This window comes from Platalea leucorodia (genome assembly GCF_965183815.1).
Source record: "Platalea leucorodia genome assembly, chromosome: 2".
Taxonomy (NCBI): domain Eukaryota; kingdom Metazoa; phylum Chordata; class Aves; order Pelecaniformes; family Threskiornithidae; genus Platalea; species Platalea leucorodia.
Window position 1 is genome coordinate 78,465,521 of NC_138824.1, and position 144,179 is coordinate 78,609,699.

The window sequence follows — 144,179 nt, forward strand, 5'->3', positions numbered from 1 at the left end:
AAGCTAGTGGAGTATCTCTGCATTAGAGCTGCTTAGAAAATGGCTTACCATCTTACTCCCTCCCCTTCCGCCCCTGTTTCTGAAGCTTTTTTTCACCATGTTAATTGGGGAAAAATAAAAATTATGAATGGATAATTCTATTCTCTTTGTTCTAATTTTGCATGAGGTCATAAAAAATGGGTGGTTTGGGGGTTAATCTTTTAACCCTATTCAAAATAATGTAGTAAAAATATCTCCTGGCCCAAAAGAACAGCAAAAGTTGTTTGGTTTCAATTTGTAAATGCTAAACAAGCTATTTTTCTAGGTGTAAAAGTGAAGGAGAACAATTTCATTTTAAAATTGCTACATTTTAAAAAACTTTTTTCTTTATTTTTTTTTTCCCCAGTAGAAAGATTTTTGTCAAAAAAATTCCAAACAATTTGTCATAAGACATGTTCATGGCTATTTGCAGAATGAGGACATACCATTCCCTGAATATTAGTTGTATGACAGAAGTAACATAAACCAGATTTTCCTTTGTTTTAGAAACTGTAGAGAAGGAACTTGGTCTTGAATAAGCAGCTACACTTGTTTATTTTAAATGTCTCTTACTTGTGCAAATTAAGAGGAAGGAGAAGTTATCCATTTATTTCTTGTGAACCTCCTGTTTACACCCGCAACACCATAAGTCAGTTGATCTCAAATTGAATTACTTTTTACTTTAAAAGCTTTGCCATTTCTCTCCCTGGTAAAAGGTTCACTTTTAGAATCTAGATGGATTGGATCACAGCAAAGAACCTTTTGGCTAATGGTAATCAATGAAAGCAATTTGCCATTGGATCCATTCATCCCTTTTCATTTTAAATGTGGTGGGTTGGCCCTGGCTAACAGCCAAGCACCCACACAGCTGCTCGCTCACTTCCTTCCCCCCCTCCCCAGTGAGATTGGGGAGAAAATAGGAGGAAGAGGAGTGAGAAGACTCATGAGTTGAAATAAAGGCAAGGAAATCACTTACCAAGTATTGTCACAAGCAAAACAACTTGGGGAATTTAACTTAACTTATTGCCGGGTACCATAAATATTTAATTGCTGATTAGAGTATTGGGAAACAACAAAAAACCCCAAACATTTAAACATGCAGGAAAAACACCTTTCCTCTCACTTTCCCTGGCTCAACTTCAGATTCTTCTCTTCCACCTTCCTAGTCTCTACTTCACACCTTCACTCTAGACATGTCCTCCTGCCGTGTTACTGCTGCCGGTTGCACTCAGTCTCCTCAGCAATGAGTAGCACAGAAGGATGAAGTCAGTGCTTAACCATTTCCCTCTGCCACTCCTTGTTGCTCACTTTGTTCCTGTCCTCTGGTGTGGGCCCTCCACGGGCCACAGTCCCTTTGGGCACGTACCTGCTCCAGTGTGGAGGACGTCACGCTGCTCTGGCCTTGTTCCCTCCTTGTCCTCTCTCTCTGCCCCCCACCTTCTCTCTGTGTTCCTTCCCCCCAGTCTTTTCTGCCCTTTCTTAAAGGTGTTTCCCCAAGGTGCCACCAGCTTGGCTGATGGGCTCAGCTGTGTCCTGCAGTGGGTCCATTGCAGAGCTGGCTGGAACTGACTGTGTTTGGCGCAGGGCAGCCCCTGGTCTCTTCTCACACAGGCCCACCCTGCAGCCACCCACTGCCGGCACATTGACACCTTCATCCAATACATTACCATGAAAAAGTGGCATTGGTTTCAGTAGCTTGGTAAACTGAGGTAACCTGGATGCAGATACAAGTGATATTTTGTTTTGATAAACATGGGAGGCATGTTTTTTTCTTACACTCCAATGCTTTTTCTAATACGTGTTCTTTCTAATAGTGTTTCTAGTAAAGAACGCAAAGGTTGGACATAAGTAATAGTCCAGACACAAGCATTTCCTCTCAATTAGTTTACCTGCCTGCTAATACAGCAATTCTCAGTCTCTGCAATGGGACAGATCTAACAGCACCTTGCAGGCAAATGAGAGGGCTGCTTACAGTACCCCTTTCTCCATCAAAAGATCTGAGTATATCTATATAGTATGATAAGTACACGGTTACTCTCTCTTCTCCTATCCCTTACGTGACAGGACAAACATGTGCATCACTGTCCCATGATTAGAATGAATGCATCCCCCTGTGGTGTGATGAGGGTCAGGGGAACACGTCTGATACTTGAGCATGTGAGTAGGTAATTCCAGTGACATGACCAAAATCTACACTATCCATGTGAATCGCTGGACAGTGCCCATGCACATTAACAGACTTTTTCTTGTCATATGTCACGAGCTAAAGCGTTTTTTCTTCTGTGACAAGGACCTCATGAAAGAAGGTAGTAGGACTTAGTAATGACTGGCCAGTCACAGGTTGTTTTGGTTGCCTTGTATGTGTGTGTGTGTAGCCCTTAGGCAAGAGGGCAGCAGGGAGTAGGCTGTGAACCACAGTCAGGTTGAGCTCACAGTGTGTTGCTTGGTCACCTCTGGCAACAGCTTCCTTGAAATATCATCTGGCTTGAGTAACAGTGGGGAATGTAATTTCTGTTCTGTCAGAACTCTATCAGAGGTAAAGTTTATTTGTCTTATCAGACTTGTGATTGTAACCTATATACAGGGTTGACTACAGCTGACTTCAATCAGAGAATTACCAATATTCCTATAAAATAATCCTTGCTTTTGGGTGTAATCACTCTTATATCAAATATCTTTTGTTTGAGAGTAATGAAAGAATATTTAAGATGGAATATTCATCAGATTGCTATACAATCTGGAAAGGAAAAATACTTATATGCATACCTTGGAGGAAAATTTTGCAACCAAAACTCATGAAGAGTTGTCCCTAGTTCTCAAATTTCAGTGGAATTACTCACAGAATAACAAACTGTTACACCAGTAAGGCTGGTAGAGCACGTTACACTAATTGAAAAATGTAGTGGCTGTTTATTACATAAAGTTGTTTTTTTGTATTTTATGCTGAGCGCACACAGGCAACCCACTATCAAGGTGGGATTTATTTCATGTAGCTTTATTCCTTTTGTATACATCTAGTCTAAACTAGTTGTTTAGGTTCTCTTTCTAGTCTGTGGAAAAAGACCATGAGCATTGCTTCCAACATTTCATTATACTAATCTTAAGAAGAGATGAATCATCCTCTTAAGGTGCCTGTCTCTTCCCATTAATTAGAGAGGAAGCCTAGATAATCAGCTCAGACTAAATTCATAACTTTAAGATGAAAAAATTCAGATGGATTGGTTTGCACCATGAGTGCCTAGTTGACATGGGCCATCTAGGCATTTAACTTCTACATGGGTAAAATTAATATTGGCTGAATGCAGCCTTTTCTCAATTTTTGTATCTGGTACAATCAGCTGTATTGAGAGCCCTTGAGTGTTATCATAATGCAAGTATAGATAACAATTGAGCTGTTTTAAAAATAATAATCCCACACTCTGAGAACAAAGTAATGCAAATGCAACTTCTCTTTTCTTTAAATGAAACATCCTTTTGGAAATAGTATAACATACTGGATCATTTTATTGATGTGCTACTTGCTAGCTTTATGTAGCAAAGAAAAATTAACTGGCCATTTCACTGCATTTTCTCCGGTAAACCACTTTGACTGGAAAACTGGTTGTAGATAGAGGAATATTATGTTGTAAAATCCAAATATTTGATTTTGACATCCAGAGGATACCAGTGAGTAACTCAGGGGAGAAAGATAGGGTTTTTTTGAATTTTGAGTTTTTTTTTTTTTCCTCCTGTTAAGTTTCATGTTTTCCTCTGATAGGCATTTAAAAACTACCATTTCAGTGAAAAAGGCTTAGAAACTGCTTTCAAATTGAATGAAATTAAAATCTAGTGTTAAGTGGTTTGGCATTCATTTTATTGTCCCTCCAAAGACTTACAGCAGGACTTACACACCAACCTTCATATCTATGTAGTATCCCTGTGAAGGCAGTGTATTGGTGGAGTTTAGTGTCTTAGTCCCATGTTATGTTTAATTAGATGTTTTGTTTTGGTTTTTTTTTTCCTTTCTAAACATCTTGTGGACTATTACTTTGAATATGAATGGAAACTTGGAAGAGACCAATTTGACTATAGTTGGGTGAAGGTGAAGAGACTGTAACCAGTCAATAAGATGAAGCTATGGTTTATATGTTGGTGCAATTCAAATGGACATAATGAAACTCTTCTGTTAATTACACGTGTAAGACTCACAGTCCTGCAGAGCTGTACAGTCTTCATCTGCTTGCTTATCATAAAAACAGAAGTACAAAGTTTTAGTCACACAAGTTCTTCTTCCTCCATTTGGGACTCTTGAAGAAGGCAGTATCAAAAATAGTCATTTCACATATCTAGCTCTGGTATATTAAAAAAAACCTGACTCAGGTTTCAAAACTATTAATTAAGCTAGATATCATGGGTGCATTTAGCTAAGCCCTCAAAGTATGTAAGCAAGTGTCACATTACATTGGTTAATATAGCATTATAAAGTTCGTACTCTAATAAGCATATACATTAAAGCAGATACTTAATAATAGCATATGTCAACAGCTTTACACATGTCAGTCAGCATCATGTAATATTTGCTGAAGTTGATAAAAATTTCAGAAACAAAGCTTTCTCATCTCTCTCATCTTTCTGTTCCATCAACATCTAATGATAATTTATTATATATTTACACTAAACACAAAATGTATGCAGGGAGATACAGACCACAAATCCTTGTGAAGTGGTGAACTGTAAAGACAGAGCAGAGCTGCATCCTTCATACATGCTCACCCATTTTAGTAATGTGCAATTACTGAATCTGAAAAATTTCTTTTAATTGTTTCGAACACTTGTCTGGTTTCAAGGAAGTGATATGACACAGTCACTAGTAGTTACTCATGATTAGCTTTTTTTTTTTTTTTTTAAATTAAAAGATTTTTCTTTTTCAGTATGATGCATAACTGGCAAATAAGATGACTACCTGTGTTATCTTGTGATTCTCCTTTATTATATTGCTGACCAGAGCCCATATTCAAAATTATCTTTTTAATGAGCATTTGGCTAACAGCAGGAATATTGTGAAACACTAATCATGGAAAAGAGTATATGCTCTGTGTATGTGATTATACAGTTTTTTTATTACAAATAAATGAATGGCATTATATCACAAAAGATAATCTTATTTTCCATTCAGGTTATAATTTACTACGAGAAATAATGTTTATTATTTATTCGTACTGCCATAAGTTCTGTAATTTAGTTGAGAAGCAACTAGCAAATTTTTGAGAGACCATTTTAAAAAGATACTTAAATTGAACTTATATCTGATGGAGACTGTGTCGCTTCATCTCTATTTGATTCAGACCCAGTTATTAATCATGCTTGAACAAGAAACATGATTGATTGTTCTGGTGTTTTTCCCAGCTCATGTTAAGTGAAATTTCTGTCTTAGAATGGGACAACTTTTAATAAATTAAATATAGATTTTCATTTATGTACATAGTTACCTGAAGATGCATATTGAAATCTAATGGCACTTTTCAGAAAAGCATTCCAGCTTTTTACTAGCACAGATACCAGTTTACAAATAGAGACAGACCCAGCCCTCTTTACCCACACCGTGAGAGGGCTGAATGCAAACCAGTTCCAAGCTGGAAAATAAATAGTCGTCCTAATCTGGCACTGAATCTGAGGTGCCTAACCAATAGGTAGGATGGAAGATTCCTGTGTCACTTGGGCTTTTCTGGAAAAAAAAAACAACAACTAATAAGAACATCAAATGTGCTTAGACCTGAATAAAGAGGAGGAGCATGTCTGGCTTTGAGGGCTGGAGAGGATTCTGAGAAGGTATCTTACCAGGGAGGAGAAATAGCAAAATATTGAAAAATCAGCATTAAGAAATAGTAGTTTATACTATAAAAATAAATATTAGAAGCAATTGTATTAATGAGATTGAGTTACCAGTGATCAATTAGGATGCCGTAACTGAATTTTTGCATGGTCTTAGCTTGTTGCAAGTGTAAAGTAATGTTTATTTGTCTAAATGAATTAGCATTAGGAGCAAGCCAAAAGTGTATGGTTTTATTTCTCTTTTCACGGTCATATGACATAAAAGATGCAACAGATATGACTGACTTGTAAGAGAGGAATTAATTGAGAGACTTGAATGAATCTTAAGCTGATACCAGAAAATTATTAATAGTATATAACATTACTATTTGTTACAATTTAAAAACTTACTTTTTTTGTTTCTCAGGAAGCTGAGGAATTTCTCTTTCCAGAACCTTACGGAGGGCAGAGTTGTCTTCTAGTTTGTTTACAGTGTGACTTTTATGACTCTTAGGTAAATTTTTGGAGTTATGACATTCAGTTAAGCAAGGTAAAATCTTTTTTTTTTTTTTTTTTGCTTACCACTTAAGGATAGCACAGCATTTTTTAATGAGGTGATTATCTTTAAATGTTGCTTATTTAATCAGAAAATACTATACCTTCAAGGATAAAGTATATTAAGCATTTTCTCAAAGGCTTCTGTTATATTAAAAGAGTAGTTTAGAGATAAATTGCTTAATCAAACTGAATAAAAATGCTGGGATGATTCAGCTGGGAAGAGGGCTTTGAAAATTTCATATCATTGTTTTTGTAAGAGATACATGTGACTGTAGTAATCAGCATAAGGGTGAAACAGCTAGCCATATCTTGACCCAATTAGCCTGTGGGCAGGGAAAGACAACTCTTCAGCTTCTATATGATTTGCCAACATTTTTTAATGTAGAAAACTAAAACCTAAAAGAAATGTTTGGTAAATTCATATGAAATATCAACAAATAGTGGATTATATCTATTGTTTTCATCCATTTGTTCTTACATATTTATACTTAATTTGTTTTAATACAAATAAAAAATATTAGAATCCCAATAATGTAATTTGAAGATACATAGAAAAAGTAGGATATTTGTATATATACACCCACATGCATGTGCGGATGTGTATGTCGACACATCTGTGTATGTATGCATGTATATATGTTCATATACAATGAATAAAGTGCTGTAGTTTGAAATAGCATGTATGAAATATTAATTCCTATATGGCTCTTGTAGGAAATTAAGCACCACCTTAAATCTACTCAACTTAGCAGCCACCTGGGGAAGAAAGGAGGTATTATTATTCCTATTATACTACAGGAAAACTGAAGGTGGGGTTAAAAATTGCACTTGTGTGTCCTCCATGCAATTAAGCAAAAATGTTGCCACCTGAATCTAGAACATAGGCCTTCAAAGCTGAAGCCTGCTGCAGGGATATCTAAAGGATGTTGTGGAAGTGAAAAAAAAAGTAAATTGGTTCAATGCAAAAAAAAAAAAAAGTTACTTGGTTCAAAATGTACTAAAACAAATTCATGAAGGTAAAAAGATCCCTGGGGACCTATGCAGTGCTATAGCTACGAAGCTAGAAGGGCGCACTAGTAAAAGAACATACTTGCCAAGTTTCTTATGTTCTTTCCTCAAGCATTTGGATTTGCTGCTGTTAAAGACCAAATACTAGGTTAAGTGAAAGCTCCATCTCATTTGGTGCAATCATTTTCATGTTAGGTCTGCACACGCCTGTCTTTTCACCGTTAAAAACACTGGTGTGACACAGAGGAGCCTCATCATTGTCAGAGCTTCATTCTTCTCACGTCCTTCCCTTTTTACTCCTCCGTACTTCTTTGCTGTTCTCTATTCCACTCAATTTCATCCATCCAATTTTTCTTGCTTTCCAAGCACATCCCTTCATGATGCATGAAAGTCTGCTGCAGAAGGAGTACACCAGAGAAATCAGAGTTGTTAGGATTAATTTTTTTTCCTGTTTCCGTGTTGATTTCACTTCAGGGACATGACATAACATGGAGGCGAATAGGCCAATGCAGGAAAGTGTCTACAGATACACCTTCGGATTGGAGGAGTATCCAGCAATATTGTAACATTTTTTTTGTTGATTTGCAAAATGAGAAGTGGAGGTACTAAATGAGTCTAACTTCTCCAGGAATAGATCCAGACAATAAGAGATTTTCAGCCACTTTGCAAATGACAATGATGCAGTTGACACTGGGCACAGCTGTTGTTAACTTTGCTGTGTAGATTTATTTAAAATATTATATGAAGAGGCTATATAACATATATAGCAGAAGATTTTAAATTTTGACCAAGGTGATTAACTTTCTTAGGTATTTTGGTGAATAGGTTATTTTCCTGTTGATGTTGTCTCTACACAGACTTGAAATCGCTTTAAAATTCAGATAAATTGCAGTCAGTTAATTTCTAAGATATTTCACTCATTTTTTTAGATTTCTTTCATTCTGGTAATCTGATGAAGGGTTGGTTATGTGCATCCCGCCAAGCAGCACTTGGTTAGTGTTTTAGTCTTAAAGTTTGTGTATGTATTTTCCGTGTCTGAAACGAAGTAGATTGCGTCCCATGAAGTAAACCAGGTAAGGATCTATTGCTGCAGTGATAAGACCGTGATCATTAGGTGTTGTCAGCTGAAGTCTAAACCGGAACTGTTGTCATCAAAGTGTGAGGTCAACGGGTTATAAAGTGTACATTAAGCAGTAAAAATCAGCTAATATACTTGTTAGTGTTTTGTCTGTATGTGAAGAAGTACTAAAAGAGTTCAAATTCTCTTTGCACCTATACCTTCTGACAGAATGGCAGTAATGAATGTTGGGAATCTGAAGTCCAAATCTGTCTTGATTGATCCCCACTATCTTGATCTCTTCTCACTTGTGTCAGTCCCGAGTCTTACCTGTGCAGGCTCTTTCCAATCAGTTCCCTTCATCTTCCTTAATCATAACTCCCCAGCTCTGTCATGCTAGACACTCCCAGTTCTCTAACCTCGTTTCCTTGATTTGTTTTCCCATCCACTGTAATACTATCCCTTCCAGTTTCTTAAACCCTCTACCATGTCAACCTGCAATTCTCATTCCAGCTGGGTCTCAAGCTTCCCTTCTTGCTCTTTATTCAAGTCAGTGCAAGCTCTTCCAGTTCTGACTACTTCATCTTCGCTACAGATACTTTTACCCACCACACCTCGCTGATTTATGAATCCATCTCCCTTCTCTCCAGTTACATTCATCTACCATAGCTCACTGACTTACAAGTTTTTTTCTTTTTTGACCTGCTGTCCCCATTCTCTCTGGAAATTCTTGTTTCTAGTTCCTTTTCCTACCTTTCACTTTCAAATTTCTAACTCAGTCTGGGTTTCCTCAGCTTTCCTTCTTGTCCCAGCATAATCCAGAGTGCAGGTGTGACTCATATCTCATCCGCATTTGAAAAAGGCTGCCTGAATCCAGAAAAGATGTGAGTATTACTAGGGGCAAAAGAGAGAGAGTCTCTGTTCTTTTTTGATGTGTATACCTGGCACAGTCTTTCGCAGCCTAGAGGCACTCAATTTCAGCCAGGACATAGTCAACGCAGTTTAAAACAGAGATATGACAAGTCCCTGTTTAGGTAAAATAGCATTCATAGCATGCACATCTGCAATAAATTGTGCTTTTATCACAAAAGCATGTAATGGTGTGTAGTATTGTGTACAACATATTGTTCTTCCTGTCTTAAATTGGATCTAGGATGAGCATTGTTTATAGAACATTGTGATAGGATATCAAATATTTTTACATAATTTTGCTTTAGGCCCTGATATTTAAAATGTTTATGAAGAGCTTTTTCTTCAACATTCATTTCAGTAATTTGGCAGTGCATCTCTTCATCCCCTTTGCCAAAATACTTATTCCTGTCAAGAAACTTGAACAGGATTTTTTATTTCTCTTACTGCAGAGAAATTCAGTCATTACTTCAGTAGCAGAATTGATGAACTTTTTTTCTGCGATGAACCTTGGAAAATTTGGTCCTAAATGATTTCAGTTTCTGTGTTTCTCAAATCACATTTATACCTAAAGAAAAAAAAAATCACAAGCCTTATTTGCTCTCATGATTTACTGCTGTTTAGTGCATCTGTGTATGCAAAAGTATAGTCACTGATGTTGTCACTAGTTCTTTGTTCGTCATTATTTAAAGGATTCATCTGTGTAAAGATGTGGAAGGAAAGATTAGCTATATACTAAAAGATGCATTTTTATTTTTAAAAAATATGGCAGAGAAAATAATGTAAAAAAAACCCTCTTGAGAAAAAAAGCGCCAAATAAAAATATACAGTCCAATTTTGTTTTTCTCTTCTACTATACAATCCAGGGCAATAACAGGTTTAAATTATATTAACAGTAAAATGTAAAGAAAGTTCTTTATCTATTATGTTGTCCACTTGTTCTTACACACCAGGAAGAAGATGAGACTCCTTTTATTTCTAATGATTTGCCAGTGTGCCATAAACAGTGTCAATACCCACCATGCTTCAAATGACAATATCATTTTACTGATGGCTGATGATCTTGGTATTGGAGACCTGGGATGTTATGGGAACAGAACCTTAAGGTATGATGATACATTTGGGGGTGTCCTAGCCTTTTTTTTTTTTTTTTTATTTAGTTAGTTATTTTTTTATGTTTAGTTTTTTATATTTTAGGGTTCTAGATTTGTAAAGTTAAAAATCCCAGAACATTCAGAGATTTGGTTAGGTTCTTTATATGTAACGAAAGTTAACAACCTTTCCAGAAAATAGAATATTCGATCTTTGTTTTCTTTTCTTAGTAAGAAAAGAAGACTTATCTGATGTATTTATCCTGCTGAAAAGTTGCATCATAAACAGAGAATTGAGCAACCAACCTAATAAGGGTACGTCTAGAGAAGCATAGTATAATCGACAATTTTCTTTTAAAATATACATGATGCAAATACTATGAATTAAGCATATTTTGCAGCACTCAGGATTTGAGACAAGCTTGTCACTAACCAATTGGAAATAAAGTGCTCATTTTTTTCCTTCATTTATCTTCATGCTTCAGTCAATAGTTTCATTAAAACAAATGTTAATATACCTGAGTAATTCAGCAGTGTTCCCCAGTATGATCCTTACTACCAGCTTAGGTATCATGGTTGTGTAAACAGCACAAGTTGTACCTAGTCATTGTGTTTCAGTGGTGCAAAGTCTTTGATCAAGTTAAATACAACATTCAGACTAAAAGCACTGTCCTGTCAAATGTTAAATACTCTTGTTCCTGCTGAAGTTAGTTGGAAGTAAAAACTCCTCATAATTCAAACTGAACAAAAATCAGTCAAGTTACGGCTTCTAGTTTTGAACAGGAAAAAAGTATATACAACACCGATGCTTGGATCACTCACCTTCCAAGGACCAGAATTCCTCCAAGATCTGTGTTCTCTGATGTGACAATTCAGAATTAGGTCTTTGGAGTATGAAGAAATTTCATCATACTGCTTGTTATCAGTAGGTGATGTTATAGATAGCAAAGAAGTCTGTTGGAAAATTAATGTTTCTGACTCTTCAGACTTAGATGATGGAAGCACCAGTGTGCTTTGAGGTCATGGTCATTAATCTCCAGGGAGGTCATTAATCTCAGGGACCTGTTGGGGCATGCTGCAGCTCCTGACTAGTCTGCATTCCTAGTTTTCTTTCTGTAGAACCAAGGGCACAGGATTTCTTCCTCCAGGAACCAATTTTCATCTACATGATGAGCTAGGTCACAGACAAGTTTCCCATGCAGATATGGAAACGTGGATGTGCTCCTGGGTCTAATATTGCAGACATAGTCATGTCAGGCATGTAAACATTGTTAATATAGAGCCTAACACAGAGTCATGACCATTTGAATCTCTCCTAATAACTGATACCACCACACAACATTACCCCTACCCCAAAAAGCTTTTGCTGGGGAAAGAAGTGACACCAAGTAGGAGGTAAGGAAGCACAACCTTTCTCCAGTCTCTCCTCTCCCCATTGCTGAAGCCGGACAGCCACATCAGTAGCAAAGTTACAGTTCTGGGTCAAGGAATGCATTAAAAAGGGTTGCAATACAACACGTCCAGGTGTCACAGTTTAGTACTGGCCATGAAGAGTAGATGAAAGTGGGGAAAAAGATTTTTGGCAAAATGCCACGCTGTTTCAGTTCAGTGTTGGCACCTAATGTAAAAATATTTGATATGGTAGTATTTTGCAACACCACCATAGTTTTTATAATTAGCATACAGTAAATCTTAACTTGATTTTTGTGATAGTTTTTGCCTTGGATGCCTTGATCTTACCATGTCCATTTCCAAATAATCATCTTTGTGTATTCTTTTTTTTTTTCCCCTGCTTATGTTTTTCTAGAACCCCTAATATTGACAGGCTAGCAGAGGAAGGAGTGACACTTACTCAGCATATAGCAGCATCCCCACTTTGTACTCCAAGCAGGGCAGCTTTCCTGACAGGGCGATATCCTATCAGATCAGGTAAAATCCCATTACTTTATATATAAATATCATATTTTATTTGAAGTAAACTGTAGGTATTTTTTTCTCTGGCCTTTCTTGATATCTTTATCATTACCTGGTTGGGTACTCATTTTAGTGACTAATCAAGCTCAGAAGAGTTGATCAACGTTTGAAATCTTCCATATATAATATGGGAAATTTTCATGTTTAAGAAGAGTTAACACATAAATAAAGGTTTTTTTTACTGGGAAAAAGATATTTTTTAAAAAAAAATACTGAGGAAAAAGTCTGATTGTGGTTCTTTAATGTAAGGAGCAGACAAATTCCATCGACTTCCTTCACTGTCCAAATGACTGTGGACTCTTTGCCTGCCTCCCCAGGTGCATTCAGGCTGCTCCCAGGACATTAGTGCGCAGCTTGAGTGTTGAACATCACAGAGATGCATCTAGAAAGACAGTGGAAGAACCCAGTGTAAATCCTTCTGCTCAGACATTTCTGTTTCTACAAACCTTTTGGTTTAGACAAATTGTTATTTTTTCGGGGGGGCGGGGGGGGGGGGGGGGGGGGGAAGGACAGTTTATTAAGGTATTCCAGCAGGCCTTAAAGCTGGGAAGAAGAAAGCAAAAATTCTCCCTTCTTTCTAAGTATTTTTGTTCCATATCCACCCAGTGTTAAGTATCCTATGAATACATGCATTTAATAGCTTCTCTTACTTTTAAAGTACCTGATCCAAAGCCCATTTGAGTCAGTAAAGATCCAGTCTGTTTATTTTAGTGCGCTGGGACTGAGCCCCTCAGTGCTTAGACGTGCAACTTTAACGTTCCTTTAACATCATTTTTAGCAAGGATCATTATACATTAATCAGATCACTTGTTCATTAGTGATAAAACATTCTGTCCTTGCTTCTGGGAATGAAAGCAAAGCAAGACTCTGGAGCCTACTTGGTATGTTCGTGCTCATTCAAATCAAGTAACAAGCTTCTGCAAAAGTGCCAGCTAATATAACTTGCTAAATTTTCCATTACATTCAGCTGCAAAGGAAAATTTTATATACCTGTTACAGCTATATTGCTATTAATATTTACTGTAGGTAAAGCCACAGGTCACTTTCCATTATGATCCTTGTTCTTATCTCTGAAAAATTAGCATTTGAACTGATTTATTTCTTAACTGATCTGCTCTCAGTCATACCTAATCATTTTCATGCAGGTGCAAAAACTGAACTTTGTCTTAATTAAATTATGAAATTGCTAAATATGGACTACTTCCAAACATCAGTGAAGAGCTAGTAAAGGATTATTATAGAAGATACTAGAATCACAAAGTGGAATAAAATGTTAGAAATTTAAAACTCCTGCAAATAGAGCTGAAGAAAAATATTCCAAAATGCAGTATTTAATGAGATACAAACTCAGAGAAAGGTAATGATGAAAAAAAAAAAAGAAAAACCAAAATCATGGTTCCTTTAACTTTCATTCTGGTAACTTAAGGGAATTACACTGATTTCAGTTACAAGATCAAAGCACATAAAAATAAATATAAATAAGTATTTAATAAATTAGGTATAGATATGTATAGATTACTAAAACTAGCTAAACTAAAAATAAAGCTAGCTGCGGTCAAAAACTGAAGTCAACATTTGAAGGGTAGGTTGAGCTCTCTTTAATAAACCAGTCTAACGACTCTTTTTCTCATCTAACCACAAGGCATACCTGAGGGAAGATTCTGGTTGTCTACATCAGTCATGTAACTTTGGCACTGCAATCATCCAGTTGCATAATTCAGACTTCCTGGAGAAGTCTGCACAGATTTGCATAGATATTCTGTGTTCTGTCTCTCTATACTCAGAGCCAGCTCTCATCTGGAATCCTAGTAATCTAATTTTCATGAACCTGAGCTCTCAAGTTCCTCATCCTGAGAGTAGTTTATAAGCTCAAATTTGTGTCCCTCAGATTCTCAGCATATAGAAATTACTGTGCCTTATTTAGATGTTGTCTTGTTAGCTGATACCTGATGGTGTTTTAATGCATTCTGTGTGCATTGAATCCTGTGTCTTCATGCCATTGGAGCAGTGGTCCTCTTCCATCAAAGCTGAGTGCCCTAGCCACTCTGTTTCCAGAATCAGACTCTCTCTTGCTCTTTTTTGACTTCATGATATATACATGCCCAGCTGTAAGACTGCCCTATTTTAACTCCCTTCTCTCAAATGACCTTAAAGGCTTGTAGAAAACCATGTATGAGGAAAGTGGAAGTTCTGAGAGTAGAAATTGGGAGTGATCACATTTAGTCCTCAGCTCCATTCCTTCCTTGTCTACAAGAAAAATTATGCAAGCTCAACTTCTTTCAGATACGTTATACCTTAGAACATCTACAGAAGGGGCTACAGCTGTTTATGTGATGACTGGCCCCACAGTTAGAAGCAGAAAATTTTTTCTCCGCTTCTCAATTTCTGGTGTCAATACGGAAAAGACCTCGCTCAGCTAAATAGATGATTGTATCTGCCACTTGCAACTTTTAGCATCTGGTGGTAATATGGCATTTAAGTGATACCACCTAAAGCAAAAAAGTGCATGCAGAAAGAATGCATGGGAATTGTTTCATTATATTTTCCAAGTCTCATTCATTTTCATTGTATTTAGGAATGGCTGCCTTCTCACGAGTTGGTGTCTTCTTATTTTCCGCCTCTTCTGGGGGACTTCCTTCTGAAGAAATAACTTTTTCCAAACTCCTGAAGCAGAGAGGTTATGCAACAGCTCTAATAGGTAAAATTGCATACATACGCAGCGTTATTTTTCATTCATTTCAATCAAAAGAACATTAGCTTTCCATGTAGGCTATCAAAGATCTGCATTAAGCTTTTTTCCCCCACAGCATAATGAGTTTATTTTTCTGGCACAAATCTGAGCACATTCCCATGCATATGTGAAACACTAATCAGGTAAGTGTGTCTAATTCACTTGTGTAGTTATAGTCTCATTGTGCAAGGTGCTGAAAAAACTTGATAAACAAAGTGAAAATTAGGCAAGCTCTTGAAAAGTTTTCAGTATAAACAGGAGTTTGATTACAACAGAGTAAAAGTCAGCACAGTGGTGGGATTCATTTCACTAGTTTTCAAATATTCATAAAGTAGATAACGTAGCACCTGGGCTAACCATCTGAATTCTCAGTCATCAGACAGAAATGGGCATTTCTAGGAAATCTGTCTCATCCTGTGGTAGATGTTTAATATAAAAATGTGATTCTCTCTCATTATAAAGATAGTTCAGACAACTAACTGCAACATAAATATCCTGTGATGGGTAAAAGGAATCCCACCAGGAGAATATTAAATGGAATTGGAATGAATATCATAAAAGTATAGCATTTAAATAATGTGATTTTTTTTTCCTAATTTAGTCACTGATTTATTCCACACTGTTTACATTTTAGAAGACTTTTGTGAAATACAACTTCTATTACATAAGGTACACTTCTATATTGCGAAATACACTTATATACTGGAATTGCCAGGAAGTGGTGGTTTAGAGAGCATCATGCTGGAATGTTACTACATTCTTTTAGAAGCTGGATGCACCCAATTTGATTTTTAAATGTAACAAAAGCTTGCAATTTTGGGAGTAATTTTTTGTTTAAAAATCAGGCTATTTAGCAAGGCTAACAATTCACACTGCTGTTCAAAAAATATCCATATTATGTAGGTAACCAATGTTGATGTTCCTAACTAAAAAATCCTATTTAGCTATACCCCAGTCTTAGGAAGTATAAAATACCTTATGTCCTGGCAGATTCAAAACAGAAAACAGGAAAATCTTAACAGAAGTATATTTAGTGCAGGTGTATTTGAACTGTAGTGCAAAAAGGCCATTCATAATTTGTTACGTTCATCATGGAGTTAATTCCTATTGCTCCATATTCCATTAAAGACTGCAAAAAAATAATTTGTTTGTAACAAGCACTGAAATACAACTCATTTTCTAGGGCTGACCTAGTTAATGTTCTTTTTTTAACTACTTTCACTGTAACATGACAGCTTGCCACTTAGATCTCCAGACATTACCTCCATGATGCTTAATGAAAAATTCTTCCAAGTGGCCTGAATGATAGCTATGAAACCGTAAGATGTAATATTGTCATACCCTTAGTGTATAATGAAGGCTTCCAAAAATCAAGAAGTGCATTAAAATTAAGGATAAAATATATGTAAATGACAAAAAGAAAAATTATGCAGATTTGAAGACTATAGATAGACAGACTCTGATTCCCAACTAGCCCATTTGCTGTGTCTGCTGGTATTCTTATCACATCATATTGGTCTAGGTCAGGGAGTCTTTGCTTGGTTCAGTCTAACTCAGCAGTTCTCAAACAATTAATTGTCAAATCCTGCACCAGTGATGGATTGGCATAAGGGTAATTTGAAGCCTTTCAGTTCCTCAAGCCTGTACTGTCACTTCTTTTTTTTTGCCAAGTTGCTCTCCCCTTTACTCTCTAAGGACATTTTTCTCTTTCCTAAATGTATTTCCTTTCTTTTTAATTTTTTTCCCCTCCTCTGAATATATGCTTCCTCTTGCTTGATACGTCCCTAAATATATTTTAGCTATAAATCTATTTTATGTATACACTTTTTCACCTCATTGTTTTTCCCCTGTGACACAAAGAAGGTGACATCCAATAGATCTGGCAGGAAGAGACACAGTCAGAAGATCTGCGACAAAACCAAGTTTTCTCAAAAAAGGCAGATGCATTGAATATGTAATATTTCACCAGTTAAGGATCCTGGAGAGTAGCAAGAAATGCTGATGTTTTGTAGGAAACAGCTATTCATAATGCAAAAATTCCACTGAAAGTAGATGGGTATCATTTTAACTACTGCCATACTCTGTTATCTTGTGTGTTGTCTAGCATCCAGAGAAGTTTAAAATCCAGCTATGTAGCTTATCTCCAAAGTTTAAAATACTAATGAATAAACTGGGACTTGAATCTTTCCTCCAGAACGAGCTATTGTAATATTTGGACACACCATCACAGTAGTGAGAAATACAAGATTAGCTGAGCTTATGAAGTAGGATTAATAGAACAGTTAGTAGAACAGCCTAAAATCTGAGCATATTAATAATATATGCATATATGCTTTATATTATTATTGCTAAGTATATCCTACAAATATATTTCTTTGAGCACATAAAATATTTCTTTGCATCTTGCTCTACATCTTGCATCTTACCATTTATCTGAAGAGCACAAATCCATAACAAAAGAAATATATCAGTATATAGAACTCATTTTTCAGATGTCTGAGGGAAAAACAGGGGGAAAACCATGGATTTTTGCAGCCTTTCCAGCATTCTAGGTTCTGAAAAACTGAGTTCCAAATGAAGTTTCTTGGCTGAATAGAACTTGCCTCTCATTTCCACTTGCCTTTTATTGCATTGCTTCTGCTCTGCAGAAATCTGAATTGTGGCAGAAGGAGAGGAAAAAAGCCTAGGTCTCAAACTATTAAGGTACTCGTAATTTACAATTAACAGCATAAATGTCACTCAAAAGCTTGGTAGAGTCTGCTGAAATGTGTATGATGCTTGTGTGAAGTGTCCATAGTATGAAGCTTCACTTGGCAAAGAGGTGAGAGCATTTTGCACTGCTCTCAGATTCAGAAAGGCCCCAGAGTGTAAAGCACATTACAATAATCTGTTGAAACGCTAGCTCAAGGCAGGGGTTATTGTCACAAGGAATGAAACTAAACGTGTATTGTGGACCCAGTCATCACTTGCTTTTTCAGAGTGGCGCAGAAGCTATCAAACCCCTCTACCTCGTCAGCCAGGCAGTTGTATCTTTCTGTGCTTTTGTTGCTTTTCCCAGCTAACCTGCTCTCTGCTTTGTTTGGCTTAAGTTGCTTCTGAACAAATCTTTTTTTGAGGCCCAAGTTCATCTTGACATTGAACAATTTGTTGTGCTTGCTAAAACCCTTTCGATAAAAATAGGTCCTTTATTTTCTCCTGTCCTAATTTGTTGTTGCAAGATTCTTCTGTCCTGGCTTGCAATGTCTAGTTTTATTGAGATCCAGTTTAAACAAACTTCTTTATGTCATAATAAATGACTTCGAAAGTATATTTATTTTTGGGGGGTTTCTTTTTCGTATTTTTTTACTGAATTACAGGTGCTCTGAGATTGACAAATAACATCAAAAAATTAAAAATTAAAGCTTTAAGAGATCATTTATATTCATGATTATAAGCCTCTACCTTTATTTCAGTTATCTAACTTGATGAGAGTTGTTTCATGCTGATATTGCTATACATCTGGCTTTACGATTATTCCATAAAGACAGTCATGTAAACCGAAGAGAAAACACTGAAGCATTTATTTTCCAAAATCTGTGTGTTTGCTTGCTGGGAATGAAATTCAGAGTTGCAGTTTTAGCTAGCCCTTTATGGCACCATTATAGCATTTAAAAATTCAGAACAGTGGTCTGCATTGCTTTTTTTGTAATTGGCCACAATAATGTTCACTGGACCATGTCAAAAGTAGTGAGTAGAGCCGTTCTGCCCCCAGAAAGTAGAATACCACCGCAGGTGAGGGGGGCCATCTGACAGTAAGTGGGAAAATTTCTGATGGGATGAGAAAGCTGTAGAGGCTTCCATTCCACTGGCACATAAGCAGACCTGAAAATGCTTTTGTACCTGCCTAAGACCATCAAGAGATGTATGAGAACTGGACTCCCAACTAAGCATTCAATTAGGCTCAAGATTTCTGTAGTATTTTTCTCCACCTTTGCTGATGGGTGAACTTAGGCACATGACATTCCCATCCCACACCTTAGTTCTGTTTTTTGTGAAAGAGAAATAATGAAGAGAAAATGCCCATTTGCTAGATACTATTTCAAAAAATCAGAACTGATCCCCATCTTCAGCCTCTTTGGTACTGCAGTACCCACATTCGTCATTGCCAAAGGCAGAAGTGCAGGATGAATATGCTGCTCTCTAGAACCAGGAGATGCTCAGGACTGCCTGCATCAAGACTCTTACAGATGTGTAAAAGCTGGGATGGTTTGGGAAAGAGGAAAATTCTATATATGCTTTATTCCTTTTGTGTACTTTCTACTATGTATATCCTGAAGTCTAGAACAAATTATTTCAAATTTCATTGGACTAGGTTATGGGGTTGAGGACTTACAGAGTTTGCAGGTTTTTTTGTTTATTTCTTTTTATGATTACAACCCCTGAATTATGCTGGTCATGTTTAGGTATTTGATTCAGAAAAAATAAATAAAATTTGGCCCAGCAATATATATTGTCATCTGTTTTGTCAAGAGTGACATGTTTTGTCAAACATTCGACACATTTCCTTGCTGAGACCAAAGAGCATAGCTCTAGCCATAATTTATGTCAATAGGCTTAACTGAATTTGATTTTTTTTTGATTATGCATTTGAATGTAAATAACAGCTACCAGTTATGTCTGTTGCAGTAGGCAATGCATAAGCATATGGTAAGGGGTTGTACCTGAGTCATACAATGAATTATCTAAATACTTACTGTAATCAACATGAACATAGATTATGCTACTCTCATGCAGATCAGACTCACTGTTTTCTTGTGTCAGCCACTGTCCAACGTTATTGCAGAATTAGAACGATTTCCTAGTGAGACAAAATGCTGAGAGAGAGAGTATTGGCAGTAATTTACTTGTTACTGTTGTTTCTTTTTTAATTTATACATATATATAATATATATAAATAAAAAATAATCTCCCTCACTATATGTAAGTATATAGTGAGGGAGATTGGCAATTTTGGAGCTTTTGCAATCATTTAAATAATAAATGCCTTGGTATTTTCACTATTCTTGATTTATTTCCTGTTTGTTACTGTATTCTTTTTTTTCTTAAAAACTAGTCAAATGTGAATGATTTGCCAGAAAAATTTCAGAAAGATATTTTGTAACTCCATATTGGCAGAAGTAAGAAAGCAGTAGCTGCTACAAAACGGTATTTTCTTATGACTACTTAACTACACATGCACAAAGGTTTCATTTTCAAAGTTAACTACCTGTTAGGGCTCTGTTCTTCAGTGACCTGCTAGCCCACTCAGAATTTAATGGTCTCCATCAGGAGCTGTGCCAAACTATTTCTAACTAAAACAAAGAGGCAGATGTGAAACAAAGTCTTTGATGAAGGCATAAAGAAAGATTAGATAGAAAATAGGGATCCACACAATAAGTCCTGGGGGTGGGGGATATCAGTCAGATAGTGACAGTTTCGAATAGCACACATTATAAGCTTGATGATTTAACTACAAAAATACTCCCTGTCCTTCTCTCTTTGTAGGAAAGTGGCATCTTGGGATGAACTGTGAAAGCAGTAATGACTTCTGTCACCACCCTCTCAGTCATGGATTTGATTACTTTTATGGGCTTACTGTGACCAATTTTAGAGACTGCAAACCTGGCCAGGGCAGTGTATTTTTAAAAGGGGTTCAGAAATCCCTTGTCATCCTAATCCAAATCATTGGAATCACTCTGGTCTCTTTGGCAATAGTGCAGTACATTGGCTTTCTCAAAGTACCTTTCCAAGCATTGGCTTACTGCTTGTTAATAACCGCTATTTCACTTGCGGTTCTGATCTTTTTCTTTTATCATTTTCGACACTTGAACTGCTTCTTAATGAGGGACCATCGGATTATCCAGCAACCACTATCCTATGAAAACCTTACTCAGAGACTGACAAAGGAAGCCGTGCAGTTTATAGGAAGGTAGGTTTCTGACTGTGTTATAAGTTAATACTGACATTTCACAATGACGGTGCTTCCAAAAAAGTAGAAAAAAAATGTGAACTGGTGGGCACAAGGAATATATCATCATATATTATCATTTTTTTCCTTTAGAAGATGACTGAAGTTAATGTTTTTAGTGAAAGTGACTTTTCTATCAGGTATGTCATTATTTTCTCTATAAAAATTAAAAACTGTTTATGTTTACATGTTTCAGAAAATTTTTTCAAAAAATATCTAACTTTTTTAGGACTTTCATTCTTGAGAATTTCATGTAACTTGAAATATGAAAAATCTTTTGTGGTGTGACATAATTATGTGAAACCACAATGTAGAGTCGTAATCCATGACTTTTCTGGAATGGAAAACTGTTCTTCATGATTGATTTTAAATGGCATTCCTAAGGCAAATTTTTTAAGATATCATTTAATGTCACAAGACATCATTTTAGATGCCTCCACTTCTGTGCCAAATTCCTTTTGAAAAGATTTGATTTACAGAAGTTAGGAAATAAATGGTTTTTTTGAAAGCAGTGATTTTTTAATAGTCATCACATTGGGTCACCTAAACATTGGATGTACAAAATCATCCAAAGTCATTCTTCATTTTTGCAAAGTTAGCTACTTTGGCGTAATTGTCACTACAGGGCTTTTAATGGGATCAAAGCATAAAAGTATACATTTGTATAGTCTGAAATATAATATTTGGAGCAAAAATATTTCATCCATTTAACTCCTTGGAAAATAGGCCGAAGTATTTTTCTCGGTCACTTTTGAAACAGGTTGCACCATTTCTAAAAATAGTTAATCAAAAGTAAAAACATGTTCTAAGACATAAGAAGTCCCTTAATTACTATTCTGAAAAGTATGTACCAGGTAGTTACTGTGAATATATTCACATGGTGTCATTGTTGAATGAAAACTTATACCAAAGAATCAGAGGCTAAATTTTCTAGACTTAATCACGGCATGCAGTAGTCATCAAGACTGTTAGCAAGAAAAAATGTTTATCTGAAATCTTAATCTCATACTGCAATATTTCTATCATTATAAATATTTGATATAGCCATCTCTACTCACCATACCAAAATGTTTTTTATATCAAGTTTCTTTAAGTGAGTAAGTCTTCCCAACAAGCAACATTCTCATGAGTATTTATAAATAAACTAAAATATCTTTATTTCCTCTTGGCAATGGTGATAGATGTAAAGATACCTTCTCATCTGCATTCTAACTAATTTAACAGTGAAGCACTTTGTTTACTACAAACACACATACCCCGCTTTGAAAATTGTTGAGAAGCTATTTACCTAGTGACCAAGCATTTGGTGATTTTAAAAGATTCTTGAGTGCATTAACTATATGTTGGCAGATTCTTCCGTGATTTACAAGTATGTAATGTGTCTGTAGTGATTCGTAATGTTTTGGATATCTCTGAACGTTTCATTGATTTCAATGCAATGACAATAAAATGGTAGCCCCAAAACAGGTGAGTTCAAGATTGGAAGTAAATGCTAGAAAACTAGTTACTCTTTTAACTTTATCAATATCCATAACATGCACGGTGTTATTGTACAGCTTAGTGTTTAGAGCTGGCAAAACAATGTATCATCTAAGTCAGCATAGCATTGTTGACTCAGCTGGAGGTAAGTGGCTTTTCATCAGCTGGGCACTTGGCCCCAGTTCTCAATGTAGTTTCCAGACAAAAGTGACGTTAAATTGAAGTCAAGGTTAATAGCACATGTTCGTACTTTACAATAAACTTTGTTACAGGAATGCTGGAATTATAGTAAGAATTATAACCCAGACAATTCAGAGTCAATGTTAAATTAAAGAACATCCAAGCACATTAAGGTATTGAGAAGCAATTAGGGCATTCGAGCAATCTTAACTGTGCCCTGTAGTGAATTCACATGCAAAGTATATGACCATAAAACTTCCTCCTGGGGATAGGAGTAATTAGATTAATATTCACTGAACTGATCTGTCCCATATAATAGTGTGAGCAACAAAATCAATATTTGCTTTAACACACTGGTTCTGACATTATATAGTTCATACATGTCAACTCTAGTGCACCAGTAGACCATTCTTTTATGACTAGTGTACGCCTTTTGCCATTTGTAGGGGAATGGTCGTCAAGAGGCAACCAGGTTGCAGCAGCAGACATCTGGCACTCATAAGTGAAGGGCTGCCAGGTTTTTGGAAGCTCCACAGCATTCTTGTGGTTCCACTTCTTTCAGCGAGCAGTCTCCCTGCTTTAGCCACACGTTTGACTCAATACTTTATTTGTCATACAGGCTTTTTTGTTTAAATAATACAGTAAGTAGCAAGCTCAGTCCTGTACAATGGTAATCCCTGTGCACAAGTATACTAGAGTTCAAACAATCCTGAATTTGAAGAATTCAGTCATTTGCTTTCACTGGTTCTTAATAGATTTTATCATCAAACTAAAAATCATCAGCTATCATGCATCTTTTAATTGGTTAATTATCTTTACAATAAAGATATGACGAAGCTCCAATCTTCCACAGCACTGGTACTTCCTATGTAGACCTTTTATGCTGTATTTATATATAATATATAGAATGTATATATCATTTATATATATATATAACAATTAAAACATAAATGTCTTATCTATGTAAGTTTATTATACCTATTACCTATATTACCTTTATAAGTTCCTCAGAGTTCAGGCGATGGACTTCCTGACATTATTCTCTTTTCTAGCTATTTCTCAGTCATATTGTCAGCTTTATGACTTCTTACCGTGTATATAAGCATTAGATTTTGTATTTTTCAAGTTGTCTTGTAAATTCTTCATAGCATATAGCTATGTGCTGTTACACTTACTTTGGTATGTTTTTTGGAGAGGTGTTTTGTTCTTCCTTAGTCTAGGATATGTGTATGTATTACTGTTTTCATTTGTTCCTAGGTAGATGGAAAGAGAGCAAATATAATGTTCAATGCTCAGAAATGGTACTGGAGAAGAATATATACAATATGCAATTACAAGTGTCAGATCCAGTGTGTGAAAAAACATACTAATTTAGTTGCTCACCCTAATTGTAAGTGGGCAGGTCAGTTCAGTGTATGTTAATTCTAATTACTTTTTCACAAGAGCAAGTGTGTGTACATATTCTAAACTATCAGAACACTCTCTAGACATTACAGTATATTTGAAAGTCAAATGGATGCTAATTATTTCATGTTCAGTGTGGTTGTCACTCATGTGTCTTCAGCATGTCCTTTAATGATCAGCTGCACAGACAGTCCAAGTTTGGAAAGTGCCACAGACCTGTTTTTACCGTATCAGAAATTAACAACACAGAAGTACCACTCTGATACAGAATACCTCTCTGACAATTTTGGATAGGTGATCACAATTAATAACAATATTTAAACAAACAGAAAAAATCCTAATGAAATCTAACTTCTGGAAAACAGTATTTGCATACAAACATTTTTATTTTGAAAAGCTATGGTGAAGATGATGTTGAGCAATTTTCATAAAGATTTATTTTTTCAGTCCTAGATTGCATAGCCATAATATTCAAAATCTTGTGATGTCAGTTAATACATTTTTAATTTTCTTTTTATCTATTCTATTTCAGTCCTTGAAACACTGTTAGAACACATATTCAAATTTATTGTCATCTAATCTAGCAGACTGTGCTTTAGAGGTGTCCCATATATCACTAGGTCTTAAGATCAGGCAGTTGGCATGTTGTACTGGAGGTAAGAGTTCTGAAATCAAGTGTTTTTATGAATCATACAAGAAGATTCCTTACAGTTTACAGCAAAATACAAATTATAGAGAAGAGTTTGTGTATCTTTGTATACATATATTAAAAAAGGGTAGTAAATTATAAGCCATAACAACTCCACTGGATCTTCATCCCTTTTCCTCAGCCCTCTGCTTGTTCCTTTTCAACAGAAGAGCTAAAATATTTATTCATATATTTTATGGCCATATGAAAATGGAAGATTTTAGTCATTGAAGTCATTTGAGAATGGTTAAGGACCTAACTAGTTCTGCAGTGAGTGACAGACTGCGTTTTAAATGGAACACTTCTAAAAAGCAGTATATCTGTATACTGGGCTCCAAAGTTTTCGGGGAGAGGGATTTAGTAATGAGTGTAATTTGTAGTAGGTGAGAATTTTTTTTTTTTTCCCCGCATGCTTATGAGATTGTACTTTCTGAAGGGGAGAAAAAAGGTTATACACAAAGGAAGTAAAAACATATATGAATTGTGCACCTTAAGCATTTAAAGGAAGAAACAGGCATGAAATTAGAGATGTCAAAAGTATCTTGGCTATTTGCATGGAAGAATCATTTCACAAATGCAAGTATAGTAGTAACACATCCTACTTTTAATATCTTCTGGAGAGAGTCAGATTTTCCATATTTTTACCTTTTTTTTCTTTTCCCCTTTCTCATTCCATTTTCAATACCTTTTTTGATTTTGATAAGTTACACCCAAGTGGTCTGGAGTTCTCTTTTCTGATTTTGAAAAAAATTGAGAATATGAGATTTGTGTTTGAAGGTGTGTCTTTTAAAAGAGTAAGACAAATATTCATTCGTGAATTCATTTATGCTAACAAGGATTTTAGCATTGTTAGTGGTCAGAACAAAACAAAATCCAGCTTATAGGACAAAGTCCTGCCTTGATAGAACTAAGCCAAGGTTTACCTTTTTCTTCTGCAGGAATAATGCTTAATGAAATGCATTCAGCCAGTCCAGTCACAAAGAGCACTGTCTAATTGGTGATCTAATCTAGAAGTAGAGGAGGGAGCCATGGGGAATAAGCATTGAATGAACTTATCCACTGGGGGGATATTGAATAAGAAGAATGTTTTTAGTGAAAGGAGAGTTACAGGAAAGGAAAAGTTAGGTTTGCATCTGCCTGTGTCAACACATTGTTACATATTTGTGCTGAAAATGTATCTTCAGATTATATACTGCAACATTTTTGTTTTCTTTCATCTTAGCCCTGACTGGTGTATTGTGACTATGTGAAAATGACATATTATTGTGATTTCACCCCAGCCAGCAACTAAGCACCACACAGCCACTTGCTCACTCCCTCCCCCAGTGGGATGGGGGAGAGAATCAGAAAAGTACAAGTGAGAAAACTCGTGGGTTGAGATAAAGACAGTTTAATAGGTAAAGCAAAAGCCACGCAAATAAGCAAAGGAAAATAAGGAATTCATTCACTACTTCCCATCAGCAGGCAGGTGTTCAGCCATCTCCAGGAAAGCAGGGCTCCATCATGTGTAACGGTTACTTGGGAAGACAAATGCCATCACTCTGAATGTCCCCCCTCCTTCTTCTTTCCCCTGCTTTATATGCTGAGCATGACGTCATATGGTGTGGGACATCCCTTTGGTCAGTTGGGGTCAGCTGTCACAGCTGTGTCCCCTCCCACCTTCTTGTGCACCACCAGCCCACTCGCTGGTGGGGTGGTGTGAGAAGCAGAAAAGGCCTTGACTCTGTGCAAGCACTGCTCAGCAATAATGAAAACATCCCTGTATTATAAACACTCTTTTCAGCACAAATCCAAAACAGCCCCATACTAGCTACTATGAAGAAAATATTAACTCTACCCCAGCCAACACCAGCACACATATTGTCATTCAATAAGTCTTATTAAATCGTATGTCCTTATTCTTATAAGAGGTAATGTATTTTACCCCTGTATCTATTTCAAATCGTTCTTTGCAGGCTATTTCAGTCTTATGGGTATAGTAGCTGTAATTTATAAGACTTCAGGGATTACAGAAACAATTGTTAACCCAATTTTAACACAGCACAGTGTTTGCCCAGCTCAGGCAAAGCCAAGTATATCTGCTTTCATAGTCACCTGCTGTGATTCATAGTACTGCTATAGGGGGTGTAGTGGTCTAACAGGTTAAAAATATATAGTTTATGACAGAACGTGAGGATAATTTCACATCTAGGAAAAAAAAATGTTGTTCAGAAAGGTTGTGCTGTCCATCATATTAAAGGTTAATTCAGAATGTATTGTGAAAAAGTAAAATGGAGCCCTGTCATGTCATGTTCCCATCTCGTTTCCAGTACAGAATCATACTTGAAATCTCAGTTTCATTTGACAACTGCAGCCCAACAAATTCAGAACCCCACCTGTTGCTCTGCTGCAGCAGTCTTAGATTAACATCAATGCACAGAAGAGCAAACAGAAGTTCGCAAGGAGTTTTCAATGCAGCAAGTATTTAGAGCAAAATTGCAGGAAAAAAGTTAAAAGACCCATATGTGAAGGACAAAATCAGATTCGTTGTAACTTGCTCTCTCACCCACTTTAAAGCTGTGTTTTACAGCTCAAGCCAGAATGGAATCCTTGAGCAATGTAAAGACTCCTGACACTAAAAAAGAAGAACCTAATACTATGCAATATGTAGAGGAGTCACCAGCAACATGATGCTTTTAGATGTTTTCAAGATCAGTTAAGCACACATTAAAGGATGTCTTATATCAGATATGTGTAATCTCTCTGGCTGCTCAGTAAATTGAAAAGACTCTGTGATTCTTGTTAAGATAAAAATTTTTACTATATTTGAATAAGTGAATCTCAGATCCTTTGAAACTGAAGTTCCCTGTGTTTGAACTTCTTGTGGTTTAACCCAGCAGGCAGCTAAACACCATGCAGCTGTTCGTTCACTCCCCCCTTAGTGGGATGGGGGACAGAATCGGAAAAAAGGTGAAACTCGTGAGTTGAGATAAAGACAATTTAATAGGACAGAAAAGGAAGGGAAAAAAAAAAAAAAAAAAAAAAATAATAATAATAATAATATACAAAACAACTGATGCACAATGGAATTGCTCACTGCCCACTGACTAATGCCCAGCCAGTTCCCAAGCCAGTCATATGGTATGGAATATCCCTTTGGCCAGTTTGGGTCAGCTGTCCTGGCTGTGTCCCCTCCCAGCTTCTTGTGCACCTCCGGCCTCCTCACTGACAGGGCAATATGAGAAGCTGAAAAGTCTTTGGCTTAGTGTAAGCACTGCTCAGCAACAACTAAAACATCTCTGTGTTATTAACATTATTTTCATCCTAAATCCAAAACACAGTACTATATCAGCTGCTACTAGGAAGAAAATTAACTCTATCCCAGCTGAAACCAGGACAGAACTGTGTAAAAGATAGTGGCAATACATTTTTGAAGGAGATGTTTACTGAAGTGGTTCAGGAGTTAAGCTGTTATTGTCAAATTTCGCTACTGCCTACTAGGTGATACTGTCGTTCCATTTTCAAGGTCGTGGTAAAGGTAGTCAGTTATGATTCTCTTCAAAGAGTTTTGGCAGGAGATAAATAGCTGCCTCTGATCTTTTATAGGATATTAATAGGTGAGACACTTTTCCAACTGACAGCGAGCTGTCAATCAGAACCTGTCAATTTGAGTTGCAAAGAAGAGAATGATGTAGTGCCCTTCCATATCAATCACTGATTCTATGACTCTTCATGAAAGTTAGATCTTTGTGTCAGTTCAATTTAAAAAAAAAAAACCAAACAAACAAAAAAAAAAAACAAAACAAAAAAACCCACCAGACCGGAGTTGTTATCTCTTGAAAATAACACTTAAAGTGGAAGGTTTTGATACTCGCTTTTAACAATACGGATATACACTTAGAAGTAGGCACTGTCTCTGTGACATTAGAACAAGGCAGTTTGCATGAAAAGTAAATTGTGCCTGCACCATTATAAGTATAAAATAGATTTTTGTGGTATTTTACCCTAAAATTTGTATATTACTCACAATTCAATGAACTGTGTTTAAAGAAAAAGTCAACGATAATCCCATGCAGTAAAAAATGCAGGTTGTAAACCAAAAATCAGCTGCCTTGCAGAAATGTTCTTTAATGAAAGGTCATTGTTACATTAATATACATATGAAATATTAAACTTAAAACTATATATTTTTTTTACTTGAAGTGCTGACATTTTCATTCTTAATTGACTCAGAAGTCTCATGTGTTATTTGTTGCTACAGTAATGAAAGGTTCTCATATATATATGACCTCAAATAGCAACAAAACCAGCTTCATCGAAAGTGTATCTTTCATGAAGAAAATTGTCTTTATTTTTTTGAATCTGTACTTTATAATACTAAGATAATATAGGATACATGCACAAATATTTGAAAGGAATTAAAATAATTTTGTTTCCATTTTCCACATGAAAAATGTTCTATTTATTCTGTCATTTTTTTAAAAAAAGATAAACTTTTTATGAAGAAAATTCCCAGTCAGAAACACACTTCTCAAGTGAGTAATCTGGATAAAATTTTCTCATTTTGTGTTTATGTACTGCTGCCTATGCCAGTAAAAAAGAAAGCTTTAACCGTGCAACTTGTGCAAAAACAGATCCAATCAAGGAGAGAGGAAAAATGGATCATAAATATACTAGATTAAACCTAGTTTTTTTTCCTTAAGAGTAAAGTATTGATATCATATGAATCCTTTTTATTAAAAGACTTTTTTTTCAGGCTTTAAAGATTAGAATTTTTTTTTTCATTTTAAAAAACCATTTTGTAAGTGCATGTCTGCATTGTTCCTCCCCCCTTTAAAGGGTGGATGAATCAGCTGCCTGAGGAAATATATAGTCTCCCTTTGATGTTGATGTGAATCACAGGTGTTATCCACCACAGATTGGTGAGGGAAAATATGGTAAATAAAGCTAAAAATACTCTTTAATTATCTGTGTGCTTTAAGGTGAGATCCAGACAAGTTTTATGGGTAGTGCTTTTGTGATTCAACTGATGTTTACAATATGTGTAATGTACTACAAATGCTGTTAGAGCGTATAGCAGTAAATTTGGCTAGTACTGCACAATTTTAAGTAAAGTTCTATAAATAATGCATAAGAAAAAGTTCTTACTTGAGCTGTGCTTTCACAGCCTGCTGGAACTGATCATAAATACCATGTTGATAGATCACATGAACAGCAAAATTTACAGAGAGTCTATTTATTGCACTTTCTTTTGTATCAATTCAGGAAATAGATTGAAGACAATGGAAACTGTTCATTATTGTGAGAGGAAAATTATTTCTTTATATTAGTATGTACTTTGAGATTACTTATTCTTTGGTACAACATACTTGTAGTGTTTTGTAGTGATCACATGCATACACACACAGAGCATTAAATGACAAGAGAAGATTTGGTTAGATACCTTAGTCCAGGATAAAGAAGGAGGAAAACACTAGTATACTTGACTTGACATAGTCAATGATATTATGGTATGTTTGACCCTGGTCCTCATAATAGTCTAGCTGATCAGCTTCCATATGACCTTGTGGGGAAGGTAATTGTGTTTCATGTATATATGCAGTTCCGAAGGTATGTTTTTGAACAGCAATTTTATTCAGGCTTTAAATATGTACTTGTAAAATGAAGAGAGGGGCTTGTAGCCAGAAATTTCTAGGTTCCTGGCTTTAAACAAGTCCTCTTTCAATATATATAGCAAATAGTAATTAGTTAGATTTTGTTGTTTATTTTTGCTTTCAATTCAGTATACAGTTAATGGCATTTTCACTCTGTGTGTGTGTTTTCCTCTTTTTTTGTTTTTTTTTTCTGGTTTTTTTTTTTTTTTGATCTCTACTGTAGAAAGATTTCTTTGTAGAAATTTTGTTATAAAATATACTAACAGTTTGGGGTTTGGTTTTGTTTTGTTTTGTTTTTTCCAGGAACACTGATGCACCATTTCTTCTTGTCCTGTCTTATCTTCAAGTCCATACTGCTCTATATGCTTCAAAAAACTTCAGAGGAAAGAGCAAGCATGGTTTATATGGGGATGCAGTGGAGGAAATGGACTGGAGTGTAGGTATGTTACATGTGCTTCTAACATAAATGGAGGTAATTCATGGAAGACTTGTAGTCATGTCCACCAAATGCAGACTTCTGCAATTTGGATGTCTATGGTATATCTGACATACTTGTCCTTTATACTTAGGGGAAAGAAAGGCACAATAATCTGACCTCCTGTAATATCTACTTTATGACCAAATTTATTGTGTCCTATAAATGTCTGCTCTCTTCTTTGACTATGAAGGTAGTCTATACAGTGTGGACTTAGCAGACATATGGACACCTTACCTGTGGACATTTGAAGCAGAGTAGTTGAATCCAACCCCATGAGCTTCTGGGTGCCCTCTTGCCTCAGCAGGTTGTCCTCATAAAACAATGTACTAACTCGAAAAGTGATCACGTGATATTCATATCAAAATAGTTTCAAATAAAGTGAATACAATACGAACTGTTAACAAAAATAATTTGCTAATTGTTTTAGTGAGTTGTCTGAATTAGTGAAGTCACATAGGAGTGGTCCACTTCTGTTCATGAATAGTCTACTGCGAATAAGCTACTGAGCATTAGCTGGTCTTACTGTCTGTGATTTTACTATTTCTTTTTCTGTTCCATGATATTTAGCGTATCCCAGCCTAACTGGTCGTTTGCTACTGCCGTCATGTTTTGCTGCCTCCTTCAGGGGAGTGGCTCTGACGTTTAAACAGCAATTTGAAAACCAAGGCAGCTGACATACTGCTGTTTCAGGCTATTTAATGTTTCAGAGGTGGTAACAGATTGAAAACCACTATGCTTTTCCAGAATGGCTACAGGCTCTTAGGAGATGTGTCAAACCAACCAAACTGTAGGACAGAAGCATATTATTAAAAAAGCTTGCGATAAATCAGAGATAAAAATTAAGTGGTGATAACATAGGAATTTCAAACAAACTCAGAGAGGAGATATATGAGTTTCCTCACGTATTGTCCTTTAAAATCCATCGCAGGAGCATCGGGGCAGCAGAGCTAGCTTAATCAATCAGGAAACAGGTCCTCATCTGTCATAAACTAGTATAGAAGCATCAAATTTTGTTTCAGTTGCGGGTCTGGATACTTGGTTTGGCTTATGTCTTGTAAGACTCCTCTGTGGGCAGATTGCGTATTTGCTTCAGGAGGTAGAAAATGTGTTTAATTCCTCTATTACTTTCTCCTCCTTTATTAGTATGATGAAAAAAAGTTATGGCTGGCTTTCCAAAGGAGTCTGAAGGAATGATGTATCTTTTTTTCTTTTTTATTCAATTGAAGGGAGTACTTATTTCCATTAACCTCCACTAAAAATTCCAGTCTTAATGCATCAACTATGTCAGACAACGTAGATTTATTCACTGTACTGCTGATGTCAGTAACCAGTATTTTCTTGGAATGCCTCTGAAGATGTTACAGTAGAAAAGTCAAACAAAATTGTCTGGAAAAGCTGAAAAAGTGAAAAATACAGGCTTTCCATAAAGGGAGGTTTTATCATTCACTAGACAGAAATTAGTGTTTATTCATGGATGAATGTAACTTGCAAAAGCAATAGGAACAAAATAGCCCAGATATAACAATATACTGCAAAACCTTCTAATTAAAGACAACACAAGCACAGGAAGAAAGAACGAGTGTATGGAAAACTGCATTATAGTACAACATCAGAAATATTTGGCATCTGGTAGGAAAAGAAACACCAACTTCGACTCAGTTCTAAAAGAAACTTACAATGTATAATTGGACAACAATTATAAGGCAATGTCCATGCTAGGAGGAGAAAAACCTATAAGACACATGAATAAAATACTCCTTTGAATATTTCATGTTTGTGACTTGTTAAACCAATACTGAAAGTATGATTACAGTCCATCTCAAAAATACAAAATACAAAGTCTCTGGATAAGCTTTGGGACCATGTATGTCTACCGCTTTTGCATACTGATGTGTGTATAACAGAATTCAATGTTTAAAGCATTCACAGTTATAATGTCACTGCATGTGACATGCCTTAGAGAGTTATTCTCTGGCTAATAATAACATTAATTTTCTTTCAATGTATGCTAAGCACTTTATTAATGTTATTAATTATTACTCATATGAGAGCAGATGAAATAATCTTACAGTCTAAAAAGGGAAAGAAATGATGAATGAATGAATGAATGCAATATTATCCTTTTCTTCCTTCCTCTCTTCTTCCCTTCCTTCATTCCTTCATTCCTGATTAAGTATAGGAAGAGAAATGGATATGTTCAGAAATTGTTTTTGCTGTAAATTGCATTACACTAATTTAATCCAAAACAGATCACTGCAAAGAGTTTTGGAGCCCCCTGTAGACTTGCATGCAAGCTGTGTGAAGACAAACTAATTCAACACCACTTTTGCAAATGGATGTTTATTGTTCTGTTAACAGTAGCAAAACTACATATCAGTTCTTAATCCTTTGTTGAACAATCACAACTGAATGGCTTAAGTGTAAAAAAGTCTCAGAAATTGTAGTCTGGCACAAGCTAGGTAACTGTAGAGTGGGAGCCTTGTCTGGATATCTTTATTATGTGAATACCCTGCAAGCTGAAAAAAACTTAACTGCCTCTCTGCCATGATCTTTTGACCTGGCTTAGGATCAAGTTATGCCAAGAAAATATTTCCATCATCTGATGTTAGTTAATTAGAAGAAAAGGAGTGGAAATAAATCCCAATGCCTCTTACAGGTAACTTGTGTTTGAAATATCTTAAAAGGTTTGGCTTAAAAGCTTCATATCTCCCCAGTACAAGAGGGATCTGGAGCTACTGGACAGTGTCCAGGAAAGGGTCACAAAGATGATCAAGGGACCAGAGCATCTCTCCTATGAGGAAAGGCTGAGAGAGCTGGGCCTAGAGCTCTATTCAGCCTGGAGAAGAGAAGGCTGAGGGAGGATCTTATTAATGTATATAAATACCTGAAGGGAGGGTGCAAAGAGGATGGGGCCAGGCTCTTCTCATTGATGCCCAGTGACAAGCAGTGGGCACAAACTGAAACACAGGGAGTTCCCTCTGAACATCAGGAAAAACTTTTTTACTCTGAGGGTGACCAAGCACTGGCACAGGTTGCCCAGAGAGGTGGTGGAGTCTCCCTTCTTGGAGATATTCAAAAGCCATCTGGACATGGTCCTGGGCTCCAAGTGGCCCTGCTTGAGCAGGAGGGGTTGGACAAGGTGACCTCCAGAGGTCCCTCCCGCCTCAACCATTCTGTGATCCTGTGACATGCTGACAAAAAGAAAAAAAGCTATTCACTAAAGTCAATTCACATTTGAAACAAAATCAGACATAGCCTTTGAAAGTCAGTCTAGAGGAACCAAGAAACTCTTCACTGAAGCAAACAGAAGCAAGATACTCACAGGACGCTCTCCTCCTCTACTCTCTCATGAGACCCCACCCAGGTACTGCATTCAGCTCTGGGGTCCCCAGCACAAGAAAGTCATGGACCTGTTCGAGCAGATCCAGAGGAGAGCCACAAAAATGGTCAGAGGGATGGAACACTTCTCCTCTGAAGAAAAGCTGAGAGAGTTGGGGTTGTTTAGCTTGGGGAAGAGAATGCTCTGGGGAGACCTTATTGCTGCCTTCAATGTATAAAGGGGACTTATAAGAACAATGGAGCAGGGTGTGTAGTGACAGGACAAGGGGCAATGGTTTTAAACTGAAAGAGGGTAGGTTTAGATTAGGTATTAGGAAGAAATTTTTTACAATTATGAGGGTGGTGAGACATTGTTCCAGGTTTCCCAGAGACATTGTGGATGCCCCATCTCTGGAAGTATTCAAGGTCAGGTTGGACACAGCTTTGAACAACCTGATCTAGTGACAGATGTCCCTGCCTGTGGCAGGGGCATTGGATGATCTTTGAAGGTCGCTTCCAACCCAAACTATTCTGTGATTCTGTGTTACTACAGTGATGACAAATTTTGAGGATGTTAATGATATCTTAAATAGATTTTCCAAACAAGAAAATACAGTGCTTAACTTTTTTTAACTGAAAGTACTTATGTAATTAAAACCTTGGATACCTGAATAAATTGAACCTTACCTGAGCAACATTTATGACTTGTCAAAGCAATTATGATACTCTGCTACACAACTCTTTGGGGAGATATGTGGCCTATAATGAAATATAGCAAGGCAGAAGTAAAGTATAGCGCATTGAGAAAGGCCAGCTAGGTTACAATGTAGTAGGACTAACTGAAAGTCAGACCACTTTTCACACTGTTTTTCTTTGATTCAGCTGTTACCATGGTTAAGAATTGTCTATAAACATGTGTCTTCACACAGTGCTTTCAAAGAGGAAGGGAAGAGCAAAAGCTCTGCCAAGCCAACTCCAGACCTTTGTGGAAACATCTAATTTACTTGTTCCATAATTAGATTTTCCAGTGCTGTAAAAGAGATTATATCAATACATATGTGCAGGATTATGCTGTGGCTCTTAATTCCTACAGTGTCTAAATGTGAGATGATAAAAACTAAATGCTATATGCCTTTTATCTGATGAGTGTGTGCATGGTTAAATAGATAATACACAATGTATGTGGATCAATCACATCCTCTACGTTTAACTTCTATTCAGCTCTGGAGTGATGTGAATCAAGGGTCTAAGTGGAAACCAATCCAATTTAATATAAACCATTTTTATTGATCCTTGTGGCTTTTTCCTCTGTTTTAGTGATAGATGTACCACTGCTTTAGTAATAGATGAAAGAATGTTTTCAGAAACAAAATGAAAGCTACTCTTGGAAAACTGTAAAATATTTAGGAGACAGAAAACTGAACTATGCCCACAAGACTTATAGTAGAATTCTTGTTCTGATGAAGTCTAAAGCATTCACAAAACAAAAAGAAGGGTCTAAATGTTACAGCCAAAGAATTCTTGAGGTTCTGAAGCATGTTACATTCCCCCAATGTATCACAAATCTTCTGAGAATTCTGAATTATGCTAAAATGAACATTAATAATATGAAAGGAAAAAAAATTTCCTGTTGCTTTGAGTAAAAAATGAGCGAGCTATCCTTAATTTTTTTTTCAGAAAAAAATCTACGCAGAGATAAGCCTAATTTATCCTTGTTTTTCACCTGTTGTAGTCATTTGTAACAGTGCAAAGTCGATTTAAAAGATAAGCAAAGCAGAATGATGCCACTTTATCAGAAGTGGCGGATAATCAGGCTCAGATCATTTTATCCAGCTATTATGAATGTGACGTAAACTTAGCTGAGCCTGAAGACTTAAAGATGGAACTAAAAATCTGGAGAGTGATGCCTGATGCAAATGATGCATTCTTTGACCTTGCTTTCCTGAATTTATACTAGTATACGTCTCAAGCCTAGAAAGTTTATTTTTAAGCTGGTTTTGTTATCATGAAAGATGTTTGGCTAGCATCTCTGAGGAAGAAGGTATTCAGGCAATACAGGTACTCTGTGATTAGAACAGCATTTTCCCACCCTGTTCTGCCATCCTGCTCTTACCCTAACATTAAGAGACTGTTTCTTCAGCTAAGACGGTAGTTAAGCTCTTGAAGCACATTCACTGTTTAGGTCAGATCTGGGAAAATTCTCAATAAGGGTGCAGATTAAAGACATTTGTCATTCTGCCTTTTATGATGTGGATGCTTTCCATTTATGATCTGGGCTAAAACCCAAACATATCATATGGCACTAAGCAGCAATGACTTTCAGTCACTACTGAACGGGACTGAATTTAAAAGGTGACTAAGTGATGAAAGACTCACATTTCCACTATGATAAGCCTCCTGAGCTACCTAATCCTCCTTAAGTACAGTTTCCTTTTTCTATATTACATCTTTGTACACAGGAAAGCTCCTTCTTAGAGCATTATTTAAAGATTACAAAGCACATCTTAAGCAGCCATTCCTATAGCATTTTTTAATCAGTCAAGTTTAAATAATATCTTAGTAATGCGCACTCCATGATGGAAAACTTCAGTGTAATGCAGCTTGTGGTAGTAGTGCTGTGTTGTTCAAAATTTGCTGCCAGCTGCTGAACAGATTTCGTTTGCATCTGATATTGCAAGAGTTAAGTAATCACCACAAGATGTGTTAGTGCATTGTGCATTTTACTTTACAAAAATGTAATCATATAACTTCCAAAATTTTTAAGGCTTTCTATTAGTTATGAACCTCTGAAAATTTGGTCTAATACAAAAACAGTGAAACTACTTCTAACGTTGTGATCAAAATGCTCTAATCAGTGAAAAAATTAGCATTGCTCTTGAGACAAGCTAATTTCCATTAGTAGGAGAGAGCTTTAGATAAGCTAGGAATAAGAGAATCCTAACGACTCTCCAAGCAATGAGGATAGGAAGTTCTGTAATGAAATGTACTTCCAACCTTTTGTCTAACCTTTGCCCCTAAAGTTTAATTGCACATATAAGTGGCATGGTTGCATTTTGCTCCTTGGTTAAGGTGGGTGGGGAAAGTCGTTATCAGTGAGATTAAGAACACGGTAAAGATTTAAGCCAAAATCGACCTGCAGGAATACAGCGATTTCTTTGTATACTTGGATGAAGTTTGCAATGAGGCAACTGAATGGGGCTAACTTTACCCAAATTTTAGATAATCTCCAAAACACAGACTGAGAAAGCAGTTTAAAGGAAGCTACTAAAGATTTTGCTGGTGGAGTGCCTCTGCATAGCAATCTTTTTAGCAGAGATACTGTGAAGCTGTTAAGAGGAATTGCATTTGCCCTGTCCCAAAGAAACTCTACAAGAATTTAGTAAGTCAGCCACCAAGAGCAAGGGATCAGGATGACAGAGAGAGACATGATTTACAGCTCCCTTTGCTCACTTTGGTGAAAGTGTCCCTGTTGTGAACCTGAAACCTTCAGCACTGACTTATGAACATGATTTTGCCATCCTTTTTCTTCAACACTTGGACACTGAAAGCAATATCTGTCTAGGTATTTATAGAGCTTGTAATCATGGTTTTAATAAAGGATGCAACTGAGCTAGTAGGTGAAGGATGTTACTGGTAGAAGTTACAGCTCTATGAAAGAAGCCTAAAGTGAAACAAAGGAGCAGATAAATGAAAGATATTAAAGATTTTTAATCTGGGCATTTAGACCTTCCCACCCACCCCCCTTCCTTGTACCTTCAGATCATTTTGTAGTGGATTACCCAGTACCTTAATATAACTGATACAGCCCATGAATAATTATACATTCATACAAACACGCAGAAGGCACAAGTGAACATTGTAAGGCTATGAAGTCAAGTACTCAAAGATAGGAAAAATCAATCTTCCTATGCTTGCATCTTATGGTACAGTTTTTAAGCATATGTTTACATGCCATTTCTTTTCCCGTTGGAACCCTGTCTCCTCATCACAGAGTGCCTTCTTAATGAGCAGCTACACAACAGTAGGTGTATTCCCCGTTGTTAAAGATGAATTCTCATGTTTTATTTAACACACACTATTGAAGTTCTGTTTTGAAGACAGATTTCTTTGACATCTCTCATCTTTTCTGTGGCATTACTTCGCTAGAGTATATTACAGATTCGCAAGTAAGCATTTTCACAAAGTCTTTGTAAGATAGGGGGATCTCATTAACCTGTTTCCCAGAAGAAAAACTGAGGCACAGAAATGATGTTCAGATTTACCTACTGAGGTATAGCTTTGCTGCCAGTCACCCACTAATCCAGCTCTGGATCTATAGTAAAGCATTAGGACTTTAATTCAGCTGGCATGGGAATGGGGAAGGGGGGAAAGCAAGCCATTTATCTTTCAGTTCTTGATCGATGTTGGAAGTGGGAAATGGTTAGAATGTGCACCTGGACTCAGGAACTCAGGTTTCCTTCTGGTCTTGGGGATTAAGTGGTATTTTTTAAGGATAATTAACTATCTTCACCAACATATGAACTATAATGATATGAACAGTTTCTGTGATGACTCAGGAAATGTCTTCCAGCCTTTTACCATTTATTCATAGCTGGGTGCATCTCAATTTAATTGTAGAAAAAACCCAAAAGTCACCATGTGCATTTCAGTTTCAGTGATGATACTGAGAATCCTAGAGGTTCTTTTAAAATAATCCCTGCTGTTTCTTGGGGAGAGACATGAAACTTTTTCATGCTTCCTTTGAAAGGTATGTTAATTATTTTGAGACTGTAGTGTTAAAAAAGAGGGGAACTAATTCTCAGTGAAAAAAATAATCATACAATAAAGCTTATGACAATATCAATTCTGTGTTGTAAACTATTGTTCATCAGCAGGCTGGTTCCTATTAGTGAACTGCCATGCAGAAATTTCAAACTGCTGAATCACAAGGCTCAAATTCCAGGTGGTAATAAGCTCTTATTGATGAGGTTGGCAGATCTGCCTTTTTATTGACTATGGCTGGTTTTTTTTCAATGGAACATCTGACTGCTAAAACAACCACACTATATAATAGGCAGGCTGATAATACTACCGAAGATCATTATTCTTCTAGAAAACAGTTGTGTATTTTGCATTACAGGAAGCTTTTTATCACTTTGTGTATAATAATGAAATATAATAATGAGATAAATAATGAAATTTTTAAGGTTAAGGAAAGCACTAGAGTAATAATGATGTGATTAGTGAAAGGCAGTCTGGTAAAGTGATAACTTTGCTCTTCTCCAGCTTTTTCCCTCACTACTTGATTGTAAAATAAGGCATTTATGTTTCAATTCAGGGTGCTGTTTAAGAAAAAGCTGATACTGAATCTTTATAATGCTTTCCTACCTGTTATTTTTTAATGTTACTTTTTTGGGGTTTTATTGCATATTTCGTTAAGTGTACTCAGGGTATTTTTTACTATTTTGAATGCTTTCTTTTTGTTTTCTCTTTCTTTTGGATTAGTTCTTGTATTTTGTGTACACACTTCTCTTTTTAAATCATTCCCTCTCCCTAGCCACCCGTGGAAGTTTCTTTATAACATTTCCTCATGAAGAGTGCATTGTAGTAACCCTGAGAACACCCAACAGATTTTATGTTACAGTAGTAAGCTCAATATCCAAAGGAACACCTGACCTCTGAGGGCTGAGTTGCTTGCTTGAGATGATGAAAGAGACTCCAGGATAATCGAATCCCTACCTTAGACTAGCATGAAGTTATATGCCACAGCTTCAGTGGATCTTGCAGCTAGCTGCTACCATAAGAAGGGAGGCAGAGCACCCTTGCGTCCCTTATGTCCTTTTTCCTAACCAGCTTCCAGGGAAAGCAGAAAGGGGGAGAAAGAGGAGAAGTATCCTTCTTTTTCATCAAGCGCCCTTTTAGCAAACTACTAGATGGACTCATCTGTAACGTCACACTTAGTTTGCCTAAAATTCTGTGTGATTAACTTGGCCCTTAGGTGCTTCGGTTTACATGGTTTTAAAGTACTGCTGCCATTTCTGTGTTATGAGGATAAAGGATTTAGGGTCTTTAGGCTCTTGTATTTCAGTGGCTGAGATATTTGTGGGTTATAAATTGATGTTACTTCCATTTCTGAATTAGACTACAGTTTAAAAAACAAAGCAGGCAAATAAGAAATAATACAAATGTAAATGTGCTTCAGTTTTAAAGAAAGGAATGGCCTGGCCCAGAAAAACAATATGAATTTTGTCTTCCTGCAAACCCAAAGGTAACTTAGTGCCAGATGTTTGAAATAAATTAGTAGCTCAGGATACCTCAGCATTTCTAGCAAAGTCATGGAAGATACTATTTTTGGTAGTGTGAAAAGTATAGCAGTGTTTACAGTATATGACTGTGTGAAAGGTATCAAAGTACGTCTAATCCAGAGTACAGTTGATTTTGGCACCACAAAACAGCAGAGCACACATTAAGCAAGTAATAAATTAATACCTTTTTTTCTTTATTTACAATTCAAATGGATATAATTTATCTGTTGAATTTGATGGATGAAAAATTGGACATGAGCCAGCAATGTGCACTTGCAGCCCAGAAAGCCAATCGTACCCTGGGCTGCATCAAAAGAAGCATGGCCAGCAGGTCAAGGGAGATGATTCTGTCCCTTTACTCTGCTCTGGTGAGACCCCACCTGCAGCATTGCGTCCAGCTCTGGAGTCCTCAGTACAGGAAGGACATGGACCTGTTGGATCGGGTCCAGAGGAGGGCAACAAAAATGTTCAGAGGGATGGAGCACCTGTCCTGTGAGGAAAGGCTGAAAGAGTTGGGGTTGTTCAGCCTGGAGAAGAGAAGGCTGCGGGGAGACCTTCTTGCAGCCTTTCGATACTTAAAGGGAGCTTATCAGAAAGATGGGGATTGACTTTTTAGCAGGGCCAATAGTGATAGGACAAGGGGTAATGATGTTAAACTAAAAGAGGATAGATTCAGACTAGATATATGGAAGAAATTTTTTACAATGAGGGTAGTGAAACACTGGAATGGGTTGCCCAGAGAGGTGGTAGATGCCCCATCCCTGGCAACATTCAAGGCCAGGCTGGATGGGGGTCCGAGCAACCTGATCTAGTTGTAGATGTCCCTGCCAATTGCAGGGGGGATGGACTAGATGACCTCTATGATTCCTCTGAAGAAATGCTGAGAGAGGTAGTGTTGTTCAGCCTGGAGAAGAGACCTTCAATATATAAAAGGGGCTTATAAGAAAGATGGAGAGAGACTTGTTACCAGGGCATGTTACACTTGTTACCAGGACAAGGGTCAGTGATTTTAAACAGCAAGAGGGTAGGTTTAGGTTGGACATAAGAAATTGTTTACAATGAGGGTGGTGAGACACTGGACTAGGTTGCCCAGAAAAGTTGTGGATGCCCCATCATTGGCAGTGTTCAAAGTCAGGCTGAACAGGGCTTTGAGCAACCTGACCTAGTGACACATGTCCCTTCCCATGGCAGGGGGGTTGGACTAGATGATCTTTGAAAGTCCCATCCAACCCAAACCATTCTGTGATTCTATGATTCTATGATTCTATGGTCTTTGTAAAATCATCACATCATACTGAAACTTTCAGAAACATTTAATAACGTGTATTGTCAAAAAATATAAAAGAGCCATTGTCATTACATTTTTTCAGATGGTAATTTGTAAAATTCTGGAACTCCTTAGCTCTGAAGTTTGTAAATCTCAAGTTAGAATTTCTTTTGTCAGCTAAGGAAGTCTGTAATTCAGTTTCTTGCTGAGAACTTGGGTTGATAAGACACCTTTAATGAATGTATTCAAAAGTTTGCTGTTGGTGTTAAATGGTAAATACCATTTTCTTTATAACAGAAACAAGGGATAAAAAAATAAAATACAATACCTTGAGAATAATAGAAGCTTTGATAACTGATGTTTGAAAACAGGCCTGTTCTGCTTATAAATAAACTCTTTTCATGCATAGTTGAGCTACTGCAGTGGCAGCCAGGAAATGGATTTTAACAAAATGTCTGTGGTAGGTCTGTTACCATCTCTGAAGATGAGACTTCTTTCCCTTTTGGTAGGTTCTTTTCTTCCCCTAGATGTCAAAAGAGACCTTGGCCCATCCAGTAGTATACATATAGGAATATGTTTATGATGCAGTGGTCCAAAACCAGAACCTTAGCACCGGGTTCCTCTCTCCCATATTGATATGAACAGTCCCATCGAACTAAGTAGTCAGGATAACTTTAATGTATTTCCATATCTGCAATACTAGTTTTATCTTCCTTTAAATAAATTTTTGCCTTCCTGATGTGAGAGAGGTGCGCTTTCATCTAAGAGTCGAATCTGGTCGTATTTTCTTGTCAGCTCCTCATATGCCACAAGCAGATAATTTATTCTTTTCTTTTTCTTTGCTGTTATTCTTTGCTAGGTCTTCCTAATGGATTGTCACAAGAGATCACACTGTATTTTCTCCCTCCACTTGGCTGCTTTTCATTACTTGGCATCTCCTACAATAATCAGTCCCTATTGATAATAGCTTATTGCAACATCATTATTTAAGCAGTTCTGGAAAGACTAGGTTTTAAGAAGGAGGAACAAAAGTGTCATACAATGAGATAAAACAGGTGATATTAATTTGACATACTTTAATATTACAGCTCCTTTTGGAAGGTGTCTTTTATTTAATTTCAACTTTCCTTTTATACATAAACATTTCTCAGTTCCATGCAACTCATGTATTAGTTATTCTTCCCTAGGAGTTGAAGAAGGTATCTTCCTAAATCCAAAGAGAATGAGATTAAATTAAGAAGATCAGGATCTTTATGTAGCAATATAGGCATGTTTCTAGTTGGCAGATACCCAGGTCCCTCAAACTATTTTTGTTTTTTAAAAAGAGGTGTTTTTTAGGGATTTGGTTGGAAAAGAAGAAAGCGGTCACTCAACTAAGCAAGATGATAAATACCCTGATAAATACCTGTTCTTTTTAACCATGTTAGGATAGGTTTTCTGTTTGCATAGCATGATGTAACTGCCCTGACATCAGTGGAACTGGGCTGACTCGAAGTCAACAGCTATGGATGCTGTATGAAAAGGTTATGATTCTTTTAAAAAAATGGCATCACAACCTTCCAAGCAGTCTATTTTCTGTCAATTTATGTTTAATAAAAAGGAAAAAAAAAGTGGAAATCATATAATAGAAGAAGCGTATACTTAGTTTCAAAGTTTAACCGTAATGTCAGAAAGATAGTAAACAAATGGTCCGCCTTTCTAATATGTGCGAGACAGTGCTAAGTATGTGGCTAGCAATAGCTGGCAAAGCAGAGGAGGAAAGCAGAGGTGGCTGCCAGAAGCTCACAGGCAGGGAGCAACACCATACAAGTGTCAAATGCCCATTAGCAGGAAAGTAGAGGGAAAACCAAAGCCAAAGGTAAGGATGATGTCTGTGCAGTTGAAAGTGGGCTGAAATGTCCCATCTGTCTCATGAAGTCCTGACTGGGGCCAGAGTTTCCAACAACATAAAAAGATGTGATTCAGGACAGAGCGAAACATAACATAAATTCCTTTATATTCACCACAGCACATCCTACAGGACAAAATTTGAACATCTTAGCATGGTGTTATGGGTAAAGCGCTGCTGTGATGGCTTTTTTACCAGTATTATTTTAATAAGGCACAAAATTGGCAGTTGACCTTAAAAAAATCCCTAAAACATTTCTACAGGACATATCCTAAATATTCTTGCCAATTTAGAACTGAGGTAGTCAAGACCCATATCCCAAATTTCTCAGTCTCTTCACATTTCAACTTCTGTGTGATTCTGCTGTAGTTCATCAACCAGTTGTTGCAATGACGCCCAGGTGCTGCTCATAAAAAGTAGATAGCCGAGTTAAAGAGAGCTTCGAGGACTTTCTTGGCAAAAAATACTAGAGAATAATATCACATTTCTCACTCAGAATGTAAACTGATTTTCTGATGTGGCATTTAATTACCTCCCTTGTTCTATATTAACTTTAGGAACACACAGTAAGAGAGTAGAAAATAATTATTTTAAATAGGAGGCACTGGTATAATAAATACACTATCAGGAAACGTATGCAAATGTTCTATCCTATGCTGTCATATTTAATTGTTGAATCTTGCTAATGATACAGTCAGTTGCTGAGTATAGCTAGCCATGCTTTTCCAGCACCTTTGAAAGCAGAAATCTGGTTGCTGTTGTGTACTTCTCTCTGTATGTGATACTGAAACACCAGTCTGTTACGGAACTATTCCTGTGAAATGTGGAGATTTCAAACCTTTCCTGTTCAAGGAGGTCTATCTATATACAACTTCCATAGATTTGATGGTATAGGTTCAGAGAGAACTAGTCCTTTAAAAAATACATTAATAGGGAGGGACTAACCGTGTACCTGTCTCTCTATCCATAAGAATAATGCTCTTCCCATCAGTAAGAAACGTGCTAGTTGGGGCCTTCCAGTGGTTATTTGCCATCTGTGCTTTGGGGAGTTTACCTTGGCAATAACTCCTTTCTTCCCCAAATACTATCTATTTACATTTAGATTAATTTGTTCCTTGTATCTATGGTAATATTTCAGCTGATCTGTGGTGTTGCTGTGTGAATGATCCTTCCTCATCTCAAATTTAGCCTTCAGATTTATCCTAAAGGCCACATCTCACTGTGATCCTTGTATGCAAAGCAAAGCCCTTCCGGAAATCTGTCTTGCCTTCACACAGGCAAGTCTCATAGGTCCATTTTTGTAACTTCCCATTACAAACTGAATGACACATGGCATTCATATTGTTGAACCTTTGTAAACTCAGATTAATAACTATATTGGTAGTTTCACATGTCACATATTTGCTTTGTTCATGAGTAAGAATTAGGTAGAGAAAAGCCAAAGAAGTGGGCCTGATGATCTCAGGACCCTCCATGATATCATGCCCCGACCATGTCTTGGGGGCATCAAATAACATCTTGGCCTAAGCAGAGACCTCAAGTATTTCTAAACTAATTTAAGATGAGAGTGACATATTTCTCTTTCCAGGCCTCGGACCAGAAAAAGGCAGATTTTTTTTTTTCCTTGTAGACATCTGCTGTGCTACTGAATACTACTCTGAAACTTCAGCAAAAGCTCTTTCGGAATAGGCTGGGAATATTTTTTCAACAGCACTTAGGTGAATTAAGGAATCAAAGTCCTATTTCATAAGCTAGTGAGCAATTTTCTGAGCTAGTCATCTATGATCAATGAGGATGACCTGAAAAATTATTTGCCTTCCCTTCTGAAAGGATCCTCTGGAATTTAAATCAGCATAGATACTGACATATTGAACAAACACACATACCAGGGGGGAAAAAAAAAAAAAAAAAAAAAGGGAAAGAAGGAGAATAAGTTGGGAAAAAAAAGCTGAATCATAAAGAAAGATTTGTGGCCTTCAATTTATTTGTTGTTTTTTCCTAAGTTCAGAGTGTCATCTAGAGAAGACAGATTGGAGTTTAATTCATTTACATTCCCTTGAGGACAATTTTCACAGTCAGAGTTGCTTTCTTATTGGTATTAACAGTGTCTGTACAGAGGCTCATTCACAGCTAGCATGGTTTGGAGATGGTGATTGCGCAGTAGGCTTCAAGTGTCTAGTAGTACTTAGGCACAAAAGCCACTGAGTTGCCCAAAAGCAATTAGAGAAGTAGGTGAATTAGCAAGTGTGCATGGTGATGGTCCTGTCAAGGGGAAAAAAAAGGCATCTTCTATTTTGGGGGTAAGTTAATGCACAGCTACTTTCATGTAAGATTAGATTTGCGCAATTAAAATCAGAAAGATGGGAAATGAATTAAGATTTCACAAGAATATTAATTTGATCTTGATAAAACTCCTTTTAACTTTATGGTATATGATTTAGAACAAATGTTTAAAACCTGCTCCCAAATTCAGCAAAGATTAAAAAGTTTGGCTGTTGAAAAACAAGAAATGTTCAGGCTCTAATGTCAACCAGTTTTATCACAGTTCAGATTTTGTTTAATAAAAGTTATAAAAATGAAACAAACGTACTGACAAATACTTTGAAATTTTCAGAAAAGTGCAGAGGATTAAAAAGTAGGGTTAAATTACTTGCCCTGTTTTAAATTCTTCATAATTCTTCATACTTTAATCTGGCAAAATGTTGGCATTATGTATTTGAATCTAATAGCATATACATATTCAGTTTAAAACTGACTCTGATGTTAATAAATGTTTAAACCTTTGAAGATATAGAGAAGAGTTTCTTTTATCACCCCACAATTACTGAATCAATCACTATCAGCATATATTGGAATGATCAAATAGCTGAAGCCTCAACTTCACCTGACAGTCTAATTCAAAAATGAGTAACATCCTTTGGTTGTCATTACAGTTTGCCTAGGTCCTACCTAAAGAAATCCCTTCCAAAATTTGAAAGAAAAAATGGGAGACCTGAAGTGAGGAATGAGGCAGTGTCTTTTGCATTATGCATCTTAGTTGTATGTATGAAATCGCATCTTATTCTCAGATGTGTGCATAATAAAGATGCAAATTTACCAAAAAAGTTATCACAGCTGTCATGCAAAATGCAAATGCGATGGACCTTCCTAAAATCGCATGACCATCTCTCATATTTTAGCATTTTAAGCAGGCTAGAAATTAAGATTTACATTAGAAATACATAGCCTTATGTTCAACAGATGTAAGGTCTAAAAGTGAATTTCAAGCAATGCATTTATTAGCTAATTTAAATACTAATAAGGAGATAGCCACCAAATAGTTATACTTTTGACCTTTAATGACCCATCATTAGTGTTGTAGTACTGCTGTAAATATGAAAACCTTTCCATCCTGCATTGTCTATATTGCAGCTATACTTACAGATCTTCACAACTTTCATAACCGCATTTTAGCTCTGTGCTTTATTATCCACATGTATTTGTATGCACGTAAAGTATCATTCCAACTTTCAAATTTACAAAATAATTTGAACCCTATATGAGTAAGAAAAATAAGACATGTGGTACTCATCTCTAGAAAAAACTTATCTTATGCATAATTATAAGTCAAAATTTGGTTGATTTATTCATAGCTGCTAAGCAGTGCATGCCTAATCTGCTGTGCACTATGCTGAAAATTTATCCTGAGGGTCTGAAAGACACATTATACTTACAAGACTGTATAAACAGTCACAAGCCAGTTACAAGTTTACAATTACATGGCAATCCAAATCCAAATCAAAAGCAAATTCATAGAGCTTAGCTGACCCCACACCAGTTATCTTGTTTTTTTTTTTTAAAAAGACTGCCCTTTTCCTAGCCCTTAGACTGATTTTACATGTCTCACCCTGAGTCTAGGGGAATCCAAAAGAAAAGTGTTTGATGTTCTACTGACTATCTGGGCCTAATAACTACTGGTTTGAATGGTAATTGTAGGTAGGTAAATCTGGAGCAACTACCTCACCTTACCTCATTGGGGAAAAAAAAATCAGAATTTTTGCGGCCAAATTCATTCCTCTTAAGATAGGTGAGCTGCGTATGAAAATGCTTCTTTTGCTTCACTGGCTTTAAAAAATGTTTATAGTAACTATATCAGATGTAGATGTGCACACTGTATGTAAATCCCACCCTCTGTGTCTAGAATATGCACAGGTGGAGCTTGACTGTGCTAGCACCAGAGTTTCAATGTAGGATTCATCAATCCTGCCATGTTTTGAACTGCCAACAGTGGCAGATCTGAGCTGTCTTCCAGGCTGGAGAGAGACTACCAGCACACCATCAGAGACAGGAAATCCACTTCAGACCAGCGCTACTGTGGTCCTGAATGCCCATCAGTAGTGCAAGTGCCTTAGGTTCATTCCCAGAGTCCGTGCTCAAGTTTAGCTTAATGTGAAATGAATCCAGGTCATGAAATCCAAGAGGGCTTTACTATGCAAACAGAAATATATCAAGTGGCCATGACTGGATTTACTGTGAATGTGCACTCCTGATCCGAATTAAAACGCTAATATAGATGTGCTTTTTCAGAACCAGATGGTACTTGTTTGGCAGAATGTCCTATTGATATCGAAGATCCCACTAAGCTATCATAGTAGGAACTTAGCACATTTGAGATTCCAGCTTTGTACTTTGGAGAAGACTTTATGTATGGGCTGTTTCCATAGCATAACTTTGAAAATAATGGTAGCACTGCAGGACTGATTCAAGACTTTCCACTGAATCCACACTCCACTTTCTTCCTGCAGGAATTATTAAATATTTTGTAATTAAGCATTTATTTTCTGCTGTAGTGAAACAGGTATATTAACTAGTATTCACTCTCACCTTTGAGGTTCATATGCTAATGCTTCCTCTATGTGGAATCACTCATCCTGTTAGGTGGATGTGTTCTGTTGACTGGCTAGATAATGTACCGTAACATCAATCTATTGCTTCGTCCCAGAATTTCCACTTTCCAGTGGTTGTGTTCCAGCTCTGAATGTTAAACAAGTTGCATGCAGAGTTTATGTACTGTTCACCATATGTGCAGCCACTTCTTGTGTTGCTGTCAATGGTTTTATTATTTTCCATCTTTACCTCAAGTGTTGTGCTCAATGACTAGGTCTGAAAGTGATAATTACTTCCCCACCACAGAGACAAACTGATTTACATATTTATCAAGGGGAAACTGGATGGCTCTGAGCATACCACAGAAACATTTGCATATTTATAACCTGAAATATACAAAAGCTAAAATTAAGATAAGGATGTCTTGGTCTTAGTTACTAAGCTTGGTTTTATACAAAGGTTTTGGTCAGTGGATTTTGTAATCAGATCAGCACATTAAAAACTGAAGTATGTTTTTTCATCACAAAAAATCAACACACAGATTAAAATGATTGCTAGCTTGTGAATGATGGTGTGCAGAAGTTGCAACAGTAGGTTTTCATAAGGTGAAAATCTTAGGCTTTGAGCCCTGAAGAGAAGATGAACTGTGGAATTACTTAAACTCCTGTAGCAGGAAGAGGATCCCAAGAGTTTTACTATGTAGTGGCTATACAGTTGAAAGGCATCAATATCTTTTCTGCGAGAAGTATGGGCTTCCAGATACTTATGCAGGTAAAGTTAATTTGTAGGAGTTTATGGATGTATTCAAAGCACTCCTGGCTTGCCACTTACAGAGGTGAACCCCTTCAGCTGACTACAAGTTGATTGTGATTCTGGTTAATGATGCTATTCAAAAACAAACATTAGTAACAGTAGGGAATTCTGAAACAGCAAAAAAAAAAAAAGCCCAAACACCAAACTGCCTCTTTTAGGCAGACATGTGATGGCCGATCTTTCCAGATGAGTCTTTGTCCAATAATTGTCTCAAGCTTACTATAACCTTCTGGATAAAACAGAAGTATGTGAAAGTCTGTTGGAGTGGGAAAAGAATGTTATATCTACAGGAATTCCCTTTATCATCAACTGTCTTGTCATGAGACAGATTCTTAACCCTCCTTTTGAATTCTGTTGTTTCTTTGAATCTGGCAAACTGCTTAAAAGCTTTCCTGACGAATAGAGAGACTATTTTGTCCTAATGCCTAGGTTACACAGAGGTATTATGTATTCTAGAGCTTTTTATTCATAATTGCAGTAAGACTCTAAATTCTTCCAAATTAATACAAGTAACATTTCTGTCCTGTTGACTTCAAATGACAGTAAGCTAATTTATGAATCAAGTGCATTTGTTCATATGCTTGCTCGACTAAACCTTTGAACAATTTTCCAAATCACAAACACATTTGTAAATAAGTTACTGTTTTTCAATGTTTGTACCTCGTTTTCAAATGAATAGTCATTTTTTATAAACCCTATATCTTAATGTAGATGAGTACAGTAGGAGTTTTACATGGTTCAAAACTCCAGAAATTATGTTCAGCATTAGAGAGGCTGGTTCAGCTACCATTCATGCTGTGTTAGAGAAGTTGAATAGTGGCATGGCGCTCTCTGTTTCCTTCTAAAGAACAGAGTGAATTGCTCTTACCACTTTCACGTGGCTATCACTCCATTGGGATTGGCATTTTCACTTTAAGAATGAAACAAGTCTTCATAATTTAACATAGCTTGAAGCAAGAGTGGAGAGCAGAATCTAGAGAGACATCCTCGATACATTTTGGAGGAAGCTTTACTTAAATTTTGGAACATTGACGTACTAATTAAAACAAATAACATCTTAATGCTGTCCTTAATCTATTTTGTATCTTAAAAATTACAAATGAAAGAAAACTGTCCAATGATCTCATGCCTTTGATACAATGTTAGCCACCTACATTGGGGTGTACATTCCTAGAATGGCAATAGTAGGAGAAACTTGATTTGAAATTCTAGTTGCTAAGTAGCTTCAGAAATTATGCAGCTTCTTCAGTGTTAGATTGATTTTGTTGTTCAGAAATGTTGTCTTTCCAAATCTGTTCTGTTCAAATCAGAAAAAAATGTGTACAGTAGCATCCATAAAGATCAGTGCAGCTGTTAATTTTTTAGAGCATGGCTTTCAAGTGAGTCTTTTCAATCAAGAATCCTTCCATTTTTATTGATAATTTCCTACACTGGGGATAGCAAGCTATTGTTGCTTGAACAGAGCTACAGTTTTCGCAGTGTTCTGGCTTATTTATCCTACAGTTTTGTATTCTGTATAAACTCTCTACATCCAAAAAGTCTTTTAAAATTTGTATTGCTTTCTGCAACGAGCAATGGGACTCAGAGGGGATACCAAGCCAGCTGAAGACCCATTCTTGTAATTCAAGAGCACATGATGTGTGATATCCTTCCAATCATATTTTATGGGTGAAGGAGTACAGTTTTACCATCTTCTCCTACTCAGCCATCATTTATCTGTTCACCACACTCATTAAAGCATGTTGCTCATGTACTTGCATGTCTAGCACTTTGGATAGGATTCATCTTACTGTCCTTGATGTCTAATATGAAGGCATTTAGTTTTAAGCTAGTTGCCTGTCTTCTCTTTTTTAGTCAACAGGTAAAAAAGGCCTTTTTGCAGTTGTGATTCACCTCTTCCAAAATTAGGCAGCTAAAATAGGTTAGATGAAACTCCTCCTTGTTCATTAACTGGCATTGCCTGGGAATGTTTATACATCAGTTTTAACTTAATACTAAAGTCTCTGTGAAATCTACAGAAATAATAAGAGTGGAGGAGTTAGGAGTAAAAAAGAAATTAAATTGTCATAAGAAAACAGTAAAAAATGTATTTTGCCTACTTTGTAGTATTTGCTTCCAAAATTGGTATAATATTGCATGTGAATGATATCTGTTTATAGAGATCCATAATACATTCTTTGCATTTTTCTTCTATATTGGTTACCATTTAGAAATGCTAATAAGTTAATGTATTGCTTGTGTTAACAGTAGCCACATCATTCAAATGCACTTTAATGAGTCTTATCTCCTGGTAGCACACACTTTATTGCTTATTTATAGTTTTCATTCTAGAAGGTGTCAGTGTTCAAGATGAAAATAGAAATGGAAGTTTTGCTTCATTTCTGTGAGTGCATTGTAATTGCCATTCTCTGACAATAGTGTTATTTGAATTGCTACTATTAGTCCATCTGTACTGAAAAATGTTGTTACTAAAATAAATTGTCATTTTATCATTTGTAAATTAACCCTAATGTAGCCAGTGTCCTTTGTATTTAATAATCCAAATGAAGGAAATGAAAGTTTTATCATTGTGTTCAACAGGCTTTGGATGACATTCTATGCATTTTATTTGGGTGTGTTTTTTCTGAAATGGGTAACATTTGAGTGTCAGGATTTTTTTTTTTTTCAGGCCAAGTCAAGATACTCAATCTTGTTTTGAAAGAAAAGTCATCATAATGATGACTGCTTTATTTAATTAATTGTGATAGAGAGACATTTTTCATTGCTTCTCATTTTTTCCCAGCTTAATTAGGAAATCAAATGGCCATTATTGAATGACAGCAGATGTCTCTGATCACCAGAAATCATTTAATGATGTGATGTACTGAGTGGAATTCTTGTTTTATTTTCATTTTGTTTTATATACAGGATGAATTTGAAAATCCAATTTCATCAAGCAAAACTGTGTAGGTAAAAAAAAATGCATTTATGCATGTTATTGCACATATATTTCTTTGTGCAGTCCTACTTATAGTTATTATCATAGAATCATAAAATCATAGATTGATACAGGTTGGAAGGGAACTCTGGAGATCATGTGCTGAATACCCTCACATAAGGTCCTAATTTATCTATATACTCCACTTTTTTATCATCATTGCCACCTTTCCAAGGGATATTATAATTACTTAGCAAGTACATTCTCCAAACAATCTCAGAAGCCAATGGAAAATTGCTTCTTTCTTTCCTGGCACTAAGTCCACCTGCTGCAGCAAGCAAATGGCTTGTCAGATGGATCTGCATGATTTTTCCTCAGCCCACCAACTCTAAAATGTCAGCCTTTGTAACAGATTTTTCTCAGCTCTGTTGGGAAATTTCAACTCCCACGAGGTTTCAAAATTTACATAAACAAATTCTCCTACTCTTACATTTTTCTATGCTCCTATTTTTCAAACAAGACCAACAGGTATCACTTATTTAGCTGATGATGTTCCTTTATTCATGACCGAGTCATTTAAGCTGATGAGAAATGAAGACGGTCAACCTTTTTAACAAGGCAATTTTAGAATGCTATAACATTAAAAGATAAGTAGAAATAGTAGCAATAAGGTAAGGTAACTACTCCTTACCCAGAAAAAAGAGAATAGTAACAGAAATGATGATCTAAAAATCGTTAAAGAAGGCTTTGTATTTCAAAGTCCTTATCTCATCCTCTTTGACACAATAATTGGGCATCAGCTGATGAATTAATTCTTAGTGGACAGGGGCGCAAACCAAAATTAACATTCAAATTGGACCATTCTTGGATGTTTAACTAAAAAGAATAAAGATAAAAAGGTTGTGAAGACAGAATTATCTTTATATGCTCTGAGATCCCTAAAGGACAAGGTTAAAACTCATTTGCAGGGTGATGTGAAGAAGTATACTCTTATACTTTGGTCGGTTTCCAGGACCAATAATTTTAGATTCCTAATCTGTATAAAATTCACTGGAGCAAGTTACAAAGAGCAACTTCACTCTCATTCATACAGAAACCCTCTTTAAAGAACTCGGTTTAAATAATAGGTTTAAATGCAATTTATGTGCACTGCAAGGCTCTCCACAGTGCCAAGGTAGTATGAGGAGCCCTTTGTGAAAATGAAATGTGAGCCCACAATGCCTCGGAGTTTCAGAGCATATCCATGTGGATTCTTCTTTTAAATACGTGCACGTGTGTGTGTTTATTACCTTGCACATTTTGAGTTTAGTCGATGAGGAGAAATTAGGGACTAATTAGTTGATTTGATAGTGAAACTGTGTGATCTCCAGAGGCACTCCATACATTAGTTTCCTTTTTTTTCTTAGAATGTCTTATTCTAACATTCACACTGATATTTTTGCCATGCTGCCTCATAGGTTGCTAGGCAGCAAAGCTTTACCCCCAAACTCTTAGCTCTATTCTATGCGCTGAGACTCTTTCAGATATCCTCAGTGGTTTGAATCTTCGTGCTGAGGGGTTTCCTTGATTGAGAGCAACTGTTTCCAAAGGTCACTGGCTCTCTGTGCATCAGCCCTTTTCTCTGATGTGCACAAATCTTCTCATTTTATACTTCAAGAAACCCTGCAGCAATCAAACCATGGTCCTGATCGCAACAAGCCTTGTGCAATTGTCCCCTACTGTATGCTGCACAGTGCCAATTGCTATGTATAATAATGTTTACATGGAAAGCGATCTTAAAAAAGCATAAGGACAAAAATATTTGTACATGCCAAGGTTAATGAAAAAAGCCACTTGAAGACATTAAACCTGTTTTTTCTTTTTCTTTTTTTCTTTTTTTTTTTTTTTTTTTTTTTATTAGGTCAGATTCTGGATGTGCTGGAAAAATATAATCTGAGTAATAAAACTCTTGTATACTTTACGTCTGACCAAGGGGCTCATGTTGAAGAAATCTCCAGTTCTGGAGAAGTCCATGGAGGATACAATGGCATATATAAAGGTGAACATTCTCTAATGATTCTTAAAAACTGTGTCAGAAACTATCATGTCCTTGGTTTTGCTCCAAAACTGTAATGTGTCCAGGGCCAGGAAGGTCAAAACTTGATTCCTTAACAGTAAACTTAGAATCATAGAATTGTTTAGGTTAGAAAAGACCTTTAAGATCATCAAGTCCAACCATTAGCCTAGCACTGCCAAGTCCACCACTAAACCATGTCCCATCTTTTAAATGCTTCCAGGGATGGAGACTCAAACATTTCCCTGGGCAGCCTGTTCCAATTCTTGACAACCCTTTCGGTGAAGAAGTTTTTCCTAATATCCAATCTAAACCTCCCCTGCCACAAATTGAGGCCATTTCCTCTTGTCCTGTCACTTGTCACTTGGGAGAAGAGATAGACCGCGACCTCACTACAACCTCCTTTCAGGTAGTTGTAGAGAGCGATAAGGTCTCCCCTGAGTCTTCTTTTCTCCCAGTTCCCTCAGCCTCTCCTCATAGGACTTGTGCTCTAGAACCCTCACCAGCTTCGTTGCCCTTCTCTGAACACTCTCCAGCACCTCAATGTCCTTCTTGTAGTGAGGGGCCCAAAACTGAACACAGTATTCGAGGTGCGGCCTCACCAGTGCTGAATACAAAGGGACGATCACTTCTCTAGTCCTGCTGGCCACACTATTTCTGATACAACCCAGGATGCTATCATACTTCTTATGACTGTCATTCTAAATTCAAACATAGGCAGTAAATATAAGGGATTTACTTGTCAAATACAGCAGCTCAGCTAGAGTACATACATAGCCAGAGCTCTGTGGAGTTTTAAGACTAGAAATATAGTCTTGAACTGGGCAAAGATACAGCTTTGGAAGAATGTCAGTTCATAGTACTTTACTATAATGGCTGGATAGCAGAATAGAAAGGAAAAAAAGGTGGTTTGTGAGCCATCAGAAATCATAAATAGGAGCTAAATACCACGGAGCGAGTGGGATCACATGAAGATAGGATATAGAGAAGATAAGAGAACCAGTAACAGTCCAGTGTATTTATTACCGAAGAAGTGGAAAAGGAAGAAGAGGGCAAGATTTCAAGCAGAACAGACTAAGTTGGAGAAGAGAGTTTTGAAAATAATGCATAACACACTTACTGAATTGAAGAGAGATTTGGAAATGGAGAGACTTTAATTAAAAGGACAGAGTTTAGTTGTATTCTTTTAGTGCAGGTCTTGAGGAGATTAATAATCCAAAATCTGTTTATTCTGTGAAGGCTTAAAATGTGTCTAAAGTCTACCTTATTGTAATACACTTTCTCCCAATGTTATCACACAACAATTCTGAAAGGTATTGCTTTTCTTGCAATATGTTGGTCTTGCAGAAAGAAAAATTCCAGCTTAGCAAACAACCTTCTTCACTTTCTTTGTTCCCATGCCCCTGGCACGGTGAGCCCTTCAGTCAGCAGGAATGTAATACACCACAGCATACCTTTGAGAACATGTTTCCAATATGGGGATGAATATAATTATTGACAGCAATGTATTTTTAAGAAAGGCAGAACAAGAAGGGGTAATAGGATAATAGGATGAGAGAATGAAGGATGTGGAGATGGAGGAATTCTGCTTGATTGATAGCATGGCTATAACATTCAGTCACAGATTGCTCATAACTAAAGATTATGATTATTCAGTCACAGACTGCTCATAGACAACATTGTCAAATATGAAGTAAAGGATTCACTCAGTTTTTTCCCGTGTGCAAGTGGTGCACACATGAAATCAGGAAAATGAATGTCAAAATGTTCTTAATAATCTTCAACCTTATTGAGACAGGGTAGGAATGCTTGGTTTTATTATTTTTAATGAAATATTGTGAATATGCTTGTCCTTTAACCAGAGAGAAAGTTCTTTTCATTCTTTCACTAGGAAGTGGCTCTGTAATTTTTTTCCCCTCATATTTCAGGTGACAAGATCAGAGAAATCCAGCAATTTTTGGAAAGTCATTTACCAAACTTGAAACTTTTAGTTGTAGAGAGAAAGAAGTAAATTGCCTTTAGGTATGATTTTTTAAAAAAGTAGTATTGCAGAACTACAAAATCACATAGTAGGTAAGTCTGGAAGGCACCTCCCAAGGTCTGTAGATCTAGCCCCTGCAGAACAGGGTCAGCTAGAGCAGGTTGCTCAGAGCTGTGTCCAGTCAAGTTATGAAAATCTCCAATGATGGAGACTCCACAGCCTCTCTGAGCAACTTGCTTCAGTTTTTGATCATGCTTACTGTAAAAAAAAGCTTTTTCTTATGTTTAAATGGAATTTGCAGCATTTCAGTTTGTGCCCATTGCCTCTTGTCCTGTCACTGGATGTTGCTGAAAAGAGCCTGGCTCTATCCTCTTTACTCAGGTAAATCCATGTATACGTACAGATGGGTAAGATCCCACTGAGCCTTCTCTTCTCCAGGCTGAACAGTCCCAGCTCTCAGCATCTCCTCATATGCTGAATGCTCCAACTGCTTAACCATTTTCCTGGCCCTCCTTTGAACTCACGCCAGTATGTCCATGCCTCCCATGTACTGGGGAGATCTGCACTTGGACCTAGTAGTCCAGATGTGTCTCAGCAGTGCTGAGCAGAGGATAAGGATCACCTCCATTGACTTGCTGGAAACGTTCTTCCTAATGCAGCCCAGGATGATGTTGGCCTTCCTTGCCACAAGGGCACATTGCTGGCTCACGTTCATCTAATTGTCCACCAGGACACCCAGGTTCTTCTCTGCAGAGCTGCTTTCCAGCCAGTCAGCTCCCAGCCTTTACTGGTGCTCGAGGTTATTCCTCTGCAGATGCAGGATTTGGTATTTCCCTTTGGTGAACTTCATGAGGTTCCTTTTGGCCCATTTCTCCAGCCTGTCGAGGTCCCTCTGGACGGTAGCACAACCATCAGTGGATCGACCACTCCTCCCAGTTCTGTATCATCATCTGCAAAACTGCAAAAAGGAAGAAAGATAGACATATACGGTAAGCAATAACAATACAGTGAGGTTTTCAAGTGACAAGACTCCACAGTTTTTAATCAGTAGGTATCTGTCTGAGAAATGACCCTTACATTTTAAAAGAGCTACGAAGGAAATGCTAAACAAGCAAAACAAGCAATGCCAAAGTCATGAGGTTACAAACTATCAGCTGGGTCCCCTTGGGCTAGCACCAGAGTGAAATATATCTTGAACATTAGCACATAGGCCTTACATAGTGATTTAAGTAATTAAGGAACCATATGGTTACATATCTGTAGCTGTAGGCACAGCCTGAGGTGTTTTAGAAGCTCTAAAAAATATTTGCCTTCTAGAATGCCAGACATAAGATACAGGATAAATGACGAGGAGATAAAAAAAAAGACAAACACACTGGGGAATATGCCTTCCTGAGGAAGTTTGATTGAATGGAGTCTTTTCTATCAAGCCTTGCAAAATTTTGTATTCATACTTACAGAGTGGATAACAATTTGAAATCGATCTTACCTGAATTAATAAAAAATCTGATTGATAGGGTTACTTGGGGAGTGATGGTGCTTCAAAATAATTAAAAGAACCGAAATAATTATTGTATGAGAGACATTCTTGATAAAGTAAAAAGAAATTAAAAGACCCATGCAATCAGTTGAATATACTTTTAACATTTTAAAATACAATTAATTCTGCTTTATCTTCCACTGTCTCCATCTCCATATCAGTCCTCAATTTAACAGGTGTATTATGCATCTTTTTCAAAAGGGCAGAAGTGGAAGTGATTAATTATTTGCATAATTAACAATTTTCATACATAAGAATTTAGTCATATTAACAGTCACGTACAATGAAAAGTGTTAGAGGTCTGTACATCTCTGCCAGATTTAATGAAAACCAGACCTGTGAAGCCCTAAGTCTCAGGCACTGAGGTAGCAATGTGCCCAAAAAAGCAAAAGGACGAGCTTTATGCTGCTTGTGCTCATGTGTGCATGCACAAGGAATTTGCTTCATTTGATGAGTAATTTACAAAACTGGGAGGCATGCATGTCCTTTCTCCCTGTCTCTGCTAGACAATATCCACTACTTACCTTTTTGTATATGAGCACTGCATGAATGCAAATACGAATCAAGCCACTTAACCCTCTTGTCAGAGCTGGAGCAGTATGCTCAACAATAATTGGTTCTGCCCTAAAATCAAAAGCTCTCAACAGATCTCCACAATTTGAACTCACTAATTTGCCTTGATATCCAGCCAAATGAGCACCAATAATAAAATTTAAGAGGAGTTTGGAGAGTTAGGCTAGCGCTGCAAGACTGAATGCAAAAAGAGGACACTGCTATTTAAAGGTTTTATTACTCTGGATTCTGACTGTGGAACAGTCACCGTAGATTTGGATAGCCCTTGAAATTAGAAACCAGAGATAACATAGTGTTTGACTAGTTGCTGTCATATACAGTCTGGTTTATCTCTTCAGTATTCTTTTTTAGAAAATATTATATAGTAATATTGAAGTGATGGATCGAAATCATGGCATCTCTTTCCAGTGGCCTTTTGCTGACACTTGTTAGGATCAGAAGCCTTGGATGAAGATGCAGGAGCTGTGTAGTGAATAAAGAAGATCCCTAAGAAGATCTCCTCCTACTCCTAAGTAGTATGACCTTTGTTTAAGATGTGAATTCTGACAATTTAGATTCTACAAAGAGTTTTAGCATTAGTTATAGAAATTTTCATCATAGAAAGATGGAATTCCACTCTGAGTCTTTCTAAATTCTTAGCATAACCTAACTCCTTTGGCAATGAGAACACAGTGCTTTCATTGACTATTTTGAAATGGGACAGTTGCAAATTTCATGGAACATCTTGAAGTTTAATACTGTTTCCTCACTGATATAGGATAAAGGAGGGAAAACTTATTACACCTTCCCTAGCTCACCTTTGTTTTGGATACTTTTATTGTGCCTCTTTCCCTTTAATACCTTATTCAGAAAAGAATTGTCTCATCAGTCTCTCTCATCAGTCTGAACTGATGAATTTTTCCTTGTCCCTAATTTCTTGTTATTTTCTTCTGTCAACTATTTCTAATTGTGCAATATATTCTTTCAAAATGACTTTACAAGTATTGCCTTTTGGGTTTTGCCAGGAAATGTCACTACTTGTTTTTATACTTACTTTTTAATATTATCCATTTAATCCTATAGACTGCCTGTTGTCTTTGTATCTTACTGATTACAGATGTGCACTAAGTATTAGTCTTTGCATAGGTCCTTTTTCTTAAGTATGCACTGAACATTATGGTATGAATAACTAAGACTGTAGACCCTAGTTCAGTTATTTTTTCTCTAATGTTCATTGTACTGCAAATATTTTTACAGAATTTGAACTTGTGTCTTGTTTCCTGTTCATCCAACTTGGTGTGAAGTCCGTTGTCTTTTTTTCTGAATTTCATCAACCTGTGATACTTTGTGTCATATGTGGATTTTTCAATTCCACAGCTCATTTCCCTTCCAAAATTCAAGTAAATATATTAAAAGACTCAATACAGAGTAACATCAAGGTAGCTTACTATTAACTTTTTTGCAAAGTGTTGTAGGCTGTTTGTTTTATCTCTTTGTTTCCTGCCTCTTAGTCAGATTTTGATTCAGGACAACTTTTTGTCTCCTAACCCATGATTAATGTTCCAGGATCTTTTCCTGAAGGTTCTTGTCAAAGATCTTTCAAAGGTTTAAATCAAGATACAACCTCTACCACAAAAAACAGTGACTATTTTAGTAAGAATTTCTTCCCAAAAAACTCAAGACCCTGAAAGACTCCTGGGTGCATACGTGATAATGTATTTTTCCTGGCTACTTAAGAGTTTTGATCAGAAACTGATCAGAGAAATTAACAGTTTCTCTCAGAAACCTAGTAGTTCCTGTGGACCTATTGGGCCAGTGGGTCCTTTAAGTCATTTGGGCCTGTTAGTTCCTTTGGGAACTTCCAGTTCATGATCTATTTTTTTTGAAAAATCTTTGTTTCTATGTATTTTCCTATTTAGCTCTTTATCATTCATACCAGATCACTGAATTCTTTTTCATATATTGGCATATGTCATATCTGATGTATAATTTATAACCTCTAAGTTATTTATGACATATAAGTTATTATGACTTAGCGTATAAATTATGATTCTTTTAATCCTGTTAATATTAACATTTTCAGATTGAAATATGAAAACTATTGTGTTTAACTGGTCTCTTCTTAAAACTTTCGGTGTAATTTTTCCAGCAATTTTTTTTTCAGTTCTGTGACATTTCTCTATTAAAATGTATAGAACTTTGAGGTACTGTTTTTGTATGCGATATCCAGGATATCTGCACTGACTTTTTCTTTGGGTGTTTTTCACTATCTTTCTCATTAGTATGACATCTGCAATTTAAGTGTGTCCATTTGAGCTAGTCACCTTAGCTTTCTTTTAGGAACAGAAATAAGGTTAGATTTTCTGAAATATTTAAATCTCTACTGTAGAATAAGGTGACTAGAATAAATAGATTAATGGAGTATTCCTCTGTTGAATAAACAAGCAGCTTAAGATGACTGATCTAAAGGATGCTGTTATATTGTTCTTTGGTACTCTGAGATATTGAATCTAATTATTTTGTGCTAATTTTTATTTAGTTGCTTAGTCACTACTTTCTTGAATTAGCTTCACTGTGTTAGAAAATATGTCTCTCCTGTTGCATACTTTATAGCAGTAAACAGTGAAGGCAGTAACAACTTTCCTCTACACTTCTTGTCATTATACTATTTCACCAGTATATATGCAGGAGTGGAATTCCTCCCTCATTATCACTTGTTGACATCTATCCCACTCTGTTACATATGGGATTTTCTATGGAGTCTCCTTGTATCTCTTAATACTCTTACTGTCAGCTTCTTTTGGACACGTAGCTAAATATATTTGACTGTACCTTGGACCAGCACATTAAGAACACTGTCTGTCTTTGTATTTATGAAGCATTTAGCACAATGCATACAGGCACTTGGCTACTGTCATGCTGCTAGAATGGTTCATGAGTTATGCTACTAGTGGAAATGGAGTCAAACGCTGTTAGTGGCAACCCATTTAAACAATCATTGTGAGTGCTTTGTGCCTTAGAAATAGATATGTTCATAGTTACTTTGTTAATATCCATGAAAAATAAGAAATGAATGTTTCTTAAGGACTTAGACACTGATTTTTTAAATCGCATCTACTGCAGATCTGTGAGAGCTGAACAAGGACTGGAGGAATCAATTATCTAATATTTTATTGAAATTTATTATTTTTATACAGTTTTATATACTGCAGTGATAAGTTCATTCAGCAGTGTTTCTTAAAGCTATTACTAAACCTTTTCCTATCTGTAAGCCACAGAGAAATCAAACTGACCATTACTTTGGCCTCAGGAACTATGCTATTGCGTAGTTAGTGATATTAGTTGGAGTTTCACTTTTGACTTTAATGAGAGGAAGAAGTGACCTTTTTTTCAAACGTACTGTATTTTTATATTCTTACTGAAGTGATCCAGATTTTTAAATAATCAACTCATCTTGTAATTTTGATTGAAACAGAAAATATCCTGAGAGATAATTTAATTTGATTGGAAGAAAGATCAGATGAGAAGATGTCCAAATGAGCTATATCTATTAGATTCACCTGTACAAAAACAGCTCAGGTTGAAAATTATCAAAAGCAGTACATGAAACAGATTAAAAATCAGTAAAATAAAGAATAGGCTTGCCATTGAAAGGAGATTGTTGTTTGTTTTATAAGGTAAGCAATAGGAACTAGTTTTGGTTGTTGATATTTGTAGCATAAAGTCCACTACAGATGGTAATTAATTTCCTTGTATTTTTCTATCATTCAAGAGAATAAATTGGGTTTAGAAGCTATGTTTTTAGAAGAACGTAAGGAGGAAGGAAAGGGTAGTATGATTATAATCCAAGTGATCTAAGAAAGTTATTTTAAATGGTTTTCATCATTTATCATTCAAAATATTAACAGTGATATACCACAGAGTTCTCCTTTGTATATCATCTTTTGTAAAAGCTCTATTCCTAGAGTTAGGTAATAGCAGTCAATTTAAACCAGAGGGAGAAAAAAAAAAAAAAATTCTCTTAGCTAAGACTTGAAATGAAGTTAAAATGGAAATTCAACATCATGTTGTGGATGACTGCAGAGAGTTATGTCTGTACTTTGCCTGCTCCTGCAGATTTTTCAGGAGAGGTGAATGTAGGCTATTGTTCAATGTAACGCTGAAGGGTGAAACTACTCAGAAAGCATAGATAGCTAAGCATGAAAATACAGCCTGGGGTGTTTTATGCTGTTTTAAAAACATTTTTAGAAGAATTTAAGAGAACAAAAATAATATATAGCTAGGCTGCCTCGGGTTTGCCAGGCATACATACTACTAGGTTCCTGCCTTTTCTTTGTTTCAGTGTTGTCAACTCCAAGCAAAATACAAAAGTAATGAGTCAGATCCTGAAATATCAAGAGATTTTATTTTTAAATAATGAACTTTTGTGGATTTTTTTATTTTCCTTCAAATATTTTAGCCATTTGGATGTTTGTTTCATTTTTCAAGCATTAGTAGTGAAACCTTGATTTATTTTTAAGGAAAAAAGAATGCAGATAGCTTGAACAATGTTGAACAGCTAGAGTTTTAAAGACAATGTATGTCAAGGGATTTGTAATCATATAATGGCATTAAAAAACTCTAGTGACGTCACTAAACGCAGTTCTAATAAAGATGAACACCACATAGGCACAGATAATAGAAGACAGTCTTCCGCAATGACCTGTAATTCCTGCCCTGGTTCCCTGCTATTCCTAACCTCCAGAGATATCAAAAAAATTATGCTCCAATTAGTCTTTTCAAAGGAAAACAGCAGTCACTTCTTTATAGACATAAGCAAGGAGATAGCCCTGCTGTGGCATCCATTTTGCTTTTTGTACCTCGCAGCAGGGAGGCAGAGTTTGCTGAGTGCTCCCTTTGTGCTTGGGTAATGCGCAAGTATTCTGTCCTGTTCTGTAGTGATTCAAGAAAACTTTACTGTGAACCTAGGAGCCATGAAAGTGATCCAATATCTACGTTTTAAGAATTGCAACGTGTGGGAATGGGATTCACCACTTACCTTGAAATTGCTCTGTCTTCAGATTACACAGGAGGCAACAGTAAACCGAGAATTTATTTAAACAATCCAATCCAGCTAGCACTGTTACTAGGTTCAGACAGGTATACAGAAATAAAAGGAACGTTACACTTAAAGCTACCTATGGCATAGATCAGCTCTTAGAGTTTTCTGTCTGTCCATACTGTCCAGCCAACAAGCTATTGTGATGTTTACACAGAACTAGGATCTGGCTCATGAACTAAATCATCTCCCCGGCATAATTGTTCACTGAAAAATATCTTAGTTTCAGGATATCTGTAATTTTATGTCCTTATACTTCTCCTGGATTTTTATTCAGATTTAACTACTCCCGCTTAACAGGATTTTCTGTGAACTATATCTCAGGATATTAATCTTGACACTTTCCTGCTAGGTGACACATAATCCCCACCAAACTTTTAAAATCCTAATTACTGTTGTACATGGGTAGAGTCACCTTTTCTATAGAAGATGCACACAGTCTATGGACATCTGCACTGATCTCGAACTCACCGTATTAACAACCCATCAGCATACTGTTGGGTGAACACTTCCTTCTGCTAGGTGACAAGTGCTTTAAACCTCACCAAATAAACCTTTATAAAATTAAACCTACATTTTCTTTAGATTTTTGTTTTGAAAATCATAATTTTTACAAGAATGTAAACAAAAATAATCCATGCATCTCATTCCTGAGTTTTAGAATAGGTAGCCACGTGCATTATGGTGAGAATGGAATCACATTTGATGCAGTGACGAGTAAATTTTTAAGACTGCTTTAACGGATAGTCTTGTTGAGATCTGAACTTGGCACTGCTTTCCAAGAACAACTTAAGCAAAGATTGTTGCTTCACGTAATGTTGGATATTAGAAAGTCTAAGTTTTCTGATGTCAGCCTAGATAATCATGTGCCCCTGACTATTCAATATTATGAATTCTGGTAAAGCCCATGAAAAAAAGTAAGCAAAAATCTGGTATAACAAAGAACCATGAGCTAAAGTTTTTCGAGCCACAAGACTGTATATATGCGTCATAGGTAAAGATCTATGCAAAAGATAGTTTTCTCTCTTGAAGTTTCCACTTACCTTTATGAACAATGAAAAACCTGTAGAAAACCTTATTGAGAAGTGAAAGACCTGTGAAAAACAAGTGAATTCTGAATCGCCCAGTGCTGAAATAGAAAAGATCACTGAGGAGTCAGTAACATAGACAGCATGTATGGCAGGCCTGGTCTGGTCTTGAAAATAAAGATATTAAAATCTGTGGTGTGCTTTGAAGGTCTAAGAGGCTGAGGAGACAGAACTATTATGTACTTTGTTGTAATATTTTGTTCTTTTGTGTTTTTTTTTTTTTAACTTCAAAAAGGGAGATACAGGAAAAACAGGCTCATAGTATTTTTGTTTGAACCATTAATTGCTTTTGGAATCAGTTAGTGGCAGGGGTTCAACATACATATTCCTCTTCTTTCAGACATTTCTATTATATAAAACAATCTCAATTTAGTTGTAAATTCCTGGCCCAGACCATGCTTAACCACATCCAAAACCCATCCGTTTACCAGAAATATTTTTTTCCAAGTGATATATTAATTTCAAAGATCAACCTGAAGTGCTGTACAGTCACATGACTGTGTAAGACTTTAATAATAGCACTTGTGATAGCTCTTCATACAAAGTTTCATCAAACATATATTAAGTAATGGTAGAAACATTAATTAAACACATTGCCCTTTTCCAAAGATGTCAGGAGGACTGGGCAGTGATGGATGAACTGGCAGTGATAGAAACAAAAGAAATGGCTGCAATGTAATGTTGAATGCAATCAGTTGATAGTGTATTTGATGCAACTGTGCTGGTTTAGAAGTCAAAAAGGTCTTCACAGCATCCTGAGATCTACCATCACTGTAGCGAATTTCTTCCTAATGCATTGAATTGGAGAATTCAGTAACATAGTTAAGTTAAATTTCTTCTATCTAAAGTCATTAAGCACCGTTTTTAATAAAATATCATATATCTTCTCTGGGTTCATACCTCAGACATACAGGCATACATCAATTTATTTTTGATTCCTGTTTTTTGGTTATATCTTCACATACCTATGTGGCACACTATCTAGAGAAAATTCTATATGAAGAGTCCTGCAAGGTGCCTTTTTATCTCCTACAGCTGTTATTTAATTTTGTTTGTAAACTAAATACATTTTACAAGCTCTGTCTAATACATATTAGTAGATTTACTGTGAAAAAGGTACTGATTGTAGGTGGAAAATCTAAACCTAACAAATTAAAAATAAAATAAATGCATTTAATAAAACGATTCTAGCTAGACAGAATGTTTAATATTTGGAAATTGCATCTTGGGGGGGGTATGTTTCTAAGAAGAAACTGATTGTTTAGCAAATAAAACTTTCATTTTTCAGGTGGAAAATCAATGAACTGGGAAGGAGGTATTCGTGTGCCAGGGCTTCTCCGTTGGCCTGGAGTCATACAGGCTGGTGCCTATATTGATGAGCCCACAAGTAACATGGATATATTTCCTACCATAGTCAAACTTGCCGAGGCACAGTTACCCTTGGACAGGTATGCTCTGTAGTTATCTCTGTTTTAGAGAAAGTCTCATGAGCATTCCATACATTCTGGTTATGTCTGTTAAGATAGAGGTGAGAATGAAAAGAAAAAATTACATTTTAAAAGCACTTTTTTGTCATTACTTACAGTAGTATGTTGTCTCTTTTCATATTGACATACTGATATATTTTACAGAAACATTGTATGTAAATATAGTTTAACCTGCAGAACAAGCCCCAAGCAACATGAGGGTAAGAGAATACCACCAAGAGCAACATACTGTCAAATCATGGCTTAGAATTATTTACTAAAAGCAAAAGCGTATGTATCAAAAAAGGCTCTGTTCTGCATGAGTGAACATGGTAGAAAAAGGAACTGCAAGTGTAAATTATTTTAAACTTTACAAGCTCAACCTTGGCCTGCTTAGTATAACAAAACACATCAAAATGCCTTCTCACAGGATTTTTTTTCCCTACCAAGTTAGTGAAAATAATCCCTTACAGAGTTTTGCAGCCTGATAAGAAAACCCACTGGGCTTCTAAAATTCATTAGGTGCTTTATTGACACTCCTACATACCTGTGCTTTGTCTTGTTCAGTAGACACCCAGTCTCAGCAGCAAGGTGCCTGCACCTAAGCTCTGTTGCCATCCAAACCCAGTAAGTGGAGAAACCTGACGATATGCATATGCTTTGAACACATCTACCATACACAAACATGTTTTGAGCATGAAGAATCCAGAATCTGTATGAGGAAAACCAGTGGTGAGCAGAAACACTCTGCTAATGATGATTCATTGAGTGTTTGAGGGAAATGGCAGGGCAGGACATATGTAAGGCATGGAAAATTAGTCAGACTGGTCCTGAGAGATCCCCTACAAGCACTAACTGTCAAACCTAAGCAGTTCAGGTTGTTCTTAATGTGGGCCGATATTATGCACTTTGTTTTCATATTGCTTGAGTGAAGACTAAGTGCCGATGTTTTATTTTCATCTCTTTGATAGAAATCCCAATATACTTATGTAACTTCGACTTGCAACTTACTCTACTCTGATTCTTCTGTGTAGACTAGGTGCCATAATTGCTGCTTCATGGTAGGTCAGAGTGAAATGCCATGGACTAGCTTGAAGCATCTTTGATGCAGCAGCTGATATAGCCTATCACTCCACTGAATTCTTCCTGAGAAATAAGAGAAATGACTACAATTAGGATTCAGTCACTAGGAGGGAACAGATTAGAAAGGGAAGGAGGAGATGTTCCTAGTTAAAGAAGAAAAATAAGTCATCAGAAAGAAAAGGCTCGTATACCCCCCTGAAACCAGCAGGTGTGGGAATGCAAGAGTAGTGGACACATATTACTGGAGACAACCTTTTCTCCATCAACAGGCTGTAGAACAGAAAGTGTACAATAGACATGCATCTGTCCTGCTCTCAGCTTGATAGTGGGCAAACCTGTAGGAGTGAGAGAAGAATACATTACTTAGGCAAGAAAACACGACAATTTGAAAGTGAGAAAGACCCTAATTCAACAGACCCCCACAGACAGGGATGCACCCAGAAAGCAAAGTTATCAGATAACATTGCTTTAGGAATTCCAGTACGTTTTCCTGGCCATCCTTTGAGAAAAGTCCTGCTCAGAATGGTGCTGTTGCATCCAATTGCTGCCAAGAATTTCATAGTCATACGTAGCTCATGGCTTAAAAAAGTGAAGATAGTACCTGTCTTGTAATAGTTACACTAATGTGAAAAGGGTTTTACATGCTAATGAAAATTAACATAGATGTTTAAGGGTTTAAAAGTTTAAAAAAAGTTTTTATGAGATGTTGCTCAAAATGCTTAAAAAATAATTACCTGCTAATCAATATATTAGCAAAAAGGAATTTCCCATAAAACTTCTTGTAAAATTTCTAATTCACACCAGGTCAAAAATACAGATTGTAATTTCTCCCCCATCAGCTGATTCTAGCAATTCAAAGGCCTAATTTAGGGAAATATTTAGATGCCTTGCTTATTTTATAACTCCATTTTGATGTAAATTGACTGACTCCTTCAAAGCATGATCAAAATTGTCCAGCAGCATTTAGAGAATTTTATATGTGTGTGTGTGTGTGTGTTGTTGATAAACACACATTTAAACATAATTTATTTTCGGTTTTGAAATGACTAGTTGTGTGTTAAATTCTGGCATGCATAACTTGCTGGACAGATTTCTTACCATTACTTTCAGGGATGCTAACACAGCACAGCATATATTTTTTTGGTTTAGGGTTGCTTTGGCCAGACTGCTCCCAAAGAGCTTGAGCAGGTATATGTGTTTGTATACTTGGAGGACTGTATTGTAGCAATTTACTCACATATGTTTGGTCACTTTCTCAGGAAAAAAAAAAAAAAAAGAAAAAAGATAAAATGGGTTGAGGAAGCAACCATTCCTAATGGTAAAATGTAGAATTTATGTTTCCTTAAATAATGTAGAAATCAAAGGGGAAGAGCTCCTGAAGGTGTTTCTCTGAGTTGACGAACTGGAAGTGGCCATTCAGATCATGAGAAGAAGATTTATTTTTTTTAAGGAGTGGAAATACAGAGTTACAATATCTTCTCAGTAAAGTGAGGTTTGAGTTATTCTTCTGACTTTGAAATGCTTTCTTACTCAGAATTATTGATGGACATGATCTGATGCCCTTACTTCAAGGAAAAGTTACCCGATCCAAGCATGAATTTCTCTTCCATTACTGTAATGCATATTTAAATGCAGTGCGCTGGCATCCAGGAAACAGTAAGTACACTTGCTTGTTCACATTTTAAATATTTTATGTAATTTTTATTGCAGCTTGAAAAGAATCAGGAAAAATCCTTGGGCTATAGTAACAAATAAATTGTTTAAAATATCTAGCCTTTTTCCTTCTTTTTCACTTTTCTTTTTGCTAGAACACCTATTCACCATTTTACTGTTTGACATTAGTTTGTTGCTGTGCATTAATGTTACATATCAGTACAATACTGAGGTCCATAGTATCTGAAATTATTTTTTTTAAGCTTGCCTGAGAGATAGTCTGTATTACAGAATGAAGTAGTCAAGGTTAACTGTTAAATCTTCCTAAAAATGTACAGGTAATAGGATGTCTTGCTGCATAACAGCACAAGTATGATGTGAGCATGGCCATTTTTGTTATTGAGATAGCAAACTATAGAAGAATCGCTGAGTCAAAGTCATAATTATCCAATAAATAAATACAGTATTAAAGCATCCCTTTTCATGCTTTTTATGAACAATAAAATACCACTTTGTAGGCTGAGGAAAAAAGCATTTCCCACTGATCTGCTCCTTTTTAACTAACAGCTTGCTGTTTCTGATAGCAACTTCCACATTAACCAAAGCATATTTCCCTTTCTATAAAAATCTCTGTGCTGAATGAAGTCAAACACACATTTGTCTATCTCAATTGACACTCAAAGTGATGACTTGTATTACAGCTTCAAAATGACAATCCAAGACAGGCTTTGGTGTGGCATTTTTTGGTTTAAGTACCTTGGGAAAGGACTTGCTTAATGCTTAATGTGCAAACTTAAAATGAGTTGGAAACTTTGTCTTCTTGGGCACCTGTAGGCTAGCTCTCTACCTGTCTTGGGCTTTAAACTAGGAAAAGGGAAAATATTACATATAACACTTATTTACCACTACTTTGCCTATATATCTTGCATTTCATAAATAATCATGAGGAAGAACCAAGCAACTGCAAGATATGGTTATCTAGTACCATTTTGGATCTGAGGTTGGATGAAATTATTCTGCGTCACGATGAGAAGTAGGCAGAGCTCCAGGCAGGCAGAGAGGCTGTTTTTCTCAAACATACACTTTTGGAAGATAAAGTACCCCTTGTCTGAGGAAAGGGTCAGCTTTGTAAATTCACTGAAGGTGAATTTAATGGGAAATGTAGGGGAGCAATGATGAGGGGCTAGTCTATTGTATTTACCTGAGGGACAACAATGTAGATAGATTGAGATTCTCCATTTATCCTTCCTCCAAGGCAATCAAAACAGAAAGCCCACTCAGAACCTGGCAATAACATTTTCATAACACTGGGCTGATTTTTGTATGGAAGCATTTTTGAAATACTACCTCGTCAGCTTACATTGTAGTGTGAGAGTAGGCAATAGCAGGCATTCCTCTCCACTCTCTTTTGTACCAGTCCCCTGGGAGTGCTCAATGCCTGCTTCTTTCTTACTTGTCCAGTCTCAGATCTTAAAAAATGCCTTTTCCATGTAGACAATGCAATCATATTTGTAAAGATATTTGTTGCAGTCAGCTAAAGGTTTGCCTCCATTTATCTCTCTCCCATGTGTTATTGTTGTATGGAGATAAATATACTTGCATTACAGCTGTACGCACCTGATACTATCAGCATTGCTGTGGGTACTCATGTGGAAAAATGAGTACAGTTGGTTTTTCTTCTGATATCTCAGCAGCTCTGTATGAAGCAACTGATAAGTTCAAAGTGCGTTATATTACTAGTTAGAGTATTATTGTCTTCTAGCCTCCCATCACAACTAGATCTTTACAGCCAATCTCAGAGTCCATCCACAGTCGCTATTTCTGCTACTATTAAGTGATACTTTAGTATATGAAAATGAACACAGTAAAGCAGAAATATAATGCAATGCTTTTTTTTTTTTTTTTTTTCTGGAGAAGTAATTATTTCAAACATTTAATTCAAAATGTTGCAGAGCTTTTGCCTAGCAGCAAAGAACTCGATTAGAAGTATCCTATAGCAACAGTTCATTCCCTATACTTTAGAATACATCCAAGAACGTGAATGAGGCCATGATCATTAAAGACAAACTAGAAAGCTGGAAAATTGTGCAACTTTCACTTAACCTTAGCATGCTGCTATTGTCAGTTACAAGGCTGTAAGTCTTCAGGGTTTGGGTATAGACTGATCACCGTTCCTATCTCTATTCCATGTCTAACACACTTATGGCCTAAATAAGTACCACATACCTCCATGAGCACTCACATTTTCCAGTATCCAGAAATGGCTGTAGGATCTCTCATCTTTTAGTTTCACCTTGCCAATGACTGTAGTCAGGCGAATAGCACTCAGTTCACAGAGGACCACCAGAATCAGTTACTTAATATTCTTAAGGATAGTCTTGAAGAGGTGATATTCCTTATCTAAGAAAAATCAGGACATTCTTGAAAAAAATGTTGTCAGGAACAGTTGTCTCTTTCTGTGTACTGTAAATGATCTTTTAGACCAGGAAAGGCTTGTGTTGTTCTTGATCTGTGTTCCCCAGATATTTAGCTAGATTGACTACAGCTACTTTGGAACTATATGTAAAAACATGCTGCCTGCAGATTATGCCTGTACGTATGGGCCAAATGCTGACCAGCTCTGCCTCTCACTGGACCTGAGCCTTAGCAGAAGAAACCGTAATAGTGTGAAATTAATAACCCCAATTATGTTCCGCATCATCTGCACTGCTCTGGTGATGGGCCCTTATTGAAAGGACCCAATTGTCCAACTAGTCTGAGACTACATTATAGACTGCTGATCCTTTCATTAAATGTGTAATTTCTATTAATTTTAAAGATGCACTTTTTGAAGAAGAAAGCAGCAACAGCCAGAAATTCATAGAAGAGAAAGCTTACAACTGCTAAAGAAAATTTTATTTATTTATTTATTTATTTATTGACTAAAGTACAATCCATTCTAAATAAAGGGTAAAGGGGCATGTATATTGCATATATGCACCTATTAATGCAGATATTCTCATATTTCTTACTATATTTATTTTCTGGGAAGTCTTAGTTTGTATGTCAGCTTCAGCTTGCGTATTCCACTTTTTTTCCTATGTAATGAAAGTGTAGGATTAGCTTTGATCCTAAGGAAAAATGCATATACTAGGAAGTGAGCAGGAAGCAAAAATTCTGCTTAGTCATTTGGTACCTTGTTGCCTCCATCACTCCACAGTTCCCTTAGTAATTTTATCTTTTCCATTGTTAGATTTACACTGTGCTTCACTCCAAAAAAAATTTTTTTTGGTTTAATTTTTGACTTTTAGGCTATATATGAAAGAGGTAAATTTTGTGTATGTGAAATTTGTAGCATTTGCACACCTTTCCCTTGCTTGCAAGCATCTAAAATCTGACTTAAGCAGGTGTGTTTCTCACATTATCCAGGGAAGGTCAGAAACTTCAAGGTGAACAATTACCATTTTACATTTATATATTTAGAGGCTAAGCATTCCTCATAACCTAATTAATACGCATCTTCATTAAGACATATTAGTTAGGTCAGTTACTGCATTCACAATATACTTTCCCCTTCATCAGCCCTTTGAAGGAGCATTTAGAGGATGTGTGCTATGTAATGCTCTTCTCAACCAACAGTCCAAAATTTAAGCCTTACCCTTTCTAGAAAGACGTGAGGAAAAGAATCTCTCTTTTCTCTACCGTCCTTCTCTTTCCCAGCCACAGAAAATAAGCTAGCACCGTTTACTTCTTCATCTCTCTCTCTGATTCACTTACATTTTGCCTGATATTAAAAAAATAATGCACATTATTCTTCACATTCTGAATTAAAAAAAAGAATGAAATATCAGGCAATTTTCTTTGCTCAGGATTCATGTCTTGCTCTGACAGACTCGTGCATGCTGACACTTGCTATCAGTGCCTTGGAAACAGCAAAGACATACAGTCCTAGTCCTTGGAGGATGATTTCCTGTTATTCTGAAGCCTTATAAATATGTGTAATTTAATTGATCTGTTAAAAATACAGAGAGGAAGACATGCTAAAACAGAGTCAGCAAAGTACTGTGATTTCTCATTTTCAGTGTTTATTCTTCACAGCTGGCTGGTGTACCATATAAGTACCAATATACAAAAGCAACACCTTTGAAAAAAAAAAAAAAAATTAACCCAAAACTTTTCTTTCTGCCTACTAAGATGTAATCATTTAGATTTTTTTAATCATTAAACATTTACATTTGAAACAAAGCAGGTATAGGATGTGCCTTTACTTTCTTGAGCTGTGCCACCCAAAGTTTTATGTAGCTTTCTGTTAGTTGTGTATGTCAGATTATGCGTTGGCCTAATTTAACTCTTATCACGTGTTCTTCTGCTAGTGCAAGTAGACCAGTACTTGTGTATTTGCTAAAGTTATAATTTAGCATAACTGAATACTAAAAAACTATCAAGAGCTGTCTCCACAACATTACTGGCATACGAACCAGTACTTTTAAAAATGCATTGCTATGACAACTTAATTATAAGGAGAGAATTCATCAGATACAGAGCAAATCTAGTTGAATGGAACTACTGCATCTTTCAGGCTCCTCCGATTGTGCACAAAATTTGCATTTGATAAGGAGGAAATATATTGTAATCCGGTGTAATAAACATTGAAAAATGTAATGCAATACAGTCTGTACTATAAAGAAATAACAATATTTGCAGTATTTTGGTGCTACTAATAAAAATATACTAATGTTTTTGATAAATGCTAGAGTGACTTTACTAGCAACACTTCACCTTTTCTATTTCAAAATGGTTTTCATTATTCAGTGGAAAATGTCGTTCAGTAAACAAAGAAAGAGACTTGCTATGGCAAGTTAAAATGAAGCACAGTAGACAATAGAATCAAACTAGTTTATCATGCAAATATAATGACTTTTAAAGACAGTAGAAGTTCACTGAAAAACTTTACGTAGAAATTTTCCACTTTGCCTCACTTAACAAATAGGACACATTTCAATTAGTGTTTATTCTGAGTTTCTTGTATGTTGTGATTTTCTGCAATTACTGAAAATAGTTCAATCAAATTCACCAACCAGGGATTTTTTCTGTAATTCATATCTTTTGTGATTCCTGGCTGTTGCAATGTCCTCCGTGTCTACCATATTTCATGAGAGATATTTTGTTCTTTGGCTAGAGATGAGGGGATCTTCCTAGTCAGGCATTTAGCCTTTTCTGCAGTATCAGCTGTTACAGGTTAAAAACAAACAGAGAATGAGAGAGGAATATTTCCTGTTTTGCAGTTTTCAGATTGGATATGGGAGATAAATTTACTGAATAGGTTGGGTTTGTTTAAGAGATTCCTTCAGGTTCTGTTTGACTAAAGACATGAGAGTCATAATAAAGAGAGGACAAAGCAGGAAAAATCTGCTCAGAAGGGCCATTTTGTAACAACTTCTGGTTTGGAATTCCAATTCCAATTTCTTGGAATTAAAATAACACCTATTTCTGAAGAAATTAAAATAAGAAGAGGAATATCTTGAACTTTTCCTTACCTCTTGAAAGGACTATGATATGTATACCTTAGGGGATAATAAGGGTTACCTTATTAATTAAGAGGGCTTGCATTATTTATAGTGCCATTCTTAGCTTCATTTTTGATAATATCACATTGAGTCTTCATAGTTAAAAACTGTACACTGAATTCATATGCTTAAAGAACGCTAATTTGTGAACACAATGTTGTTCTTAGAAAGAGAGTGCAGGAGACAGAGTCTAGGCAGGTAGCAAAAACTCGGAAACCTCTATGAAGCTCTGTAGAGGCAGCTTAAAACTTTTTCTACAGTCAAGTTCTCAGTGTGAGGGTAGGCGAGGCTAGTGGTTCTCAGTAGCAAATGGAAATGCATTGATTTGTATGTGAGAGATATTTTGGAGTGTAATTGGTGACAATATGCTTCTATTTGAAAATTCCAACCCTTTCTTGTTCAGTCCTCTTAGAGCGTTTAAGAAACATAATCATTCAGACATCCATGAAGTAAATTAACAGTTCTGTTTTCTCTAAAATAGAAAGTATTAGAGATATCACTAAATATTTGGTATGTTAGAGATATCTCTTAATATTTATTCTACTTTCTTTAATATAAACAAGAAATTTCAATTCATACATTCTCTGAAGCATTGTAAGTGGATTTCCCACCCTCCTTCTCATTACTTTCTTAGTAATAGGAGAGCAATTTTTTCATTGTGTTCTTTGCCATACAGTGAATGAATGCTATAGTAGCTTCATATGTAAACTGTGGGATGTGCTTGTCATACCCAGTAGACTCATTGGCAGAACCCATACCCTTGCCTAGCTTTTTCGTATTCTTTTGCTTGCTTCCCTGAGGAACTTTTTCCATTTATGGTTTACTTGCTTTCTGTGTGGTGAACAAAGGACTTAGAGGATGCTGTTACAGATTACTAAGGATTCACATTGACCCTGAGAATGTCAGCAGTTATAGTTACTTGCTTTCATTGCTTAACAACAAAAAGGAAGGTAAATTTAATAGAAGTTTAATCCAGGACCACCTTCTTTTGCATAGCATCTTCAAAAGGAGAAATAATACTATCATGTGACTATAACTGCTGTCAAGGAAACATTTTGTTTTTTTAAAAAGAAATATCTTTTTTTAATCAAATCTTATTGTACCAGCCTCATATCTTTTCTCAGAAAAGAACAGATGGGAAAGCGTATGAAAGAAAGGATAAACATTTGAAGGAGGAAGATTTTCCTATTGTCACAAAAAGTTTTACTTTCTAGCTAGAAAGAATAGACTTCTTTAGTAATACTAAAATTGATGTAGAACACTTTTGTCTCAGACAGCCATTCCCCCAGTGAAAGACCGTGGTAAATGTCCTTTGACATTGACGTTATACATACAGACTTTCAGTGATCATATCATAGTGTTTTTTCTCCATATAAAAATAGCAACCATAACATACTGGTCTACTGAATCCAAGATATCCTGACCTAAATTAGTAATGTTCTTAGTGAACAGAGAAAGGTTGACAGGTTTCAGTGATCATATAAAGGCAAAGGCATTTAAAGTAGCTAATTCAGTATTATTTAAACTTCAGCTTGAATGGCTTGCTGTCAGATATTGTGTCATGCACTTGTGACAGTACAAAAGAAAAATCTTACGGATTTTTTTTCTGTATACTCCACAGCTAACATTTAAATAGAAAAAAATATCTGCGTTAGAACAACTGTCTGATAATTTTTTATCTATTTATAAAGTTAGCAGTAGTCAAAACAAATATAAATAACAACAACTACATAAAAGAGTAGATAAAAATGCACTGCAACTTTCAAAAATGAATTTCAGCTTACCAAGTAACATAAAAAGTGTGTCTTTAACAATTTCTGGAGCATTACGCTTCCAAAAATATCTTTAGTTCAGTGTTGGATTTGAGCCTGCAGCGTTCTGCATGTTACATTCAGAACATAGCGCTGATTCACCCAAATTTTAAAATCAGATTCAAATGGCACATATTGTCTTAGGCAATGTTCTTCAAGGGAAGTAGTTAATGCATGCACAGCCCACATAGAGTATTCTGTGTGCCACAACTCTGACATCCCATTACTCCTAGAAAATAAGGCAAAGTATCTATTTATTAGACAAATTCCCTGGAAACCTGACTGTCAAGAGCAAGATGACTTCTCAGTATGCCATGAAAGACCATGACATGAAAGGCAGAATAAATAATTATAGAAGAAAACAGTGGGTGCTTGGAGGGTGGCTGCACTTCGACAACATTATGCTGGAGGCGAATGTGCACCTGTGGGTGATGTGCACTCTGTACCGTGTAGTTACTTCTGAATGCAAGTCATGATCAGTACTTTGGAAAGATAACACAACCAGAAATACTCAATAATCAGTGTAAATGTCCTCAGCCTGAGAAAAGCTTACATCCCAGTACAAACAGTGACTTTTCTGTTGATTTCGGAGCTTTTTATGTGGTCTCAAACTATTAGAGGACACATAATGCATTACATTTTTCAAGTATCTTTTGTTAAGACATCCAGAGTTTCCTAAAGCTAAAAGGAAGAAAACAAATCCAGCTTTTTAAATTTGTTTCTTGTTTTGTTGTTCTTAGTAGGGAAATTTTGTAGATAGGTTTGTGTAAAAGCTTTTTGAAACTGAAAGAGACTGGATTTCACTAGTAGTTTTTTGTCATAGTTCTTTCAATGACCTCTTAGTAGAAATGCAAAGTCCATGAAGTAGTATAGAACAAGTTCCTACAGATTGTGACATTTTTTTAATTTATTCAAAGTTTTACCCCAAAATTTATTGAAAATAATTCTTCAGCTGCAGTTCAGTCATTTTCAGCAGAAAAATAAATATAATGCATTTATTTTTATTGACTTCATGGTCTCCTAGATGTGGGACTCTAATGCAAACATTTGTGAGACTCACTCATTCACTCCTCTTCAACACTGGCACATTAAAGCAAAATAGGTTTATACCGGTCATAGTAGGAGTGGGAAGTTAGAAATCATGGTGCAGTCACAACATTAAAAGTCAGCAAGACCATAAAAATCCCATAAAGATCATGATACCTTAGCACTTAGAATTAGCACTAGTGCAATAAAGAAAGGCTGACCCTTTTAATATTAGGAAATGTTAGTCATCCATAAGATAATTTTGTCATTACCAAGTGTGTGCTAATTTTTCATTTACAACCTGTTACCTGTCTGTTTTACATTAATTTTTAAATGGTATTATATCACAGAAGCAAGCTTCTCAATCATCTCACTTGCTCAGTGAGAAGTCTTCAAGACTCAGTAGAGTCTTCAAGATTAACTTAATTATATTGTCTGGACTCTCTTCAATGCCATAGGATGATGTACAGACAGGTTTTCAGTCCATAGCTCTGGTCCATCCATATGGTCCTGTTCAGTGACAAGTGGAGATTGATTCTCAGTCCTAAAAACATTATAGTTACCTTAGCATCGGTTCATATCCTTGATAGCAAAACTACTTAGCCAGTACTTTATACTTACTTTTACTTTATAGTTTGGGCTCAACAATGTCTTGATCTACTGTGCTGCTGCTGATTCCAAACCAAGTGTAATTCTCTACTCTAGCCCTTCCTTATAGAATTGTCATTTTGGAAGGTTTGAGTTGATTCACACCTTTTTCTTTTTTTTCTGAACAGACAAAGTGCCCCGCCTCCCCGAGTCCAACCTCTAAATACTTTATATCTTCCAAAAGCCAGCACTGTTAATTAATCATTTGGTGGAGTTGCTAAAACACTACCGTGATACATATACACAAAGTTAAGCAGAGAGAGGGAGTAGCAGAGTATAAATGGTCTAAGGAAGATTTTGAGTCTAGCACTACAAAAGTATGAGGTAGAAATGCTAGACAAGACATTGTGAGTAAATAAATCTACCTGAGTGAAGAATTACTTATTCTCTAAAAATGGTATGTCAACACACTGTGGAGTTTCTTTTGAATACATTTTTCTGCAATTCTAGAACACTGTGGAAAACATTACAACTAGGACTCATTAGTTCCTCATGGCCACGGTGTCTAAGAACTGCAAATCCTTTAGTCCAACTAGGGTCTAGGTCCACTCTTTTTCCCGCAGCAGGTCATGGAGGCATTTTCATGCCCTTTCTTTACTTCTCTTCTTCATCTCAAATTATCCCAACATTCAGCCTAGCAAATGGGGATTCGTTGCAACTATATTGCCGTTTGCTTTTAAACAGCTGTTACTTTTTTGTCCTGGATGTGGTTATGTTGTATTAAGGGAAAATGCAATTCCTACCTACAGTATGTAGACTGCGGATATTAAGGCATTTATATAAAAATGGAATTTTCTGTAACATTTCCCTCTCTGTTTTATGCAGCATGCCTAGCTTAGAAGCTAAACCAATGCTTTTTTGCATGAAAGCCCCTCCCATTTTTTTATCTGCATCAGGTCCACTATACGATATCATGTTTTTATTGTGTGATTTCTCAAAGCCTAGTACCCAAATTAATTTTGATTCAGAAGTATTATATAAGAGTATAAGGTTATGAGTTGCACTTGTAGAGGATGATACTGATGTTTCTATAACACTGAGTGGTAAATTGCTTGTAGTATTTATAGTTGACAATGATTTTTGGATTCTGAAAACAATGCAATTGCTACTAAAGCCAATTTTCAGCTGTAGCCAGAGGCTCTAAGAGCATATATCTCTATGATTCAGAAACAACTGTAGCCCATGAGTGTTTAGGTCAGTTTTTGAAAAGCAACTTAGAAGAAAGCCAAAGAGAAACAAAACTTCATTTTTTTCCAGAGAAAATCAGTTTCATCAGTAAGGACTGTTTGAATGTATGCCATGAAGGCATGAGGTTATGCGTAAGTATGAGGAGAAACATATGTTTCACAGAAGTGAAGATGGTTTGAATTGTGCTGTGAGAGGGAAGTTTTGCCATAAAGGCTTGGAATTTGCTAAAAAACCTAAATATCATCTGGAAGAATTCATCCTAACAGCGCTAGTCAGCATAAGAAGACCAAAGCTAGGATCAAGTGAATGAGGGAGAGAAGAAAATGTAGCTGTTGTGTCATGCTGAAATTGAGGGTTTGAATAGCTGACTTGTTTTTTAAACAAATATAGAAAGCACATAGAATTCTGTTTGGAGTTTTGCAATGGTCGCTTTTAAACTTTGAAGGAACACTTTGAGACTTCATACATTATTTTGATTTTCATTCGCTATTTTTATCTTTTTAGTATGGAAAAAAGATTAGTAATCTTTAGTTTATCTTTAATTATACAAACATTATGAAAAATGGGCTACTATTATTATTATTACTTGAAATACTTGGATTATGGCATTTGGGTTATCAAAATCAGCAACATTTACAGGGTTTTTTACAATTAAAATTATTCTATTGAACATCATACTTTGACAGTTTGCAGGTTTATCCTTCCAAAAATCTTTCAAAGTGCATTAATAGGCTAATCTTAGCACAAGAGTAAGTACTGAACACAAATGTGTCAGTTTAGTTTCACGGTCAATGGAAACATAATCAGTCAGTGGATAGAAAAACAACTGGGAATTGCAAAAAATTGTACAAGAATACAGGTTGTTTGTTCATCTGCTTCAGTTCATTCAGCTCTGCCCTGCAGAGCTGCTAGGTCATTTAGAAGTTCTGGTGATCTCAAGAATGCCAAGTAGCTCCAAACACTAGGACTATGTAGTAGCAACAAAAGTCTGGCTTAGAAAACTGTGCTGGTGTTCACAATGAGGCTGTAGTAATCAAGAAAAGGTGCTGAGAAATGCTTTAACTGGATTTTGGAACTTCATACTAAATAAATTATACAATGCCTGTAGCTCCTAAGCATTATCAAAGGTCTCTTTTTTTCCATATTTCATATGCCAAAGTATTTCGGGTGTCCAGTTAGGAAATGCTTTAATTTCTTCCAGTGCTTTTAAATAGTTTTGACATACTGATTTTGGGGAAAAAAAAAAAAAAAAAAATAGAACTAAGTTCTGAGAAGTATATTTGAATGTTTAGCAGCTAGCACATTGAACTAAAGAAAAGTAAATGTACTACTTGTATTTCACAGAATACTGAGTACGTATCTTTCAAAGCATTTAATCCAATTATAAGTAACCATGAGAAGTGTTTGTATTTTAAAGACAGAAAATATGCAAAAGTGAACATATTACTGTGTCTCTTTAACATGGCTTAAACTTGAAAAAGTTTATAAATTGTTATCTTGTAATCAAGTGAGAAAATTAAGTACCAATTATCTGAATGCTGCAAAGGATTATTCCATTAGTGGATACTCCTCAAACTTAAGATGTTGGCAAATGATTGCAACTAACAAGGACAGTGTATACATGTACAATGGCCTGAATATTCCCCACTGAGTATTTCTTCATGTTGTCAAGCTTGATAAATCTCTGTTATTGCCATGGCATGAAAGAGTCAGAAACAGATTTGTACCTCATCGACATGTGGACCTCAGTGCTTGGCTGAGCCCATCAATGCAGTCTCTGCCTAGACACACAAGAAAAAGTTCCCTTGACAATTATACTTGGTCTTTCCTAACCAATTTCAAGCAATTTGTTTACTTTGTGGACTAAATTGACCTCAGATATATACTTACCACTATTCATTGTTAAATTTTGTATTTCAATTGCTACCTATTCGGAAAGGTGCGTGAGAACACATTATGCCTCAGCCAGGGAGAGGAGCATCTTTAGGAAGGCTTAAACTGTTTGCATTCTTGGTCATCTGAGGATATACGTGGCTGTGTATAGGGGCATATTATTCCTCCTCTGATAAACTTTGGTCTGTTCTCAGGGAGTTGGTTGTGGAAGCAGACAACCTTTTTTACATTTAAGTTTTTGGTCTTTTTACGTTAGATAGACAAGAAGAAAGTAGTGATCCAAAGTTCTGAAGTTAAAACTAGACAGAGCTGTGAGATTCAGTAAGACAGGAAGACATTTCAAAGTGAAGGTGAGGATCTGAGTGATAGGAAAATTGTTTACCAAGTCTGTCTGCCTGGCCTGACTTCAATTTGAATGCAGTTTGATTGGGAGATTTCCTAATCTCTAATCCTAACTGAATTTCAGGTTCCTTTTTATGTCTACACAGGTTAAGTGCCAAGACCTTGGTTAGGAGTGCTGACTCAGTATTAGTAAAGAAACAGTTTAGGCTTGGGCATGTTCAGTATGAATGCCAGCCAGTTAGAGACACCTTTGGAAGTGTAAGAGAAAGTTAAGCAACCATGTAAATATTGCCTGAATTAGTGTGTTTTAATTAATCACTGGACTGAAGTTGTGGTAAATGTCTGACAATGTGCAATGCACTATAGTATGAAACAGAATGGATTACTGCAAACCACTGCTGAATGCTAAAACAAACCTAGCTTACAACTGAAAATCATTTATATGTAATCCATTTTCTTTTCTGTTACAACAGATGAGGAATGGGTGTATAGTTACTTGCCTTGTGGAGAATAGCATAGAAGAAGGAGCCACAGTAGTGAATACAATAGGAAAAAATTTCCTGGTGTTTCCTGTTACCGTTACTATTGTCACAGATCTTTAAAGAGTATTTTGACAAAGAAACCGGCTAAAAATGAGAGATGAAGACTGAGTTTTCAGAACTATGAATTAAAAATTGAGTGTAAGCTTCAAAAGCCAAAAAACAACTACCAGTATACAGATGTTTGTATTTCACAGTATCCTTTGAGTGCTGTCATCACTCTTAACTGCAGTGGGGAGGGAGGGCATATAAAAAATTTATGTCTTGTTATGTAATGCCAAAAGCACTTTCAGTAGTTTCAAGGAAGTACAATGAGTTACTGAGTGAATTTAGACTGCAAGCTGGTTTATATTCTAATTATTTCTATTACTTCCTAAAATAATGGGTTAAATCCCTTAAACTAAACCATAATCTACAGGATCATACTCTTAGATCAGTAAAAATATGTAGTATTTCATGCTCAAAGATGAGGCTGTCTTTGTTTAACTCATCTTTGTAACTGTCTTGTGTAACAGAGCCTGGATCTCATAGCGCTGCAATAAATAATAATAAATGTTGGATTAGGTTTGTGACATAAGTTCCCTCTTCAAAGATACTTTGAGGCATGCTAGAATTATTACATTGAATTATATAGTTAGTTAAAAATAGGAGATTAAGCCAAAGAGAAGAAACATTGTGTCTACCACCTCATTCACAGCACTGGTCTCCCTACCCTCCTTCAACTGTGCTTCAGAGACTGGAGGGAAAAAATAATCAGAATTAATTTTGCCACTCATGTATCATGGGAAAAAAAAAACAAAAACCCCCACCCTTTGTGGCCCATGAAAATGATTGGCTAGAAGTTTTAAATTAGGATCTGGATTATAGTCATTTTTAGGAGAGAAATCAAATACTGCTAGGACTTCAGTCCTAGCAATTTTGTCTTTTTTACACATAAAAGTGTAACAATATATAATGCAGAGAATGAAGGACAATGGCTGGAGTTTCCCAGATCCATTGCTGCTTTCTTGTAGTTTGAGATGAACTCACTCCAGGGCTGATTACATCTCAGCTGAGCACTCTGGGCTTTGTGTAGGAGTATTCTAAGCTGCCAGATCTCTCCAGCAGGCCCAAGAGGTGGGAAGGGCTTTGTTCAAACACTGCACCCAGGTTCATGCACCAGAAAACTGAAAAACACCTGGACTCACCTGGATATACTAGGTAGTATGTCATGTATACATATCCATGTATATGCCAGAAGAAGAAAAGGCAACAAGATTTTACCAATGGGAACTTGAGTAACAGGAATTTATGTTTGGAGTTAGAGGATGTTGCTAAGCAGACATGACTTTAATCTTCATGGAGGCAAGATCTGAATGCTGAACATCATTGATTTTTCTACAAGGTAGAGCTGTCCAGTGAACAGGACACTTGTCTTAGACTTGGTAAAACTTGATTCAGGTTTCTTCTTCCTATAGACCTTGAGATAATATTAAATAAATCAGTCATGGTGTATCCATCAATATCAGTGTGGCAAAGAAATAAAAGAGGTTTTATTAACTGTTTTATTAAGCAACAGCACAGATGATGGCCAAAAAAATAATTCACTCAATTTTTTTTTTCTCAAATAGTTTGAAGTAGAAGATTTGATAGGAGTTGAGGAGCATATGTAGATCCTTGCTTAAAAAATTAGTTGAGCACACAGCAGCTTCAGTCACAGATTACATTGTATTTTGCTACATTTAAGCATGAGGTTATTATTTGTATTCTGAAGCTAAGGTAGAAATATTTTGTTGGACTGAAGGCAGACAAGATGAAATCATCCTCTCAGTAAATTCACAGGGATTTTAACATTCACTTCAGTGCACCACAACTCTACAAAAGGTGTAGAAATGGAATTTAGAATAGACAATGCAACAGGTAATTGATGGATGGGGCAACCCAAATGAACTCTGAGACAATAATCTGCACCAAAATCTTTATTTAAACTCCAGAAAAAAGTTCATGAAGGATTTGTATTTGAAAAAGTTAGTAGATAAAACACTAAGTGAAAGGAGTATGCCAATAAAATGTCTTTGTCTTCCACAATAAAGGAAATGAATGATAGTAGCACAAAAGTTACAATAGAAGACACCATCCATCAAGAGAACTCTTAAAAAATACATTGTAGGGAACAATCGTGCAGTAGCAGGGGAATGAACTAGATGACAAAAAGAAAATTCTTTTGAAATATCTGAAATGAGCTTTTGTTCTTATTTGCTACAACTGAAACAGAGGAAACTGCATACATTAATATGAGAAAGATACAGGCATTGCATAAGCAGAGTCAATGCAGATGTACTGTAGATAGTGACTATATTTCAAGTGTCACTGAATGATCATTAAGGATGAGTAATGTATATAAACAAGGAAGGCAAACCTCTGTAATTTCTGGCCACATCAGTTAAATATGTAGGTTTTACATATACTTGAGAGGAGGAGACATTTAACCCACTATCTATGAACACTGTGAGATCTTTCATAAGCAGCAGTACCTTGTAAATAGCTATTTGATCTTAGAAAGCAAAATTAAAGATGGACTAGAGAATGCTGGAGAGACAAGAAGTTTGACTGTCTAACTTGGGGTGATGCTTCCCTCTAAAAATGACTCCAACAGAACTGTAAGTGACCCCAGCACTGGCAGTGCTTTTACTGACAGAGCAACATCTTCCAGCTCCTGAGCAGAGGGAGTAGAGCTGGGTGCTGATAACAAGATCCACCAATAGTCCCTGGCTAGGCAAAGTGATGATTCAAGTTCAGGGTCCATCCAGAGAGTCCAGTCAGGAGCAGGAAGAGATGGGAGCACAGACAGAGCTGGAAGAAAGGCTAAAACCTCAGGCCATCCAGAGACAGGGCTGAGAACTGGCACTCCTGCAGCACCGCTTGGGCAGGGACTAATGTCCTTGGCTGAGCTGAAATGGAAATCCTGGTCCATGGGCAGGGTGCATGGATGGGGGTCCACCCTAGGTCTGGGCAGGGCCAGTGAAACTCTTTGGTGCCTTCAAAGCTCTTGACACCTTAGGTTTTTAGCAAATTCTGAGGATGGTGATGGCAATATGTGGATGCCTACAGTGTAAATACCTACAGCTGAGCTAACCAGAGCTAATCGCTCTCATCAAAAGAGAAATGAGCAAAATTATTCTCACACTAAAGCAGACTTCTAACAAAGGTAAGAAGCAGATCAGTATAGGCTGGTAACTAGCTTACATAAAGACCTCCACATTGCAGTGATCCAAAATTAGGTGAGGTGACCAGATTGTCAAATTGCATAATAAGTAGCAGCATACTGATGAGCAATAAATCCTACTCAGTACCTTGAATTTAAAATTAGAAATGCCTTGCCACCTTTATCACAATGTGGAAAACATTAATATTTTGCTGAGGGTCAGGAATGACACTATGGGAGTCTCTTGAAGTTGACTGGAAATTTTAGGATAATATCATTTAATTAGTGTCATTTTAAATCAGCAGAGTTTCAAATAAGGGCTTGTCTACAAATATGCCATAAATAAGATAGCCAAGTTAGACTGTGTAGTAGAATACAAAGAGTGAATTGGTTTGTAGTACAGAACAGCATTTTATCCATGCATCAGTGTCATGAAAGAACTGACAAGAATGGTCGGAAAAGAAAAAAATGGATGAGATACAGATCCTGATTTGAGTTACAATGGCATAAATATATTTAAAATCTAATTAAGAAAGTGCCACTTGCTTCACTTGTTCAATTTTCCTTTTAACACAAGACTAAAGCAGTCATTTACCTTGTCTGTTAGCTATCAGCTCTCTGAGGATCTTTTTATTCTTTCTTACAGGCAAGTGTTGTGATTGGGGCAGCTCCTAATGTGGAGGCATAGATGTCCTTCCCCAAAATCACTTCATAAACTTCATTAACTCTCATTAAACCTCATTTCTTGTCACCAGCCTTTGTCTTAATGGCAACATGTAGTGGCAATGTAGTCTATCAAAGAAATTACAGAAACTTATAACAATACGTAACAAGTTTCCATAGATACAGAGACATATCTTTTACTGATATTTACACAATTGCATGTTATAGTCTACAGCAAAGTTTTTTCTTGAGATTTCCTCAACAGTAGAAGGCAAGTGCTGCAGACCACTTTTCTGGTTTTGAGGGTCACCATGCATGAAAAACACTAAAGTGTCAGCATGATGTGGATTTATGTCTGTTCTCCACTGGTTCAGCTACACAATCACATGGAAGACTAAAATAGCATCAAGTATCTAATTCAGAATATGTAGGTCATGGAAGAAAATTCTCTTTTCCTTCAGTAATAACTTATGAGTCTTCAGGTTACTTGCAACACATTTTTGTTGGACAAAGAGCAGCCCCTTTCTCCCCTCTGAGCTATATCCTTTTACCTTGTTTTCATCCTTTTCCCATCTGTTAATTCCCATTTCCCTTTCTATTTCTGAGCTTCTGTTCTCACTGGTAGTGAAACTCCTTTTGATCCTCTTAACTGATCAAACCCTTGTGTGAGTCTTTCCCTTCTGCAACTGCAGAAGCTGTAATAAACTCTGACCCTCATGAGGGTTTTCCTGTCATTTCCCTTTTCTGTTTACTCTCATAAGTTCCTTCACTTCCACTGTTCTCTCTAGAGAAGTCTCTTATCTTACAAGTATTTTTTTTTTTTTTTTGAGGGAGGACATGTTCTTTTTGGCTCCTTTGTTCCCAGTTTTCTTCTTTGATAATATGAAGACATACCTTTTTGCACTGTACCAAACATCTGAGCCACTTATTAGTTTCTTGCTGAAGTCCATTATGATCTTTTCATCTACTTGGTTATTGAAGATATTTTGTTTCCCCTGCTTCCTAACTTGCTTTGTGAGCATCATCTTCACTCTTTGCCTCCTTGTTTTTATTTTTTTTTTTTCCTCTCTCTCTACCTGATCTTACCCATTTCATGGAGGCATCCCAAGTGGTCTCCCAAATCCCTAGTTTGTGTTCAGTGTTTCAGCCACAACAGCTGGAGGAAGCAGAACAAGCATCAAGTGTCATTTACCTAAACTATCTCATTAAGTATTTTAATTTGCTATCTTGCTCCTCATGTCAGAGCAGCTGTAGCTGAATTTGGGTGACAGAGTACAGGCATATTATTTGCTAAGTGTGAAATAATATAACTGCTGAAGGGGAGAAGAGCATTTCTAGCTTGAACAGACACCACGGGACTGTTTATATCAAGCTCAAGAAAACTGACCTAATCAACTGATACACATTTCTGCTAACAATATTTTAGGTAGGAAGGTGTTTCTCCTGACAAGCATGACAAATGCTGTTACAGTATTTTTTTGCCTCTGCTCTGCTCTGTGACAGTGGCAGCAGAGTTATTGCTAGGGTCAAGCAGAGCTATTTATACCCTGGGAGTTGCAATGCTCCACTCCCTACCAGTGTTGCCCTACTTACTCTGGGAGACAGAGACTAGGGGAAAAAAAAAAGAATGAAATCCTGACCTTTTTTTTTTTTTTTTTTTAATATTTACCCTATTCCTAATCATAGCAAGAACATAAACCCAACTTCCTAGTCCAGTTGGTTAAATTGAAATGAAATAGAGACCTTGTCTTCTGTTTTTTTTTTTTCTGTTTATTTTCTTATTTGCAGTTCATTTTCTTCTGGTTTAGATTGCAAACTAAGGGGCAGGAATGGCTGTAGCGTGGAAGGTGCAACCCAAATCTCCTGTACACCAATTCAGCGAACGATTCCTTATTAAAAACCAAACCAAACCAAAACAAAAACAACCAACCAAACAAAACTCCACAAAAATTTTATTTTGTTTACTCCATGCATGACTGAACAGTTTACTAGCCAAAATGATTTTGTATTAATTGAGTGACAGATCTGAAGTAACCTTTCATCAAAACAATTCTGACTTCTCCATTTAAGTCATATATAAGGAACAGTTAAAATGTATTCATCTCGTCTGCAGCCCCAGGACACCCTTCTCTGTTCTTGTTTTTAGTAGGAAGGAGATTTTAGCAGGTTTTAGCACTTCAGAGGGGTAAAGCCTGTTTTTCACTATGCTGGACACATGCATTCCTTAAAGCTGGAAATTAGGAGGAGAGAATCAAGGTTGTTTCCCTTTTCCATCACTTACTGTCATCTGGAGAACAGCTGAAGATCTCTGCATCCATCTTGCATACCACCAAGACAAGAAAAATATTTCTATTGCTTTCCTAAAACTCTCCTCTTCAAACTCAAGCATTCATGCTGACTGGAGAACTGTGAAATGAAGTTTGGTTTTTGCATAGAGATCCACACTGGCAAACTGCTGGATTTCTCTGAAATACCTTAACCTTGAACAGGTCCAAGTGAAAACAGAAAATAGACTTCTAAAAATTTTCTTAGGAATAACTTTATATGATTCCCCTCTGATCATCTTTAAGAGAACACCCTGTGATATGTACTTTTGGTGTTTAGGTTTAATTCAGGAATTTGGGTGATTTTTGCATTGTTTGAACATATGCTCATTAGTCACATTATTCTGCATCACAGACCTTCAGTAAACTTCTACTTTCCATTTCTTCAAATGTATTGGTTCCAAATGATAGGCTTATAAGAACCTTAATGAAATAGTTTTAAACTTTTCTATGCCCCCCCAAGACTCAAATTCCAGCTGAAACATTGGGTATTAGAACACCTCAAGCTATCAGGTAATATACATTTTTGTAGTTTTAATTGGCTTAATACCTGCACAATTTTTCCAACTTTTCTTTCTAATAAAAACAAGGGATGCAAATTCCTATTTACTTTCAGCTATTCACCCCATAGTTTAACACCATTTGTAAACTTTTGCTAGTTTCAGATTCTGGCAAAAAAACATGCATTTTCTAACAGTGGGACAAAAACTATTGCCATATATTTCAGATGCTAAACTACACATACTATAGTCTTTACAATAAAAAAAAAAATTCAGTAATTCAGAATTTTTTTTGCACCGTATCACTTAGAAATGGTTACTTTCTTTAACTCAGCATTTTTACTCTGACAAAAGGAACCTCTTTGCTATGTTGTCATTTATGCTTAACTGATTCAATTTTCAAAATAAAACAAAAATATTTTTTCAGAATATTTCCTAAGTATCCTAGTAGGTTTTTAAAGTTAAAAAAAAAAAAAAATCAGCTATCTGAGATAGCTTTAAGGAAGCATAATTCACCTTTTCCCTCAATCTTTTAAAATAAAACAAATGAATATGCAGTGTTCTTTGACAGTGCACAAAATTCCAGGCTACTGCATTTACAAAATTTCTATTTTTCATTTTTAAAGTAACTTTGCATAATTATTTCTTTGGTTTTAGATATTCTTCTTTCTATTTAAAGGTTAAACATGCTATCAATTTTCAGATTAATAAATTGGAATACTTCACTAGCATTCTGTGTGTCAAAGGTTTTTTTGACATCCAAATTTTGAAAAATGTCTGGAGAAAATAATTTATAAACAAATTCCTGGGCATTGATTGGTTCAAACTTGTCTGAAAATATTGGCAGAAGTTGCTTAGGGCTTCCTTTGCATCTTTGTCTTGTACGTCTGCTTGGTATCAGGAAAATTGCTGTCTGAATCTTGCAGATCTGTTCATTTCACTCAGAATGATTGCATCCACTTTATGTAGAAGAGTAATGATTGTCCTCAATTTATTTTCTGTTAATAAAATCTTTTCGAAGGACAGAAAGCACAAAAGAAAAAACACAATTCTGAATATGTTTCTGTTTGTTTGGTGTTTGTCATCTTTGGCAAAGTGGCTATGCTTTGTTACATTAAGTGTGTTGCTTTCTCAGTTCTTAACTGTATCTCTTACTGACTCCAGTGGAAAACCAGTACATGCAAATCAATACTATTTGTCTCACAAGCAATAAAATAAGGCTTTTCTGTTTTCAAGGACTTTTGAATGTAGGTTGGAAAAGACCAGTAATTTTTTTTATGCCAACATTATCTTCTGTCTTCATCATGCTATCAGCTGCTGCTTGGATGAACTGAAAATTACGTGGACCATTCAGCAAGTAAATAGATTCTTCAAACAAATCTTTAGTAAATCTCTGGATTATGTGCATCAGATTACTATGAATGGAACTTTTTTCCAGGGCAACATGTATTCATCCCTGTTGCTGTTAACTAAGACTTCCAAACGAGGCATAACATTACATTATAGAACTTTCTATTTTAGCAGCACAGTTTCTATACCCACAGATTCTTCCCATTTGTGAGTTTCTTCAACAAGAAAACACTGTAAATGATCAATCAATTCTTTTTGAAGATGATGATGAAGAATTCAGGAAAATAATTCTTTGTCAGCTGCTACTGTTCAGCACATAATCTTGACTTTTGAACAGAATTCAGTGGAAGCTTCTCATACCACAGCACTTACTCTAGATAATGAGCTCAGTCATGAGATTTCTGTCTTGACTTCAGCAGCCTGAGCATGGTTTCACTGTCTTGTATTTTTCCTCCAGCAATGGTTCAGTATGATTGTTAGGTATCCACCAATGTGCAGTCCTTTCTGTTTTAGAGGATACTTAACACTGCAGTTTCTATCCTTAAGATTTTAACATCACTGCTACTACTGTTTTGTTGGTTTTTTTTCATTTTTTTTAACCTCAAATACTTTATGTTCTTCACAGTTCTTTATGCAAGCCTCTCTAGCAACAACTGATTCTCATAAACTAACATTATGTCTTTGAATATCACTCAGTTATTCTCCACCTACATTGGGACATAATGTGCTGTCTTTTGAGTGGTGTAGCAATATTATATAGTGACATACCCAGATACTTAAAACAAGTATATAAAAAATACAAATTTTCATTGAACAAACAATAAAATTATGATTTTTTTAACTCAAATAGCAGATTTTTATTAGCTGTTTGAGGAATGCACATACTCATAAAAATTATATGTATATTTTCTTCATAGTAACCAAAGAGTATTCTCTATGTGCTATATATAATTCTACAAGACTTCTAAATTGTTAAATTATTGAAGAGCTGAATACATACACATGTGTGATATCTATTTAATATAAGATCAGCAGAGAACCTAACAATTCTAAATGACTCTAAAGATATAGGAAGCGGGAAGAAATTATTCAATCTAACAATTACAACAGTTATCTGAAGAATGTCATTTTCAAGTGAGTTGCAGCTTTCATCTGCTACTCTGTAGAAACATTGAAGAGCTGGTGTGAGTTAGAGCGTGGGAGCTGACAATGGCTGCAGAGCACACTCAAGATACAGGAAAAGTCTGTGGGCAATTTACATCGGTATGCTACATCCAAAGGGTTATGCTCAAAGGCATCTGAAGTCAAGGAGAGACCAGCTCCCCAATTTATAGTGAAGAACAGATCCGTTTAACTTGTTCTTCTACAGAAAGAAGAAACAAAATAATATGAACAAAGGAGATTACAGTAGCAGCAAACCTATAAAGCTTCTATCATAGCTTCTGTCATAGATTAAATGCAGTAAAGATGAGGTCTGGGCAATAACACAGCAATAGCTTCTATTCACTTCAAGAACTGCTTATCAGAAAACACCATTTAGCCATCAGTGATTAAGAACAGTGCTATTATAACAGAAATGACATCCATATCCAGTGTGTCACTTCATCTTGGAAATATTAATATATCTTACTGAAAGACTTTTATTTAATCTCACGGCTGCTACCTGTCTGTTGGAGCTATGGTTGTCTGTATGAGTATGAGAGGATAAATAGATGGGTGAGGGATAATAAAACAGAAAAGGAGTCTGATAGGGAGATCAGACTCTGAACAGTTATGTTAATAGCAGATTTGCTTGAACTAATTGCAACCTATTTTAATTTGAGACTATATGTACAACTTTTGGGGTTTTTTTTAATGTGTAAAGGAAACGGGTATTCTGAGAGCTGAAGAGGTGAATTTGTTGGACAATTCAGAGAGCTGGATAATTACAGGAAAAATGAATGCTAAATAAAGTAGCTGTGAAGCATTGGGAAAGGATCTTGAAGGGTGCTGCAGTCCTAGGGCTTGCTGTTTTAGAAGGGACCTGAAAAACTTTACTGTGGGGGAGCCCTAACAATTTTACTACTAACTTTACTGAGGAAGAGACATATAGTTATCTTTATATAAAAAGAGAATTTACTATCCAGATGTTTTGCAGAACAAAGGTATCATTAATTACTGAGAGATTAATTTAATCCTTGTAGTTAACTGTCTGACAAAATGAGATTTTATATCAGCTGAGAGAGATTGGGAGAGAGCTCTTTCTTTTTAATATTGAGCCTTATACAGTTCATCAGCTTTACAGATTAGAAGTCTGACAGCTCTTTATGTCTCCTAGTATATTACACTGGCTGCTCCACAGCCACAGACACTGACAGATATGCTTTAGTTTTTATAATGCTTAGAAAATCGGAGGTCAAAGTCTGTGCTGCTGTTCCTCCAGCACCCTATGAATTTCCCGGTCCTCACTGAAACATCGCTGCAGTGCAACAGATGAACATTGTACAATAACAGACTTTGCTCTTCCAGAGTTCAGTGTTTTGCATGGTGTAATCATGACATTATGTAGCAACATAGCTGATAAACTAGCATCAGCTCTTCAACACACTGGCGATGTGATTCAGACATGATGTGATGTCACACATGCCCTGTCCCTAACCCTGCGCGTGATTTTGCAACATGCCATACGCTTTGTGTATAGGCAAACCTGAACAATTCTTTATTCTGTGGGGAAAAAAATCATGGTACAACTTCCTTATTTCTTTCTTTTCCCCGTGTCTTATCTATTGAGATGCTTGTACTGACTTGCATTAATTCAGAATCCCTAACTTTATATTGCTATCTGTAAGCCCTTGATCTGGCCTGGTGCCCAACACTAAAAAAAGTTGGCTGAAAATTTCTTTTCAATGTCATTCAGCACAAGTATACCATCAAAGATAGATGTGTGGTAAGACAGCCTGACCACAAAGTTCTCATGTGCATGGCCTTACTGAAATTTCTTTGAGTTGACATTTTAATAGCTATATATTTTTTTCTGCTCTTCTTCTATCAAGGTGTTACAGTGCCCTGAATCAAATCTCAGGTGGGGCAAATGTTGCATGGTCTACAAAGGCACATGGTGCATGGATTAATAAAGCCCTTTGTCTTGTTCTGTTCTTCATTGTCCATCTTGCCAATTAAGCACTTCTAAAGAGCCTGAAGGAATGCTTAGTATAGAATTACATACCTTCCCAGAATGTAAATTCTAAATCTCAGTAAATGAGAGGCATTTTTTCTGCTCTGGGAAATGTTCCATGCATAAGTTCAAAGAAATTTAAGGTAGAGTGTTAGATTTTGTTTGTTTATTTTAATTCCGAGAAAACAGTAAAGAATTCAAGTATCAAACCAACCTTTCAAAATGTTATTGGAAAGGTAGATGAAGGAATGCTGCCATGCCCTACCTTTCCCTTCCCTTCCCTTCCCTTCCCTTCCCTTCCCTTCCCTTCCCTTCCCTTCCCTTCCCTTCCCTTCCCTTCCCTTCCCTTCCCTTCCCTTCCCTTCCCTTCCCTTCCCTTCCCTTCCCTTCCCTTCCCTTCCCTTCCCTTCCCTTCCCTTCCCTTCCCTTCCCTTCCCTTCCCTTCCCTTCCCTTCCCTTCCCCTTTCCCCAGTAAGACTATGCCATCGCTGCTGTCACAGCCAGAGCCTTTTAAAGCCTGCCACATCCGATTGTCTGTGCCAGAAAGTCACTCTCAGCCTTTAAAGCTCCTTCCCCTTTGCTGACTTCCAAGCAGCGTTTAGAGGATTCTCCCAGTCTAATGTGTATAAAAACCTTCACCCATCCGACCCTGATTTAAGTGCAGACTAAGTGAACTGGAAGTCTCCAGGCTCTGTCATTGAATTGGTTCCTAAAAGTAAAATCTCTTATAATGTGAAAAATGCTGTGGGATAGAAGAAGCTGTAAAGAATCTTAAGGTCACCTACTGTCCCTTAAATTCATGCTATAGACTAGAACTGCAGCCTGTGACTCTTTAGTCCGCTGAAACATTTCTTTCTTTAAACCTGTTTTTATCTTTAAAAATTGAGTGTGATGTAGTTACAGCAGGGCATGTACCATCTCTGCCCTTCCCAGATTTTCTAGTGCTTTCCGTTCTGTTGAACTGATGAATTGATTAATGAATATTAACCGCTGTAGCGCACATAAATCTGTGACAATCTGTTACTAGATTAACAAGCTTTCTGTGAACTGTTTAGTTCTGTGAGCTGTTTAGTACCCTACTTTTATTAAGAATCAAGTACAGAATTTGACTCTAATTAATTATTCTCTGGTCCATTTCTGGAGAACTGTATGCTTCCCTGGCTGTGGGAGGATGGTGTTCTTCCATGGAAGTGCCTGTTTCTGCCTTCCCTGTCTGTTCTGCGATACTTGGGGAAAACAGTCGCCATTTTTTCTTTACTCCTTTCTTAAGTATTTTCAGATTCTCCACTGTACCTTCTGTTCAAGAGTGCTTCTTGAAGGAACCAACTGATATCTGCTTATTCTTAATCCAGGAAATAATTAGTATTCTTAAACAGTGAAAATACTGACTGAAGTTACACCAGTGCAGACAGTTCAGTTTCTGTACAGAGCAGATGCAGCTGAGAGAAAATGACCAATCCATAAATTAAGACCTTTGGTTCCCATTTTACAAAGCAGAATGTCACCTAAAAGTTGCACTACTGTAACAGTTGTTACAGATGACACCAAGTTGGGTGGAAGATGAGGGGACTGAGTGCACCCTCAGTAAGTTTGCAGATGACACCAAGTTGGGCAGGAGCGTTGATCTGCTGGAGGGTAGGAAGGATCTACAGAGGGATCTGGACAGGCTGGATTGAAGGGCCAAGGCCAACTGTATGAGATTCAACAAGGCCGAGTGCCAGGTCCTGCACTTGGGCCACAACAACCCCATGCAGCGCTACAGGCTTGGGGAGGAGTGACTGGAGAGCTGCCTGGCGGAAAAGGACCTGGGGGTGTTGGTTGACAGCGGCCTGAACATGAGCCAGCAGTGTGCTCAGGTGGCCAAGAAGGCCAATGGCATCCAGGCTTGCATCAGGAATAGTGTGGCCAGCAGGACGAGGGAGGTGATAGTGCCCCTGTACTTGGTTCTGGTGAGGCCGCACCTCAAGTACTGTGTTCAGTTTTGGGCCCCTCACTACAAGAAGGACATTGAGGTGGTGGAGCGTGTCCAAAGAAGGGCAACGAAGCTGGTGAAGGGTCTAGAGCACAAATCCTACGAGGAGCGGCTGAGGGAGCTGGGGTTGTTTAGTTTGGAGAAGAGGAGGCTGAGGGGAGACCTTATTGCTCTCTACAACTACCTGAAAGGAGGTTGTAGTGAGGTGGGTGTTGGTCTCTTCTCTCAAGTAACAAGGGATAGGATGAGAGGAAACGGCCTCAAGCTGCACCAGGGGAAGTTTAGGTTGGTTATTAGGAAAAACTTCTTCACCGAAAGGGTGGTCAAGCACTGGAACAGGCTTCCCAGGGAAGTGGTTGAGTCTCCATCCCTGGATGTATTTAAAAGACGAGTAGACGTGGTGCTTGAGGACATGGTTTAGTGGTGGACTTGGCAGTGCTAGGTTAATGGTTGGACTCGATGATCTTAAGGGTCTTTTCCAACCTAAACGATTCTATGATTCTACAATTCTATTTTTGGAAAAAACATCTAGAGTCTTAAGAGAGGAATTTAGCATCCATTATACCTGTTCATGTCATCACATTTAATAAAATGAGAAACTCTGTCTCCAGGTATTTGCAATGAAAGCATGTGGCAGAGGGCAATGGGTTAATAAAACAAAGAGAGGAAGAGAGAAAAAGGTAAAAATGAAATTATTTTAATTAGCAAAATGAGAAGCAGACATGGCCCAACAGTGTCTGGATATGGTCAAGGGGCAAAGGTACATTTTAATAAGTCTTGAAGAAGACAGTGCAATGGCTTAGTAAATATCTATGCAAATCTTCTTAGCACTGTTTATGTAAAAATGGAAAGTTCTTTTAAGTATTCCATGATTTAGTTAATCAGAATTCTTCCAAGGTAATGAAATGATCATAATTATTTCATAAATATGTGTAGCATGAAAATCACTGTGTTTTGCTTATTTTTGTTTTGCTCAATTTTGTTTTACTCTTTCAGTATATTGCAGTTCCTGTACAGAGCGAGGTTGTACCAAAAGACTGATTCCCCATGGTGTAAATTAGAGTTTCATAAGACTAGGGGACTTTTAGTTTGTCATTTTATCACCAGCTGTTTTGTTTCTGTAAATTGCAGGTGAATCTGTCTGGAAAGTCTTCTTCTTCACTCCAAACTTCAGTCCTGAAGACTCTAATGGTTGCTATGATTCTCATGTTTGCTTCTGCCATGGAGGATTCATCACACAGCATGATCCCCCACTGCTCTTTGATCTTTCCAGGGACCCTGAAGAGAAAGTCCCACTGACTCCAGAAACAGAGAGCCGTTTCTATGAAATCCTCAGGGTCATACACCTAGCAGTAGACAATCACACCAGATCCCTGCATGCTGTCCCTAACCAGCTGTCATGGGACAACCTTGTCTGGAAGCCATGGCTCCAGCCGTGCTGCTCATCTCTCTTTCAGTCTTGCTACTGTGACTATGACTCAGAAGGGAGCCTGCCAGAGGTGCTCTCAGGATAAACAAGCTGCAATTCCCTTTCAGAAAATGGAACAAGAGAGTGTGGGTAGCTGACTTGAACCACTGCGGTACTAGCCTTTCTTGTCCTTTTTGCTAAGTATTATCCACCATTAGTAAGACATAGCACCAAATAATTAAAAATAGAGAGATAATAGTGGAGAGGTCCACCTGTGACTATAATTCGATAACTGATAGGTAAAGAGCAGACCTGTAACAACATCTCTATCAACAAGCATCACGGATATGAAATAATAAACAGATTGCCAACAATCTAACATTGCATGTGCCATAAAAATGTAGAGAGCTATGTAGTGGAAGTCCTTGTGTCCACACTAAAATGGTGCTCCCTAGTTGCCTATTGCATGGCAGCAACCTTTGTTTCAAAAATGTGCACCTGCCGTGAGCTTGAGTGTGTACCATAAGTCTCCATATATATACAAGCCAAATTCATAACCCCAGAAACCCACAAATCCTGCAATCCCTGATATAAACACAGCCCTATGGTCATAGCCCAATTGCTAAAATGAAAGATTTGGTCCATACTTGATATCTAAGTTCCAAATTCACACAATACTACAAAGATATCTTTCACTATCTATCTACCATACCTATTCTTCCACTGATGAATGTAGTGTGCCTCACAAATAAATAAAATTTCATCTTCCTTTAAATATCTTTGCCATTGTTTAAGCTTTCTGAATAGGATTTACCATTTTCTGTGAAAAAAATTGGGCTTAAGCACTTAAAGCCAAATATAACTGTCACTGAGTTTCTAGCAAAGCCTTGGGAAATCTACAGTACTTCAGGGCTAATTTCTGTATCCATTTTTATCTGCATCTTATTCAGTCACATTTTCTTTCCACTCTACAGGCAGTCAAACTATTTTCTTTGGCAGATTGTACCAGAGGTGAACATATCAGCAAAATACTAAGGTTATTTGATGCCTGATAATAGAAGGTGACTTGCTCCATATCAGAAAGCACTAGTTAATTCTAACATTATAATGTATTAAAATCTGTTTGGTGGTATTAGCATATCACTAATGCAAAAGTGATCTGTGATGATAGTAATGCAATAGCTTCAGTCAGCTAACATTAAGGTTGTGACCTGGTTCTTGGGAGCTATTGAAGCCTGTCCTATAAACATATATTGTGATATATGGTATATTTCTCTGTCTGTAAAACCTAGGTTTTATTTGATTTTTCTCCTGCAGTTTCTTTCAAAATTTCATTCTCAACAATATCCAGATGCCTGTCTGGGGAAATGTTGTACTCTTTCCTTGAAGTCCTGTTTTTGATGTTTCACCTTGTGTTCATGATTGTGTATCTTAAGCATGTGCTCTGCAAGCTCTCTGTAGGTAGCAAAGTCCTGTGTATGCTGATAAAGTTAGTCTGTTCGGGTATTTCCCTGATAATCCGTCAGGACTGTTTATATTGTACTGGGAAAGCTGTCAGATGGCCATTCATGTGGCATAATTCCCTCTTTGCTTTATTTAATCACTGAATGTACTACATACATAAACTTCAGAAGAAAGATGCCTGCAGTTTGAATACAAGTACTCTTCTGCAGTGATCTGTGGCTGCCTCTCAACATCACAGCAGGATCCATACATCCCAAATTTTTGGTCCTCACCATGTGGCCCAAGAACACCCTGGTGCTTGTGTGCCTCACCCTGCAGCAAGTGGGCAGCCCAGGCTGTGGCCAGGGTGCCAGCTGCCCTGGCACTGAGCACCGTGGTGTGGGGAGATGCTCTCTCCAGCTCCTGCAGCTCTGCTGCAGCTTACACAAAACTTTACAAGTAAATATTCCTGCTGAAACACATGGGAGAAAATACAATGTGTGTTAGGTATACAGCAGTAACTGAGACAAGGTGTTTTGTGTCGTTGTATCTGTTTTGTTCCCACAGTTGCTGGGTTGTGACCTTAAGAGGGATCTCAATTTATATTCTCAAGGACATCCACATCTACTTCTTTTCATCAGGAAGACACTATTTTGCTATTATTTCTTTCCTTTCTGCAGGTGCAAGAATTATTTGTTCTGTTAGGCACAGCAGCTGTTCTGTGCTACCTGACTGAAGCATCAAAAATGATAATTTTTTATTGCTCTGATTTCTTCTTGCCTGAATACGGCCTGCCTTTTATACCCTCTTTGGCTTTTGGTGCCATCTCCCTAATCTGCTTTCTTAAAACGTCCACACCCCTCAAATACTTTTCCACCTACTTCAGTCCTCCCGTTTGCTTGTCATATTGATCACGATGGCTATTTTGCCCTAATCAATCAAAAAATGAAAAGGGATCTTTGCGAAAAGATTTGACTTTTAGGGCTCCTTGACTCTGCTAACCTCCCACTTATTTAAGGACAAGCAAGGATTAACTTTGCATTACGAAATCTAAAAAATTAAAACACACCCAAGACACCCTGAATAGTAAAAGTTATTTCTTGTTTGTGGCATAAGCTTCATATTTTCCAAAATATAATTTAGTACAACATTTAATATTTTGACTTAAGCAGTAAAATCTGAAATCCATTTTTATAATTGTTCTGTCAAGAAAGATTCTATTAAGAACAGGGCAGTGTTTTTCATAGTCTATGTTAACGCCATTTTATTTAATGCCTAAAATAAACCATCCCTGTATTACAAATGTATTACACCTTTCGATACTGTACCTTCTGTTCTGGAGATGGCACATCAGATCATGGTAATTAAAGTAGTCTTGTTTATCTGCAAAATAAAATGAGAAGCACAATATACCATTTTTGTAATTGCACTGCCTGATCTAACAAGGAAAAGTTCTGTTTTTCACAACAGGTTATTGATGGGATATACGTGATTCACAATTAACAAGGGAGGCTCAAGGAGAATGTGCTGCCCTGGTACTTTGAGACTGACTTTCAATCTATCATTTAAGGAGCATTGGTATTGTAACATGGTGCCTGTTTGCAGAATATGTCAGTTTAAACTGGGAGTTAAGCTTCAGAGGAAAGTGTATTCCTCTACAGTATTATTTAACACTATCCCATCCTAGTTTGTCACAGAGTCCCTGTATGGCCCAGAGCAAGTCTTTTAACTCTGTTTCTCCATTCCTCCTCTGTGCCCAAAGAAGGATAACAGTATTTCTCTAACTGTTGGGAATACTGAAAGAACAAAAAATACTGAAAGTGGTAAGCTGGTAAAGGTGCACTTTCTCATCAATAAGGCACCTTCTCTACGGAAGGTACAGTGTAAGAGCTGGAAAACTAGGATGTATAAGATCCCCCAATAAAAGGAGGTATAAGATACCCTTCAGGTTTGCTGATAGGTTCTGTGTTTACTCTTTAGCACATGTGGGATCAGGACCTAGAGAAGAGAGAACAGATGACTAAAAAAGATGCACACTGGGTATTCAGAGAAAGATATTAGTCACCTTTTTCTGATTATATTTATTCTCTTTTTTAGCAGACATAGGAGACTACATGGAATTATTTAAATAGTATTTCCCCCTTAGGGACTGGATGTTACATGTTCCTGGCTCTTAAAAATTGAGATGTCCTGACTTGCCTCAAATTACTGTGTCAGAAAAAAAAAAAAAAAAAAGAAAGAAAAAAGGACATATGAGCCTTTGGAGATAGGTGTCAGCTTACTGAAATCCAACTGAAAGTTTGCAGAAAAATAAGTGAATATGGTCCGTATCCTTCACAGCTCGGTAAGAATCATCACTTGCCAGCAATAGCTTATTTCACATTGTAGTAATGTGAGATCTGGGCGTTCAGACGTGTGGACAGTAGAAAATTTCACATAAGATGTCACCTGATAAAGGAACAAATAGAAAAAGAAATAAAAAGAGGGCAAGCATAGCTACAAAAATCCTAGAGTACATATATTAAAACATAGGGCGGTTTGACTTACATTAGGACATGACAGTTCTGTGCATTAGACAGACCTTTTCATCTTCTCTGTCATTTTCCTTTCCTCTGGCATTGCCTGTGCACCATCCCAAATATGCTCTGAGGAGTTCATTTTCAAGAGGAGTCCATCTTTCCCAAGTACACTACAAGCAGAGTGGCTGGCCATGTGGGCAGGAGGAAAGGCTGACATAGCAAAACTCTGCACTGGGAACCACCAGGGAGCAAATGATTTCTGGAAGTTATCTACAACCTGAAAACAGAGGCCTATGAATTGCTGGTTCCTCTGGGTCTGTCAGGGACTGCAGGTGACCAGGAGGAATGAAGACACCTCTGCGGCCAGCCGGACTGCAGTATATTCTGCAGCAGTATCCTTCAGTGTCAAACTGTCAGGTGGAAATTTGCTGGGAGCCCACAGGATGCAGGACCTCTTGTCTCTGAGTAAACACTCCAAGCAGGCTATTCTCAAATCATCATTCAGGAGATGACAGATCTTAATCTGAAGCTCTGGGTCTAAGACAGCAACAGTCATGCATTTTGTTCCCTGGACAACCAGAAGACCTGAGCCAGGCTCTAGGGACTCCCAGTTTTACAGGCTGCTAAAACTGCAAATAATTCAGGGAGCCCTGGAAACACCCTGATAGATTATATGGCTTTTCCAAACCATTCTGGTGTTCTTGGTAGCTTTTATTTACGTCGAAAACAATAAGAGTCTGCCTAAAACTTTACCTGTACAGCAAACAAAGGATGTTGCAAATTGTTCTTAAGACTACCCATGATAGCTTTAACCTGCCAGTTCAGTACTGAGAGCAGTGAGCTTGAGCCAAGAAAAGGTTCAGCAACTGAAGGTTTCTTAGGCATATGGAAAGATGCTGAATTCCAGACTCCCACTGAAGCTTGCACTATGCTGGCTAGTAAGATAAAAACTGGCTTGATTATCCTCACATCTCTAATTGTACTGCCAAAGTTATGAAACATTGCAAACCTTACAGGATGTGGATTATAAGATTTACAATGCTTATACAGCATCTCCTGAATGCTTAAAAAACTTCCCTTTAATATAAATTATGCTAGATTCCTTATGTAGATTAATGTTAGTCTTATCTATAAAAGACTGGTGCCACAGGTATTTTCCTTGAAAATGAAACTATATTTGAAGAGAACAGATTCACCATATATAGTCAGCTTAATTACAAAAAATCCTCCAACATTATTTATTCTACAGTTATCAAATAATAAAGCCTTTTTATACAGATAATATTTTATTGTACCTGATTTATGTGAAAAATACTGTGAAGCAGCTGAAATTATAAGGCAGACCTCTTCATTATGTCACTTATTTTAAGAGAATTTGGTATGACACAAAACATCTCAAAAACCTTGTGGACTCAAGTTGGGTTGCAAGAGAATAGCTTTGGTTTAATATGGTCTTCATTTCTCACAAATGAAAAACCAAGCTATGAAGAAAAAAACCTCTAACTTTAAAAATGGTTTGCCTGTGCTGATAGTGATAGAAAGAATACTAGAAGTTTGTATCAAGTGTGAGGACTTCTTTCATTTTTTCCTTATTTTTGTCTTTTACGTTATACATCCTCCTGCCAAACAGACAAAATATTCGAGTTTAGGAAAATGTGCTAGTTGGTTTGTAATTATCAACCTTACACTGTCATATGTAATGCATAGTAACTGATTAATGCCACTGTCCAGATAACTGTTTAAGCTCCAGGGAGATAGTCAGAATAGGAATTTTAGATCATAACAGCTGCCTCTCTGATACACATGAAAAGCACAGTCATCCAGTGACATGTCATCATTCACCAAGCTTTTAAAAAACATACTATTCTGCAAAAGGAGCTACTTTGTCCCCCATCCTTCTCCCCTATGATACTAAAAATAAAGGGGAATCCTCTCTGATACTAAGATTTATGCTACTGAATGACAACCCTCTTTTTGATTATCTTTCAACAAGATTCAGTTCCAAGAGACCATCCCTAGCAGCTAGATGGCATTCTGCCCTTTCTGGAAATTAATGACAATTATAAAAGTGTTTTGCTAGAGCTCAGGCAGCTGCATTAATGTGCACTACGTGAATGCTGCAGACACTTAGTTTTGCCCATCAGTTTTTAAGCACTCAGTACCAGACTATCTAGATGGATGCCATCTTCACATTTTAAACCTAAGATCCATTTCAGGTATCTCCTGTGTTTCTCCTTTTTGCTCTCCAGACCCATATTGGGGAATGCGGTTTCACCTTAAAAAGTTGGCTTGACAGATTTACCTGACTGTTTTATGAATGTAAATCTTTTCTTTTCATGAAAGGTCGTTACACCATAAGATCAAGGTGATTGTCCATTAAGATCCAGACTCTGGCCTTCACAGATTAAAGCGAGAGCCTGGATCTTAAAGGATGATCACCTTGATCTAACAGTATAACAACCTCTTTTCATGCAAAGAAAGAATGCCAGAAGGATTTAGAAATCACTGTAGGTATCAGAGTAGTTGTAGGTCTGAGTTTTATCTTATTTAAGTTCATACACCTACAATGAAGATATCTAAAGCTGAGCTCGCCCCGATTTCTGCCTAGGGGAGAAAAAAACCAAGATGTGTCTAGTCTAGCTTGTATGGCTACATAAAGATTATATCAGTTACCCCTAAGGATATTATTTTTTTGCTTTTTCATAGTTTAAAAAAAAGGCATAGGATAACCAATATAAACAGCATGAATCTCAAGATATCTGTGGTTAGGGAGTTGAATCCCACTTCTGTCTTCTGGAATCTTTAAAATCTTTTTTAAAAAGTGAGGCATGTATGAAATTTAAATGCTTTCAACAGTACTCAAATGGAGATTTTCACAATCACAATTTTGCAACTAAATGTCTAAGTTTCATTTAAAGAACTTTTTTAAAGGCTATGTTTCTTTGCTTGTTTGTTTGCTTGTTTTTTGGCTCTGACCTTTAGTTCTTTTTGTCTCCACCATGCTCTGCAAATCCATGAAGAAATATCCTATTGAAAATATTTAAAAGAAGCATCATCATTATACAGGGTCAAGCAATTTGTTTTTAAGGTCATATTAATAATTTCGTATGCCAACATTTTAATTATTTTACTAGGGTGAGATATTTCAATTAGAATAGAGTTTTACCAACAGTAAATTAAGATGTTTTCCAATTTACATTTTCTGTTAACATCAATTATGATTGTGTTGAAAGAACTGGACTTGAAGAATACTGCTCAACCTCTGGAAAAAAGTAATGATATTTAATATACAACTGTCAATTGCTACTATAGTGAATGTTTACCTGATGTGTTAAAAAGTTTACATTGTTATATGCATATCATACATTTTCTTAGCCAAGCAAACAAATAAACTTTTTGAATTATGCATGAAAAATTACTTTAGGGCTTCATCTGCTAAGCATTTTTTAGAGCTTGTTTCTTAAGTTAAAAATGTTTACCCTGCATTATATTGGGTATAAAACTAGTTGCAGCACCTTGATGGATTTTATTTTTTAATATTCTGTATTATCACGACTAAGTACATATCTAGTAAGAATATGAGCAGAAAGATCCTAGTTTAGCAAGGCATTTGAACATGGGCTTTCAATTTAGCTGTCTTCATCATCCCACAACATTCAGGAATTTTGCTGAGTGAGACCCTTCAGCAACAGAAGATACACAGGCTGATTCATGTATAATATTTTACTCTTACTGTCAATATCTTTAATTTACGCTAGAACAAAAATCTAGTATATGTTTTAAATGCCCGGTGTTTCCAACTTTTTCCATTCCATAATTTCAGGCTGTGCCCATCAGATATTTGTAAGCTTGCCTCCAGCCTTGCTCTTTGTTGGTAATACAATGCAAGCTAATATTTTTTTCTGAGTTCAACATCCAATTACTTCTGTTACTAGGATACTGTTTACCATAAGCATCATGATGTGGAAAGTACTGGCTAAAAAAGATAATAAAAAACTAACAGAACAATGAAAAGCTTTCAGAGGGGATAAATCCAAAGGCACTAAGGGTCAACTACTATCCAGCTATAAAATGTACCTTTTTACATGGGTCACAAGAAGCAACACTGAATCTGTTAGATTCCACTGTTAAAAACAGAGGACAAAAAATATTTAAATGAGAGGTGAAGAAGCATTTTTCACATGGCATCAGAAACGAGCTAAGCCCAGCATTAACTGCCATCACATTGGCTTATGGCTCCAAAGAAATAAAACACTGTTGGCAGGACAGGAAATAAACCGAAAGATAGAAAAACTGGATGCAAGCATGAAGTATAAGAATTAGACAAGTAACCAGAGAAAGATATAAAAAACAAAAAAAAATGTACACCAGCTCCACTGACCTTCATAAGTAGAATAGAGAGGAAAACACGAAATTAAAAGATCTAGACCAGAATAAGAAAGCATCCTCACAATTATTTAGAAGGGCGGACTTTGGGCTGTTCAAGAGTCTGGTTAACAGAGTCCCTTGGGAGGCAGTCCTGAAGGGCAAAGGAGTCCAGGAAGGCTGGACGTTATTCAAGGAGGAAATCTCAAAGGCGCAGGAGCAGGCCGTCCCCATGTGCTGTAAGTTGAGCAGGCGGGGGAGAAGACTGGCCTGGCTGCACAGAGAGCTTTGGCTAGAACTCAGGAAAAAAAGGAGAGCCTACCGCCTTTGGAAGAAGGGGCAGGTGACTCAGGGGGATTACAAGGATGCTGTGAAGATATGCAGGGAGAAGATCAGAAAGGCGAAGGCACAGCTGGAACTTAAACTGGCCGCCGCCGTTAAAGACAACAAAAAAAGTTTTTATAAATATGTCAGTGACAAGAGGGCCAGGGAGAATCTCCCTCCTTTGTTGGATGCAGAGGGAAACATTGCCGCAAAGGATGAGGAAAAGGCTGAGGTACTTAATGCCTTCTTTGCCTCAGTCTTTAATAGTCAGACTGGTCATCCTCAGGTTATTCAGGCCCCTGAGCTGGGAGATGGAGATAGGAAGCAGAACGAAGCCCCAGTTGTTGAAGAGCTGGCAGTCACTGACCTGCTCCTCCACCTGAATGCACACAAGTCTATGGGGCCAGACGGGATCCACCTGAGGATACTGAGGGAGCTGGCAGAGGAGCTGGCCAAGCCACTTTCCACCATTTATCAGCAGTCCTGGTCAACCAGGGATGTCCCGGATGACTAGAAGCTAGCAAATGTGACACCCCTCTACAAGAAGGGTTGGAAGGAGGATCCGGGGAACGACAGGCCTGTCAGCCTGACCTCAGTGCCAGGAAAGGTCATGGAGCAGATCATCTTGAGTGCCATTATGCAGCAAGTGTGGGACAACTGAGGGATCAGTCCCAGCCAGCATGGGTTTATGAAAGGGAGGTTCTGCTTCACTAACCTGATCTGCTTCTATGACAAGGTGATCCGCTTAGTGGATGAGGGGAAGGCTGTGGATGTTGTCTACTGGGACTTTAGTAAGGCCTTTGACACTGCCCCCCACAACATTCTCCAGGAGAAGCTGGCTGCTCACAGCTTGGACAGGTGCACTCTGCACTGGGTTAAAAGCTGATTGGATGGCTGAGCCCAGAGTGTGGTGGTGAATGGAGTCAAATCCAGTTGGTGGCCGGTCACAAGTGGTGTTCCCCAGGGCTCAGTACTGGGGCCGGTCCTGTTCAACATCTTCATTGATGATCTGGACAAGGGGATTGAGTGCACCCTTAGCAAGTTTGCAGATGACACTAAGTTGGGTGGAAGTGGGACCTGGACAGAGGGACCTGGACAGGCTGGATCGATGGGCCAGGGCCAACTGTATGAGATTCAACAAGGGTAAGTGCTGGGTCCTGCACTGGGGTCGCAACAACCCCATGCAATGCTACAGGCTTGGGGAGGAGTGGCTGGAGAGCTGCCTGGCGGAAAAGGACCTGGGGGTGTTGGTTGACAGCGGCCTGAACATGAGCCAGCAGTGTGCTCAGGTGGCCAGGAAGGCCAATGGCATCCAGGCTTGCATCAGGAATAGTGTGGCCAGCAGGACGAGGGAGGTGATAGTGCCCCTGTACTTGGTTCTGGTGAGGCCGCACCTCAAGTACTGTGTTCAGTTTTGGGCCCCTCACTACAAGAAGGACATTGAGGTGGTGGAGCGTGTCCAAAGAAGGGCAACGAAGCTGGTGAAGGGTCTAGAGCACAAATCCTACGAGGAGCGGCTGAGGGAGCTGGGGTTGTTTAGTTTGGAGAAGAGGAGGCTGAGGGGAGACCTTATTGCTCTCTACAACTACCTGAAAGGAGGTTATGGTGAGGTGGGTGTTGGTCTCTTCTCTCAAGTAACAAGGGATAGGATGAGAGGAAACGGCCTCAAGCTGCACCAGGGGAAATTTAGGTTGGTTATTAGGAAAAACTTCTTCACTGAAAGGGTGGTCAAGCATTGGAACAGGCTTCCCAGGGAAGTGGTTGAGTCTCCATCCCTGGAGGTATTTAAAGAACGGATAGATATGGTGCTCGAGGACATGGTCTAGATGGACTTGGCAGTGCTAGGTTAACGGTTGGACTCGATGATCTTAAGGGTCTTTTCCAACCTTGACGATTCTATGATTCTATGTTTCTATGATTTCCCACTGAAATTAATAGGGAAAGGCAGATGCCTGGCTTATCCTATAATCTTATACTTGGATGGGAAAACATTTATTTAATTTAGACACCAATGAAACACTATAATTTGGTGCACAGTGGAGGAAGTCCCAAATGCCTACTTTTCATATATATATTTAGTGAAGAAATGTAGAAGCCTTTGAAGGTTTCTAGAGGAAGGTCACATTTATGTTAGTTGTAAGCAATGAAATTAAACACATAGGTTCCCCTTCTAGATGTGCTGAAACAGAAGTTTTCAAGGGTAATTTTAGAGGAAGAAACAATCCAGAAGTAGTGGTTTTGAAGTTGGTGGAGATCTGGGACAGAAGATATCCTCCAACATCATCCACAGCATTTATGGTAAGTCTTTTTTTATTCCCTGAATAAAATGAAATAAACATTTAAGTGTAATTTCACCAGACTATTTTGATCAATGTTATAATAGGCCAAATAATTAGACAGAGAAAATAAATGTTGAGGCAGATAAGACATGTTAATTTAAGAAACATGATAACTGGCTGTAGGGATAAAGAAATTATTCTTCACCTATGTTCAAAATATTTTATGTTTGGACAAGTCTCTTATTTTGATTTGCTTCTATCTTTTCTGAATGAAAGACATTAACAATATTTGTTGGACTAAATGCTCTGGTCCTGGACTGAAAATGTAATATATACATGTTTCTAATTTTGTTTAAAACATATCTATGCTTAGGGACATGTAAGTTTGTTTTGGTATGAATCACTAAGTCAGTAATTCTTCATTGTTGTTTCTCTCCTCTGCTTCAACTCTGCTCTTTACCTACTTCCATTACAATGTAACACCATGATCTTAAGTACTGACAAATAATATGTCAAATATAATGCCAAATAAAATACTAATAATTACTACTACTACTACTACTACTACTACCACCTTCACCACCAACTAAAATTCTAAAGCCTCTTAAGATGTAGCTTCCAAAAGGAATAGTGAATAACATCGCTTAGCAGCATAAATTAACCCTTGTTCTGTTCTGTGCTGGCAAGGTTAAACTGCAAACCAGCAGCTGAGTACGCTCGATAAAAAAGCTCATTCTACCTGCCTTAGCTAGACTGAAATCTGAAGTACAGCCATATCCAAAACTGAAGGAATTTAACCTTAGCAAAATATCTGACTCAGACCTATAGCACACACTTTTTTTTTTGCACGAATAGTATAAGCATACATTTCCCCACACATTTTTATGAATTATTGGCAGTGTCTTTACTATAGAGAACAGATAATGTAACAAGATACAAAATATCCAAGAAACAATATATCCAAAGGATGATGCAGATTTCCTCTGATGGAAAGGACAGATAACTGTCTAAATGGGCTGTGATCCAGATTGTTTGTTTCTGTCTCTAGGAATTCCTAATTCATAGAAGAACACAATACAGAAATTAGCAAGGGATCATCCAGAAAACAAGAAGAGAAGTAGATATTTCTAAATATTTTAGTGTGTGAATCTTTCTGGAAAATAAAATAGTGAAAAAGAAAGAGTTCAGAGTTGAAGCAGCAGACTCTCCATTCTTATGCATTATTAACTCTCATAACAAAAGTAACATGTACATGTCAAATATGCATTAGAAAATTCCAAGCATATTAATCTGTTTAAGGACTGTCACATTATGAAGCCTACCCAATGTAAATGATTGTTTAGGACAGATAATTTCCAATTTTTAGTGGACTGTCTACAAGTTCCACTAATCACCTTAGTGAAAATCATGCCTAGTGATCACAGACAAGTATGGTTCCTTTATCCATGTTTCAATATTCATTTACATTTGTTTTTGCATAATTGAAATTAATTGGGATAAATGTGTGTGAAATAGTTAAGAAGTCAGTAACCTGGTTTCAGCAGAAAGATTGATTTCAGTGTCACAGAAATGTCTTGTCTATATTTTTCTTCTATTTTTGTCCTGTGATCTCATTTTACAGTATATGGCAACCATCATCTGCTCATAAACCCTGATTGTGAAAGCCTAGAATACAGCAAATAGAGGATTTATTCAAATTTTGTGTTAAAATAAGAAACATGATTAACATAATACTTATTAAGATGTAAATCATTCATAGCTGACCAATTCATAGACACATACCATTGCCCATACTGAGTACATTATGTGGCACAAAGATACTGTCATTTGAAAGAGGGTCATGATGCTTACAGAAAACACTTTCTCAATTCACCAGACACCACATGACCCACTGGATTTCTGAGTATGTTTCTTTCTGTTTGATTACTAATTCGCACACAAAAAACCCACTTTGGCTAAGTGTCCCAAAACCCCAACAATTCATTTTTATTTGGGGCCATAATGCAATAACTACTTCCAGCTATTTCTGCCATGAATAATACCAGTGGTGAAGCATGCACAGGCCAATGCAAAAGGCAACACTGTACAGGGATTATGGTTCTGCTTAGCAATTTCCCTCCTCCTGCAGTACAGTCAGCAGCACTCTAAAAGTTAGTGCAGCAGCTGGCAGAAACATCCAGTCCCAGAGTGGTAATCGCAGTGGTGTTTTCAATGTATTCAGTCAGTTCTGCAAACCTGATTGTTCAAATTCAGCAATTATTTGATTTTGATGTTTAGGTTGCTTTTTCTCTTTGCTTTTTTTTTTTTTTCTTCTTTTTTTCCCCACAGAATCCTAAAGTTCTACTAAGGACTAACACTAATCCAGAAGCAGTTTTCAAGTTCATATCTTCCATGTTCAGATTCTTACCCAGCCATGAACAATGGAGATGATTGATGTATCTTGAAGTGAAGAGCTTTTTTGTTATTGTCACTTTGATTGGCCAGAAATTATTCCAAAGCGCAGTATATGAAAGGACTCTCAGCCTTCAAAGGAAAGCGTAGGAGGGGGTGAGAATGGTGTGACAGAAAAGTTTTTCCATGTAAAAAATATCCATCAAGTTTATCCTCTTTATGCCATTGTGATTTTGCTCATTTTCATCATCAATGAGAAGCAATGTTTTCTAAAGAAGAGATGAACACTGTTACCAACTTTAAGAAGTGATTAACAGGAGATATTCAGGGTGGAAATTCAGGGAAGTGGGAGAATGAGGTTCAGAAGTATAGTTTAATCACTGCTTCAAAAGATACACCCATGCAACTAAGTGAATCTGCAGCTAAGCTCCCTTATCTGGTGGACACCTCTAATAAAACACCCTTAAATAATTTTAATTTCATATAAGCCTTCTCTTCTCTTCTCTTCTCTTCTCTTCTCTTCTCTTCTCTTCTCTTCTCTTCTCTTCTCTTCTCTTCTCTTCTCTTCTCTTCTCTTCTCTTCTCTTCTCTTCTCTCCTCTCCTCTCCTCTCCTCTCCTCTCCTCTCCTCTCCTCTCCTCTCCTCTCCTCTCCTCTCCTCGCTTCGCTTCGCTTCTCTCTCTTCTCCTTTTTTTCAAGTGTGCTTTAATCAGGTGAAGTACTGCTAAACTCACAGCTCAGTAGTGATACTGATTAGTTTTAAATCTTTCACTACACTGACATTCCTCTACAAATATCTTCCAGACCTAACAGAGGGAAGGTAGAGAAAGCTAAGGTGGAGGCAGCAAAGGGCATATGTGCAGAGGAGGGGGTTGGATAACCATCGCTAGAGAGGTAGCACACAACTGAGTGAGAAGAGCTACCAGCTCAAGTGTTGAAGGTGAGGGGAAGAAAGACTTGAAGGGAGGATCAAAGCACCAGAACAAAACAGCAAATACACCAGAGAAACAAAGCCGTAGTATCAACAAAGATACTCTTTTCACCAAACTAGAAAGCAGAGTAATATCTCAGCCCTAAAAAGTAAAGTGAACATTTCCAGCAGTCCTTTGAATGCCACTTTTTATATATAGACTTGGACTACATGGTTTCCTTAGCTACATAGGCTTCTTATCATTCAAGAGTATATGATGAAAATATAGTGGTTCATGATGACTGCATTCAATGAGAGCCACTGAACACTAAACAGTAAAAATTTCGGAGGAAACGTTCTAGAGCTTTCCATACAATAAGGATTGTCTAATTTATTTAAACTAGTTTGTTGTTAGGAGCCCTTTGAAAGCAGGTACTGAAGCCATTGTGTGATGCTGCCCATTCAACTATTGTCTGTTCTCATGTTTTTCTCAGTGTCTTTGTACCAGCAAGATTAAATAATACTGACAGTTAAAAAGCCTTGGTTTAACTTGAATAGATATATCTGGAGATCCATGCCGGACTTGAGTTCATATAAGATGTTGCTTGACAACCTGATCCTTTGAACTCAGACTGTACTTGATTTTGCACCTCTACGTTGCCATGGCTCCCATTTTACCCTAAAGCTCCTATTTTACCCTAAAGGCACACCAACATCTAACATATTGCAAAGAGGTCTCCTTGATTGTGCTTTCAGTTCTCGAATACTGATGCACAAACTCTCTTCATGCACAAGCATGCACATCATTATGTTTCCTTTATAAACCTTCGGGAAAAAAAAAAAAAAGGAAAAGGATATAACTTGAATCTCTAATACTCCATTAAAATGATTGTTATGATCTCTACCCTGTTAACCTTTATGATCTCATTTTCCACAGTTGCTGTTAAATTGCTTCCTGCAAAGTGCCAGAACAGGTGACATTGACAATATGTTCTTCATTTTACCCACGATACCAATGGGTAAAAATGGTTCTAATAAGTCTTCATCGATAATTATGTTCCCCTAAGAAAATATTGCACCTATCTTTCTGTAAGATATAAGAATGGTAAAGTGTATACCACTGTCACACAGAATGAAGTGCTCTTTGGAATATCATAAACAAAGTACAACATAAAATAAAAATACATGTTATGTGTTAGGAATCTAGGAACATAAATGGATTCTTAATGTAAGCAGTTTTTCTTCACAGAAAAAGAGCGAATTTAAAGTGTAGCAGAAAAACATTTTTCTATGAAAGGCTGGAGCTGCAGGAGGTGATTGAAAGCTTTGCAATGTCGTGTGGTACTTGTAAAGTCATGATTGCCAGTTATAGAATATGCATTTTAAATTATTTTTCAAATGTTTACCACAGCAGTTTAGATTCAAACTGTAGGATATGTAGTCATGGTGGCAAACATTTCCCAGAAATCACAATATTTTTAAAGAACTATTTGTAGTGAAGCAGAATATTTTCCTGAAGGTGGGCAAGAATGAATATGATACTATGGGGTCATGCTGAGCTGGTGAATTTTGTTTTTATTATGAAACACTTGGTTGTGTAATTATAGGGGAAAACAATAAAAATAAATAAAAATAAATCTGGTTGGATTTTTTTTTTAATCTTAAATGAAATATTTTGACAAAATGATTTTTCTTGGGCTATTCCTTTCCCTTTTTCTTCCTTTTGCCTTCTCCTCCCTCTTTTTTGTTGAGAGATTTGTTTTTAGGTTATGTAAATTTGGACTTTTTTTCCTTCTCTTTCCTTTCTTGAGACAAACATGAACATATTTTAATGAAAACTTTAATTTTTGACAAAAGAGCTATCTTCCATTAGTGGAAAATATAAGAACAATTTTGCTGGTGAATCAGTGTTATTCCCCTGTTTTCTGTAAGGCACTGCTCTTACTAATCAGGGGTGATAAATCAACTGCTACAATCAGGGATATAAATCCATATATCAACCCATAAGTAGGAGGGGAACATTTTTCAAATACTAAGTACTCCCAGCTATCTGTGACTTAACTCTGAGAGGTAGATACCGTATGTTTTGCTACCAGATATAACATTTTGTTGTGATGCAACATTGCTTAAAAAGACATTTCTCAGCCAGTTTAGATTTTTCTTCTCCAAGGAATACAAAGTTTTGTCTCGACTAAAGGGTGAGGGGTTTTTTTGTGATATTTATTGCTGCTCTGTGAGTATTCCTTGCCCTCTGTCCCTCACTTTTAGAAGCATATTGTGGAGCCTGCCCTTTTTTAAAAGTCTTTGAAGCATACATTATTTCAGTGTTCAAGAAACATTATCGTTTCAGTCAACATTTCAGTAGGGCACTCTGTTACTGCCAGAGCACAGATAGGTCCCATTCAGCTCAATGTTAGATAACAGATTCTTGAATGAGATTACAGAAGCAGAGCAAAACCATATAGCTAAGAAATCAGTCTCTATCCTATGTAGTACTTTTACCACATCCATATCTTTGAATTTATAGGGTGTGCAATGGCCTCTCACATAAAAGGTACAAGATAACGAACAACCATATTCTTCATCCTGGAGAAGTTCATCAGATATAGTACTGATTCTTAATGATGAGAAAGAAGGGACTGTGGGTAAAGCTTTTCCTTGGTTTTCTGATGGTTTTTCACCGTCTTGGAATGCAAGTCTTTTGGTTATAATACTGAAACAAAAAAGATGAAGTTCCTAATTGAACTGTAACTATTCTGTGTTACTATGATACATCTGATCTTGTAAAGAACTTCTGAAATTCGATTGTTTATCAGTCTGTGTAAGTTCCTTGCATTGATTTCATTCTATTTTTTTTTTTTTTTTGGCTGTTGATACTGTTTAGAACAGTTTATTATGTGTAATCTATTGCCTACATCAATACTGATATACTTAGCATTAATCTTCTGTGTTGTGTTGTAAGAGCTCCAACTCTCCTGCCTCCTCACCACAACCTTGTTTACCATCAATCAAGCCATCATGACATACCACTTATATTTTTCCATTAATTCAGACATGATGCACAGGATCCCCTTCTTATAAATGCAGTAGTAGGAACTCTGGAACTGCCAACCCCAGAACCAGGGTTTCCCCAAAAAGAGAGATCCTTTCCCAACCCAGCCATAAAGGCTTAAAAAATGAATAAAAAAGATAAAGTTGTAAGTTTAGGTTTTTTCTTTGTTTGTTTGTTTTTTTTTAAATAAAATCTTGCCGGCCCTGTTCTATCTGGGACAACTGGAATTGCCAGCTCTGTCATGTGGATAATCAGTAACTGGAGGTGGGGCCATTTCTTCAGCCTAAAAGTCAATCATGTGGCTTCTAGTCCTTTCAATCATCACCCACTTTCCCTGCTCTTCCTCCATCTCTTTTTTTTCCCCAGGACTAGATCAGTTTTAGATGCATTCCCCAACAGAGCTGTATTTCTGCAGGGGGGCTTTGTTGTCCCCCTGCCACCTCAGTACCAGAGCAGGCAACCCCAAGGATCTCTGGCCCAATCCTCTTCCCAAGCTTTTGGTTTTATGTGTGTCACCCCTCACGTGTTTCAAGTGAGACCCCATGTGACAGAGCAGAGGAATGGGAGGGAAGGAAGGGAAGGAGCAGGTGGCTTTGAAGGTAACAGGATTTTTGTGTTTTGCCCTACCAACTGCTTGTAAAAGGTATCGGCTAATGCCTCTGACCCTCTCCCATGCCTGTGCCTGTCTGCCACCTTCTCAGTGGAGGAGGAATACTTTGCAAAAGATCTTTCATTGGCTATATATCACCTACAGACTGGAGAGACACCAAAATATTTCTCACTAGCAGGGTCTCAAACTACTGGATGTTGGAGTTTTCCCATCACAAGGAGCAAGCTGGCAGAAGGCAGCCAAATTGCATATACTCCTTGTAATCACACACGAAGAACTGGTGACTCTGAAATGCCACGTTATACCAAGCAGGCCTGATATATATTCTAGGGGATATTTGTGTTGCTTTATAAAACTTTGATCCTATGTTTGAAGGGAGATCAACCAAGTTAACCAAAGTATGAAAGAAACCCAAAAATGAGGACAGGGAAAGTAGGAAGTGGCTTAAATATAACCAAGAGGGAATAAAGAAAGAGTACTTGCTGAGGAAGACAGCAAAATGCTTCCCTAAATATAAGAGTTTAAAATGCCAGCTGTAATTACTTCCCAGAGGAACAAAATTAATTCAGACAGTAAGGGAGGTAACCCCAGGCCTGTGGTGGGTCAGGAACCCTATACAGCAGCCAGGGGTTGTGTTTAACTCTTCTTTCCTCAAAACAACAGTGTGGAATGGAATCTGTGAGACTGAGAACTTTAATTACTAATTGTTTCTTATTTCAGTGGGATGCACTCAGCCCATTACACTGGGATGACTGTGTTGTGACAGTCATAATTGCACTGGTGGTAAGCTTAACATGGGGGGAAACTGGATATTCTGATAAAAGATGCCAGATAGAGAAGAATCATTTTCCAGCTGTCTGAGGGGAGACCGTTACCCATCAAATGCAAATGTTATTGTAAGTTTGATCTCAGTGGGAACAATGTACTTGTATGACAAACTGAGGAAGCAGCAAGCAAAGAGGATTTAACATATACAGAATATTAAGACATCTTGTTTCAAATAAATAGAGGCATGGAGCTTTATCTTTCAGTTGCATGGTTTGTCACTGGAAGTGCTCAAACTAAACAACTGAGTTCAGAAGAGCTACTAGGAATTTGTATGCACAAGGAGCTAGTTTGCATATAAAATCAGAGCAAAATGAGAAGAGTTTAAAAAACCAGACTCTTGAATAGTAGCCTAGAAATGGATGGCAGACTGCAGATGGGAGAGTATGCTGAAACAGAATGCTTGGATATTGCTCGTGTTTCCAATACTTTTGTCCTATTTAAACACCTGTGTCATCTGTTTGCTGAACAGTAGGAGATGCCCATGATGTTGCAGCTCAGATTTCCAGTGGATACCAAAACTTGTGAAATGTAAGAGTCTAAGTGAGCTAGAGCTTGATTATATTCAGAGAATAATTAACTGTATTTACTTACATACATACTTCTGAAATTATATTGCCAGTCAGCAAGCAAACAAACTCTCAGTCAGGGATCATAGCCTACTAGGTCCTGCTGTCTCTGGAGCTGAAACTAACCAGAGGAGACATGACTTTTCTGCATTGCCACATTTCCTTCTCATTGCAAAATCAGTTGCTTTTTTACAAAAAAGCCTGTAAGAATCTCCAAATGAGAACACAGATCTTTCTAATAATGAAGACTTCTTTGAATGACAAAATAAAAGAATTGGTGCCATGTGGTGTTGCCTGCCATAGTTCTAGCTTGGAAGGAGATGGTCTGATGTCAAGAGTTAGTAACTGCTATGAAGAATGGTTGCATTAATGCCATGGTGGCTCCACGTATGTCTATCAGTCTATTATTAAAAAAAGTATGTGACAAAAACCTGGGTTTAGTATTGCTCAAAATATTACTTAACATATTTTGATTTCCCTCTAGCAGATATTCTATTCTGTATGCAAAATGTGGGTTTTCTGGGGGTGTTGTTTCTTTGTGTTGCTGTTTTTGCAGTCAAGAAAGCACCCATCTGCAATGAATATGATTTTTGCCAGTGTGCTTGGATCACAAATTACAAAACTCAGATTTTGAGATGTTTGACAGCTTTTCCATACCATGCAAAGCTCTGTCTCCTTGCTTATCTCACATGGCAAATTAATACCGAATCCTTTAATACATATATGTAACTCAAATAATAACCTTGATGTGAGAATATTCCTTTAATTATGGCAGATATATCCAATATTCACAAACTAGCTGGTAGGATACAGTATGTTAAATTACAATAAAAACTCAAAGGATGCTTCTGATGAATGAATATCAACTGCAAATTTGTGGAAATTAATTTAAAAACTGATTAAGTCTTTCTTATGAATTGTTAAATAGTTATTAATGTTGGTGTGCATGGATATGCTCATCTAATCATGGTAATACAATAGCACATACAATATAATCTTTACAAGACAGAAAAAGTGTGCCAGAATCCTGTGGCCTTTTGGAGCCAGATACAATACAAATTCAAGAAAAATGTTGTTGTACCACATTTTTAACTCTCACTTTTCACTGGTCTTTTTTATTTTATGTGCTTATCTAATATTTTTTCTAATATAGCTGCTCTGTTTGTGTCTTTACAGCGTTGAAAGAAAGTTGTCTTATTTGAAGGAAAATATGTATATAAAACTGTATGTACATTGACTATATTGCTTTAATTTTGAGTTATTCTTTTGGTAATATCTGTATACATTCTGGAGGGGTATTAAGAAGAGAAAATTCCATTCAAAAATCAGTTTTAATTTTGGTAATTTTACAGAACACGAAGTCAGTCATACAGTTCAAGAAACAAGAGCTGTACCAAGGCAACTATGTAGTGATGGACTTTTCCTGTTTGACATGTTTCCCTGTTGAACAGAGAGGACCAAATACCTCAGAGAGATTTAAGCACTGAAAAGTCAATTAATTTCAATTTAATCATAATTTCATCAATTGCAGTCTGTGGAACTTTAGCATCTAAATGCCTTTGGGTATGTGGGTCAAAGAGACTCAACATATTTAATATCTACATTCAGCCACACAGATTAACACCTACAAAATGTCTCTGGGATAAACTTACTCAACTGCAAAGGAGTCATAATTTTGCTTTATGGCATTACTATGGAAGTTGCTTATCTTAATTAAACAGAAAACTTAATGGAGTCATAGATTTTTATTTTGATCATATATGACTTAATGATGCTATCACAGAATCACAGACTGGTTGAGGTGGGAAGGGACCTCTAGAGGTCATCTGGTCCAACCCCCTTCTCAAGCAGGACCACCTAGAGCTGGTTGCTCAGGACCATATCCAGATTGCATTTGAATATCTCCGAGGACGGAGACTCCACAACCTCCCTGAGCAACCTGTCTGTGCCAGTGCTCAGTCACCCTCACTATAAAAAATTGTTTCCTGATGTTCAGAAGGAACCTCCTGTGTTTCAGTTTGTGCCCATTGCCTCTGGTCCTGTCACTGGGCACCACTGAAAAAAGCCTGGCACCTATCTGCCTATATACACATATATAGGTGAAGAATATACACATATATTCTTACACACATAAATGTACATTTAAACACACACATATATCCACAATTATTCTCAAATTTATGCCTGTTGTTACCTCTCTTGTTTGGTGTATCACTGTAATTGATACAATTGTCTTAACTGGGTATTTTACAGTTTGTGCTATGGCAAGCATAAATGAAAACCAGTCCTGATTTTATTCTTATATGCTTCATGTTTCCCATTTTCTCTAAGTAATTTTTCCCAGTATAATATTAATTCTGGTTCTGCAGATGTGCCCTGGAATATGAGTTGTTTTCTTCCAAATGAAAAGATATATAGTTCTATTCTAGAGTTCACTGTGCCTAAATAAGTGCCAGCTAAAGTAATGCATCACCTCTCCTCTAGGACCTCTGTTTGGTTCCTGGATAAGAAAGAACAATTCAAGCTGGGTTGTTTAATGCAGCTTCTGTATTCCCCGTATAGATAGTGGAATGAGAGTCAGGTGCCTCTAAAGGACTGCAAATAAATTCTTTCCCTTCCTTGAGATACCAAAACTGTAAAATTTTGTTTATCACTAGATCCAAACTGTATAATTTTTGCTTCTTGTTCATGTAACTATAACAGTTTAATTCCTGATAAGAAATAACCATAGCTATTTTTTTCTGCATCTTGCCATGTCCTGATGTCTATAGGCATTTGTACCTCTGCTTATTGTAATGTTTCCTGCATGCACTATCTTTTGTCCGTGCTGTATTTTATGGAACAAACTGTTGGTTGAAGCACGTACAGCTGAGTTTCCATACAGTGTCAATTTATACTTACATCTTTTTCATAAGCATCACTCATCCCAGGGATTAATTTGTATATAGCACTTTATGACTTTAAGAGGTTTGTTCTAAATTTGCCCTTCAGATTTCTCTTCTACTTTTCATTGGTCATGCATTTAGAAGAAAGAACTGTAGCACATAGTAAATAGCAACAGCTGCAATGACAACAGCAGCAACAACAATGCAATTTTACTAGCCATGCCTATAATAATATATAAGATTGACACAGATGTGTTACTTGCAAAATGCCAGCTGCTGGCACTTCTTTTCTTGTTGACTATAAGCAAATGAAAAAGAAATAAAACATTGTTTTTGTGACACACCACTTACTTCATAGATATTTCAGCAAACGTAAGGGCACATTTCACAGCTGAATATATTTTGCCCTAGGATATATTCAGTTTGTATTCATTTTAGAATTTACTCTGTTAATTAGAAAATGTTATAAGATTAATAAGTAGTCTTTGCTAATGTATGCAATGGACTATAAGCTTAAGTTGATATTTTTTCTTTAACAGGCATTAGAGATTAGTTCATACAAATCATAGTGAGCAGTATATCCCATCTTTCAAAGCTGGTCTTTATCTCTATGTTGCTTTATAATCTCTGAATCATTTCTAAAATCCCTGCCAGAAAAGCCAACAAAAACCCTGCAAACCCTACCAACATAAAATGACACATTGCAATTTCAAACACTTTTATAGAAGAATTGATTTTCAAGGAATCCTTTGTAGATGTAAAATGAGACAGCTTAGAAACACACAGAGTATACTACAGCTTGTGAAAAGACCCTTATTTGTTAAGAAAATGTAGTGTTAACTACTTGGTATCAGTGAGCAGTCTATTTTTCTGGTTTCCAGGGCATTAGGCTGACCCTTGGCGTGTGGTCCAGCTCCAGCCTACATCATTTTTGAGTTTCATGATGATGGTCCAGAAGAGTAAGGTCCTCTCTGCAGTTGAGCAAGATCACAGTGCCCAAGCTCCAGCTGACAAGAAAGGTCAGCCAGTGTCCTCTTCTTTGTGGTCACCCAGAGCAGGGTTTCACTGCAGTGTGGTGTCCAGGTGGCCTCTAGATATGTAGTTTGTGAAGAGATTCTTCCTTGTTTGGACAGGTTTCCTGATCATATCTCTCAGATATGAAAAGAGGCTACTAAGGTCAAGCATTACTTGATGCTGTAAGGTGAAGCATTTACTACACCCTATATCCCTAATCATTTTACTACTGGCTTACTGAAGAAATCACTCTTCCTTCTGTATTGACCTTTCCCCAACTGAAATTTGGAGGAAAATACTCCAGGATGATGCAGAATACCCAGGTGCTCTTAACATATAATCTGTATCCAAAGATATTAATACATCCAGAGCTGCCCTGCCAAGATCTCATCTCCTCACCTCCAGTGCAGCTGCAGGAGAAAGAATAAAATTTCATCATCCACCCTCTTACTTTTACTATAGACAGAAGGGACAGGTCAGATTTTAGGTAGACTTGGAATCTTCTCACAAGTCAGTCATAGTTCAGTCACTTTAGTTTATGTTGACATTTTCTTAGGCTGCCACTACTGCAAAAAAAAAAATTACAACTTTTCTAGATCTTTACAGATCATCAGCTCCCTCTGCTACTTGTAAAATATCTAAAGATTTCCTCTGACATTATTTTAAAACTGAAAAAATTTGTCTAAACCTATCCTTTCCCACCAAACATGTTGATTCCAATATATAGACATCATTCAGATTTTAAAAAAAATGAAAATATCCACATACAGACACTTAAATGCAGGTGTCATAGATAATATGAATCCCAACTCACAGATCAGCTGCTTGAGAAAACAAAATATATACAGATATGTCCTTTTGTACTCTCCCTCAAAGCTTTGGTAAATTTGTTACTGTTGAGAGAGTTTCTAAAGGACATCTCAAGAACTATAACTATTGCATGTTTCAGGATTAAAGTTTAGATGAATTTTTCAATTTTAAAAAGTTGTAGTAATATCTTGAATGGTTGTAATACATATCTTGCACAAAATTATGGAAACTGTAGGATTTTAGCTGCAGAAAATGCATGAGCTTTTTATTTAGAAATCTTATTTGAAGGGAAAAAGTCTGTAGGAGTCTTAAGAAAATATATTCAGCCAAAACATTATTTTCTACATAACTCAGATTCACCTTTGATCCTTTAAATAGTTTGATATCATGGAGTTAACTCAGTTAAGGAAGTTAACATTAGAGACAACAAAGCCAAACACATATTATGTAATAAATGACATTCGACAATTAATTTAGCTCCTGTAACTGGTGTACCCTATATTTCATATTAGTAAATACAAAGAATATTGAAGGCAAAGGAAAAATTCTGTCTAAGGCAATTGAAAGATTCTGTGGCACAATAATTAAATTAAACTCAGAAACAATTTTATTTGCCCATTCACCCATCCTTTAGTCTGTTTATTGTCTTTTTTTCACTGATAATAAAAACTGTATTAGTTCCTGTACTTTTCTGTGCAAACTGTTGTGGTGAAATATAAGCTTAGACCATATTTTCAGAAATTCAGGCAATGATCCACATATACTTATACGTCCCTTTTAAACAAAGCACTGTCCATCTTTTGAAGGCACGAAAATCTATGTGCATTGTGATCCTTTAAGTGTACCCGCAACTTCAGGTGTAAAAATAGCCTATGTTACAAATACGCCATAGTTCTTTATTATACTGTAACATCTTACTACTTTATAAAATACAGATTATAAAACTGTTATATTAGAAATTAAATATTAATACACAATGCACTTTCAAAACACAAGCTTCAAAATGCAGTTCATATGTCACTTTTAGTGCTCAGCTGAAAATCCTCATGACTTTTCAAAATAAATCTGGACAGCTACTAGACATTTTTGTTTATGACTAAATGTTATCCACATTAGTCTGTGCTGACATAACTGTTAATAGACACATTTTGCAATATAGTTTTGAAACATCCAAACCCATTGTGATATGGTTTATCCCTCTGCAGCGCTATGTCACTGGGAATATTTAATGAACAAGGACAAGGAGCTTTTTAATTGTGGTCTAAACTTCCACAGATTTCAGTGGGAGCTTATAAAAATGATCAGTTAGAAGAGGTTTTATGTAATGTTTAAAGGTTTATTTGTACATTTGATTGCAATGTGGTTACATGGTCATTTAAATAAAAATTTTCCATTTTGTATTGCAACACATCTTAAATCAGCTAACTAGAAGATTAACTGGTTTAACTAGCAGTTGAGACACATGAATTTATTAAATCAGATTTTCACAGTTATGAGTGCTAATCAAATTATGCCCTCAACTTCGATTGATTGTTTTTAACAACCTTTATTTGCAGTAGGCACCATCACACTGTTGTGCTACCTTTGCTTCATTTCCCTTTTCTTCTTATACTCCCTTAATTGTTTGCATCCACTTACTTTTTTTATCAGATGTCTTCTATTGTTTCCTGCTGGATTACCTTCCCTACAACAGGCATATCCCCACCTCTTTCATCTTCCCAGCTGCCAAATCAGCAAGGGAGCTGTAAATCATCACCAGAGTAAACCCCGAAGTTCTCATAAAAGCAAAGTTTCAGAAAAAAGTGTGCATTTGTTGATCCCAAAATGTTAAAAAAGAAGAAAAAAAAAGGTTTTGGTTTCAGAGAACTTTTGCTGGTTTTAAGGTAGAGCCGCAAAGGAGGCTCACTCAGCAGGACTACTGGGACTCCTGGCTGGGAGCAGTGGGTTGGGAAGCCCCTGGCAGCTGTTAAGTGACATTGATGGTCTTGTCAAGTCTAAAAGTGGAATTAGTGGAAAACAACATCAGTTTTAAAGGAAGGCTCTAGAGGGTATCAACAAAGCTTCTGGCTTGCTAGAAATTTGTGAATGTTTCCTAAACATGGAGCTGGGTGGATGACATTTTTTTCCATGTATCTTGTATTATGTGGATAACGCTATCTCAGTCATTCTCACTTCAGACTTTCAGTTTTCTTCCCAACATCCTGCCTGAAAATATACTTAAAAATTTTAACCTGTTTTCTGTTTGAATATTTCACATGGACTCATGAATGGTCTGACGTAAGTTAGACCTAGTCTAATTGACCTAATCTGTATATTTAATACCCAGCTGCCATATTCCAAATGTTTTCCTGTCTGTCTCTTACAGTGGGTACAAGATAAACCTAATACTCTCTGATTTACCTCTTCTCTGTTTCTAAATTATGGTGGGTTTACTCTAAAATTATGTTTGGAAGAGAAGACACTTAGAGTAATGAGCTTTCATGCAGGTTTTAGGAGGAGCCTTGAGAACGGACATCTGCTTAATCATCAGCTTTAATCAGTGTCAGTGTCTGGTCAGGTGAACATTGTTTTCACTGCAATGATGGACCCACTTTATTTGTCTTTCATAAATAGGCTATGAAGAACAGCATTATCAGGTGTCCATTTTTCCAAATGTTAATGGTCAGTATCACTACAAGCCGTGCAGTTACAGAGGATTAAACTCTCATCCCAGATTATTTTAAAAAAATCAGCAAGCCCACAATGGCTTGCTGAATGGCCATGCTTGAAAATTAGCATCTTTTACAAAAGCTCTGATATTAGCGCTCTGAAAACAGAGGTTTAAGTTAGTGGATAACTGCCTGAACCTGCACAGGAATGGGCTGATTGTTTTCAGTGCTTATGAGCCACAGACAAAAGAACCCAATACTTACAATGTGATCCTCCTTTCTGGAGGTTATGCATACATGTAGTGTCATCTGAAGAAGCCACCATCATTCTCTCTGGTTTGACAAGATTCTTTTTTTTATTTTAAACCACACCTCTGGGGAAAGACAACCAATGTGGGACATTATGAAGAGTAAAATGAGCTCCCTTCCATTCTTCCATTGACAGGAATAAAGGAAAAAATAAAGCAGAAACCAGGACTATGCCACTTGTTCCTCCATCATCTATCTGACAGCAACAGGAGACATTCTTAACGACCCATACCCCTAATAAATGCTCATATACAGAGACTCTGAAAAAGCAGAGACAGGACTGAGGCACAGACCAGCATCCCAGCCTTAGCAATGATGTTAAAGAATCCCAGATGCTATGTGAGACACAGAGTTAAAGGAAGAACAGAATTACTGGGTTCAGGCTGGAAAGAACAATATTGATTCTGAGATTTAGGGGCAGAATTAACTGGTGGGTGAGAGATGAACAGATGTGGGTTCATTAAAGATTTCTGTCTTTCTTTTGCTGACACACATATACACACTTTTTCAATTTAGGTATCAATTACTCCTATTTCATATTGCTGTTTGTTTTGCTCTTGCCCCAGCAGATGTTTAAGATTATGAAACATGGGAATTTTATCTTCTGTTTAGATGGGCTCACTGAATCTTTATGTCTCATATTTTCATGTGATTACAGAAGAATTCTGATCGAAGAGAATTCATCTCTGGGAAAGATAAAAAACAAAAAAAGCATTACCTGTCTTTATATAACAGAAAACCACTGCATATACATTTACACGTATAAAATGTTTCTGCCAGAGGCATTGAAAATTATCATTTCTTCTTCTCTTTAATTTCATAAAAATCTTCCCATGCCAACATGTTATAGGCTTGTAAGTAGAAGCTGGCAATGAAAGCTTGACTTGATCCACCGTGAGGCAGTATGCTCTAGCAAGTGTACTTGTTCTTGAGAATCTATAAATGTCAAGACTGTTAACTATTTCACTGTTCATCAAAGCATTTCAGAAAAAAGAGAGTTTGTTCTCTGAAGAGGTGTTCAATCAACTGTGAGTGACAGCTCCTTTTTGTGCCATGAATTTATGGGTTTGGGAAGTGTACTTTATTTACTTTTTTTTCCACAGTGCAGGAGCCCAGCGGTGCTCTGCAAGGCATCTGGCAGGATATGCCTCTGTTGTAATGAGGGCAGGTTTCAGACATCCTCACTCAAGCTGTGGCCCACTTGAGTTCGAACACAGACATGTGCTGCCCCTTAGGAGACACACATCTGGAGCTTGACAGCTGTTCAACCGTGGTAGCCCACAGCTGGCTGGGGTGCTCAGGCTCACCCTTGCACTTTTGGACATAACTACACTTCTTTCAGGGGAAGCTGTGCCAGGTAGGAAGCTTAACGAGGCAACACAGTTTTCTGGTATCAGTGTCAGGTATTTCAACTTAGGACAAGTCAAGACTGAAGAGCTGAGACAGGGCATATAAACATATTTCAGATACTGCTGCAGTCCTCAGCCAGCCATTTCTGATAAGGGCGGTCTATGAATAATAATTGCCTGTTGCCCTCATTTAATAACTGTGCTAAACCAAAGTGCTAAGGTCTGAAAAAAAATGATGGCTAAGTAGTTTGAAAAGGTGACTCTCAAATAGTTGGAGAGCAATCTAATGAGCAAGTTGTTGTAGTTTGTCTAAGGACTAGCAAAGCTTTACACAAGACTCCTATGATGCTTTATGGAGGAAAATGTTCAAATGTGTCATTAAAAGATACATAATGTGTACCAAATAGAGTGCTACTAATGACTGCTGCTTATGCATGTATTCAGCATACAAATAGCATAATTGACTAATTAGAAAATGCATGTTGGAAGATGACAACCAAAGGCAAATGAATAGTGTACTGCATAAGGAACTGGTTACTTGTGTGAAGAGGAATTTTAGTTTTAATTCTTTATATTGGACTACTAACCAAGAAGATCCAATTTTGTGCTATTTGATCACAGGGCTATGTATAAGTTTGTTAACCACCATAAGTGCCCCCAGATAAAGAAATCTGACTGACAAAAGCAATATCAAGCTGGTCAAGCACTAAATGAATGTGTTCCCTTGAGAAGATAGAGTTAGATGTAAACTCTGGACCAGACAGCTGTGGCCAGTGGAAAAGCATCTGCACCTGGTATGACATGAATAGGGCAGAGCTGTTGAAATATCCTGGAGAGCTGACAGTGGCCAGTGGGGCAGAGTAGCCACTGGCTGGTAGGGGAAATGGACCCTGTAAGGACTGACCAATGATAACAATTTACATACGGTCTCTTTTTTTGTTCTTAAATATTTTGATACTTCACTGGCCTTTCCTTTTCTCATGAGCAAACAACACATCCTTACACCAAGACATCTGAGCTGTAGCCACAGATGAGCTCATGCACTGGCCCTGTGGAGAAGAAGGAGTAAAGTCATTCTGCTCCCATCCATACTCCTACAAATGCCCCATTCTTCCTTCCAGTAGTGTATCAGGAAACTGCATTGTTATACTCACACTTCTCTTTGGAGGGTGCTGCACAGCTTTCTGTAAGCTTTATCTGGGAGCTTTCATAGTGGCCAGCATTCCCATTATGTCTTTTCTACACTTGCCCCCACAATGATTCCTGCAACACACCTTTTGCATAGTACCACCCAGGCAAAACAATCCCCTTATGCAATTGAAAGTATTGTTTCATCTTCAGTTTCCTTCTTTGCCAGGGGCCATGAGAGAATATTAGGAACAGGTGGCGGTAGCCAAAGTCCTAGATTTTGCTTTATTATTTGTGTGCATTTACAGCCTTCCTATGTGACAGTCTCATTTAGTCAGTGCTACAGGCAATCTCTGTCTGTACCTAAAAATATCTTTAACAGCTGCACATAGGGAACAATCACGAGGGAAGGAAAAGAAGCATACAAAAGCAAAAGGCAACTTAGAAAGGAATTGGAGCCAGAGGAATTCAAGACTGGGGTTCTTTTATTACCTAAAAGGACACTTATTTTGAGGAGCATGCAGAGTTTGCTTTTATTGATTCTATTTTTGTTGATATTTTGTCCGTTGCCATTGTTTGCTTAAAATAATTTCTCAGGAGATACCTGGTGGCTGCAGGCAGCAAATTTTAGCAAAGTAGCTCTGAAAGTGAAAAATTGGATTATTCTCTACGGAAGACAACTACTTTATACAAGCACAAAGAAATATCTGTGAATCTTGGCATTATATATTGGGATGTGTGACAAGTTCCTATAAACTCACAGACAGAACCAAGAAATAGTGTGAAGAAAATATTTTTCTCTCTCTTCAAACCTTCAGCTGGAAAGACTGGGGGGTAATATCTTTTATCTCTTTTTCTGGTACTCACTGGAACATTCACATTTAAAAGTTCTTTTCTGCCCTTTCTTCCCAAAGTCCTTGTAGCACTTACTATCTTACAAACTTTGCCTTATCCCCTTCCTACCGCCCTGTCACTGCTTCAAAAATTGTTAAGCCAGGGCTGAGAAAAATCAGTTTCTCTTTGTAATCCTACAGTGGAGACCTTAAACTGGCAAACAGAAACAAATTTATAACCCTTTGCAAACTATCCCTCCCTCTGTTTCCTTCCTTTTCCTTAGATTTTCAGCTTCCTTATAAGTGTTTTGGCTGAGTGATTAGACAGAAAGTGCAGTATAGACCAGTTTGTCATTGGACACCCCATCAGGGCTGCCTGACACCCCAGGTCAGCCTGCCTGTTTCAGATACTTGTCTAAATTCTGATTAATTTCCACCTTCCCCCCACCCACGCTGCAGCTTTGAGATCATAATAGGAGCAAGTTTCAGGATGTCCTAGTTTCCTGAGAGATAGAGTTAAGTATTTTCCTCATCCCAGAACACTGTAGGATGGTGAGTAGGTTATGAGATTCATGTTGTCTCCACTTGTAAGCTGTTTTTAGTTGTACAACGTACTGGCTCCCTCAGGAAATCTAATTGGAAGTGTATTAGAAAGAAAGACCTACTGAGGAATGTAGAAAACAGTGTGGTGTTCCTCATATCCAGTATAAGAAACTATAAGATATTTTATATATATATATATATATGTAATATTATTATATGTTATATATTATATATTATATATTATATAACATATTACATATTACATATTACATATTACATACTACATATTATATTTTATATATAATATTGTATATAATTTATTATATATATTATATATTATAAGATACTATTTCATAGTATCCAATGTACAAACAGATGACCACCATTTTCCCAGTCTTTTTAGTCTCATGTTACAAGGGAAGAATAGAAGAAATCTGTGCAGTGTGTCCCTGATAACAGTGCAAGAGTGCCCACACGTGCCCCCACATTTTTCTCATCTTTTCCATGTATATCTTAACTGAATTATAAGAAGCTTTTGCTGTTTTTGTCCCTCAATTTATTCTGGACAAATATTTGTCTACCTTGTCATAAAATCCTCCAATAACTGGGTTTCTACAACACGCCTAAGTACTCTTTCCTGGTGTATTCTTCATTAAATATTCTTAACTTTAATAATTTCCCTCTAATTCCAAACAAAATAAAAAATAAAACAAAACACCCACAGAGTCTCCATTGCTTCCAAGCCATTTTAATTTAACTCATCTCTGGCAAGATTCATGAAATGACAGAGTTTTCAATTCTTGGAGAAACAAGGAGGAGGGTCAGCAAAACCACTACCCTGAATTTTAGAAGGGCAGACTTTGGATTATTTAGGAGCCGGGTTAACAGAGTCCCTTGGGAGGCAGTCCTTAGGGGCAAAGGAGTCCAGGAAGACTGGATGTTATTCAAGAAGGAAGTCTTAATGGCACAGGAGCAGGCCGTCCCCATGTGCCGCAAGTCGAGCAGGCGGGGGAGAAGAATGGCCTGGCTGAACAGAGAGCTTTGGCTGGAACTCAGGAAAAAAAGGAGAGCTTACCGCCTTTGGAAGAAGGGGCAGGGGAGGACTACAAGGATGTTGTGAGGCTATGCAGGGAGAAAATTAGAAAGGCAAAGGCCCAGCTGGAACTTAAACTGGCCACTGCCATTAAAGATAACAAAAAATGTTTTTACAAATATATCAGCGACAAAAGGAGGGCCAAGGAGAATTTCCCTCCTTTGTTGGATGCAGAGGGAAACATTGCCGCAAAGGATGAGGAAAAGGCTGAGGTACTTAATGCCTTCTTTGCCTCAGTCTTTAATAGTCAGACTGGTCATCCTCAGGTTATTCAGGCCCCTGAGCTGGGAGATGGAGATAGGAAGCAGAACGAAGCCCCAGTTGTTGAAGAGCTGGCAGTCACTGACCTGCTCCTCCACCTGAATGCACACAAGTTTATGGGGCCAGACGGGATCCACCTGAGGATACTGAGGGAGCTGGCAGAGGAGCTGGCCAAGCCACTTTCCACCATTTATCAGCAGTCCTGGTCAACCAGGGATGTCCCGGATGACTAGAAGCTAGCAAATGTGACACCCCTCTACAAGAAGGGTTGGAAGGAGGATCCGGGGAACGACAGGCCTGTCAGCCTGACCTCAGTGCCAGGAAAGGTCATGGAGCAGATCATCTTGAGTGCCATTATGCAGCAAGTGTGGCACAACTGAGGGATCAGTCCCAGCCAGCATGGGTTTATGAAAGGGAGGTTCTGCTTCACTAACCTGATCTGCTTCTATGACAAGGTGACCCGCTTAGTGGATGAGGGGAAGGCTGTGGATGTTGTATACTGGGACTTTAGTAAGGCCTTTGACACTGCCCCCCACAACATTCTCCAGGAGAAGCTGGCTGCTCACAGCTTGGACAGGTGCACTCTGCACTGGGTTAAAAGCTGATTGGATGGCTGAGCCCAGAGTGTGGTGGTGAATGGAGTCAAATCCAGTTGGTGGCCGGTCACAAGTGGTGTTCCCCAGGGCTCAGTGTTGGGGCCAATCCTGTCTAAAATCTTTATCGATGATCTGGACAAGGGGATTGAGTGCACCCTCAGTAGGTTTGCAGATGGCACCAAGTTGGGTGGAAGTGTCAATCTGCTGGAGGGTAGGAAGGCCCTGCAGAGGGACCTGGACAGGCTGGATCAATGGGCCGGGGCCAACTGTATGAGATTCAACAAGGGTAAGTGCTGGCTCCTGCACTGGGGTCACAACAACCCCATGCCACACTACAGGCTTGGGGAGGAGTGGCTGGAGAGCTGCCTGGCGGAAAAGGACCTTGGGGTGTTGGTTGACAGCGGCCTGAACATGAGCCAGCAGCGTGCTCAGGTGGCCAAGAAGGCCAATGGCATCCTGGCTTGTATCAGAAATAGCGTGGCCAGCAGGACTAGGGAAGTGATCATCCCCTTGTTCTCGGCACTGGTGAGGTCACACCTCGAGTACTGTGTTCAGTTTTGGGCCCCTCACTACAAGAAGGACATCGAGGTGGTGGAGCGTGTCCAAAGAAGGGCAACGAAGCTGGTGAAGGGTCTGGAGAAGAAGTCTTATGAGGAGCAGCTGAGGGAGTTGCGGTTGTTTAGTTTGGAGAAGAGGAGGCTGAGGGGAGACCTTATTGCTCTCTACAACTACCTGAAAGGAGGTTGTAGTGAGGTGGATGTTGGTCTCTTCTCCCTAGTAACAAGGGATAGGATGAGAGGAAACGGCCTCAAGCTGCGCCAGGGGAAGTTTAGGTTGGTTATTAGGAAAAACTTCTTCACCGAAAGGGTGGTCAAGCACTGGAACAGGCTTCCCAGGGAAGTGGTTGAGTCCCCATCCCTGGAGGTATTTAAAAGACATGTAGATGTGGTGCTTGGGGACATGGTTTCGCGGTGGACTTGGCAGTGCTAGTTTAACGGTTGGACTTGATGATCTTAAAGGTCTTTTCCAACCTTAATGATTCTGTGATTCTGTGATACTGTGATTCTGTGATTCTTCTAATCTACATTTAGATGTCCATAATATGAATATCTAAAGCTGAGCTGACTCTCATTGGCTCCTTCTACAGTCAATGAAGAAAAGGAGGCACTTCTAGACTTCTATTAATCTGATTTATTTTAGCTAATCAGTAAGATTAATCATGACCTGGAAGTTCCTACTTCACTCACTTAGCTAGACAGGGACCTTAAGGAAATTAAGGAAATTATTAGCAAGAAACCTTAAGGAAATTTTGCTTTTAACTGAGTTGTTGAAAGGGTGATTCACTGAAGAAGACAGCTGCAGTGATAAGAAGTCTGGTAAAGATCTCATGATCTCATAGTGAGGTGGACCATGCATAAAGACAAAAAACAGTAGTCTTCAAACAAGGTGAGAAGAATAGAAAAGTAGATGTTAGGGATACAGGAATGATTAAGTTTTTGATTTTTGCTCACACTTTTCTGGTGAAACACCAGAAAGCAGAAAAATGACTACATTCTTTGAAAAGTAATGAAGTCTTTAAAGTTGCAACCTGCTCCCTAGTTCACAAAAATTCAGTAAGTTCTTATAGACACACTGGAGCTGACCATCGGGGGTCTGTGAGGACCAGCTGCCCCACCAGAGGGAGCCAAGAGTGGCCATGGGGCCGGCAGGGCCATGTCCTCCCGAAGCAGGGCCCCATCCCATAGCACCCAGAGAGAGAGCAGGGCCAGGCTGGGAACAGTGACTGTGGCCAGCCCAGAGCCCACAACTTCCTGGCAAGACCACAGTGATAGGGAGGATCGAGGTCCAGCCAGGAGCCAGCCTGAAGGTCTGGTCCAGACCATGGGCAGCCAGGTGGGCCCTGGGGTCATGGGAAGAGTGCACACAGACTCCTGGCACATAAGCCACCAATTTTTCACTGGTTTGACATAGCCAGCTGAGTGGACAAAATACTTCAGTATTACTGCAAGAGATCCTGGCTGCCACCATCTTGATTTTCAATCACAGAATCATAGAGTCATAGAATATCAAGTTGGAAGGGACCTCAAGGATCATCCGGTCCAATCTTTTGTGGCAAAAGTATGGTCTAGACAATATGGTGCAGCACCCTATCCAGCCGAATCTTAAAAGTGTCCAATATTGGGGAATCCACCACTTCCCTGAGGAGATTGTTCCAATGGCTGATTGTTCTAATTGAGAAAAATTTTCCTCTTGTGTCCAGTCGGAATGTCCCCAGGAGCAGCTTGTACCCATTACCCCTCATCTTTTCCGTGTGACTCCTTGTAAAAAGGGAGTCTCCATCTTCTCTGTAGCCACCCTTTAAATACTGTAACATAGCGATAAGGTCTCCCTTAAGCCTTCTTTTCTCAAGGCTGAACAAGCCCAGTTGTCTCAGCCTCTTCTCATATGGCAGGCTTCCCAGCCCTTTGATCATCTTTGTGGCCCTTCTCTGGACCCTCTCCATCCTGGCCACATGTTTTTTTGTATAGTGAGGACAAAAACTGAACAGGTGTGGCCTGACAAGCACTGAGTAGAGTGGGATAATGACTTCTTTATCTCTGCTGGTGATGCCCTTGTTGATGCAACGCAGCACCCTGTTGGCTTTCTTTGCCACAGCAGCACACTGTTCACTCATATTGAGCTTGCTGTCCACCAGGACCACCGGGACCCTTTCCACAGAGCTGCTTCCCAGCCAGGTAGATCTCAGCCTGTGCTGCACTCCTGGATTATGTTTTCCCAGGTGCAAAACTTTACACTTGTCTTTGTTGAACATCATAAGGTTCTTGTTAGCCCACTCTTCCAGCCTATGCAGGTCTTCCTGCAGGGTGTCTCTCCCTTCCAAAGTGTTCACTTCCCCACTCAGTTTGGTATAATCAGCAAATTTTGTCAGGGTACACTTAATCCCATCATCCAGATCACTTCTGAAGATATTAACCAGTGTTGGGCCCAGTATCAAGCCCTGGGGGACCCCACTTGTGACAGGTTGCCAGTTTGAAAAGGAGCTATTTACCACCACCCTCTGGGTGTGGCTTGTCAGCCAGTTACCCACCCACCGCATAGACCACTTATCTAGATTGTAACACATCAGTTTCTCTAGGAGGATGCTGTGGGAAACCATATCGAAAGCCTTGGAGAAATCCAGGTAGGCAATGTCCACCACTTGCCCCACATCAGCTGAGCAAGGTACTTTGTCATGGAAGGCAATCAGGTTGGTCAAGAACGATTTTCCCTTGGTGAATCCCTGTTGGCTTTTCCCAGTCACATGCTTCGTTGACTTGTGATAGCCCCCAGGAGGATTCGTTCCATAACTTTCCCAGGGACTGAAGTAAGACTGACGGGCCTATAATTTTCTAGAGCCTCCTTTAAGCCCTTCTTGTAGATGGGGTGAACATTAGCCTTCTTCCAGTCTTCTGGGATCTTCCCCAATCTCCATGACTTCTCAAAGGTTATGGAGAGAGGCCTCACAATGACATTAGCCAGCTCTCAACACCCTGAAGTGGATATCGTCAGGGCCCATTGATTTGGAGGGGTCAAGCTCCTGTAATAGTTCACATAACAACTCTTCCTTCACTGACGGTGGGTCTGTGTTTGCGTCAACCTGGATTTTTGTTCCCAAGGCCTGGGGCCCAACACTGCTGATGAAGACAGAGGTGAAGGAAGTGTTGAGAACCTTTGTCTTTTCAGCAGTGTTGGTGACTAATTCACTGCTACTGTTTAACAGTGGGCCAATATTTTCCTTCTGTTTCTGCTTCTTGTTTACATACCTGAAGAACACTTTTTTGTAGTTTTTGACATCTCTGGCCAATTTCAATTCTATCTGAGCTTTTGCTTTTCTAACTGCATCTCTGCACACCTTGGCAATGCCCCTGTAGTTCCCCACGGGTATTCATCTGCGTTTCCATCTCTGATAAGGTTCTCTTTTGGTTTTGAGCAAACTCAGAAGCTTGACGTTAAGCCAAAGGGGTCGCTTGCTCCTCCTACTTCTCTTACTTTTAAAGGGGATGAACTGTTTTTGTGCTTCCAGGAGAGCATTCTTGAAAAAATCCCAGCACTCACTAACTCCTTTATCCTCCATGGAAGCTTCCCACGGAGTTCCTCCCAAGTGAGCTCTGAGCGAGCTGAAGTTTGCTCTTCTCAAATCTAAAACCTTTGTCTTAGTACTAACCTTCAGCATGCTCAGCAGGATCCCAAACTCCACAATATTGTGATCACTGCAGCCAAGGCTATCACTAACTGAGATACTACAAAGCACATTTTCCTTGGTTTGTGAGTAGCAAGTCCAGCAGTGCCTCATTCCTGGTTGGCATTTCTAACATTTGTATGAGGAAGCAGTCCTCTATGCGTTCCAGGAACTTGATGGATTTTCACTCTTTTAATATGAGAATGCCATCTCTGTGAGTAACAAATAGAGAGAGGAAGAAAAATTGTGTGGAAAGCAGGCAAAAAATTGAAAAATCCTCCAAATTTGGAGGGCAGGGTATGGGAACCAGTTACATAAAGTAACTGTGGGATCTTTATAGAATCATAGAATCGTTTAGGTTGGAAGGCACCTTTAAAGGTCATCCTGTCCATCCTCCCTGCAATGGGGAGGGACATCTTCAACTAGGTCAGGTTGCTCAGAGCCCCATCCAGCCTGGCCTTGAATGTTTCCAAGGGTGGGGCATCTACCACCCCCTGGGCAACCTGTTCCAGTGTTTCAGCACCCTCATTGTAAAAAATGTCTTCCGTATATCTAGTCTGAATCTATCCTCTTTTAGTGTAAAACCATTACCCCTTGTCCTATCACTACAGGCCCTGCTAAAAAGTCAATCCCCATCTTTCTTATAAGCCCCCTTTAAGTATTGAAAGGCCACAATAAGGTCTCCCCGCAGCCTTCTCTTCTCCAGGCTGAACAACCCCAGCTCTCTCAGCCTTTCCTCATAGCAGAGGTGTTCCATCCCTCTGATCATTTTTGTGGCCCTCCTCTGGACCCAATCCAGCAGGTCCATGTCCTTCCTGTGCTGAGGACCCCAGAGCTGGGCACAGTACTCCAGGTGGGGTCTCACCAGAGCAGAGTAGAAGGGCAGAATCACCTCCCTCGACCTGCTGGACACCCTTCTTTTTTATGCAGCCCAGGATACGATACCAGGCTTTCTGGGCTGCAAGTGCACATTGCTGGCTCATGTCCAGCTTTTTGTCTATCAGTACCCCCCAAGTCCTTCTTGGCAGGGCTGCTCTCAATCCCTTCATCCCCCAGCCTGTATTGATACTGGGGATTGCCCCAACCCAGGTGCAGGACCTTGCACTTGTCCTTGTTGAACCTCATGAGGTTCACATGGGCCAACTTCTTGAGCTTGTACAAGTCCCTCTGGGTAACATCCTGTCCTTCAGTCATGCCAACTGCACCGCTCAGCTTGGTGTCATCTGCAAACTTGCTGAGGGTGCACTTGATCCTGCTGTCTATGTCATTGATGCAGATATTGAACAGCACTGGCCCCAGTACAGATCCCTGAGGGACACCACTCGTCACTGATCTCCATCTGGACATTGAGTCATTGACCACTACCCTCTGGATGTGACCATCCATCCAATTAGCTATCCACCGAACAGTTCGTCCATCAAATCCATCTCCCTCCAATTCAGAGAGAAGGATGTTGTGGGGGACCATGTCAAAAGCCTTACAGAAGTCCAGATAGATGACATCCATAGCTCTTCCCTTGTCCACTGATGTAGTCACCCTATCATAGAAGGCCACTAGGCTGGTCAGGCAAGACTTGTCCTTGGTGAAGCCATGCTGGCTGTCTCAAATCACCTCCCTGTCCTCCATGTGCCTTAGCATAGCTTCTAGGAGGATCTGTTCCATGATCTTCCCAGGTACAGAGGTGAGGCTGACAGGTCGGTCATTCCCAGGGTCCTCCTTTCTACCCTTTTTAAAAATGAGTACAATGTTTCCTTTTTTCCACTCACCGGGGACTTCCCCTGACTGCCGTAACTTTTCAAATATCATGGAAAGTGGTTTGGCAACTACATCAGCCAATTTCCTCTGGGGTCTGGGATGCATCTAGTCAGGTCTCATAGACTTATGTATGTTCAGGTTCCTAAGGTGGTCACGAACCTGATCTTCTCTTACAGTGGGAGGGACTTTGCTCCCCCAGTCCCTGCCTTGATGTCCATCCACTCGAGAGGTGTGGGAAGAGAGGTTGCTAGTGAAGCCTGAAGCAAAAAAGTCATTGAGTACCTCAGCCTTCTCCTCATCCATTGTTACCCATTTGACAGTTGTGTTCATCAGGGCAAGTACACTTTCTTTCACCTTTCTTTTCTAGCTAGCATACCTATAGAAGCCCTTATTATTATTCTTTGTGTCCCTTGCGAAGTTCAGCTCCAGCTGTGCCTTGGCCTTCCTGTCCCCTGGGCAAAGCCCTGTATGACCTGATTGTGCTTTGAACAAGAGGTTCAACTACATGACTTCTAGAGGTTGCTTCCAGCCAACATTTCTGTGATTATTTTCAGTACACACCTTGTAGCACTTGCCAAGATTTGAGAAGTGGAAAACTTGTGCAAGATCTTCAGAAAAGCTTAGAAGAACAAATTTTTTCACAGGATAAAACTAAAAATGAAAAGCACTAACCAAGACAGAGAGATAATGTGAGATGCTTGCAAATAGTTATACAAACGCATATGACCTAGGCTAACTACAAGTACTTTTTCCTTTGTGTGAGCCCTGGACTCATGCAACTTCACAATTGCAAGATTTGATTCAATCATCTGATAACTAGGTTTGACTCAAAGAGGTCTGAGGAGCACTGGGTTAGGTTAATTTTTATTTTCTACATCTAAAATAGAAATATGTAAACACAAAAGAGGGAAAAAGGTAAATGCTACATACACTTTAGCAGAACTGACTTCATGTTACATCTTGTTGCATTACTGAAAATGGACACTTTTTAAAGTGAAAGCCTGGCTGCATATTTCTGCAGCTTTTAGTGTTGAGAGGCACTGAGGCATCCTCGAGGCTGACTACTGAGAGTTTTGGAGTGTAAAAATAACTAGAGAAGTGCACATTTGATTAACAAAAATAAACACCTCAGTAACTTCTGAACTGTGAATCAACAAATGAACACTACTTAGCTGTAAAAGACTGAGTTCTAAATGAAAAATATTTGCTGAATTTCTCATCTCCCAGGAGAAATTTGCATTGCAGATAAGTGACACTTTGAAAGGGTCATATCACTTTTTGCATGTGTTTCAACACTGCAGAGGCTTAATTTATGTACTGTCATTGAAGAGAGGGAAGTATAATGGATTTTTAATTATTCCAAGTTACAAAGAGCAAATGGAAAGTAGTCCAGTTTCTAGACAAAACAGGAAGAGAATTAGGAGTTATAAAGAGCAAATTACACAGTCATGCCCTATTGAAGTTTTCCTGGGAACATGACTTTCCTATATTTTAAAAGGTATACATTCATTTCTTGATTCATTCCTCAGGGTACAATGCTTTATCACGTTTTTAAAATGGTTAACAAGGTTGCATGCACCAAATTAAGTCTGGTTTATTTATATTTGTACATGTTTCTTTGCCTTTGAGTAATTAGGTTGATGTACCATACAAAGGCAACAAAGCCCTGCTGATAGACTTAATTTTTCTGGATTTTCCAGTTCCTCGACTTAAGAAAGTGGAAAGTTATTCAAATTTTTGCATTGGTGCATTTTTGGATCTTAAACACTTTTGTTCAGTGACAAGGCAGACAGTAGTACTTTTCTATATCTCTTTCTATTTTTTCCTGTTCACTAAGAATCCAGTACAGAAGAGTTCCAGCACATATTAAAGTCTCCAAAAGTCTTAATAATTTCAATATGGATTTAAACCACCACAACACACAGAGCATTTTTCCTCCCTATATCTCCAGAACTTTATCACTAGAATTAGGTTTCAGTATTCTCACTTCTCCCCACACACACCTTTCCAAGTCTTCCGTGTCTCATTTTTTTCTCTTTTCATCCTGGTTGCCAGTGAAAACACATTTGGCATGGGTTTTCATTAAAGTAGGTAAAATTATAAATGTTCTTTGTTTAGGTTCCATTCATCTAAATATAGTAAATTTTGATGAACAGACAGAGTTCAACTGAACTCTTTGAATAGTTTGACTTTTAGAACAAATCTGGAGATGATACAAGACGAGATTTTCTTGGGAAATTTAGAGGTGTTCTGCTGTTGGTTCTGAAATACTACAACAAACACTGTTGGTGTTTCACCATTTGCAGTTCCATCTGGAACCCATACGGAAAATTTGCATACATAAAAATAAAATGTTATCTGAATATTTCAGACCTTCATTAAAGGTTTGGTCTAATTTCTGGTCTAATCACAGATGAAACTCAAGTGGTGTTGGGGGACACTTAGATTTTGACTGGTTTATATCTAATTTTCATCATCAAGATAACTGCCCTGTGGGGAAAAGGCAATAATTAGAAACTCTGCTGCTTTTTGTCAAGATTGTCTTTATGGGAAAGTGATACAAGAAGTAAATGGATTGGATTCAAACACCTGTATTGCCTTTTAATAATAGACTTTGAAGGGCTACAAGGAATGAAAGGTAACAACACAGAGTAAAAAAGTTTGCATGCGCCTACTGTCGATAATTTATATGATTTAGTGCAGAAACTTCCCTAGTAGAACATAAGTCTGGTTATGGACTTCCAAACTGAGTCTCTATATAGCAGTGACAGCTATGCTTGAGTCATAAAGGAAATGAAATGTATTTTTATTACTGTGTTAAAAATTTCAAAATAGATTGGTTTCATTGTTTTTTAGAACATTACTTTATTGTGTTTCACAGCAGAAAAATTCACAATGGGACCTTTTGAAGACCCCTGGGGTCTGCAGAACTTGGGCACAGTTTAGAGGGCTTGCAACTGAGCAGTCTGTGATTCCACAGAAGGAAACCTACTACTTCCATTATTTTGAGTTATTAGTCTTTGGTTCTTTTATTTTTCTAATACATACATAATGTGTGAGGCAGTTGGTTTCTTTTCTCAAATTAGATTTAACAGTAATTGATAGCAGTTTCACCAGAAATGTCCCATATACCACAGAGACTATGGCCGCTTCTGCTGTCAATAACATAAAGTAATATCTGAGAGACCCCAGGGGCTACTAAAAGAGGAAACAACATCTACAGTATCAAGTTCTTAAACCAGAAAAATCTAAAATGGCAACATCATAAAATCTACCTCTATGAGTAATGGCAGACATGGATACAAATTTCAGATCCAGTCTTAAACGAAATATATTACTTCTGCTCCTGCAGTTCCCTGGTGACTGCTACTGCTCTCTGCAGGATGGAGCATGCAAGCTACCAGAAATTTGTGTTTGCTACTGTTGACAGACTGCCTGTGAGAGCAACAGATAAAAAGAGAAATCAGGCATGTGCCATGCACTACCATGGAAGCTTTCCAGGAGGTATTTCAACCTGCAAACGGATTCCACCTTCCCAGGTACCCTTGCATAATAGGTATGAGGGTCTGCAAGTGGAATCAAACAATGACAAGGACGATGGTTCATCTGGCTTGGAGGTGTCGCCGAGGTTAAGTCGGCTCTGCATCAAAACCGCTTCCATAAAGAAAAAAAGACATGTCATTGTCATAGGACACTCTCTCCTGAGGGTAACGGAAGGGCCAATATGCAGACCGGACCCACTTACTGGGGAAGTCTGCTGCCTCTCTGGGGACCGGGTTAAAGACATGAAGAGAAAACTTCCTACCTTGGTATGGCCCTCGGATTATTACCCATTATTGATTTTTCAGGTAGGCAGCGATGAAGTTGCAACAAGAAGTCCAAGGGCAATCAAGAGAGACTTCAGGGCCTTGGGATGACTGGTTGAGGGATCAGGAGCACAAGTAGAGTTCTCCTCTACCTTTCCAGCTGCAGGGAACGATGCGGAAAGAAACAGGAAGCACCAGCAGATCAATACCTGGCTCTGAGACTGGTGTCACCAGCAGAACATTGGGTTTTTTGGTCATGGGTCAGTCTACACAACACCAGGCCTGCTGGTGACAGATGGGGTACGCCAGTCTCAAAGGGGAAAAGGATCTTTGTGCAGAAGTTAGCAGGGCTCATTGAAAGAGCTTTAAACTAGATTTGAAGGGGGAAGGGGATAAAACCAGGCTTGCTAGAGATAAGCCTGGGGGCACCATGCCGGTGTTTGAGGGACAGTGTGCTAGTGACGTCCTTTGGTCTGCCATCTCAGTGGAGGCAGGGGACGGAGATCCATGTGGCAGCAAAGACACAAGGGTTATTGATGTGTTACAAACCACAGAAGTGCCTGAGAACAGTTACATAGGAATTAGGGCTTCTCCCCCAAAAAAAGGTGGCTCAACTGAAGTGTATCTACAGCCTCCTTTGAAGGCTGAGGGGACACCATATTGCTCTCTACAACTACTGCCTGAACATGAGCCAGCAGTGTGCTCAGGTGGCCAAGAAGGCCAATGGCATCCTGGCTTGTATGAGGAACAGTGTGGCTAGCAGGACCAGGGAAGTGATAGTGCCCCTATACTCGGCACTGGTGAGGCCGCACCTCGAGTACTGTGTTCAGTTTTGGGCCCCTCACTACATTGAGGACATCGAGGTGCTGGAGCGTGTCCAAAGAAGGGCAACGAAGCTGGTGAAGGGTCTGGAGAAGAAGTCTTATGAGGAGCGGCTGAGGGAGCTGGGGTTGTTTAGTTTGGAGAAGAGGAGGCTGAGGGGAGACATTATTGCTCTCTACAGCTACCTGAAAGGAGGTTGTAGCGAGGTGGGTGTTGGTCTCTTCTCCCTAGTAACAAGGGATAGGATGAGAGGAAACGGCCTCAAGCTGCACCAGGGGAAGTTTAGGTTGGATATTAGGAAAAAATTCTTCACTGAAAGGGTAATCAGGCATTGGAACAGGCTGCCCAGGGAAGTGGTTGAGTCTGCATCCCTGGAGGTATTTAAAGGACGGGTAGACGTGGTGCTTGAGGACGTGGTTTAGTGGTCGACTTGTCAGTGCTAGGTTAATGGTTAGACTCAATGATCTTAAGGGTCTTTTCCAACCTTAATGATTCTATGGTTCTATTCTATGATTCTATCTGAAAGGAGGTTGTAACAAGGTGGGGGTCAGTCTCGTTTCCCAAGTAACAAGCAATAGGACTAGAGAAAATGGCCTCAAGTTGTGCCAGGACAGTTTTAGGTTGAGTATTAGGAAAAACTTCTTCACCGAAAGGGTAGTCAGGCACTGGAACAGGCTGCCCAGGGAAGTGGTTGAGTCCCCATCCCTGGAGGTACTTAAAAGATATGTAGATGTGGTGCTTAGGAACATGGTTTAGTGGTGGACTTGGCAGTGCTAGGTTAACGGTTGGACTTGATGACTTTAAAGGTCTTTTCCAATCTAAATGATTCTATGATTCTATGATTCTACTCTATGATTCCATACACACAGCATGGGCAACAAACAGGAGGAGCTGGAAACCATTGTGCAGCTGGAAAACTATGATATAGTTGCAATCATGGAAATATCGTGGGATGACTCATACAACTGCAGTGCGGCAATAGATGGCTATAAATTCTTCAGAAGGGATGGGCAGGGAAGGAGACGCAGTAGGGTAGCCCTCTATGTTAGGGAATGTTTTGATAGTCTAGAGCTTAACGATGGTGATGATGGGGTTGAATGTTTATTGGTAAGAATCAGGGGAAAGGCCAACAAGGCAGATATCATGGTGGGAGTCTGTTATAGGATGAAGAAGTGAATGAAATATTCTACAAGCAGCTGGGAGAAGTCTCACAATAACTAACCCTTGTTCTCATGGGGGACTTCAACTTACCAGATGCCTGATGGAAATACAATACAGTGGAGAGGAAACAGTCTCGGAGGTTCCTGGAGTGTGTGGAAAATAACTTCCTGACACAGCTGGTGAGGGAGCCAACTAGGGAAGGCGCCCCACCGGACCTGTTGTTTGTGAACAGAGAAGGCCTGGTGGGTGATGTGATAGTTGGAGGCCATCTAGGACATAGTGATCATGAAATGACAGAGTTTTTGATTCTTGGAGAAGGAAGGAGGGGGGTCAGCAGAACTGCTATCTTGGACTTCCAGAGGGCAGACTTTGGCCCATTTAGGGGCCTGGTTGAGAGAGTCCCTTGGGTGGCAGTCTTGAAAGGCAAAGGAGTCCAGGAAGGCTGGACATTCTTCATGAAAAAAATCTTAAAGGCGCAGGAGCAGGCCATCCCCATGTGCCAAAAGACAAGCCAAAGAGGAAGAAGACTGGCCTGGCTGAACAGAGAGCTTTAGCTGGAACTCAGGAATAAAAGGAGAGTTTACGACCTTTAGAAGAAGGGGCAGGTAACTCAGGAGGACTACAAGGATGTTGTGAGACTATGCAGGGAGAAGATCAGACAGGCCAAAGCCCAGCTGGAACTTAATCTGGCTACTGCTGTAAAAGACAATGAAAGATGTTTCCACAAATACATTAGCAACAAAGGGAGAGCTAAGGAGAATCTCCATCCTTTATTGGATGTGGGGGGAAACATAGTGACAGAGGATGAGGAAAAGGATGAGGTACTTAATGCCTTCTTTGCCTCAGTCTTTAATAGTCAGACTAGTTGTGCTTGGGGTACCCAGCCCCCAGAGCTGGAAGACAAGGACAGGGAGCAGAATGAAGCCCCCATACACCAAGGGGAAATGGTTATTGACCTGCTACACCACTTAGACACAGACAAGTCTATGGGGCTGGATGGGATCCACCCAAGGGTACTGAGGAAGCTGGCAGAAGTTCTTACAAAGCCACTTTCCAACATTTATCAGCAGTCCTGGCTAACCGGGGAGGTCCCAGTTAAACTAGAGGTTAGCAAATGTGACACCCACATACAAGAAGGGCTGGAAGGAGGATCCAGCAAGCTGCAGGTCTGTCAGTCTGGCCTCGTTGCTGGGGAAGATTATGGAGCAGACCATCTTAAGTGCCATCATATAGCACATACAGGACAACCAAGGGATTAGGCTCAGTCAGCATGGGTTTATGAAAGGCATGTCCTGCTTGGCTAACCTGATCTCCTTTTATGACAAGATGATTCACTTAGTAGATGAGGGAAAGGCTGTGGATGTTGTCTACCTAGACTTTAGTAAAGCCTTTAACACCGTTTCCCACAGCATTCTCCTGGAGAAACTGACTGCTCATGCCTTGGACGGGTGTACTCTTTGCTGGGTAAAAAACTGGTTGGATGGCCAGGCTCAAAGAATTGTGGTGAATGGAGTTGCATCCAGTTGGTGGCCGGTTGCAAGCGGTGTTCCCCAGGGCTCAGTATTGGGGCTGATCCTGTCTAAAATCTTCATCGATGATCTGGACAAGGGGATTGAGTGCACCCTCAGTAGGTTTGCAGATGGCACCAAGTTGGGTGGAAGTGTCGATCTGCTGGAGGGTAGGAAGGCCCTGCAGAGGGACCTGGACAGGCTGGATCAATGGGCCGGGGCCAACTGTATGAGATTCAACAAGGGTAAGTGCTGGGTCCTGCACTGGGGCCACAACAACCCCATGCAGCGCTACAGGCTTGGGGAGGAGTGGCTGGAGAGCTGCCTGGCGGAAAAGGACCTTGGGGTGTTGGTTGACAGCGGCCTGAACATGAGCCAGCAGTGTGCTCAGGTGGCCAAGAAGGCCAATGGCATCCTGGCTTGTATCAGAAATAGCGTGGCCAGCAGGACTAGGGAAGTGATTGTCCCTTTGTATTTGGCACTGGTGAGGCCACACCTCGAATACTGTGTTCAGTTTTGGGCCCCTCACTACAAGAAGGACATTGAGGTGGTGGAGCGTGTCCAAAGAAGGGCAATGAAGCTGGTGAAGGGTCTAGAGCACAAGTCTTATGAGGAGCAGCTGAGGGAGGCGGGGTTGTTTAGGCTGGAGAAAAGGAGACCTTATTGCTCTCTACAACTACCTGCAAGGAGGTTGTAGTGAGGTGGGTGTTGGTCTTTTCTCCCAAGTAACAAGCGATAGGATGAGAGGAAACAGCCTCAAGTTGTGGCAGGGGAGGTTTAGATTGGATATTAGGAAAAAATTCTTCACTGAAAGGGTAATCAGGCATTGGAACAGGCTGCCCAGGGAAGTGGTTGAGTCCCCATCCCTGGAGGTATTTAACAGATGCGTAGATGTGGTGCTTAGGGACATGGTTTAGTGGTGGACTTGGCAGTGCTAGTTTAACGGTTGGACTTGATGATCTTAAAGGTCTTTTCCAACCTAAACAATTCTATGATTGATTCTATGATTCCCTTCTCTGAGGGAAAAGTGTGGGACAACATTTGCCTATTATTTAAGGTATAGTGCTGGAGGTTGGGTCTGGTGAAGTTCTTCGGAGATAAAGAAAAAAAATATCAGTTTCTTCTAAGGTTCAAGATGACAGCAGATAACTGTAGAGAGGAGAAATTTATGAGAGCACTTATGCACATTAGTGAAAAATGACCTTTTAATCAAAATGAATATTTTTTATCAGCTTGAATTGTTTCAAGCAAAACCACAGAATCTGAAGGTTAATGTATTTATCCTCATTTCTGACCATTTTTGTCATTTCATGCAACATCACAACTGAAAACATAACAATGAAAGAAAGAAAAAAAATGAAAGCAAAACAAAAAATCTGGAAAACTGAAAGCAAACAAACAAGCCTCCCAGGGGAGCATAAAAACACATCAACTTTTACAGTGAATTTTGAGAAAAAAATATAATTGCTCCATGAAAAATGGTTTATGATTTTATATTTAAGACTCCTAAATTGGAATATCTTCTGGAATAGTATTGCAGCCATATTATATTCTTGTCAACTGAAGCTGTACTGTTATTAAATGTGGCAAGCATTTACCTTGCAGGTGCATAGAGACTAGAAAAATAAGGACCAGACTAATGCAGTCAGTATGGACTGCACACACACGTTGCAGCTAACCTCATAGAGGTGAAAATTATATTTCCTTATACAAATATTTGTTGCTACAGAAATAAAGCTAGGAGAGATCTGTGA

At 37.9% G+C, this 144,179-nt stretch overlaps 1 protein-coding gene across 1 annotated transcript; it reads left to right on the plus strand.

The window, feature by feature from the left end:
* Nucleotides 1-10,300: 10,300 nt before the first annotated feature.
* Nucleotides 10,301-96,505, plus strand: STS (steroid sulfatase; the record flags this gene model as incomplete). The annotated part of the gene is made up of 9 exons (XM_082337113.1): nucleotides 10,301-10,446; nucleotides 12,239-12,360; nucleotides 14,981-15,103; nucleotides 20,660-21,083; nucleotides 30,810-30,946; nucleotides 54,238-54,375; nucleotides 65,938-66,097; nucleotides 68,733-68,854; nucleotides 96,123-96,505. The coding sequence occupies 9 exons, from the start codon at nucleotides 10,301-10,303 to the stop codon at nucleotides 96,503-96,505; spliced, it is 1,755 nt and encodes a 584-aa protein (XP_082193239.1).
* Between the last annotated feature and the right edge of the window lie 47,674 nt (nucleotides 96,506-144,179).